The 132,912-nt window shown below is 38.7% G+C and overlaps 4 protein-coding genes across 9 annotated transcripts; 3 read left to right on the top strand and 1 right to left on the bottom strand.

The window, feature by feature from the left end:
* Positions 1 to 2,500: 2,500 nt before the first annotated feature.
* On the bottom strand, positions 2,501 to 21,784 carry LOC309512004 (uncharacterized protein). Its single transcript, XM_082187411.1, has 5 exons — positions 21,511 to 21,784; positions 20,443 to 20,552; positions 9,127 to 9,225; positions 8,703 to 8,873; positions 2,501 to 3,549 (listed from the first exon to the last, which is right to left on the bottom strand). The coding sequence occupies exons 1-5, from the start codon at positions 21,587 to 21,589 to the stop codon at positions 3,382 to 3,384; spliced, it is 627 nt and encodes a 208-aa protein (XP_082043537.1). The 5' UTR covers positions 21,590 to 21,784; the 3' UTR covers positions 2,501 to 3,381.
* An 841-nt stretch (positions 21,785 to 22,625) lies between these two features.
* xylt2 (xylosyltransferase II) lies at positions 22,626 to 53,386 on the top strand. 2 transcript variants are annotated; one of them, XM_082185340.1, is made up of 11 exons: positions 22,626 to 22,787; positions 33,045 to 33,567; positions 34,142 to 34,317; positions 35,684 to 35,886; positions 37,794 to 37,874; positions 39,593 to 39,809; positions 41,309 to 41,485; positions 44,700 to 44,956; positions 45,791 to 45,986; positions 47,821 to 48,154; positions 49,720 to 53,386. In XM_082185340.1, the coding sequence occupies exons 1-11, from the start codon at positions 22,656 to 22,658 to the stop codon at positions 50,037 to 50,039; spliced, it is 2,616 nt and encodes an 871-aa protein (XP_082041466.1). In that variant the 5' UTR covers positions 22,626 to 22,655; the 3' UTR covers positions 50,040 to 53,386. The 2 variants fall into 2 exon arrangements, with proteins under 2 accessions (XP_082041466.1, XP_082041465.1); XM_082185339.1 differs by having other exon boundaries at positions 22,627 to 22,787; positions 49,717 to 53,386.
* Positions 53,387 to 53,548: 162 nt separating this feature from the next.
* Positions 53,549 to 88,516, top strand: LOC309511793 (ras-related protein Rab-37). 3 transcript variants are annotated; one of them, XM_082187138.1, is made up of 10 exons: positions 53,549 to 53,921; positions 63,787 to 63,897; positions 70,829 to 70,939; positions 80,147 to 80,188; positions 80,722 to 80,788; positions 82,750 to 82,802; positions 82,968 to 83,033; positions 85,548 to 85,604; positions 85,698 to 85,774; positions 87,435 to 88,516. In XM_082187138.1, the coding sequence occupies exons 1-10, from the start codon at positions 53,679 to 53,681 to the stop codon at positions 87,535 to 87,537; spliced, it is 930 nt and encodes a 309-aa protein (XP_082043264.1). In that variant the 5' UTR covers positions 53,549 to 53,678; the 3' UTR covers positions 87,538 to 88,516. The 3 variants fall into 3 exon arrangements, with proteins under 3 accessions (XP_082043264.1, XP_082043262.1, XP_082043263.1); XM_082187136.1 differs by lacking the exon at positions 70,829 to 70,939; XM_082187137.1 differs by lacking the exons at positions 53,549 to 53,921; positions 63,787 to 63,897 and adding an exon at positions 67,056 to 67,611.
* A 2,566-nt stretch (positions 88,517 to 91,082) lies between these two features.
* On the top strand, positions 91,083 to 131,795 carry nherf1b (NHERF family PDZ scaffold protein 1b). 3 transcript variants are annotated; one of them, XR_014210579.1, is made up of 8 exons: positions 91,084 to 91,751; positions 107,456 to 107,578; positions 111,279 to 111,449; positions 118,426 to 118,579; positions 123,007 to 123,050; positions 128,464 to 128,589; positions 129,944 to 130,959; positions 131,026 to 131,795. XR_014210579.1 is itself a non-coding variant. In XM_082186407.1 (7 exons), exons 1-7 carry the CDS (start codon positions 91,266 to 91,268, stop codon positions 130,088 to 130,090), a joined length of 1,251 nt encoding a protein of 416 aa, XP_082042533.1. In that variant the 5' UTR covers positions 91,084 to 91,265; the 3' UTR covers positions 130,091 to 131,795. The 3 variants fall into 3 exon arrangements, 2 of the variants coding, with proteins under 2 accessions (XP_082042534.1, XP_082042533.1); XM_082186407.1 differs by having other exon boundaries at positions 129,944 to 131,795; XM_082186408.1 differs by lacking the exon at positions 107,456 to 107,578 and having other exon boundaries at positions 91,083 to 91,751; positions 129,944 to 131,795.
* Positions 131,796 to 132,912: the final 1,117 nt, after the last annotated feature.

The following is a 132,912-nucleotide window of genomic DNA, read 5'->3' on the forward strand; positions in this document are numbered from 1 at the left end:
AAAAAAATAGCACATTCCTCTGTTCCTGGGTCCCAAGAGGGCCAGACTGGCGGTTTGCGACCCTGCAAAGCCTTGACACCCTCAGCCCCCTCTTGTATCGCCAGCCGGCAGCCTGGTGCGGTTCAAGGACCCGACTACGCCTTCTCACGCACCCCCAAGCTCTATCTCCTAGAAGAGATTCATGGCCATTGGGAACTACAACAAATATCAAATTTTTCATCTTTCTTTTTCCTTGTATTTTTAATCTGCATACTCCTTGTGTTTTAATTGGTTGTCCATTGTAGGCTTTGATGGGAACTGTACGTTTTTGAATTAGAGGTCTTTCTTTCAATGTCTTCACATCTCTGATGTTAATTAAATGAACTTTTGCACCCGTGTCTAATTTAAAAGGCACTATTGTCCCATTAGCCACAAGAGGAACAATCCCCTTCGGAGACTTCACCGAATCCTCACTGGAAACACATTTTGCATCATCTTGATTTGTATTCTCTTCGGAAACCATATTCACATCAAATGAGTCACTCAAGGAGTCACTGTCATCTGCCTCCTCCACTACATGCACTTTATTTTCCTTCTTCATGTCTTTTGAAAAACACATTTTTGCAAAGTGGTTCGGGCCATTACACTTCGAACACCTTTTACTGAAAGCAGGGCACTGTCAGATGTTATCTGAGAAGCTGATAGGAAAATTCTCTCAGTTTCTTATCATAGATACCAAAAACAATCTGATCACGAGTCATTCAATCATCATTGAAAAAATGAAGTTTTTGCCTTTATCTTGAGATCTGTAAGAAAGCAATAAAAAGCCTCTCCTTCATGCTGTATTCGCGTTCTGAATACATATCGTTCATATGTCTCATTCTTCTTTGACAAACAATGAGCATCAAATTTGTCCAATACCTTTTCCAGTTTCTTCTTGTCTGCCTCTTCCTGAAAATTAAAGGTGTTATACGTCCTCCACGGCATCAGCTCCAGCAATGGTAAGTAACAGGGCAATCTTTCTTTCATCCACAGCAGCTCCTTGTCCAATAGCGGCAACATACAACTCAGACTGCTGTTTGAAAGTCCTCCAATTTGCATCAACATTTCCACACAACTTCAGCGACCCCGGTGGTTTAATGGCGTCCATTGCATTCTTCTGACCCTAATCCTGTTACCATGTATTGTTCAAGAGACAACAAATAAAGAGAAAAGGTATGGCCGGTGCTGGGGTCTTTATTCCACGTCGAACACACAGCAAATCTCAATTAAAACTCTTCCTAAGCAAATGCACTTCGTCTTATATAACACATTAGTGCCACCTGCTGGACTAAATCAGTACTCATCACATAATAGATTAGGCTACTCATTACAAACACCATCATTTTGTTCATTCAGGCCGATTCGAGAACGGAACGCCCATGAAAAGAAGAGGCGGAATTTATCGCAGAATATATCCAACATCATATCCAATCACAACCAATCATATCCAAATATAATGTGATGGAGGCATTGCCTCCTCTCGTGTGACTTTCCCTCATTCATTCTCAATTACCCCCCATAAAACCCATTAAGTTTAGCTTGTTCTTAGTTTCTGTTTTCATGGACTTTTGGTTTGTTATTTTTAATCACATGTGTTCATTTGTCTTTAAAAACGATGAAGTAAGTTTAGTCATGTGACGGACATTAGCTACATATTCCTAATGATATTCATGTTTATACCGTGTGCCTGTTATGTGCTATTCACTCTCACTCAGTTGCTAAAATGTGTTACTTTGCACACTCTTCACAGTCCTGCGAAGATGACAGAAAATTTACTCCCATTTGCTGTCCTGAACAAAACATGAGAGCAGCTGCATTTAAGACCAAACATATGGTGAGTGTGACCTGGATGCATTAGTGAATGATGAGATATTTTCTAAATAAAATGATCCTGTCAGAAGAATTGCACGATAACGTAAAATAACGTATACATTATTTATTTTTCCATCTGTATCATCTCAGTGAGTGAGGTTTTACGCATGCGTACTTGCGTAGTAAGGTGAATTTAGCATTTTCAGGATTTTTTTCAAGTTTCTCATCCACACTGAAACGTCGGGAAACGCCTGAAAACGCTAATGTGGACTGAGAGCGTTTTTAAACGAAAACGCCGTTTTCAAATGTATCCGGATTAATGCAGACAACATAGCCTTATTGCTGTTTCACCCTTCAGTTGTCGGTTGTTGTTCGTGTTTGTGTAGACATGCTGCTTCTTTACATTACCTGTAATGTACTATTACTATCTCGTGCATTACCTGAGTTTGTTGTTTTCATTAAAGAACCCTTTTTGTTGAAACCTCTCCTTCATCTTCTTCGTAACACCCTTCACACGGTTTACGGGGTCTGTTTAAAAGCAACCAGCGGGTGTCGCTGTTGGACAGTGTTACTTTAGAAAAACGAGTGACTTTTACACCTTTTAATGTCACATTTTGTAATATTTGCATTGTTTTAGTTATGTTATATGGATTATTTTCTCATCCAGTATTTGTTTGCCACCTTTATTCACAGTGGGATAAAAATGAGCACATTCATAAACAGTTATTCAAAAAGAGAGATTCAACAAACAGAATTTCAGCAAGGCATCATTTGGTGGATCAATATATTTACAAAGAAAAAGAAAAATACATCACGCAGTTTGGTTAAAAACTAAATTGAATTCAAGCTAATTTCCATTCTCTCCACCTAAAATAATGATCAAATCTGGTCTGTCTAAAGAATCTAATTTTGCAAAAAAAGAATATAACCCTCATACAAAAGCACATAATGATTACATATGATGAAACGGTAAAAAAAAAGAAAAGAAAAAAGAATTGCAAAAACAAGTAATCTTCCCTGTAATGTCCAAACCATGGCTTCAAATGTCCTTTTTAAATTAGTACAGTACATAAATTGCTACTTTGGTACGAGATGAACCGGCCATCTCTGTGAAAAATGAAACATGAATAGACTTTATTTGCTTTCTTAATAAATGTCACTACAGTGTTATTGTGTGTGTGTGTGTGTATGTGTATGTGTATATAACAAAAATGTGTAGGCTTGGAAAAGTCAGGGAAATATCTCATGTCGGTATATTAGAAGCAGTTTGATGCTGGTTTTAACAGAGACAGAACTTAAATTCTTGCATATTCTTGTTCTCTCCCTTCTTCCAGTAGTGATGCATTATATTTCTCCTCTCGTAGTGTGCTAGTGCAAGTTATTGCATAGGTCAAGTCTTATCATATGTTGGTGTCTTTTGCAAGCACAGCGTATCCACACACACACACACACAGACACGTCTGCTCCAGTGTCAGGGCATCGATAGCTCAACAGCTGTTCATTTGGCGCCGAGGACGGACTGCATTCTTCCCTTTGCGTGAGTGCAGTTTAATTAACAGGGTTATTGGGATCTTGTGAGTCTGTGACGGGAGGTAGAGCTTCATAAGCAGGTAAATCTGTGTCAGGCTCAGAGGCCGTAACCGGACGCTCCTCGAGTGACAGGATGTCAATGGACTGGACGGACTGGCGAATGCTTTCCTCGTATGTGGGAGGCAGCTGTGGTAAAAACAGAGATAAAGCATGACCATATGTTTGACACACAAGATAAATGCTGAAAAAAGTGATTCTGCTTGTGTCACACATCTTTAGTGTTTAACCAAAAGTGAAAAAAACTTGGAAGGTGCTTCACGAATTACATGTAGGATTAAGAAATGATTGATAATTATTGAAAAGAATTAATGAATATTTATAAAAAAAGAGAACCTGCCCAAAATTCCCTTTATAAATCCCAGTCAGTGGAAAATTGTGCTCACATTCGTCTCCACCCTCAAATAACCATATATGGAGCTTACAACGCCTAGTTTTCCAAAGCATAGCCTCATCTGCATATCATTTGCATATGCATATTCATCCATGTCATACCATGTTTAATGGTTTAAGACAGCATGAGATACGGATGTGCCGTCACATTGCATTGCTTAAAATCATTTAGTGGCTTATCCTTGCCTTGTTTTTGAATGAATAAATCAAATTGTATAAAATAAATTACTCAATCTTTTCCACAGGAAAATAGAGTTCTGCTATTATCATGCGCTAAGCAATCCTCGCCGTAGTTAAAACATTAAAACACAGCATGCCACAGGAAAAGTGTTCAAAAGCAGCGCATCCACTACAAATATTTCTGTTTATTATAAAATGGTGTAACTTTTCGGTAATAATTTCATGTAAGTCCTTAACTCCATTAATGAGAATGACATATTTAATCTAAATGTGTATATCAGATGTAAAACATAGTTTAAATCATTCTTTTATTATAACTTTAACTATAAAGCTTTAATGCTCATTCTAATTCTGCGAGAATAGAGAAGTCCAAACAATAACGATAATGGCAGAGTAACAAAATTGTCGGAATCACTTTCAGAACGATTTGTGACAGTTGAATGATAAAAACATTGACAGCCAATCAGAATCCATCCTGCTTTAAAGAATCACACCAATGGATGATAACATTGGCCTTGTCCCAAATGACAGACTTCATGTGCACTTGCAGTCTTGTGGACTTACAATGGCCGCCGCGAGTGTCCCATTTCAGGATTCAGAAGGGGGCGCCAATAACACAAGTAAAGCAGCATTACGTGAGGAAAGTGTGGACTCGGAGGAAGATCGCAAGGGCTCAGGGTTCCAATTGGGACGGAGCCATTCTGTTAATTCTACACTTGCACTTCAGTTCCACTGTCTGCATCCGAAAGCTGAAGAACGCTGCCTCCGCAGGCAACATACAGACGTATGAAGGCAGCAAGGCACATCCGAATCCAGTGATCGTGTCACATCCTGTCTACCGAGACAACTTCATCTGATCGATTTTTGATGGCAGCATAGATGCCTATGCGATCCCACAATCTTGTCCAGTCTTGAGTTCCAGTCTTGAGTAAAAAAAAAGATATATGGCCTCTGGAAGTTGCCATTGGTGGTCAGTTTGTGTGTAAATGTACATTTTTAACAAATTTTTCCACTGTTGATGTCATTTCTAGTGAGAAATGACTCTTGTCGTAATTAAATATTCGCTTAGTTTTCACCAAAGCTCGCTCTATTTCTCTCTATTTTTATTCAGTATCATGAGGTTTCGTGAGGCACCTTCATGCGCAAACAAAGTCATTGCCTGATAAAGCAGCGAGGCAAGAAGTCAGTTGCCTAAGCTTTTGGACGCGGCCACAATTGCAGGGTGTGGTTGGAAGTGGGAAGAATGGGAAGAATTCTGACTGGCTGTCAATGTTTTTTATCGTTCATCTGCTGGGGGAAAAAAATGCTGTCAAAGTGATTCCAGCAATATCGTTCCTATGTGTCAGGATCTTTATAGTGGTGGTGTGGATTCTCTAACAATGACCTAAAAACCACTAAGAATACCCTAGCAACACTGTAGCAACCTTAAACCAGTAGAGTACGCTAGTGCCCACCCACTTTTTGAGCAGCGTTGGTTCCGGAAGTATTTTTTCCATCCTTTTCTTCCATAGGGATTTCAAAAAAGTCTTTGTTAAGGCGTTATAAGGTTATATTTGGAGAAAAAAATAATAATATTAGAAAACTGGACAAAAAGAAAAAGGTATAAGAGTGAAATAACTACAATCCCATGAAGCATTGCGAACAGCATAATCGAATTAAAAACTTTATATAAGTTTATGGCAAAATATGGCATGTTTAGCTTGTTTCGACTCTCTGATTGCTGGAATTTTCTGTACAGCATCATGGGTAATGTAGTTTTGACCGCAAATTCCTCTGTTCCACATGATTATTTTAAAACTAATACTGCGGGCTGACGGCTTCAACAGAAGCAAATACCATTGGTGAACAACCTCGTAGCTCACAGTCTTTTTAACATTAAAAATCTATTTCCCTATAGAGAAAATGAATGGAGTTTTTACTTCCATAACCCGACTGTTGCACTCTGAACACTGCCCACAACACACTAGCATCATTTCTTGTGAAAATATCAGTTACACTTTCCTTAAAGCCTCTATGCATAATGCATTATAAAACAAAATCATAAAGTACGTTGTAATGCATTAAATCATTTAATAAATAATTGTAACCAAAGTTAAAATGCATTATAATATTTGCACGTTCTTTGTTACATCTGAAATTGGCTGTGTGCCCTGCATTATACATTATAAAGGTATATAACAATGTATTACAATATAACTGCGGTGATGATTATTCATGAAATCATAGAATGCATGATACGGTGCATTACAAGGCATAATTAATGCATTAAAAATACTTTTACAATGCATTATACATAAAGGCTTTAAGTAAAGTGTTACCAAAATATATTTTCTTATTATGTAATATTACATAATAAGAAGCAGGTCAGTACTTTTCCACAAGATAAAGACCTTTGCACTATGCTAATTCATAATACAGCGCTCAACATTTATTTAAACAAATTCAGCTAGTGATATTACTGCCATTTTATCTGTCTCTCCTTCGCTATCTCTTTATAATGTTTAATCTTTGAGCTCCGGGCCTTCCCTTTAGCCTCCAAAAAATAAACAGAGCTATTATAGGACAGACAAAACTGTGGCCTTTAGATGGAGAACAAGCTCACCTAGCTCAGGAATATGGTTAATTGGTTAGAGATCGATCCACCCATTGAAACTTGGGAGAGGACAGACGGACAAAGAGCCGTTCTCTCTGCCAATGTTTACCTTTCAAGACAGTTATTATGTTTGATGTGCATCAATTTCCCTTAGTGTGTGTACTCATGCGTTTCCTGGCACAAAGTCAACATAAAAGGGCCATGAAATGCGGACAGCATGCGTCACGGCATCAGCGCAGGTGAGGGATACTGGGCCTGTCTGTGCGGCAGTGAATGGACATTTACATGATATATGATCATGTTACGGAGCAGAAAATAGAGGGTTATTCATATTGAAAACCTATTGTTTCCTTAATTCAGTTAGACTACACCTGCTGTAGATAACCAGCTTAAACTGCAGCCACACACTGCTAACAGACAACACTGTCATCGCTGGCCTTCAATACAGCAACTACTACTTAGTTGCCAAACATGATTATTTTTTTTTTCATTATCTAAAGTTTATGTCTGAATGTATATTTGTATACATTTGTAAAAGTGTATTTTTTAGATGCGGTGACAAGTAATAAACTTTAATTCCACTAGTTAATTTCAAAGGTCCTGCGGTGTAACAGTTTTAAAAACTGCTAATTTTCCATTTAGTCTATTTAACGAATTCATTTTCACAAGGCTCAATAATGCAATTGTGCAGAATTGTTTACAGTTTAAAGTCATTTGTAAATTCATGACCAGTCATACTTGTGTAACGCTCGGTTTTGGTTTCTGTGTGGAGTTTTAGTTTGTTACTTTGTTTTCTTTTTGTTTCTATGGATTCTAGAAGGTTCTTAATTGTCGTCATGGCAACTAATTTTTTGATTGATTTGAACCACCTGATCCTTGTTTAGCTTTTTAGTTAATCTGTGTATGTATAGCCCTCGCTAGTGAAAAAAAGTAGCCTATACTTTAATGTAATGTGTTATAATATTGCGTTACTCCCTTAAAAAAAGTAACTTATTGCATTACTCAGTTACTTTTCATAGAAAGTAATGCCTTAAGTAACTTTTGCGTTACTTTTTCTCACCTGGGCTTTTTTTTTTATAACAAGAAAACGAGAGCAAAAGTTATATTTTTGGCAAATGTAAAGGCCCTTTCACACCAAAAGTGAAATGAATAAGCTTTAGGCCCCGTCCACACTACTGCGTTTTCGTTTAAAAACGGAGACCTTTTGCTACGTTTGCACCTCCCGTCCACACTAAAACGGCAAAAACGGAGACCCAAAACGGAGAAGTTTAGAAACGCTGCCGACCCGTTTTTCGTTTTGAATCTCCGGAGGGCGTTTTAGTCTGGACGGGTCAAAACGGAGGACTTTAGAAACGATGACGTAGTAGAGGCTCACGCTCGGCTCTATGATTGGGTATCATCAGTCATGGCGTAATATCTTTGCTAGCAGCTGTTGTGCAAGTAAATTCTGCATTTTACAATGCTATAACTGCCTACATGCGCCGGAGGCAAGCTATTATTCGAGCGATCTGTGACAATTCCCGTATGCAGCGGCGGTATCGACCGTACATGAAGCGGCGGTTTTGGGTTAACCCGGGAAGAACCAGCGCATGGTGGGATAATTTTATCAATGAAGTTGTGTTTACACCGGCACGCGCATGCCCAGTGTTGGTGAATGGTCACGTGATCCGCGTTTTCAGTCGTTTTAATGTGGACGGAGATCAATTCTAATACGCAGCTAAAACGCTGGTGTGGACGGAGATCGTATTCGTTTTAATTCTCCGTTTCTAAACGAAAACGCAGTAGTGTGGACGGGGCCTTAGGCTGAAGGAAATGCAAATTCACGCCTGTACAGTAGTGAATTTGCATTTCCTTCAGCTTAAAGCTTATTCATTTCACTTTTGGTGTGAAAGGGCCTTTACATTTGCCAAAAATATAACTTTTGCTCTCTTTATGGGAAAATTTAAGTAACTTACCTTACTTATTTGAAAAATTATCTTAGGTATTTTGTTGTCAATTTAAAAGTAATGTGTTACTTTACTAGTTACTTGAAAAAAGTAATCCGATTACGTAGCTCAGGTTACTTGTAGTGCCTCACCCCAACACTTAATAAGATTTCTATGGCTAAATGAGTCACCTCTGTCACAATAGGTCCGCCGAGGCCGAAGCGGTCGGCTATCATCATGTGGATCTGCCGTTGTCTGTCTTTCTTGCGCACGCTCTCGTACGAGGGCAGACGAGGATGAGGAGGCTCCAGTGGGGACAGGTAGTAGCTGCTGGGCACACCGATGAGGAACAAAGAGCCCGACTGACAGCCACAAGCAGAAACAAAACTAATGAAATGAGGAACTGAAAGTAATGACGACAAGCTTTCACCCTTTACCAATGTTGTTCCAAACCTGCATTCCCATCAAAACAATGACAACATGCAACAAAAACTAATATCTTTCCATTCAGGAGAAGTATTTTGGTGCCTATATTGGTCATACAGGTTTATAACGACATGAAGGCGAGTAAATGATGGCAGAGGGTGAAATACAGTGTTCTTTCATAGCGCTTACCTGTGCATTGACGTTCTCATGACCAGTGTCGTGTGTTTGCTCAAAATCAGATGAAGCAACGAGAGTCTGTCTGCTGTTGTAGTACTGATGAGGAGCTTCCTGTTCAACCAAGAAATGACAAGCCTCTGTTTATACACTGTGAAAAAGAAACCTGGCAGCTGTGGTTGTCAGACTAATCCTGTACAAAAATACAGTAAAAAATGTAAACATTTACAGAATGACCTGTACATTTTACAGTATAAACCTGTAATTTACAAACAAGAACATTGCAATTTACTTGTAAATCCATGACGCACACTAGCACTTTGTACCTTTAACATGAACTGACAACCACCATAATAACAGTTGGTAAAAGAGGAATCCACATGAAGAATCATGAAGAAGTTCATCACACAAACACAAAACACCATCATGCTAACACACAGACACTATAACAATGCAATAAACAGCCAAATGTGCATAACTGGTAACAAAAATTAAACATAATTATTTAAACAAAATACTTTTAAATGTGAAGTGCCACACAGGGAATTATGGGAATGCCAGTTTCTAGTTTTTCACTGTAAATTATAATTTGATTAGCTTTTTTACTTCTAAAAAAACAGCATTTAACAGTATTTTACTGTAAAAATTATGAGATATTTAACATTTTTTTCCCTGTATATAGTACGAGAACTAACTGTTAACCTATAAACAGTTTTTTTTTCTGTAGCGTTTTACAATAATCTACAGTTAAAATTACACCTTTTTCTTTTTTCTTTTTTTACAGTGTATGACATTTACCGTTCAAAAGTTTGGGTGAGATTTTTTTTAATGTTTTTGAAAGAAGTCTCTTCTGCTCACCAAAGCTGCATTTAGTATGTGATCAGAAATACAGTAAAAACTTTAATATTGAGAAGAAATATTATTACAATTTAAAATGTTTTTTTTATTTTATTTTATGTGAATATAATGTAAAATGTAATTTATTCCTGTGATCAAAGCTGAATTTTCAGCATCATCACTCCAGTCTTCAGTGTCACATGATCCTTCACAAATCATTCTAATATGATGATTTGCTGCTCAAGAAACATTTCTGATTATTATCAGTATTGAAAACTGACTGCTTAGCTCATAGTCCGGAGCTCAACCAGCATAATAGTTACGATGTTTTCATATTGACTGTGAGTCAAACCATCCCCAATCTTGATTTAAAGTCTCACACCCCCGTCTTTGTCTTTCCGCAATGTCTCTCCTCCTCTTCCTACTTCTGCGATGTTAGAGCCAGCCCTCTGGATGGTCATAAATTACTCCGCTAAGGAGAAGACCACCAAGCAACTTCCTCAACGGCTCCCTCCCCTCCCATCCAGCGCTAGATTAGGCAGGCGGGCCCCGCGTGAGGCAGAGGAATTCCTCCAGCCCAGCCGGACACTCAGTGAATACCCCACACCTAAATAGATGCCTTTGTGTCCCGGGACAATACAGTGTCTTACTGCGTCATCAGGGTGCTGAGTAACAATCCCCACACTGGCGTTTTAACGGTCTGCCTCTGTTTTGCACCCTTGTTTCTGCGGCAAGTACTACTAAACGAGCGCACTCCCTTTTACAGGCCCATATGTCACCCGGACAAGTCAGTTAACAGTGTTACAAGTCATTAGTGCACTAGTTGGCCAAAATGTGCAGAGAAGGGTTGGAAATTAACCAGGGCTTGAGGTTAATGCAAGCAACAAAATGCCCCTTCATGGTTTTATTTATTTATTTATTATTATCTGTTATTTACCTCATTTCACATCAAGAAAAAAATAAGAAATTGTATTTTGGACAAAGAAAATTAAACCTGATTTAAGAACATTAAGACGTTATTTTCTTTACAATTACTTTGGGTGACAAATTTCTACCATTTACTGTGTGGGGACATTTTAATTTGAGTGAGTTATTCACATTATAATTTTTTCCTTAAATACTGTAATACATTTTACAATACATTTTTAAAGGCAGATTCTACCATTAATACTTTACCAATGAAATATTGTCACCACGGCAAAAAATGTATGTGTTTAAAAAAATTAATAATAATAATATGCTTCATTTACTTAATGTCAAATATAATTTCTTGCAAATTTGGGTACAAAACATGATTCAAGATTCAACCTTATGTAAAAAAAAAAAAAATATATATATATATTTTGCAATAATAAATGGCTGACTGAACCAAAAAGTACACGTTTTTAAAAGTTTTGCTTTAAAGTACATTTTAAATCATGTTTTAATAATTATTTTGATGTGTTGACTACCAAAGCAGGGTAACATACTAAAGTACTTGATTATAATTTTAACTGTAAATGCATTATTCAATATTACATTTAAAGTATATATTTGTGTCAAAGACAACAGAAGAAATTATGAAATTACATATGAAGATGTACTTGAGTCAAAAGCACTCAAATGTTCAGCCAATAGCATTTAATGTAAATTTAAACTATAATACATTTTAATTTTTAACATGCATTTAATATCAGTTCACACTGATGTATATTCTTAAAAATACACAAAAAATATACAAAAGTATATTCTTTTAAATAGACAACATGTTTTGTGTTTATAATTTGTTAGAAAAAAGTTCCCCTCTTAAAGGTTAAAAAATGCCCCTGTCAATCAATCCCAGTTGGCAAATATCGTCCCTTAATAGAAACCGGGCCCGAATCTGAGACCCAGCTGACGTCTTGGACTCAAGGCAAGAGCTCCTGACAGCTCTGACATCACTCACAGTGACGTACTTTGACCTTTCCCATCACCCCTCTTATTCGGGACACCGGGAGACACGTTTAGTAAATGTGAGGTCAGGGGTCACCTTCCTTCGCTGGTTTTCCCTCTCGACAGTCTCGGAGTCCCCCCCCCCCCAATAAGAGAGACGTTCTTTTGTTTGCTCCTCTGATTCAGGCAGTGTGAAAAAGCAAAAAGCGTGTAAAATCAGCTCTGAAGTCGGGGGAGGACCTCTTCAGCGGTGTGCCTTTTTCAGTGCCTGACCTAAAGTAAAACCTTTGTCTCCTGTGATCCCCCCCCCCACCACCACCACCAAAACACTGAACCTAACGATCAGATGGTGAAGACCCCTCAGTAAGAGGACATAATGTCTCAAAATGAGTCGAGTTTCTATAGGAGAGATGATAAAAGAGTTTCACTAGCATTGGCCTGCTGACAATTCCAGCATAGATCAGCATGAATTCCATGTTGGTCCAGGCTGGTTTTATACTGGTCTAGCTGGTGGACCAACACAGTCATGCTGTTGTCAAGGAAAACCGAGCTGGTGTTGCTGGTCCACAGCATGCAAACGTGACCAGCAAGTCTTAAAGGTTTAAAAATCATCACGCAACATTAGAGATTTACCATGTTAAAACCAGATTTCTTCTTCAATGCAAGTATGAGATTATTTCATCTATTTAATTATCCACAAGGAGAAAATCATAATTGACATAAACTCCGCCCCTTTCTTACAATCGCAATCACAATCCAATCAACAACCGATGGATTGAATCAAGTCCCGCCCTTTCTTCTTTTTCAGTAATCCTTTTTCACTCTGATGTACTTCACAATATGGAAGAAAAGAGCTGATGCTACTTCTGTTTCATTGCGACTTTAAAGAGCATAAACAAACCATGGATCATCTATACACAACAATTTGCTAAAAACTGACAACTCATATGCCACTAGTTGTTCAAATGTCTTTAAAGAGGCCATATACGCGTTTTCTAAGTCTTGATTTAGTGTTTGGGCTCTACTCGAATACGTTTACATGCTTGAATGTTCAAAAAACACATTATTTTTTATCATATTTGACATTGTTGCAGCTCCTCTCAAACGGATTCATTAAAAGAAGTTATTCCTTCACCATGTGCGTGACATCATTACGAACCAACATGGTTGAACAACAAAATTGCGACAATACGGTTACGGTCGTGATGAGCTAGTTGATTTCTTCAACGATGCATCCTACTATAGTAGTTAAGCAGCGAGTTACGTCGTTGTACTGGAAACACAGCTCTGTTTAGTTCCTGTCTCTATGAAGCCCCTCCTTCTGAAAAGCACACTGTGCTCTGATTGGTCGGCTGGATCAGTGCATTGTGATTGGTCAAGCGCTATGAGCGTGTTTGGGAAATGTCCCGCCCCTTACCATAACTGAACGTTTCAATGCTCTACTAACTCACTCAACCAGGCCCCGCCCCCTTTATCCTGCATATTAATTATTTAAATGAGGAATTTTGTGACGTGTTTGTTCCCGGAAGAAAACTCAAGACTACAATGGAGGCGTTTCAGGGAGTTCAGAAACACTTGCAGATATAAAGAAAAACTCCCGCTGGAGAGACTTTGCAGACCTTTTTCATGCTCATAAGCAACTTTACACACTAAAGACAGTTGAACATGTAAAAAAGCAGAATAGCAAAACAGCAGTTTCTTGTTCACAGCCTTTGCTGTGGTAAATCATTTCAGAAGTGACTGCTGTATATTGTGCATACATGCAATGATACTTTAGGTCAGGGGTGCACAGTCTTGCTTCTGGAGATCTACCTTCCCATAAAGCCTTCAATGAGGTCATGTAAACGCATTAAACCTTTTTCCTTTATCAATTTAGGGTCATAAATGATCGACAGAGAGATTTATGGATGATTTCACCCGCATATAAACACCTTTACCGGCGTTCTTTCATCTTATTGAAGTGCACATGTGTGATACGTGACAGGAAAGCGTCCTTAAGCGCATCCAACCGGAGCAAGTGTTTTGTGGTGAGGAGGAGCAAATATACTGTACATGTTGCAGATATATGGTACAGTCGTAGAAATAGCATGCATGAGAGGAAAATGTGAGTCTTTACAAGTTTCTTACAAGACATTTAGCAAAACTGGGGGTTTAATGCTTTGTTTAACACCACAGCTCATATGATTGCAGTTGAGAGCTGCAGGGATGATGTATTTCTGTAGGCCAAAAGCCAGAAATGAGTTGCATTTTAGCGCTTCCAGTTCCATCGCTTCAAAGTCAAGGTTTTTTTTAAAAGGGTTTTTTGGTTAAATGGCTGAAATAATGTCTGTGGTGAACACAAGCTCAAGGGATTTTCATGTTTTATTCTACATAAAATAGATCAGTAATGCCCTCTTGTGATTTTCCCTCTTGTGATTTTTTTAAGCAATTACTTGTTTCGTAAAAGGCGGTTGATAACAAGTGTCTAAATCGGACTACAGAGGTTGTCTGGGATATTAAAGGGATACTTCACCGATTAGCATTAAAGGGGTCATATAATGGTACATGCACTTTTACAAGTTGATTGTACTGAAATGTGTGTTGGCAGTGCCTGTACAAAACCATCATAAAATGATAAAAATCCATCCAGTGTTTTTTTTTTAATCTCCTTATATGTTTTCCCCCCATCTCAAATCAAGCCGTTCGGACGCCCCTCCCACGATTGTTGATTGACAGCAGCGTTTCAACACAGACCCACCCTCGCTCGAGTCGCTCGTGAGCGAGCTGTCAATCATACTCCGCGTGGACCGACGCGGTCATTGTTGATATGCTGGACTGGAGCACTGTCTATGAGCAGAATGGTGTCTAAGCGATTGTGGTGTTCTGTTCTTGGGTGTAATAAGGAACACAGCATCATTTCGATGTTTCTAAATCCGAACCGCTGAAGACGCAGTGGCTGAGTTTTGTTTTCGAAGGGAATATTCCCCACGATCAACAGCAATGCTTTCAAGTTTGCGCGAATCCTTTCACACACCAGACTGCTTTACAAACGAGGGTCAGTAAAGCTGGTTTTGCTTAGAAGCTGCTCCTGAAAAAAGGATCGGTACCAACTTTTCGTGTTCCTGCTGCACCTCCAGGAGAACTGAAGTGAGTGTAATGTTTTATTAACCTTTATATTAATCTTTATATTAATCTTTGCAAATCGCTTGCACGCTTCACGATGAATGCGGCGGTTTACACTCAGGGTACATTACGGCATGTTTTCTATGTACGACGGTTATGGTTATTGTGTTATGGTTATAACAAACGGTGTACGCACAGAACAGAGGGGCGGGTGAGCAAATCATTTAAAGACCCATGCACTCAAACGGCGTGCTGAAAACAGAGCTGTTTTTGACCAGGTAAAATGAGTGTTTTCTTACAATACTAATGAGAATTTTTAATTAAAGTATATTACAAACTTTTAATTTAGACCCTAAATAATCATATTAGCTTGTACAAAAATGGCATTATATGACCCCTTTAAGCTTTGTATCAGTAGTAACCCGGTAGTATTTTCGAATGACCGTGCTTCCCTCCCTCATGTCCCCCTGAGACGAGAGATTTCTGCATTGTGTGTCTGGAAAAAAAACCTCAGATGACACAAAAATCATCATTTAGCGTCATCAGAGGCTTTTTTGTCCAGAGGCGAGAGACTACAGCCAGTAGGAGGAGCTTTTTCCGCATGTCTTCAACCCGCCCATAGGGGGATAGGGGGATCTCACGATAAAACGGCGCCTTTTCAGTTTCGAGTCGACTAGTAGCGTAGTTGTACCATTTCTTCCGATACTGCCCTCTGTAACCGGTAGGCGTAGCTTGGGAGTGGCCTCGTAGGGCAGCGAAGCAAGTGCATTCTGGGAGTTGTTGTCTTTCATCCACATGAGCCAAAAATACATTTTCTGGCTTTTCTCAGTCTAGAAGGCTCCAATTTCTAAAATAATTTCACATTTCAACTACATAAATTACCCAATTTAAATACACATTCACGGCACACGCTTGCAAACTATTATAACTCCAACTTTCAAGCTTAATGAAAAAGCTTTTGACTTCTGGCGATTATATTTAGTTTTCAAAATTCATAAAAGTTGTGTTCATTTGTGACGATTACCATGATGGCCAAAACGTGCAAGAGTCATAAACCTTTGGTCAGATCACAGAGCTTATTCACTGCAATAATCCAAACGCCAGTGGAAAAATCAGGATGATGCTTCACTTACAGTTTGGCCAACAAAAGAAATCATCCCTGCAGCGCTCTATACATGAAAACTGACAGATAACATTCAAGTCTTGTAAACGTGGTCTTCTTGCTTTGCCAGGTTATTGGTTTGCATGAAAGCTGGTAAAACAGGTCATTTCAATTAACTGATTTTTGTTATCAGCGTATTGGTGTGCGTGTGAACATGCTCATTATCTGCGTCAGGTGTGTTTTTGTTTAGGGTTGGATCTTAAAGTCCCCCTGTGGTGAAAATCAAGATTTTAATGTTGTTTATATGTCTATGTGGTGTTTTTAATATGCTTTAAGACAAACCATGTGCAGATTCATAAGTCGACACCGTTGCTGAGTATTTTCTCCTTAAAACTGCAGTGAACCAAAGACAGTCTCAAAAACACGGTTTGAAATCGCTGGTATTTCTGACTTCACAAACTACCTTGTAACCAATCAGATCAACGTGTGATCATCAACAAGTGGATGGTGCGAGTGAGTGGAGGCGGGGCTCATTTGCATATTCATAGATTTATTGTCTATATGGTCCTTTACTGTCTATATGGTCAATTTGGTGTGATCTTTGACACTCGCCTACACTAGACTCACATATTAAGAGTATTACAAAATCTGCATTCCATCATCTCAAAATCATTGCAAGAATTAGGCCCTATCTTACTCTACCCGACGCTGAAAGGCTTATTCATGCATTTGTTACTTCCAGGGTTGACTATTATAATGCACTATTTGTTGGTTTACCTGCTAAATCAATAAAACGGCTGCAGTGCATCCAGAATTCGGCAGCACACACACTTCACCACGTCAGCACATTACAGGCGTGCTTTATAGCTTGCACTGGCTTCCTGTTCAGTCGCGTATTGCTTTTAAAACTCTCACACTAACACACAAAGCTATGCATGGAATAGCCCCTTCTTATATCTGTGACTTAGTCAGCCTGTACGCGCCTACCCGTTCCCTTTGGTCAACTGATTCGCTTACTAAATCTTAAAATCTATGGGGGAGAGAGCTTTCTTTGTCGCGGCACCCAGGTTATGGAATGCACTTCCTCTCATTGTTAGAGATGCTCCCACATTAGCCAGTTTCAAGAAGTAGTTAAAATTGCTTATATGTGACTCTGGACCACAAAACCAGTCATATGGGTCAATTTTGCTGAATAAATAAGCTTTCCATTGATGCATGGTTTGTTAGGATAGGGCAATATTTGGCCGAGATACAGCTATTTTAATATCTGGAATCTGAGAGTGAAAAAAAATCTAAACATTGAGAAAATCGCCTTTAAAGTTGTCCATTTATGTTTGCGATTGTGCTGCATTCACTCACAAAAATACATGTTTTATATATTTACGGTAAGAAATTTACAAAATATCTTCATGGAACATGATCTTTACTTAATATCCTAATGATTTTTGGCATAAAAGAAAAATGTATAATTTTTACCCATATAATGTATTGTTGGCTATTGCCACAAATATACCCGTGCGACATGTGACTGGTTTTGTGATCCAGGGTCACATATAGACTGTTATGATTAGTGTGTTGTACTGTAATGATTATTTTTGTATTATTTTTGTACTTCTGCGCTTTGGGTTTTAGAAAAGCGCATTATAAATAAAATGTATTATTATTATTAATTGTGTGTGTGTACATTTACCTCATGCCTATCTTCACCACAGGTTAACTTAGCCGACATGTTTTTGCATTTCCTCTTTGTGGAGGCAGTTTCCCTGTGGTACTAAGATAAGGTTAAAGTTCCCTCAGGGGGGACGATTAGGGCTGAAAGTGATCAGGAAAAGGAAACGCTGAGGATGAGGCATGACTTCAGGCTGAAGTGTGAGCAGAACACAGCAGATAAACGCTTCACTCTCTCCGTCTAATCTAACATCTGCTCTCACGACACACATCCTGAGGACTGGACACATTAAAGGAGAAAAGCTCTGACGTGAGGTGAGGTTTCACAGCCCACATTGGAAGGTTCCTGCACTTAACTCTCTGATGCTGTTCTTATTACGTTTTCTTTTTTCTTTTCTTTTTTACTTCATCGGAATGGTACGAAACTTGGTAAAGGTGAACACACAAATATTTATGGACAAAAAAATAGTCACACTTGTGCTCCTCATGGTAAAAAATGACGGCATTGGAAATGAACGGGAGACGAATTTCATCTAGTGGAAGCGTTTGGTACTGCGGCCAAACAAAATCTTAACGAAAGTTTATTTATTGAGAAATTTGGAACACAACTAGTGTTCCAAAATGTGTTCCAATTTATGGCTTTGATTTTCTTGCAGTTTTAGAGTAAAACATGTTTTTGAAAATATATATTTTATATAAAAAAATTTAAATAGTATTTTTGTGCATTTTTCATAACAATAAACGTAAAATTCTCTAATTTTTTAAGTTCACTTTTAACACTTTTTTCACTTCAGCAATAATCTGCCAAGTGTCGTCTTTGAAAAGAGATCAAACTCAAGTCTGTGCTCTAAAGCATTCAAGATTTATGACAGTTTGAGTTGGACATTTAATGCTCTATGCTCAAAAAGTGAATAAAATTATAATTGCATTTATGAATACAGCGTAAAAATAATTCAGTACCATAAAATCCCCTAAAAATACAAAATATTAAATAAAAACATTATCGAACTAAAATATAGTGCATTGGGGAAAAAAAGGGTAATTTTTGACCGAGACGCGAGGGTTAAAACGCCAATGAATTTTCAACAAGTGTGTTATTAATATTTTTGAATGTTTGCTTATAGTGTACTAAAGAAACCATAAAAGTATATATAAAAAACTATACTTGCAGCTACTGTATAATTAATGAAAAACAAAACAATGATAGACATGAAACGTCTCTTTTAATTCTTTCAAATAAATAATATAAAATTGCATAAATTATTCTTGCACTGACCAAAGTGTGTAAAGGGAGAAGGTTACAATAAAAACATACATTTTAACATTAGACTTTACTTTTGTTTTATATACACAATTGTTCTATATGCAGTTTGTAATGCAATTAAATCAGAAGTAACTGTAATTAAATGACAGAAAAAATAAGAGTAATCAATTACTTTATATTTTCAAATAAGGAAAAGTTATTAAATCAAAGTAATGAATTACTTAGTAATGAGTTACACCCAACACTGAAAGTTAATATTAAGGCACTAAATTGCAACTATCATTACAAACGTGTAATTACAAATATATTTAAATACATGACATACATCTTTCCCTCAGCAGAAATTACATTAAAGTATATTTCAGTTTACCATAAATGCTTGTCATTATGCAGCTCACTTTAACCATATTTCAAAGACTATATATATATATATAACATTATGAAATTATATATAAAGATGTAGTACTTGAGTGGGTCAGAAACACTCTAAAGTTCAACTAACTGAAATTTAATATAAATTTAAACTATTATACATTTACATTTAATTGCAATTAACATGGCAATTATTGTCAGAAAACATTACATTTAAGTATATAATTTCCGCAATAAGTGTTTTAAAGTGTACGTGCGCAGAGAGCTTTACTCCTCCACTCGGTTTAAGATTTGATTACTGTGTAACTTCTCCCGGCACTTGTGACCATGATAGTCAGGGGAACGGTCACGCTGTATTGTGCTCCTCTCTAACAGAACGGCTTGTTTATGTGACTCACGTAAACCTGTACAGTTTGTGCTCTTCACTGTCAAATCTTTGAGTTTCTGAAGCTTTCTTGCTTACGTTGCTTGAGTTTGTTTTGCTTGATACCGCAGCTGACGCGAACAACGTCCAAACTGAGTCACGTTGTTACCCGAAGCACATGGCGAAGCTCGTGAACGTTTAGCACAGTTAAGAGAAAGATAATGTGTAATCTCTGATTGTGTGTCAGCGTACTGAACAGTGGGAGATGTTCTTCATTCGCAAAAAACAAAAACAAAATAAAACTATAGGTCAGCTGTAACTTTTTAACTACATTTGATACTTTCATTCGCCCTAAAACTGTCCAGCATTAAACGGCATAAAATCTGATTTCATGTCCAATTGGAAAGGAAAATCCCAAATGACATCTCATTAATATCTCAGCTGTCCCTCATAGGAGATGGAGATTTGGACGAAGTTTTGTTTTTCCTGTGAATCATGTCGCACATGTCTCCTCTAAAGTCTCAGAAGAAATCTCAACAATGTCTCAAACTGTGTTCAGAGAAAGCCATATATATATGTAATTTCCCATTCAATCGTACCAAGACTAAACTCTATTAACTGCATTCATGTCCAAGCCTCAGGTTTTTGCAGGAGAAACACTTGACCCGAGGCACTTAATGAAAAAGCTTGGATGAATGGGATTTTCCTCACCATGTCAGAGCGAGATTCCTGATAAACCCTCATTTTGCAGCAGAGAGGAACCTTCCGGTACAGGATCAACATCAGCACCACGATCATGAAGAAGAACACCAGACAACAGACTGGAGAGACACAACAGACGTCAATCACATGAGCTTTCGGAAACACTCGGCCTGCTTCTGTTTTCAACTCATCCATTAAAATGTACATTTTTAGATTCGTAAAGATTCAAAATAGGCACAGTTTATGCAATTTAAAACATTTAAGCATAAAGCATGAGTCTTTACAATCTTGGCAAACATAATTTCTGCATAATAAAGTGTTTTAAGGTTTAATATAAATATATAACACACACACACATATACAAACACACACACACACACTTACATATATATATAGTGCATTTAAAATATATTAACTTTCAGTGTTGGGTGTAACTCATTACTAAGTAATTAATTACTGTCTTTTAATTACTTTTCCTTATTTGAAAAAGTAAAGTAAGGGATTACTCTGAATTTTTTTTGTCATTTAATTACAGTTTCTTCTGATTTAATTACATTACAAACTGCATATAGAACAATTGTATATAAAAAACAATAGTATGTAACGTCTGATGTTAAAATGTATGTTTTTAATTCTCCCTTTACACACTTTGGTCAGTTTTAAGAATAATTCATGCAATTTTATATTATTAGTCTGTATTATTATTGTCTGTAGTATTATTAACTGGTCGAGACTGAAATGTGTTTAGAAAGTATTTAGAAATCCAATACTTTTATAGCAAGAGTAATTAATACAGTAATCTAATTACACTGTTGAAGATGTAATTAGTATCTAGTAATTAATTACTTTTACAGTAGCTTACCCAACACTGAACACTGTGGGTTTACAAACTTTGGGTTTATTTTACTGTAATTTATGGTCTCAAACATATACAAACAGAAAACACTACTTTTAAACAAATAATAATAATATTTTTCCAAGAAATTTTGCGACATCATCAGCCCAATTATGACATTTAACACTGAGCAATACAGTATTTATATGTATATTATTAACACATCTGATGGTGATACTCACACGCGCCCACGACGACTGTCCGCTGGTCCGCAGAGAGGCTCGAGGTGGAGGCGACAGTTGGGGACACAGTGCTGGACATCTCTGACAACAAATACAACTCTTCTAACAAGCTGTCTCATAGTAAGCCATCACGAGAGTCCTCTTTCCTTCTTCCCAGCTTCATCTTCAGACACGAGTGAACTGAACGTCAGTCACGACTCACATCCTAGTCCTCGCGAAGCAGCGGCGGCAGCGGATACACTGTTGCCATCGGTGAATGGACGGAGAATCCTACTATGGCGAAGGCGTGGCTCGTGAATACTAACGAAGCTCGTGACTGGACGCTGCCGTGATGTCGCTAAGCAACGGTTGCAAGGACTAATTAATATTCATGAGCTTGTCCTTCGCCGTAGTAGGATTCGTTCATTTCGAATAAGGAGGATGTGAAATAGACACAAATAAAGTTGTGAATATTGTTTATGTCTTAATTTAGGAATGCAGACATTAACGTTATCTTAAAAAAAATTAAAAAAATTAAAATAATGATGTGCCATACTCAGTCTCTTCCGTATCGCTCAAATAGACAAACTGAAACATTCCTTGAACGTTTACAGGTTGTCTTGGAGATAAAAGCAGGATTTTGCGCTTTTATAGAGCGCTGAGCGCCACCTAACGTTAGCAAACAACTTCTGCGTGTTTAAACAGAGAGCTAGCAGTATTACGTTCATTGATTCATCTTTCTCATACGAATATTTTAATGTCTTCGGAAATTACCATTTAATATAACTAACGTTACATATTGATACTTAAATATTTGAATATTAGGATGACAGGAGGAGTTGAAGAATTCATGCATTAAAATGTTTATTTCACATAAAATTAACAGTATATTTTAAATCAGTTCATAAACAATCCGTCGTGAATTTGTGAATCTTACACTTTTATTTATAATATTTTCACAGCTACCTAGGCATCTCCTCTCTGAACATGGATTCAGATCAGTCTGATTCAGTTGAATGAGAATCATTTGGTTAAAAGACTCTGAACCGCGAAGCTTTCTCAACGGGCATTGACCGTTTCACAGTCTGATTCACTGAGTCGACTCCCTCTAGTTTGTGACTCGCGGCTAACATGACTCGCTGCTGTGTGCGAATCACGGGGGAAAGATGGTCGCGAGCACCCGTGTACAGAAGCTCCTTAGACGTTATAAACTCGCGATCGCGGCTGGTTTAACGATCCTGCTGATCCAGGGGCTGGTGGTATGGAGCCTGCGGAGTCTGGAGGAGGGAGAGTCGGAGGTAAGGCGCTGTTTCATGCGGGTAAATCTGTTTTCCGTGTCTCAGTTAACGCCGTTTAATCTGAAGGTTTATGTTAGCATGCTAAGCTAAGCTAAACCCTTCAGTCCAGTCTCATTAGTTGAACTGTAACTCCAGTAATAGCGACACCGAGTGTAAACAAACACGTTTATTGCATTACCTGAAAAGGTCGTAGTGTATGAAATACATATTTGTAGTTGTTATGGTCAAGTGTTGTGTAGGCGGTCATTTAGAGTGGTTTGTTTTGACCGGCGTCGGGTTTTAAATGACTGGACTGACTTCACCCATAACAACTCTATGGTTGTGTAGAAACTTAGTGAGATGTCTACGTAGGCAGCATTTTTGGTCATCTTAGTCTTAAATTCCAGTAAGCTGCCTTTCTACTCAGGATTTGTGGGCTTCAATGTATGAGACTCTAGTGAGCCTCCTACCTTTTAAACTGCTACCCTTTGGCCATCTGTAGGGCTAGTCTAAAGTGTCCTACCTTGACAGCACTTTTTTAACACCTTAGGTCACTGACTTTGACTATGATTCCCAAAAATGCTGACTACACTCCTAAAAATAAGGGTCCCAAAAGGGTTGTTTCGCTGCGATGACAGAAGAACCATTTTTGGTTTCCCAAATAACCTTTTAGTGAACTGTTCTTAAATTAACCATTTTTTTCTTAGTATGAAGAACATTTAGGCAAATCGAAATATCTTTTTTTCCTCAAAGAATCTTTTATGGAATGGAAAGATTCCATGGATGTTAAAGCTTCTTCATGGAACGATCAGTGCCGATAAAGCGGGGCTTGATTTTGATTTTGTCCGTGTGGAATTGATTTGGATGGTTGTGGTTTGCTATTGGCTGATCTCATGTGAGTGACAGGTTGCCCCGCCCTCACGCTAGTAAACACATCATCAGAGACGAGAAGAGATGAGCTGCAAGAGGGAGGGGAAACTTATTCTGATTAAAAATGATGAGGCACATGAATTAACAAAAATTATGTGCATGGAAAAATCACTTAAGATAAATACTGCAATTTTCCTTAAAAAACAAGATTTGTCCATTTTGAGAATACGTAGATGTTCCTGATGTTGTCTAGTGAGGTCTTATAGCATATTTGGGTCTTAACCTAATGAACTAGCCTACCTTTCTAGACTAAAAATGCTGCTGACTAGGAACGTGCCTGTGCGGCCCAAATTTGATTTTGTGCTCATTTGTGTGACTCGGGTCTGTTTTTATCATGACTGCGTAAAACGGCACAAACCACATGATGGAATCTGATCTTTTCAATTCCGATCTGTGCCACTTCCATATGTGGGACTAAATCCGATACAGGCCACCTCAATGTTTTGCAATGCCACCTCAGTCTGAACAGTCAAACCGAAATTCATGCGACTTTTAAGCATCCCTACTAGATCAACATTCATCACAATACTGCGCTCATGGGTGTCATTTCAAAGATTTTACATAACCGAGTAAACCGACGTTAACAAGACAGTTGTGAAAGCTAGTCAGTGAAAGACAGTGATGTGTCAGAACTCATAAGTATTATAGTGACAGCTCTATACAAGCAAAACACAAGGGCTCGTATCATTAGGGCCCAAGCCCTGAAAGGGCGAATGTTTAAAACCGCTGACCGTGATCTGTTCACACTGGAATCTGATATTGGCCACATTCAGATCTTATAAATAGGAATTGAGCGCTAAGGCTGGCAGTGTGAATGTAGCCAAAGTTGTTGTCTTGGTAGGGAGCTTGCTTGGTTTTGAGACACAGCCGACAATTAAATCCGGCTGTTCATAGATTCAGTGTCCTCAGGCTCTGTTAAAATTCACCCTTATAGATATTATTCTGAACAGTTTTCCGTGCGTATGAGATGGCGATGTCGAATGAATTCATACGATATAAAAACATGATTTTTTTTTTAGAAAAAATTAAGGGTAAAGGACGGTCCACCCCTAAACCTAAATCTCAGTGGCGCCAAAGCAGATTGTACGAAAACGTACGACGGACGTCGAGGTCACTTCCGTGATTTGGGAAAAAGCCCGTAAAAGTCCTTTGCGAAACTCACAAGTGTAAGGGAAAACCTAGTGAATTTAACACTCCATAGAAATGTTATTTTTCCAAAGTGTTGACAACTTAGTGTTTACTAATAATTGTTGCAAACTGGTACTACCAACACAATAGTGCATTCCTGGAACTGGGCGTCGTTACACTACATCCTTACGCATTGCTTTCTGACAGGACTTTTATGGGCTTTTCCCAAATCACGGAAGTGACCTCGACGTCCGGGTTAGCGGTAGCATGAGCCGTCAGGCAAGTGTTATTTAAATAAACTCCTGATGTACTTACAAACTTTTCAATGCCTCGTTTTATGAGTACAGAACCTATTTGTACTACTGTAGAAGTTTGGTACCATTCTGGGCATTATTAGGGGGGTAATTTACGGGATACAACCTTGGATCCATTAGCGCCTGCACTAAACCATCCGGCTGATATCTCTAAATAAGCTCTAACTTTAATAATGTTCGACCGAGGGAAAAAAGCTTGTGGGGGGGTGTTTAGCTCAAGGTCATGGTGCAAAGGACCCTAGGGTGAAATTACTCCGAACCATCCCTTTAAATGAATCATGCGTGACCGTTTTGCTGCTCTCGGATGAACGCAGCTAATAATGTGGTGTAGTGTTTAAACATCCAAGCGGATCAAACCCCAGCAGGCGGGATTCAGGAATGATAATCATTGTGCTCTTGATCAAAACACAGCCTCAGGTTAGTCCAGGATGACTGATCCTGTAATAAATTAACTGTAAGTAAACTTGAAAGAATCCTGCATAGCTAATTAGTAAATGTTTAGCTGTCTGCTGTTCAAGGGCTCTGGAGTAATACGGGAATACATTTGTGAAAGGAGGTTACGAGTTGAGACGAGTATCAGGAATGTGTTGGCTGTCGTGTCTGGATTCCTGCCCCATCTGCACTTCACTGTCAATCTGCAGTCGAATAGATTCCCTAGTACATGATCAATGAATGTATTGAGTTAAAAAGTTAAGTAGTCAAAAGTAAACTGAGGGTACGTTTACACGACAATGATCTGCTTAAAACGGAGAAGTTTTTCCTTTGAGTTTTCTGCGTACAGACATTGTCAAAACGATCCCCATTCACACAGATCCGCGAAAACGACTATAAACGATGTATTCTGCTGCCAGGCCAGTAGATGGCGATGATACACTATATACTGAACATGTAATGCGCATGTGCATGACGTCATCGTCTTCAGAGATTCACTTTTTTGTTGTTTACACGGAGACCGTTTTCAAAAACTTGCGCGTTAAAACCCTGTTTTCAAAAGTTTGCGTTTTCAGGCCCATAAAACGGCGTTGTCGTGTAAACGAGCGGCCAAAACGCATTCAAAGTTTTACGTTTTTAGTTGAAAACGGTGTCGTGTTTAAACAGACCCTCGGTATGCAGGTTTTTCTGAAAAGTATTCCACCGTTCACATGTTTGGGGTCAGTAAGACCTTTAAGGATTTTGAACGTCTCGTCTGCTCACCAAGGCTGCATTTATTTGCTTAAAAAGTACAGTAAAAAGTTACTGCTTTCTGTTTTAATATGGTGGCAAAGCTGAATTTTCCAGTCTTCAGTGTCACATGATCCTTCAGAAATCACTCTGATATGCTGATTTGCTGTAAAGTACACTGAGTGACTTGTTTCTTCACATTGAGTTAACAGTTTGAACATTCTTGTTGGCTATAAGGTCATATGATATTCAGTCTCACATTAAATTGTTTTAACATTAAATAAAGCACAGCATTAGGTACGATTATCAGTCATACGTTGTGACTTTGCAAAAATAGAAACCGTTTCTTAAAACGAATCGTGGTGTATCGCTGTCTGTCACCTCTGGTTAGGACAAAAACCCTGATTAACAAGGAAAATATATCTTTACCAGAAAGATACCATCTGGTTAGATACATTTTAATCAGGGTTCTTTGATGAATAGGAAGTTTTACTGTCACTTTTGATCTGTTTAATGCGTCTTAAGACACTGAATAAAAGTAGAATTACTTTAAAAAAAAAAAAAAAACTTTTGAACAGTAGTTTTTATAGGTTAAACATTAAATGTCCTTTACTGATAGTACTGACTTCTTTTTTTATAATTTCATCCATTTTAGCGACTAGATAACATCTCAATATATTGAGAAGGCCAATAATGGGCCACGTTGAGATACATGTGCACAAGGTGAGGAAATGTGGTTTAAAGATGTGTTTGAGATGAGAGTGGACTGTCTGAATGGAGTGCTCCCACCCTGAGAAGCTCCCAAAGTTTCTGTCATGGGATGTTTCACATGTTTGCGAGAATGCTTTGCTGCAGCCTTTCTCCTAATTGGCCCTCATGGGAATGCAACCTACCATGTGTCTCTTTCACAATATTGCTTCCTGTAGTGGGCCTGGAGGTGTTGGACACCTAATGCAGATATTACAGCACGGATCAGTATTCTCTGACTCATTCAGGAACAATGCTTGTTTGATTGATAAAGAAGTATGATGTGCCATTCAGCCTCAATATGTAGGAATCAGCCTGCAAAATTGAATGCTCAAAACCAAACTATACTCCAGTTTTGACGTGAACGTTTACTGACGCGGTACTACCGGTTCTGTAGAAAGAAAGGCTTTTATGTTTTTCAATTTAAGTATTGACTTGGTGCCAAAGTGCGAGAGCTGAATCACAATTTTTTTTTTTTTAAACTGAGTTTGTGATTTTCCCACGATTCTGAACGGACAACTAAACAAAATAGCATTTAATTTACTAGAGGCTCTGACAGTGTTAACTGCTGCAGTCTATTTAAAATGTTTAATTAATCTGAATTAATTATTTTTAAAAAACAGGTTAAATGAATGATTCAGCGTTTTTTAAATAAATCTCTTGAATTAATGATTCAATGACAATCACGTGTTGCCCCCTACTGGTGTAACAATGTAATTGATACAATCGTTATTTGAAGCGCCTTGCTACTTTCAAAAGGTGATTTTGATCGCTACTGTAGATATCAGTGTCTATATCTGAATTATAAACTTATATCCCAGTACTTATGTGATAAAATGAATATTTGTAACAGAAATAATGAAACTGTGTGGTTGAAAAGACTGTTTGTGAAGCCGTTTCATGACAACTGCTCTCTCTGGCTCAGCGGCAGCCAGGGTCCGAAATTAACTTTTTGGCTCACCTGCCACGGGGACTGGTAGATGAAAAAAAATCTACCAGCCAAGCATATTTTTTACCGGCCAAAATAATAAACAGCCTTTTTTGTCACATATACATTAATTTCAGTACATTTAATTGAGATAATAAGGTATTATGTTGAATACAAACATAAAAAATTGTCCAAAGCTAAATTTGAAATGTATAATAAAAAAAATCTATATATTGATCAAAATGAGAGAAATATATGAAATATTACTATCATTGGGGTAAAAAAAAAAAATTTGTCAGTTTACCTGACTCATGTGGAAGGGAAGGAAGAACGTACTGGTTCCCTGAGAGATAAGGGAATTGCATTGCATTGCATTGCCAACGCTATGAGAGAACTCATTTTCTCGAAAAAAAGAACGGCCATGGTGTATAAAGTCCCTTGCACACTGAGTCCGAAATTCGCGTCCTAAATTTTCGCACATTAAAAAATAAAGACGACCTCACGTTATGTCAATCACGCTTGTACACTGCCTCCGAAACTTTCATCCGTCAAAAAAAATTATTGAATCAGGTTCGATTTTCGGCGTTTTTCGCATCCGTAGCAAGCATTTTGAATGGTGTTTTGACAATTCAAAGCCACCGAATCACGAAAGCGAAAAAACGCATGCCATAATTTCGGACTCAGTGTGCAAGGGCCATAAAGCAGAAGCAGCCTGGCCAGCGGCGGAGTATGCACGATCCGCGAGTTCTGAAGACGTTCTGCACAGCTTAGATGGGTGCGCGACCTTTGCTCTCCAACTGCCAGCAGTGGAAGGACACAAATGTGCGGCGACCGCTTCTACCAGTGGCGGGAGCTTCACATATCCTTTTTCCTCAGCGCCGTCAACAGATGAGAGCGTTAAGACAAGAGGCAGAAGAGCGCGTGCGCGCTGAATATTTCATATTTTGGTATGAACATTCACCCGCCAGTGTGGCGGATAGCCTTTTGAGATTTACTCGCCAATCGGAAAATCTACCCGCATTTGGCGCTTGGCGGGTGTTAATTTCGGACCCTGGCGGCAGCGCCAACACTGATTTGAATGAGTCCAAGAGTAATGATGAATGTGTCAGAAAAAATAGCAAGGAGACATTTTAATTTGCCTATTTATTAATAAACTACTGTTTTCTGAGTCAGTGTTGGCTGCAAAGATAAAGTTGACAATGCTGACTCGCCATCTCTGCAGTATAGTGGAGAAATACAACTTTCATATGGATTACATAAACAGAGTATTTGTTTTCGATTAGTAGACATTTCAAGCTTTCTATAGATATATTTCTCATGTCTGTGAGGCAAGTAGGCTATACACTGAGGAGTTTCGCTTCATTTACTGTATGTGACGCGCTGCTGTTCAGGGAGACCGAGACGGCAGAAAGTGCATCCGGTTTGTTTTCTTTATTTTACAAAAGCACATTTTGTTGATATCGCGAGTGTACACAAATAAAAGTAGACCCTTTACAGTTTGGAATGACTTATCTGTATGACTAAATAAAAAATATATTATTATTATATATATTCTAGCCTATATAAAAATTTGTCTTTTAGTTCTTTAGCTTCTTTCCACGCTCAATGCGCCTAATAATAGTGCACATTTAATATAGGTTAACGTTAAAGCGAGCGGCCATTTAAAGTTGCTTCTACTTGCATGTTTCAATTGATAAGCCATATTTTAGGTTGATGGATGACAGGCGAATGCCGCTAAATCGCTCACATGATTTCGCCACTTCCTGTAGATTTTTATTCATTTTTTCCTGCAACTAACCGACTGATAAAATCTTGGTTGACTAACGTTTAGTCTACTATTAGGGGGCAGCCCTCATTGCATGCACACATTACGTGCATACTATGTTGATCAGGAAATCTGTCACGCGCACTGTACGCCTAGCGCGTATTAAACATTAAATACTTAAGACTTTCCAGAATTAGGTTTTATAGGCACATTTGCCATGTTTTCTTTGAACAGGAGGTGCAAAATAGCCCGTTTCTAAAATAAACATCGGTGGCATTCTTGGGGAATGTTACGTTTTTTGTTACTCCCTTAAAAATGAACTAATTCACCAACTTATTGCCGCTTTGTTAGCAAATTTGTTTGTTAGCAAACTGTTTGTGTGAATGTATTGACCATTAGCACGCTGAAATCCCCTCTGAATGACTCTATATTCAGCCCTTTTACAGCACCACCTCTAAAAAGTAATGAAGAACCTTTACGCACTAGCCGACTAACTTGATTGTTTGATGACGAGTCAACCGTCCTAACTGATCCCTACACAAGAAGTTCTCCTTATTCTCCAACCACAGCACATCCACAGGCTTCTTTGACCTCTGTCTCTGAGTCTCAGTGTGATGAAAGAGGCCATTGAGTTTGTAGCCTTTGGTCTCTAAGACTGGAAGAATCAAATACTCCTGGTCATGTGATGTTGCTGTGACCTGAGCAAGTTAACGATTGCTGGGTCTGATTCAGATTTCCCTTTAACAAGCCAGCTTCCTTAAGGACTCCTTTAACAATTCTATTAGTACTTTCGAGAAATATTTCGAGATGCATTTTCATTGCATTTACGACCCTTAGACTGTTGCCAAATGATGATCATTTCAGATTTCAGCAAAACAGGTTATTACAATCTGAAATAAAGACTTCAATGATAAATCCAATCCAACATATGGCCACGGTTGTGTATTAAATGCAAATGCTAAACAAATAAAAATGCATTCATTAACTAATTTTCAAATTTACTGCCAAATGAACAACTAGTCAACAACTTCAGTGATTAAACTGTCTGACCCTTTTGCTTGATTTGCAAGTATTTTGCTTCTAGGCTCTGAATAAGATCTGTTTCTTTGTTCCAAGCTCTATCCTTAACGTGTAGGTTGCACCCAGTGTAGGCGCATTTGACAACGACTCAAACATTCCTGTTATGTGGGTTCATTTTAAGGTTAAAACTAAACTTTGGTGAGAGGCAGTGTGCGGACAGCTGTCATCTGACTGTTAGCTATACATAACACAAGCTTTATTCCAACATTGCTAATATAACAGCCCAATATTCTACACGGCACATATATTGGTAAAATCGTCAATAACAATTCTATTACATTATTTGTATAGTACTTTTCTAAAATTGAATGAATTAGCCTATATTAATATCATGCATATTTAAAATGTCATGCATGCATACATCCATACCAGAAATTATTTGTATATAAAAAAAAATTATTTACTAGTGGGTACAGGACTAATAGTTCATTTATGTAAGTGAGGATAGCAAAATAAAGTAAACTGTGACATTATACCCAACAATTCTTCATACAATGGACTACCAGTCAAATTTATACAAATTTGGGACCAAAATTTATTCAGACACTTTGACCTGACCATGTTTTTCTTAAGTGTTTTTTCTTTAATTGCTAATGTGACATTTTTACACCACAGACTGAACAAAATTAAGCATTGCTTGGTGATTGGTTGACCTAAATTGGTATTATCTAATTGTGTAGTTAAATTTAACAGCTGACAGATATTCAACCGAATTCATCTGTGAGACAGTCTAACAGAAGGAGGGACAAAACCAGTGAAATATCAACTGATTCGATATCTCTGAGTTCTTGTCATATTGTATTACCATTTTCTAATCTAAACTATATCGAATAAACTGATAATGTGAGAAATGTTGAAGCCAAGGTGACTGAATAAATGGTTTGACTGTACATACAAACATACATACATAATTTATATACTGAGTTTAAGGATTAATTCCCCTAAGCTGACTGCATTGTATTCTGGGATCACCTTCACAAAGAACTCATACTGTGCTGCGGTCCTTGTGAAACAGCTTTCAGCTTTGGTAATAAGTCTATGCTAACTCATGTTTTGAAACAAAGCTGTTGGTTCACTTTGAAACGAGTGAGCTTAAAAGTCCAAACGATTCCACCAGATAATGAGGCCCACTGGTGCTGTATCGTCTGACCACTGGTCTTGTATCGTCTGACACTGGTCTAGGGCTGCTGGCCCACAATCCATTGTTTTTTGTTTAGTTTTGTGTGGGCAGCAGATGTGTGGCATAGACCCAGCCTTGCTGTGTAATGATCCAATAGCAGGAAGTGGTGGGAATTGCTTGTTATTTCTCTCTCTCTCTCCCACTACATACTTCCAGCACCACATTGGCATGTCATGCGTGGCTGTGGTTTGCTTTTTTTCTTCACCACAGTTCTTCTTTTTGCAACATTGGAAGCTAGTGGTCGACCAATATAATTTTTTTGATGGCCGATATAAATCTGACTTAAATAAATAACAATTTTGTGAATATTTGCTAGATGTCTGAGGTCCGAACAGGCCGAGCACCACAACACTCTTGTAGCCAATCAGCAGTGGGGGGCGTATTTTCTCATTGAGTGGGAGGAGAGAGAGTGAGCGAGTGGGACATTTGTAGAAAGACTGTAGAATGATAAAGCTGAGATAACCAATGAGGAGAAGCTCAGAGGAATATCACCGGAAAAAGAAGGGTTATGATCAGGCAAGATCTTAGGACTCGTGTTAATACTGGAAAAGCTTTCCAGCGCTGGAGAGACCCAAGCGGGAAGGCCTGAAAGTAGTAAATGTAGAAGTGTTGTTCATTGTTAGTTAAAGTTAACAAATGAAACCTTATTGTAAAGTGTTACCAATTACCAATGTTGCCGTCTTGGCAGGTTTTGTGGGATTCAGCCTTGCACCCCTGTCGATGCTGTTTGTGATAATGGCACTGAGTGTTTTTCTGCGTTGGCCGAGCTGTGAGTCACTATCCTCATTATGAATCTCTGCTTCCTCTTGCCGCCACTAAACGATGCTAAAAATAACCACGACTAGAGACAGGGAAACGACAAACGGGAAATAAAGCAAACACGTTGTGTCTCTGTGCTCCCTGAAACGTCAGCAAGTTTGTTCTCGGAGAGTAAAACATCTTGTCTGTTCTAAAAACAGATTTGATCCTGTTTTCTCTCTTGCGCAGATGTGGAGGGATTTGGTATCGCATCTCTGATTTATTCACTGATTTGTTTCCTTTTCAGCGGAAGCACAGGCGGTCGAAGTTGCCCGACCACAATGGGCAGGAGCAGAAAATGGACCCTGTGGCCTTTGACAGGCAAAATGCCCTGTCCGGGGCGAACCACGTCCAGTGGAGGCAGCATCAGGATCGGCCCGCCGTTACCACCATCATCAGGAGGGTGTCTAGACGGAGAAGCAAGCCCTCATTGAAGGACAAGAGCCTTGGTGGGCTGGAAGATAGAGTGGTTGTTGAAAAAGTTGCTCATTACGATCCCTCGAGCAGCCGTAACTTTAGCGAGAGTCAGCGAGGGGAAATGGCCAAAATCCATCTAGTGGCACCCGGAGAGCCAGGCAGCGTCGAGGGTGCTCCTCAAGTCCCGAGCAGTGACTTTGTGCCCAAATGTGAGATCTCGGGCAAGGACGCCCTGTCTGCCCTCCAACGTGCTGGTTCACGACAGTGCCGACAGGAGATCGCCAACATCGTCTGCCAGCACCAAGCGGGACTGCTCATGCCTCAGTCTCTGCCTCAGTTTTGCCCACAGCATGGTAACTGCACTCTTTCATCCGTCATGTACATCCAGTCGTGTCTGAAAGTCAATGGAATAGTTCACTTCAAAATGAAAATTCAGTCATCATTTACTCACCCTCATGTTGTTTCAAACCTGCTGAACACAAAAGAAGATATTTTGAAAAACTGAGAGTTGATGGACCCCATTGACTTCCATAGTAGGAAAAAAAAAATACTATGGAAGTCAATGGGGTTCATGAACTGTTTGGTTACCGACATTCTTCAAAATATCTTCTTTTGTGTTCAGCAGAAATAAAGAAACTCATACAGGTTTGAAACAACATAAGGGTGAGTAAATGATGACAGAGAATTTTCATTTTGACGTGAACTATTCCTTTAACTGGCATGTAATACAGTGCTGAACTTACTTAAACTGGATAATGACTTTCTTCTAGAGCTGCTTTACAGCCAAAACAATCATTGTTGCATTTATTCCCTGTTATCATTGTAAATCTGCTTTGAAACAATCCGTATTGTAAAAAGCACTATATAAATTAAGGTGGCTTGACTTGACATGTATAGTTTGTTTGTTTTCTCTCTGTCCATCTTCAGTGATCTCCAGTGCCATCCAGCATGCAGATTTTTCTGACACTGACCTCTCCAAGGTGGAGAACCCGGTCAGGGTGGTTTTCGTACTGGTGGTTCATGGACGAGCAGTCCGACAGTTGAAACGTCTCCTAAAAGCCATCTATCATAAAGACCACTTTTACTACATCCATGTGGATAAGGTAAGTTAGAAGAACCCAACAGGAATTTTCACAAATTGAAACGGTATGAAAACAAAATTTTACTCAGAATTAAATGCATCTAAGAACAGCCTCACAAACCATAAATACATTTTTTTTTTAAAAGGGTCTCGGTTTGAGACGAAAGTAACGATTTGCGGTTCATTGAGTAAAGCTGGAGGCACATTTACTGCTGTTCTGCAAAATTCGATAGAAATCCACACTATTGGGAATTTCGCGGGAGGGCGAAAGATTTTTCCCACACAAATTTCGCAACGTTTTAAAGTTGTTACGCGGTTTCGCCACGTTGACCGTTAGAAAGCTGCTTGGTTTGAGAGAGACTTCTGTGTGAGCTGCGCTTCATACATCGCTACACTGTTTACCTTTTTTGCATGCTAAAGTTTTGCTAATGTGACCGCATCTTAAATCAAGCATTAGTGTCCGTTTTTGGCTTTGCAGGTCCACAATTTTTGGTTGCTTTTTGATTTTGATGCATTACTAGTTTCAGACTAAGTGCAAACCACACCAGAGTTCAAACAGTCAGGAGTTCAGAAAGCCACTGTGACCCCAAATCAACCGAACTCAGACATCAAATGGGTATGTCTCTGTTCCATGCCAAAAGCTTTAGTGCCCTTAAAGACAGCCCTGTGGGATTGATTCTTGATTGAAACTCGAGTGTTAGAGACACTCGGTGGCCGTCAGCTCTCATGCTGGAGAACAAAGGTGTGTGTGTAGAGCTGAGGTTTGTCAGAACTTGTGGTAAACCAGGTTTTTTACTGGAGGAATACTTCTCACACCTTGATACGATTTGGCACAACATCTGCTCTGTCTCTTCCTCTCTGCATGCCTGTCTCGTTTGATTCTAGCATTTCATTTCAAGTTATTTCAGGTTTTAGCCTCTTAAAAGTAAAGTTCTTCAGAGCTAAACTAAACTCCTGGCAAAGAAATCTTCCCTCACCCAGCAGCAGAAGAGTTACGACAGCTAAAACTGCACTGCTGCAGTAACATGCTTGCTGAACAATTTTCATCATATACTAGTGATTTTAACGATTAGTTGACAATAATACATTTAATCGATAAAACTAAGAAAAATTAAGCGAGCTCACCGGAGTTATGTTTGGGACCATTTTACAGCTATAGCCTAGTTACACCTTCATCATGATTATAATTTTGCGTGTGCATTCGCAGCCTTTTGTTTTGTGCAAATGTAAGTTGTAATATTGTGTTTATTTTGTGTAGGCCTATCTATATCTGATTTATCTCATATAGGATGCATTTGGTTCAGAATTAATGCTGTAGCAAAGCATGCCGTTGTAATGAATTAGTCTTCATTAGCATTAATTGAAGACTGTTATGTTGTCCCTTACAGCGTTCAAACTACATGCATCGGGAAGTGCTTGAGATGGCGGAGCTCTACTCCAACGTGAGAGCCACGCCCTGGCGCATGGTCACCATCTGGGGCGGGGCCAGTCTGCTGAAGGCCTACCTGCGCAGCATGCATGATCTGCTGTCCATGTTGGACTGGAAGTGGGACTTCTTCATCAACCTCAGTGCCACCGACTTCCCCACCAGGTCAGCATTGCCTTAGGTCAGGGGTGCCCAATCCTGTTCCTGGAGATCTACCTTCCTGCAAAGCTCAGCTCCAACCCTGATCAAACACAACTGAACCAGCTAATTAAGATCTTCTGGAGCACTTGATAATTAGAGACAGGTGTGTTAGATCAGGGGTAGATCTGAACTTTGCTGGTAGGGAGATTTCCAGGAACAGGATTGGGCACCCCTGCATCAGGTCATGACAACTTTAATTGGGGCATGCAATGTACATATGCTTGATTTTGGAAAATGAGATCTACTATGCTGCAGCTGATCAAATACGAGGATTTGTTCAGCTTAGTTAAAATAACATGCGTAATAAGGAAACATGCTGCTGTAAGAAAATTAGAGAAGAGCCCTAGCAGATCTATACAGGTGGAGCTGGGGAGGAGGAGGGTAAAACAAGAGTTTTCATATCATGCTGCTGGACGCCGGCTAGGGAATGGTAATAAATGAATATGTGGATTAGGAAGTACATCTGATTGGCTACTTCAATGGGTTTAGAAGAAAACCTACATGAACTAGTTGACCACACTAATTGACTTGTCCAGGATTTCCCAAACATTTTTGTCAGCTGAACAATTTTTTTTACATTTTTTAAATTTTTAAGTTAAGATTTTAATAAATTAGTGACGGATATTCGGATGTTCATGGTTCTCTAATGATGGTCACATGACATGCAAGTAAACAGTTCAAATGTTCATTTTTTTTAGCGTTTTATTTAAATGTTTTAATTAAATTATTAAAATATTTTGTTTAAACTCCAATTATGAGTGAAGACAGAAATATATTGTTGTAATTTAGAATTGATTAGAATTAATTATGAATTAGAATTTAGAACAAGCTACAAGTTACAATACTCATATTTATGTCTTAAATTCTTCCCTTTTAAAAGTTCAAACCCTCAAGCTGTAAACATTTAAAATCCCCGAGCTTTTATTTCGGCGGATACTGCTGAAAGTGCTGTAAACTTCCGTCCACAAATATGTTTCGGAATAATGTGAATGTGTAAATAAAGAGAAACTAGCACACATTGTGTTCCCAAATGCACATCCAGAGATGCAGTTTGATGAGGATCAGCATTTGATGTGAATAAAGCCGCTCTGAGATCACCGCATCATGAGCTGCGCGTGTGTAAATGAACACAGTGCCGCACTTCACTCTAAAACATGCTGCGCAACAGATAACATACTTATTTAAATGGCTGCTTTTGATTTGGTAGTTGCACCAAGCTATACTATAAAAGGAACAGGATTTATGGATGCAAATAAAACCTATTTATTTGTTGCAATTTTGCATTTGATTTTATTCATTATTAGCTTTTCATCAACTCATGAACTCCCCCGTGAACCCCAGTTTTGAAACCAAATTGGATGAAGCTTTTCCAAAAGATAAAGAAGACGACGATGCCTTCAGGGCTGTTCTTCCCGGAGAAGGCAATCCCAGAATTCATAGCAATAAACATCATAAATTGATGATACTGATTTGAGAGATGCGTATCGAGGAGCCTTCTCCTGAGTTTATGTCTGAGCCGTTCTCATTGTGTGCAAGCGTGATGTTGCTGGCAAATCTGTGTCTTTCTCTGCAATCTGTTTCGGGAGGATTTCTGCAACACATCAGAGCCTTATAATTTCACAATCCTTCCAGCTGTTGATGCTTTTTTTCCCCTTTTTTTTATTTTTTTTTAAGTGAGCTAAATAAGCCAAATCTGTGTTCGTGGCCCGATGCACATGTAGACGTTTGATACCGACCAAAATCCTGTCAGCAGCAGCTAATTCCTTCCAGATGAAGACTTCACCCACGCCACCCTGCAGTCAGCGCTGGGCTTCTGACATAATCCCTCGTTTTTATCTCTTCTCTCCTCTCTCACTATCGGTTTCAAACAGGACCAACGATGAGCTTGTGGCTTTTCTCTCCCAGAACCGTGACAAGAACTTCCTGAAGTCTCACGGCAGAGAGAACGCAAGGTAAGCTCATTTTTCGATTCAACTCTGAGGTTACTCCAGGTAAGGTTGGCAGTTCTGATATACTGTCCACATCTAGTGAGGCTCTAAAATGGGTGGGGATTATGTTAATTAAAAAAACAAAATTGGGATCAGAGTTATGAATTCATTCGTTGAATCAAATTGACCAACTCTTGCACTGATTTTGCTGTTGAATTTTAAGTCAGAATCCTTATTGACAATATCGATTTCTTGATTTTAAAAGCCTGAAACAAAGCACTTTTAATATGAAACGATGAACCGATCATCTCATCTCCTCTTTAGTACTAGTTACAGCATGAAATAAACATGGATGAACATCAGAAGGTATGGTAAAAGAAACATTACAACTAACTGAAATCAATCCTGTCACATGTGTGTATGAGTGTTTCAACCGGAGGAAAGACGTCAATAAAACGGCTTGTAAACAATGCCACGTAATGTCACATTTACAGCAGAAAAGCCATTCAATGACCATAAACTCGATAGTCAGCTAGAAAAATAAACTTTGTAGAGCAGATTTTTGCTAAATATTTGCACTATATTCCATATTTATTATAGTTTTACTTAACCTATTAGTGGTGTCTTCATTATTTAAATATATGTTTGTCTTAAAAACAAATGATTACAGCCATATTTCATTTAATTTTTCATTTCTGAAATTTTATTTCTGTCCATCACTATTGATAATTTAGTTTTCCATCCCAGCAGGAATAAATTACATTTTAAAATGGTTTAAAATAGAAAACAGTTATTTTAAACGGATGATATTTCACAATATTACTGTTTTTGTTGTATTTTTGATCAAATAAAGACGCAGAAGAGACTTCTTTCAAAAACATAAAAAAAAAATCTTACTGAATCCAAACTTTTGAACTGTAGTGCACATCGCCACAACAATTATTACAAGTATTAAAAAAAAATGTATGTGGGTAAAATTTGTGGGTCCATGATTAATAACGCTGTCCGAGACAATGAAAAGAAAAGGTTTAAAATTAGTATATTACTATATACTAATTATAGTATAGTATACTATACTATACTATATACTAATTATATTAGTATATACTATATTTTTATATAATTAATAATTCAATTTTGGAAATATTTATGAAGGTTGAAAAACTACATGGTGTTGCTTTAAAATTAGTAAAAAAATTCTGTGCCCAATTCTTAAAAATGTGATCTTTGTTTTCATGCATTTGAAGAAAAGAAAAGCACTGCATTTGATTTATAGACGTACTAATTTATTTACAAGTGGTATAATGAAGTAATAACTTCTTCCTTACACAATGAATACACATTTTCATGTTTTAATCATGAATATTAAAGTTTTCTTTTATGCAAAAGTCTGCACTAACCTTTAAATACTAGTCTACAAGGGTCCTCTGTGACATTTAATTTCTTGTTTGTTTGTTTGTTTGTGTTGGTATTATGACACTGAATTTGGTCAGAATAAAAAAAAGCAATCAAATAGCTTGAGAAATGCTAATAAAAGTCTGCACCGAACTACTTTATAGCGTTGTTTGTTTCTTTTACTCACGAATGTCAGCCTTTTAATGAGACTCCTGTTGTCATTCATTATGATTTCTAGATATTTATACCGTCTTGACACGTTTGACACGCCTCGCTTACATAATAATCTAGCCGTGACAGTGTTTGCGCTGACATCAGTCATCATCCTGCTCTATCCTGTCACGCAGGTTCATTAAGAAGCAGGGTTTGGACCGCCTGTTCCACGAATGTGACAACCACATGTGGCGTCTGGGCGAGCGCAGCATCCCTGAGGGGCTGGAGGTGTCAGGAGGCTCGGACTGGTTCTCCATCACGCGGAAGTTTGTGGAGTATGTGGTGAACTCGCAGGACGAGCTGGTGACGGGGCTCAAGCAGTTTTACACCTACGCCCTACTGCCTGCTGAGGTACTGCCTTTTGGACACATGTACATCCTTTGGTCGTGCCGGCACAAAAAAAAATCGAACTTTAAAATACATAGTAAAAAGAAATTATTATGCATAAAGAAAATGAAGACTATTTTAGGAATATTCATATTTCAGAAAATAAGTCATTTTACATTAAAATAAAAATAAAAACTTTAAGGCAAGACACCCCAGGTGAACAGGGTAAAAAATATAATGCATATATATATCACCATACTTACACAGTTAATTGATGACATTGATAATTGCAATTTTTCTTTGTTTTACACGTTTTCTGAAATGTTATGTTTAAATATGCAAATGAGGTGTTATTTAAAGGGTTAGTTCACCCAAAAATGTAAATGCTGTCAGTAATTACTCACCCTCATGTTGTTCCAACCCCGTAAGACCTTCGTTCATCTTCGGAACACAAATTAAGATATTTTTGATGAAATCTGAGTGCTGGATCACTCCTCCATAGGCTTATGGACACTATAACTTGCTGGTCCAGAAAATGTATTAAAGACATCGTTAATATAGTCCAAGTGACTACAGTGGCTCAATCTTAAGTTTATAAAGCGACGAGAATATTTTTTGTGTGCAAAAACAAACAAAAATAACGACTTTATTCCAGTTTTCATTTCCTTTTCTCTGGGCCTCGAGTCTTTTCACGTAGTGTAATAGCGCAGCGCTTCTGTGTCTTACGGGGTTGGAACAACATGAGGGTGAGTAATTACTGACAGCATTTTCATTTTTGGGTGAACTAACCCTTTAATTAAATATGCACTAATTTGCATACATTTCTAGAACAAAAATCTGAACATTGGATGAAGTCAGGTTCATATAGGTTTGAATTATATTAGAGTCAAAGGTTTTTACAGAGGGGATTTTGGATATCTCAAATTTTTTTTTTTAGGAAAAAAATGTATAAAATCAGGAAAATGATATATTAACAAACCCCTCTGTAAAAACCTTGAGACATAGATAAGAATAAAACAGTTTGGTGCATGTAACTGCTACTGAAGTGGAGATTTCTGGCTCAATGTAGGAGGAAAAACTCATTTTGAGAAAACGGCCTTTAAAGATATATTGTAATTAAAATCCACAGACGCAAATAGATAAAGTGCTCTAAGCGATAGTTAAATGTTTTCTTTCCACTATTCTGAAAAAACACTTTGTATTGTTAATGACTTTATGTCAAAATGATTGATGGATGCATGAAAAAAAAAATGTTTTATGCCTGTAGTGCCTCGCCTTAACGTACAGTGCCATTTTTCTTAAAAAAATGGTGAAATGACCCCTTTAAAGAAGCAGGTTATATCATATCCTGCACATCTGGCCACTGTTATTGTGTATTAAATCTGAATCATAAATTCATAAGACTGTTGATGTGATACTCCATGTTAGATTATTTAATTTAATTGGTACGACAGTGAGCAGTAAACATTAAGCGCTGTGTCCCTGAGGGTGTATTATATAATTCCTGTCTGTCTGGTTTTCAGTCCTTCTTTCACACAGTGCTGGGAAACAGCCACATGTGTGATACTTTGGTTGACAATAACCTGCGTGTGACCAACTGGAACCGGAAGTTGGGCTGCAAGTGCCAGTATAAGCACATAGTGGACTGGTGTGGCTGTTCACCCAATGACTTCAAACCCTCAGATCTCATCAGAATACAGGTCTGTGAACTCATAAATATATATTAAGTCAGTATTTAAAGGATCACAGTGGGTCTCGTTCACTAAGCGCGTGTACACGCAAACTTGTGTGTGAAATCTGCGTACGAATGTTTTCATGATTCATGAAATGAAATGTTTTCATTGATGGCATACTCTGGGTGGCCTTATAACCATGTTAAGATGATATTTTATCGTAAATATATTTTATCATAAACAGTCAAGGCTCTCTACGCTTACATTTCTTACATTTTTTTTGTATCTATAAATTAAATACATTTTGAAATAAAATAATAATAATAAACGAGGCTCAAACATCCATTTTGTAACAGACATGCATGTTTATTTGAGCACTTCCGTCAATGAAACAACACACTAAAGCCTGTAAAGCATTGAAATAAATATCAGTAAATAATATTAACTCAAATAATATAATAAAGTTAAATATTTAAAAAAAACATTTGTTTTATATTTCAACACAAAGACACGTGATATAGCACTTTGAGAGGGGATCAGGGATGTGTTACACAAGCAGGAAAGAGACCATATCTTTTCTAATATCTTCATGTTTTCTACTTGTAAAAAGTCTGAAGAGCTTATTTTATCTTCCACAAGGCAAGACATTTAGGCTATGTTTGATTTTGCGCTGCCAGAGAAACAAAAATCACCCGCGTGTGTGAAACGCGCTTTACAAAGAAACTTGACGTGCCTTGACGTGCCTTACCAAGTTTAAAGGTGCCCTAGAATGTGAAATTGAATTTATCTTGGCATAGTTAAATAACAAGACATGACATGACATACAGTGAGTCTCAAACATCATAGTTTTCTCCTTCTAATTTAAATCTCGTTTTTGAAAAACACCCCTGAAAAACAGGCGAATCTCCACATAACACCGACTGTGACGCAACAGTCGGGATCATTAATATGTACGCCTCCAAAAATTTGCATATGCCAGCCCATGCTCAAGGCCAGGCGGAACTGCGCAGCCGAATCATCGGAAGTTCTGCAGGTGAAGAAACAAGCGAGGATCATAGGGAAAATGGCAGAACTATCTATAATCTATCTATCTATCTATAATCGGATACCGCTACAGTTTAATTCGAAGTTGTTAGTTTGCTCTGCCCATTTCACCACGGACTGTTTTTCTAACCTGGAACAATATCAAGCAGCCAGGCTTCTCTCGGCGTCTCATACTGACGAAGGGGGCAATTTCAACTAACGTTATATTCCCGCAAGCGGTAAGTAGTGATTTTATTAACGATAATTTACACTGTGTTATCTAGATCCAGCGCGATATTGTTTTTTCCTCGAGAGATATCATGGCTTGCAAACGAGCGAAGCATGGCAGTTGCTCAGTGTTTGGATGTACAAATGAACACAAAAGTATTTTTTTAGTTCCTTCATCCGAGCCTCTGAAGAACCAGTGGGTTATGTTGAATGTCTGATGTGTAATTGTTCAAGTTCAGACAGATAATCTTTCTCTCAAAGTCGTTCAATACTGTTTATGCATCAGTAAATCAAGCCAGTGACTAAACGATCAACTTCACGTCGTTTCTCGCAGAAACTGCGTTGCAGTGATAAGATCATTATTCACGCGATCAACAGGCTGTCATCTGCTCAATGCTCATCACTGCAACCTTTTATGTGATGGGAATAGATCTAAATGCTTAAAAAACTTCTCATGATTCGTTAATCCCGATAGCTGTAATAGTAAAAACGTATAAAAGCTGTAATAGTAAAAGTTTTCCAGATAGTTCTACATGTAATGCCAGATATTTCATATGCAAGCATGTCAGCCAATCACAGCAGTGGCCGTTTCCACTGAAGTCTCTCAGCAGACACGCCCCTTCAAACAGAGTGTTCGAATCAGAGGATGAAATCAGGCTAGGAAATATGCCTTTTATTTCTAAATTATAACAACTTTAGATCTAAAAAACATACTAACATTATAAGGGCACCCCAGGAAACATTATAAAATAATAAAACAATCCATTCTAGGGCACCTTTAATAACCAGCACAAACTGTGTCAAAAAGAATTTGACGTGCAAGTAAAAAAGTAGGCTATCTGTCCTACAGCGTTTTTCTACTTTACCACAGTAAAGAATGTGAATATAATAGGCCTACTTAAAAGCGAATCAAAGGAAGAAACGTTTATAATCACCTGCGAAAATGGGTGAGACGTGAGTGAAGATTTGGGAAAAGAAAGAAGAGATTCCATGTCCAGTGGAATAACTAATGGAATATTGTTAAATTCGCTGATAATCGGGTGACCAGATCGCAAACCAGAATACAAAGCCGACAAAGCTTAAATTTATGGGCTTATACGCACAACTCTCTCATTCGTCACGAATCCAGATGTTTCCATGGCTACGATGTAACATTTCATTGCTAACCTATTATTTCTTTTGTAAACAGAGCTTTGTGCTTCACCCCTGTCATAATATTAATGTAAATTTACCGGTGTTGTGCCGAATTTCGACCCCCTGCCAAATTATTACCCCCCTCGTTGAAGTCAGTACCTGATTGACTAATCCTAACCTCACCCCTAATCCTAACCCCTCCCCCACAACTAATCCTAAACCTAGGATAGGGGGGGTAATAATTTGGCGGGGGTCGAAATTCGGCACAACACCGGCACAGCCCTAGACGGAACTGACAAAACGCACTGAATCGAAACTCACTCCCACTCAACGTTTACTCTTTGAATTGTTGAATATATGTTGACACCATTATGACTACACGTTTACTAAGAAGTATTTCCTACTAAAGCAAGGCGGTATTTGACTCAAATGAAGTTTTCAGAGACATAGGCTATATACAGCAGGGTAATGATAGGTCTGTAATCTGTGTCTGTATAAAAAGGAGTTTTTGTGGTTTTGAGGAAGGATCCTCAAGCTGCGCTGTAAGATCGTCTTTAGAAAATGACTTGTTTGCTGAGAGTGACAGAAGGCTGGAAAGGAAAGGTTTTGCTGAAAGCCCTAATATGGAGATTGTTTGGGTGAGTTTTATGCAAATTCCTAACCTCTGGCACATGGTCGCTTATTTAGAAAACTCTAAATTTATGATTAGAATGATTTCTAATCGTTAGATTTTTTTTTGTGTGTGAGAAGTTATTATCCACACAATTATTAGTGAACGAGACCCAGTGTCTTTCTTAGAAATTGTCCTTGCATTTGGCACCAATTCAACCCAACACTTTTTTTCTCCCCACAACAGCAACTAACGCGGCCTACGTTCTTCGCCCGTAAATTTGAGTCCACTGTGAATCAAGAGGCTATTGAGATCCTGGACAATCATCTGTATGGGCAATACCCGCCAGGCACGGTGGCACTGAAAGCATACTGGGAGAGCCTGTTCGAACAGGCTGATGGGGTCTCATCCCTCAATGATGTGGCCCTCACAGCATACTCCTCCTTCTTTAGACTGGGCCTCCATAGGCCGGAGACCACTCAAAGCAGTTCTGAAGCCTGCAGGTGACAGTCCAATCCAATTCAATCCGTCCATTTCAATCAATTCCAAATCAGTCCAGTCCCTTCCTAGTCCAGTCCAGTCCCGTCCAATTCCATTCCAGTTAAGTCCCATTCCAGTCCAGTCAAGTCCCAGTTCAGTCACATCCCAGTTCAGTCCCATGCAATTCCAGTCCCATCCAATTCCATTCCAGTCCCCTCCTAGTCCAGTCCAGTCCCATTCCATTCCAATCAAGTCCCATCCCAGTTCAGTCCAGTCCCATCCCATTCCAATTCCATTCCAGTCCCTTCCTAGTCCAGTCCAGTCCAGTTCAGTCCCATCCCAGTCCAGTTCAGTCCCATCCCAGTCCCATCCCAGTCCAGTTCAGTCCCATCCCAGTCCAGTTCAGTCCCATCCCAGTCCAGTTCAGTCCCATCCCATTCCAATTCCAGTCCAGTCCCTTCCTAGTCTAGTCCAGTCCCGTCCAATTCCATTCCAGTCAAGTCCCATTCCAGTCCATTCTAGTCCCTTCCTAGTCCAGTCCAATCCCATTCCATTCCAGTCAAGTCCCATCCCAGTCCAGTTCAGTCCCATCCCATCCCATTCCAATTCCAATTCCAATTCCAGTCCAGTCCCTTCCTAGTCCAGTCCCATTTCAGTCCAGTCCAGTCCCTTCCTAGTCCAGTCCCATTCCAGTCCAGTCCCTTCCTAGTCCAGTCCCATTCCAGTCCAGTCCAGTCCAGTCCCTTCCTAGTCCAGTCCCATTCCAGTCCAGTCCCATCCTAGTCCAGTTCAGTCCCATCCCACCCCACCATCCATCCATCCATCCATCCGATTAATGTTTTTTTTTTTACCCACAGGTTTGAACCCATTGGCTACCCCATCTCGGTGCACCTGTATTTTTATGATGACCGATTCCAGGGTTACCTGGTCAGGCAGGAGGTGCAGAATGGGGGGACCAGGTCCCGTGAGATGCTGGAGGTGTGGGCTGTTCCTCAAGCAACACTGCAGCTGGAACACAACCTTCATGAGTTTGAGCGCCTCAAACACCTTGAGGTGAGAGGAACAGGGATACGCTGTGTACAGGATTTTCCACACTTCAAAGCGACAGATCATTTCTTCTGCATTGTGGCACACTGTAGTGAAACGGGTTATCGAAAAAGAAACAAAGGGGTAGGGGTGTGCGATATGACGATTTTTGATCGTGGACGATTAAAATGTCTCCACGATCTGCTTTTGAAGAAATATCGTAGTATCGCGCATTCTCAGTTGCTGTTCTGGCGCCTCTGTCCCAACATACTGAACAACGCGACGTATATTCAGATCAAATGTTAACGCAGCGGAACGGGACACTACAGTTCACAAAAGTTCATAATTTGCATGTGCTTTAATGCCTTGTCGGTTAAACATTTAATTCGCGTGCTGATGCGCTGTTCTAACGTGTGCGTTTCTCAGCGCGTACATGCGAAGCTCACATGCACTAAAAGCCTGTCTACCAGCGCCTGAATACTGGTCTAAGTTATCTTTCGAGTCTTATTGTGCTAATACTGTCAAATACACACAAGGTTTACATAAACAAAGTCGGTGATGTCTAAAGTGAAAGCAAACTTGAGAAAATTGAGAGAAAATCTGCTTGTCAAATGCGTGTATAAAAGACGCGTCGAGTGCAGCTCTTAAAGAGACAGTAGTAATAGTAAACACGCTGCCGTTTGTCCTTAAAGGGATAGTTCACCCAAAAATAAAAATGATCTCATTATTTACGCACTATAATGTTGTTCCAAACCTGTATTAATTTCCTTCTAATATTTTCTAATATTAATATTTTGAAGAATGTGGCTATACAAAGAGTAGCTGGTCCCCATTGAAGAAAAATATACTATGGAAGTCACATTCTTCCAAATAACTTTTATTTTCAACAGAAGAAAGAAACTTATTCGAGTTTAAAACAACTTGAGAGAGTAAATTATGACAATTTGAATTTTTAGGAGAACTATCCCTTTATTGTTAATAAAACAACAACATGCAAAGAGAAAATCACTCACTGCTCTTGACTGATAACTTTAATAGTAGCTTTAATAAGTATCAATTTATAATTTATACAGTGAAGTCTATGTTTTGTTTTATTTTCATATTTGTTCATTTAATTGCTTTCTTCAATGCAACTGTTAAATACACCTGTAGCTGAAAACAAAGCACTGTTTATTTAATTTGTATATTAAGTTGTGTGTGTAATGTGTATCTTTGATCTTAATATTTAATAACAAAGAAAATAATGACAAATATTTGTTATCTTCGCCCCTGTCTGCCATTCTTTTTTATTTTATATTTTGTTACCTAAGGCTTTGTTTTAAAATATGGACATTAGTTTGGCTGTAATGCTCAGTCACAAAATAGTAAAACCAACATAAAAAAGAATCGTGATAAAATCGTTAATCGTGATTTTCCTGAAAAAAATCGTGATATGATATTTTTACCATATCGCCCACCCCTACAAAGGGGTGTTGATTAGATTGAGGCACATCTGAATGTGAGCTTGTGGTCAGTTTTAAGAAAGGGGCAGATTTAAGCGGACAAAATGATTGGAGAAGTCCTGCATATGTTACCAGAGAGAAGTCTGTCGTTTCACTGAAGATCCAGTTCTGACATTTTGATTAAATATTACAAGGTCAAAAAAATGTAAATAATAAAGCTGATTGATTAATGAATCATTCACGATAAGATCAATAACATGCATTTAGAAAATAGAGTGAATGTCCATTTCATGCCGACTTTGCCAAAGTCAACATGAGAGACCATTTGCAACTCATTCTGTAACTCTCTAACATTCTTTAATTTATTGTGTAGGTCTTATATTTCACTATATTGTTTTGTTCATGCTGTTTTGTACTAGGTTGGAACTGAATGGGATCCAAAGGAGCGGATCTTCCGTAACTTTGGGGGTGTGATGGGACCTCTAGATGAGCCGGTGGCAGTTCAGAAGTGGGCTCGTGGGCCCAACCTGACAGCCACTATTGTGTGGATTGATCCAGCACAAATAGTAGCAGCCTCCTATGACATCAGCATAGACATTGAGGCAGAGTTCACGCAATACAAGCCGCCCCTACAGCGCCCCCTCAGGCCTGGAGTGTGGACGGTGCGTGTGCTGCGGTTGTGGGAGCGTGTGGCAGAAGCTCGCTTTCTGGTCATGCCTTTGGCCTTCAAGGGACGTGAGCCCCTGCGCACAGGTGAGAGAGACATTAATGTGAAATATTATTACCATTTAAAACTAGGGCTGCACGATTAATTGCAATTTACATGAAATCGCACTTAAATCGATTTGGCGTATCGCGATTATGAAATTGCAAAGGCTCAAATCACATGCGGTTTCATTGTGAATAATTGTGCAGCCCTATTTAAAACAACTGTTTGTTTTTTTTTTACTGTATTTTACTTGCATCAAAATATTTTTTACCTACTTGGTAACAATGACTGTTGTTGGTTCCTCTGAATATATGAAATTTTTGAATAATTATATATTTACATTTAATCATTTAGGAGACGCTTTTATCCAAAGCGACTTACAAATGAGGAGAGCAAAAGAAGCAAGCAAACTAACAATAGGGCAACAATATGAAAGTGCCGTGGCCAGTCCCCAGTTAGACCAGCGCAGCACACATAGCAAGTTTGCTGTTGTTTTTAACAGATATAGAATAGTAAGTGTTAGTATTAATGGGTCAGGTGTTGCTGAAAGAGATGCGTCTTCAGTCGTTTCTTGAAAATGGCTACGGACTCAGCAGCTCGGGTTGAGTTAGACAGGTCATTCCACCAGCCTGTAACAGACTCAGGGTAAAGGTCAGTGAAAGTGATTTTGTGTCTCTTTGAGATGATGGCACCACAAGATGTCGTTCACTTGCAGAACGCAAGCTTCTGTTGTAATGAGTTAAGATATAGGGGTGCAGAGCCAGTGCTTGTTCTGTAGGCAAACATCAGTGCCTTGAATTTGATGCGAGCGGCAAGTGGCTACCAGTGCAATTTTGTGAGGAGAGGAGTGACGTGTGCTCTCTTCGGCTCGTTAAAGACCACTCTAGCTGCAGAATCTGGATCAGTTGCAGAGGTTTGACAGTGCAAGCTGCCAAGAGAGCATTACAATAGTCCACAGGGTTTTTTCAGGCTCAAATGAGGCGGAGGTGGTAAAAAAGATCTTGATCATGGCTAAAGAAAACACTTTTTACAAGCACATATTTTAGGTATTTTAACAATAAGGTAATTAGATTGTTATTTTGAGGACAGTATCATATACTGTGTTTCCCACAGGATTTTGTGAAACTGTGGTGGGTGGACCATGTTCCTGCTATGGGGGTCCGGGGGCAAGAGAAGATGCTCTAGGAATGTTTTCTTTGATTGCTTTTCCCTGAAGAGAGATGCGTTGTTGATAACAAAAGTAAAAGTGATGCACGTTCGTTGTGTTTACTATCTAAACGCTATCTACTATCACTATCTAACTTAGAGAAGGGACACAGGCCGGGAACCCGCAACAGAACCATGTAGGTGGAAAAGGGAGCATGTGACTGTAGTCGATACTTTTGTTGATAGCTGGAGGCGGCATGCCTCGTAATTCTCTATGCAGGAAAAAACCCTGGTCCAGTCTGGATAGAACAAGAGCTTGGACAAGGAGTTGTGTAGCATGCTCTGATAGGAAGCCTCCTAATGTTGTATATCTTGTGTATGATCAAGGTTATTGCTTCCTGTTTTAATCTGAATGCAAATAAATATCAATATACTTATCTCTCCCTTCCCTTCCCTTCAGAAGACCATGGCTGGGTGCATGCGGGTCCTCCAGGTAACGTGTACTTGGAGCAAAGCTTCCAGCAGCTCGCCCAAGTGTTGAAGCTGCCGCCCAGCGAGCCCGCCCTGCAGGAGGCGCAGAAGAAGACCTCACTGGTGGGGAAGCCGCTGGAGGCCTGGGTGGACAGCTCTGTGGGGGCTTTCTGGGTCACTGGAGATATTTGCTCTGAGCAGACCTCCTCCTGTCCCTCCATTGGACTCTGCACCAAGACCTCTTGGAGCTCCTTGTCTCCTGACCCCAAATCAGAACTGGGGCCAGTCAAACGTGGCGGTCGTATTAGGTAGCCTTACAAGCTTGAATAAATGGAGCAGAGCGGCGAAGGCCCTGATGAACAGTCCGTAAGAGTGATGTTTACGACTCGTGGTCTTTGAGACCGTCCCATTACTAGTTGAGGGCACCTCCTATCGAGGGTTTGAAACTGGTCGAGGGTGAATTTATGAGAGAAAACGTTTAAATTTGCACAAAAAGACTGCCAGACGTGGATATGTACGAGTCTTGCTTTTATAAATCAATGTTCAGATGTCACCTAAATACGTTGTTACAAGGTTCGGAGTCTTAGCACATAGTTTACGGTGTGGGTTTATGAAACAAAGACCCAAATCTCAACAATTTTACATTTTTATTCTTTGTTAAAAGAAAAAAAACGAAAAGACTGTGCACATTATTTTACTCTGTAAAACAGTGGCCAAAATTCATATTTGAAGCTGTTGGAGGCAAGTTGCTGGAAACCTCTGGCTGAATTGCTATGCTTATTTTGAAGCATTAATATCAAAACTTCAGAAGCCAATTGAAGAAGTGCACTTTACTGTAGCAGAGCTCCCTTCTGATTGGCTGAATCTCAGCAGAGGAGGCGGAGCTTGTAGGATCATCATGAATTTCTGCCAATGGATCGATGCGATTGCTCACTTAACATGTTTCAGATGCAGCGTTGCATGGGATTATTGTATACAGCAACAAAATGAACACTAACGAAAGCCGTCTGTCAGGAAACAAGAATCTGAGTTTTGTAATACTGTGACTTTGTCTTTATGTTGAATGTCCTTTGAGTTGAATCTGGAGGACTTGCTTCGTCTGTTACTGCAAAGTTTGCTCAGCCGCACACAGATTGCAAAGTACGAAGATGTGGATATAAATATTTGAGACTGCCTGAACTTGACCCTGCTGAACATCAGTCTGATCTGTCACTCACTGGTCTTGTTACAGTATTTCACACTTAATTCTGGTCTTTCACCAGTTTGGTTCTCAACTACGTATAATTTTTCACTCTATTCTACAATTGGTGTAGAACAGCACAAGAGCTGGAGACTTTGCACCCCTTTTTTTTTTAAAGGAATATTTCAGCCAAAAATGACATTCATCCTTATGTCAATCTATATGACTTTCTTGTGGAACACAAAAGAAGACCTTAAAAATAATGTTTGCATTGTTTAATGAACAAAAAATGACTCGTGTGCAATATTTCAAGTTATTTGCTGAAAATCTCTCCTTGCTCCATATCTACAAAATTGCATTCGCACTTGTACATTCAAAGCTACTGAATTACGTTTAGTTTACGTGACGCGAGAAACAACGGGGTTTGGTGTCATTGGATGGAAACCCAACAAAATTTGACCTTTTTAAGCACATTTTCTGAAAATGCAAGTTTCCGTCAACTTTCCCACCCATTTTCACTGAGGTTTTCAAAATGTGCATTAAAATGGTTTAATGGGTTTGAACCTGCACAAAAGCAAGGTTTTATTTATAATTAAATATAAAAGCCATTTATAATTTCACCCAAAAATGAAAATGCTGTCAATATTTACTCGCCTTCATGTCATTTCAAACCATAAGACCTTTGTTCATCTTTGAAACACAAGCGAACAGTTTTAAAGAGGCCCTATTATGCCCTTTTTTGGGAACTACTAGAAAAGGTTTTCATGCTTGAATGTTCAAAAAACACATTTTTGATCATATTCTCCATTGTTGCAGCTCTTCTCCCCCCAGTCTGTCAGTAACACTCTGTTTAGTTCCTGTCTCTATGAAGCCCCTCCTTCTGAAAACACTGTGCCCTGATTGGCCAGCTGGATCAGTGTGTAGTGATTGGTCAACCGCTTCGAGCGTGTTTGGGAAATGTCCCTTCCCTTACCATAACCGCAAGTTTTAACACACTACTAACTAACTCAACCAGGCCCCGCCCCTTTATTTTGCGTATATGCATTGGGCGGGAATTATTTAAATGAGGAATATTTTGTGACGCGTTCGTTCAAGACTAACAATGGAGGCGTTTCAGGGAGTTCAGAAACCGTGACACTGATATAGAGAATTACTCACGCTGGAGGGACTTTACAGACCTTTTTCATACTCAAACAGCAACTTTACACACTAAAGAAAAAGCATAATAGGTCCTCTTTAAATGAAACCTTCAAGGTTTCTGTTCTTTCATTGAAGATTCATTCAACCAAAATCAAAACCACTTCTCCATAGATGGTTCACAAGAGGAGTGCGCTCTTACATACTCTCACTGATGTCTTTGAGCTCTGGTATTCAGGAATCTCATACTTGAGCACGATCTTGAAAAATAAACGAAGACCTAAAGCTTCTGGGACTGTATCGTGAGGAGGTCATGACTCTCTCATGAACGCGCATCAGAGATCTATGGGGGAAGTAAAGATATTCACATTATAAAATTGGGATTAAACCACTGGAGTCATTTTTGCGACAATTTTTTAGTTGAATGGACTTTTTTTAATGGAGGTTTCATCAAAAATATCTTCATCTGTGTTTCAAAGATGAATGAAAATCTTAGGAACAACACAGCTATATGAAAGATTTGAAATACAGTGCACGAGTCATTTGAGCTGTATGGGGTGGTCTTGTCTTTTTTTGACAAGGATGTAAAACATCAGCTTATAAACATTCTGCTTCCTTTTGCCTTCCACAGAAGAAACATGAGGCTGAGGAAATGATGGCAGAATTAACATTTTGGGAGAACTGTCCCTTTAAATGACAAAATGTAGTCAGAATTGGAAACGATCCTTTTCTATTTAAATGTGTCATGGCTGGTTGTCACTTTTTTTTTTTACCACCCACATTTGTCCATTTCTTGTTATGTGTGCTATTGTGCTTTCTCGCCTTCCAATGAAGACGTCACTAAGAAACATAAGTCAAAACAAATGTGTCTTGTGCGACATGCTGCTTTTATTTGACTCGTATCATGCTTCTTTTACGGTCGATTTTAAGTGCCCCCCCGTGTTTCAAAGGGGTTCTTTCAGGTTTTGATTTACTGATCAGAAAACTGTCTTTGTTGCGTTGGGTTTTAAAGTGTACTTTTTCTCTTCGTGTACATGCTTTGTGTGAAGCTCTTGTGGTATCAAGAGAAACAAGTGGAATGAGGATGTAAAGAATGAATGAATGAATGCTATTTTTGTATTTAAAGTCCTATTTTAACCTGTCAGTGAGAGTTTGAGAGAATTACTACTTCAGCTTTTGTTTTACCTTCATCATCATTATCAGTCTCACCGGGTCTCTGTGGGACGCAAACACCAGTCCTAAACTAAAAGTTCGGTACACACTGAACCAGAGCCTTATTTTAAGGCTGATGGACAGCAACAGATGACACATGATGCCACAATAAAGATGTGAAATCAAGTCAGTCATGCCTTGTTTATTTGTTGTCTGGCAAAAGTTTAACTGTGACTGTCAATCCTTCACTTGGTACGACGCAAGCAAATTCATTTTTAAAAGCTTCCTTGCTCAAAAGGTTCTACGCTGCAGGAATGACCCAGAACGTTTTGTCACAGTTTTGTACAAAGCCCTGTTCTGCACGCCACAGGAAGCACTACCGTTAAATATTTATCAGCGCAAACTTCATCAGGTTATAAGAGACTCTGGCGCGAGTCACGCATCAGAGACGGGACTAGGTAAGAGACGCTGAGTTCCTCACAATGACTGTGAAAGATCTGCTGTTGAGGAGCTCCTCGCACATGGAGCTGGTGATGGAGAGCTCTTCAGACCTGGAGGCGGTGAAGCCGGTGGAGCGGGGAGAGCCGGTGGAGACGGAAGATCCCGCTGATCCTGACAGCGCTTACGGCTCCTCTCCTGTGGACACCGACACAGAGGAGGGACAGACCAGCTCACTCTCCACCAGCTCACTCACACTCACATACAATGAGCAGCTCATGCATAAGGTGAACACTACCATCCTCATCTATCTGTCTGTCTATCTATATCTTTCTATCTGTTTGTCTGCCTGTCTATCTATGTTTGTTTATCTATCTGTCTATGTTTGTTTATCTATCTGTCTATCTATCCATGTTTGTCTGTGTTTATCTATCTGTCTGTCTGTCTTATCTATGTATGTCTATCTGTCTATCTATCTATGGGTCCTATTTTAATGATCTAAGCACATGGTCTAAAGCGCAGGGCACAAGTGCACTTAGGTCGTGTCCGAATTCAATTTTGCTAGTTTAATGACGGGGTCGGCGCACCCGGCGCATGGTCTAAAAGGGTTGTCCCTATTCTTTTAATGAGTAATGGGTGTGTTTTGGGATTTACGTGCGTTACACCAATCAGAGTCTCATCTCCCATTCCCTTTAAATTCCAGTTGCGCTTGCGCCATGGCGGATTTGCTATTTACATGACGGAATTTGATAGTGGAAAGACCGAACGCGTCTCCAGAGCGCAAACGAAACTGCTCGTGCGTGAGGTAAAAGTGCACAAGCCGACCATCTACGGGACAAGCCAGTGTTGTGCCGAATTTCGACCCCCTGCCAAATTATTACCCCCCTCGTTGAAGTCAGTACCTGATTGCCTAATCCTTACCCCACCCCTAATCCTAACCCCACCCCTAATCCTAACCCCTCCCCCACAACTAATCCGAATAATCCTTTTATTTTATATATTTTGCATGTTTGTGTGCTGCTGTGCGTCCCTGTGTGTTTAATAAGCAGAGTGTACGCGCGTTGTGGACCAGCCTATAGGCGCACATTACTAACACGCTCATTAAATAACAAAAAAAATATTGCGCCATTGACTTTAGACCAGGTTTCAGTTGGTCAATGTCTCAGTCTATTTCTGTTGCCTCAAAATAGCAACGGTCCAACTATGCTCCTGAACGCACCTCGTTTTCAGACCAGCACACCCATGGGCGCACAAATGGTCGTAAATGCATTTGCTCTTTAAACAATGTGGCGCAGGACGTGAAAATGATAACTGCGTCGGGCTGAAACTAGCAAAAAACACTTTTCACGCTTGGCGCTGCATTGTGCCGGGTGTAAGATAGGCCCCAATGTCTGTCTATCTGTCTGTCTGTCTGTCTGTCACGTCTATCTATCTATCTGTCACGTCTATCTATCTATCATGTCTATCTATCTGTCTATCGGTCATGTCTATCTATCTATCTATATTTCTGTCTGTCACGTCTATCTATCTATCTATCTGTCTATCTGTCACGTCTATCTGTCTATCTATCTGTCTATCGGTCATGTCTATCTATCTATCATGTCTATCTATCTGTCTATCTGTCACGTCTATCTATCTATCATGTCTATCTATCTGTCTATCGGTCATGTCTATCTATCTATCTAACTATATTTCTGTCTGTCACGTCTATCTATCTATCTGTCTATCTGTCACGTCTATCTATCTATCTGTCTATCGGTCATGACTATCTATTTATCTATATTTCTGTCTATCTATCTATCATGTCTATCTATCTATATTTCTGTCTGTCTATCTGTTTGTGTCTGTTCTGTTGGTTTCTATTAAAAGCTGAATCAGCTGTGATTATGGCTCTCGGGCAGAAAGTCACACTCCCACAGTCTCACAGTCAGTACAAGAGACTAAACCAGTACAACACTGGACACGACTGCATGATTTACACATGAGGTGTTGTACTCATCCTGAGGGGTGACTGGCATTGTGAGAGAGGTCGTGTTGTATATTGAACAAAAAGTGACTTATGAACAAAAGTGACTTAAATATATCTGTGTGATCAATTTATTGGTGATGTTTTGTGGGAGTCTTCATCCGTCGCTCACACTGAGATCACAAACCAGGCCAACTACTTGTACTGAAAGATTCCAGTTCAATCCTAAAACAGCCTGATGTGACTGAAGAACCTTTACTTAAAGAACTTTTTATTCTCTGGTTCTCTCTAAATAGATACTAATAAATTGGTCCGAGGAACCTATAATGTAATATCATGAATTATTCAACACGAGAACCAAATTCAGGTTCTTGTTAAGAAGATGATTCTTTACTTTCCTAGTAAAGAACCGTTTTTAAGAATGTAAACCTCATATTGGGCTATTGTTTCCACAGTTTTTACTACATAGCTAACTACAGATGATTTGTTCCTTTTTTCAGCATTTAACGTGGACGTGGTGAGGAAGGACGACAGGAAATGAGTTTATTAAAGAAACATTAGATGTGCAACACATCAGTTGCTCTGCGTGAGGGCGTTGACTCTGTTTCATGTTGTTGTTTTCTATTATTTAAACGCTGCATGGAAAAACTTTCACTAATCGCGACACTCGTTCAGAACTGCTTAGGAAACGTTTTGTGTAGTTACTCAATTAAACAGCAAAGTACACTGCAATGAGATTATTCTGGCAGAGATGATAGGCCATTCTACACATATTACAATGCTTTAGAACAAATACATTTAGGTAGGCCTAAATATTGGTGATTCTTCCTATGTATCATATTGTGAACCCATCACCCATTTTTCACCTACTAATTAAGTATCTCAGCAATATCTACAGACGCACAGACTTTGGCTGCGGGAATGCGTGCGTCACCATGGTAATGCCTTCCCGTGTCCCCGTCACGTGCCTCGTGTGGTTTGTTCCGTTGTGTTCTTCCTTAATCACGCATTTCAAAGCTGAATGAGCAATGAGGGATTTAAGGAATGTCATGCACGGATGAGATTCGTATGAAATAATAATAAGAGTTTGAAAGCCCGTGGGCTCTGAGTTCAACACGATTCATCTCCTGAAATCATCCCGCAGGCATTCGTTTGTTTAGCCGTGTAAAACAATGCCATTTGACTCTCAAAGCTATAGGAGACACTAGATTAAACTAAGCGGAGAACAACCACCAATCTGCCCTCCAGCTGATAAATGCCGGCGAACATGTGCTTTTGCAAGCTCTGGCCGGGTGTGGTAACCATGGCAACCAGTTCAGGATGATGCCCACGTCCTCGGTCAGACCCCACATAGATGTGGCGCTTTTAAAAGGGGGAGGATGAGTGTGAGACATGGGAGAATTGAACCCTTGAAGGGGACGTTCCCGACTAAAGTGAACATCTGAATCCCTTCACCATAGGGAGAGCACCCGGTTATCACTCTGTTGCAGGACAGCTGATTATGGTTATGCGGGACACGTGTGTGAGAGATAAATGTACTGCTATTGTAGGCCTACTATGTAAATAATGCTTTACATTAATTGGAAAGCTCACGTTGGATGATAACGATTTAAATCGCCAATAATCTTTGTGACCGGCTCTGTGATTGTCACTCAATTTGCTAAGGTTTTGAGTGATATACTGGACCTATTCAGTCTGCCTAATATAATGAACTGAATAACAGGCTAGTGTACGTAAAAATCACATTTTATACAAACATACAAGTCCCCTTGTGTTGTGTTGAAAACCCTATAATGTTCACGGTCAAAAATGACCGGCCTACAAAAAAATGTTGCTTATAAATCACTCGTTACACTGTTTTATCACCAAATATTGGATTCAATCGTTTTGCAAACTTGTTCAGGTTTTGTATTTATTTATTTTTAACTGATTGATCCAATATTTGGTGATAAAATAGCGTAACGAGAGATTTATAGGCATTACACTTTGTTTTAAGGTGTCAGTATTACAGTGTAATTATAAATTTAAGTACCGAGTAATAATAATTAACATGTACCTACATGTACATTACATGTACCTAAAATTACATGTACTACTATAGGGTTAGGATTAGGATGAGGGTTTGGTTTAGGGTTAATTGCATGTAATTATGCATAATTTATAGTTATTACTACAGTAATTGCATGTAACATGCAACAATGACACTGTAAAATAAAGTGTTACTGCATTTTTTTGTTGTAGGTCGGTCATTTTTGACCGCGAACATCACGAGTGATACGATGTGGGGGGAAAAACACAACAAATTACAAAAAGTATAAAAATAGATTTTGTGAAGTTGTCAGACACTGGGTGAGTAAAGTCAGTACATTTTAGTCCAATGCAATAACATTACCTAGCATTTTTGGGTACGGGAAAATCCTCTCCGGGTCAAAATGACCCGAACACAACCCGATGGTAGCAACTATTTTACTTTATTAGATGCCAAACAATGAATGCATTTTTACCGGATCTTGGACTTGTATGTTTTTGTTGTCCTGGCCGATGTAGCTTTATTTAATGAGTTTTGATGAGGTCCACACTGGTCGCTTTGCTTCATCCAGCATCAGCAGAAAAATCCATCTCTACGAATTCATTGGTTGGTTATTTTCCTGTGAAAATTGTAAATGGATTTTTAAATGGCAATCCCATTTTTAGGATTACATTTCTTATTGTGGTATTGTGATTTCAGGGAAGAAATAAAATAATTCAGACATAATTGAAATGCAAGGACACTAATTACATCTCGCCCGGACAAGGGACAATGCTCCCAATTTCAGTGGTCACCCTACTTCACGAAGGGCCCTTCCACAAGCACAATAAGCGAAGGGCACATGCGATGGTCACTTCAAGGAAGTAATTTAATTGTTTATGGTCATGTGACCCAGGGTGACAAGTCCTCGCGATTCATTTTAAATCTAGACAAGAGTTGGAGTTAATGTAATAAACAGAATAATTCAAGTCTTTTTGTTTTGTTGTGATATATTACACACATTTTCGTCATGCATTTCAGATAATTTTTTATAGATTTTTCATAGGTAAGAAATGTGTTTAATGCTTAACTTATAAAGTTAAAGTCCCCCTGTGGTGAAAATCAAGCTTTTACTGTTGTTTATGTGTCTATGTGGTGTTTTTAATATGCTTTAAGACAAACCATGTGCAGATTCATAAGTCGACACCATTGCTGAGTATTTTCTCCTTAAAACTGCAGTGAACCAAAGACAGTCTCAAAAACGCGGTTTGAAATCGCTGGTGTTTCTGATGTCACAAACTACCTTGTAACCAATCAGATCAACGTGTGATCGTCAACCAGTGGATCTCTGAGCTGGTGTGAGTGAGTGGAGGCGGGGCTCATTTACATATTCATAGAACAGCGTATACTAAATGAGTCAAGGGTGTAGAGTTACATTCAAGCTATTTTAAGGCATGAAGTTTTAGTTTTTTTTCAAGGAAAAAAAACTTCTAAATATGTAATTTTAGTGATCAAAGATTAGTTTTAAGGGATACAATTTTTGACTACGGGGGACTTTAAGAACAGATCAAGAACACACAGACATATATAAAGCATATTTAAAAACGTCATTATAAATGTACATTTATTTGATTCATGTTAACAGCAATAATAAGATATTCCTATTGTTGCTGCCTAGCTTTGTCGTGGTAACATTCCATGTGAAGCTAATGAGGAAATTACGTGGTCCTTCTTTGTTCATCCCCTTACGCCTTCCACTCAGACATAAAAAAGAAGGTGGCAGAATGAAGACAACGGCTCAGCGTTTAAAGATCATTTCTGATGATTGCTGCCTCACTATTGGCCGACACTGGTCATGTGATCACCATGATGCTTGCGTGTGATGCTGATGCAGGACCCGGCCAATACTGAGCCGGCGTTCTGACGTATAACCAGGAAGCACTGTTGCTAGGGTTGTTAGAGTGTTTCTAGGTAGATAGTAGGGTGTTGGTCCTTTCTAGGTGTTAACTATGCTTCACTCGGTTGTTGCCAGGGTATTGCTATGTACATGTGAAGGTGTTCTGAGTGTTGCTAGGGGGGATTTGATGGTTGCTCAGTATTACTAGATGGTTGCTTGGGTGTTCCGGATGGATGTTAGGGCATTTCTAGGTCATTTGTAGGGTGCGAGTTGCTGGGGGTTCTTGATAGTTACATAGTGTTCCTAGATGGTGTTTTGGGTGGTTGCTAGAGTGTTACTAGGTGTTTACTAAGGTGTTCCAGATGTTAGGCCATTTCTTTGTAGTGTGTAGGATGTTAGGTTATGATTTGCTGGGTGGTTGCCAGAATTGCAGATGTTCAACTTCTCCTAATGTTACTAGGGCATTTTTAGGTTTTCTTGGGGTTGTTTCTGGATCATTTGTATGATCTTAGGCATTTCTAGGCTATAATGTATTATTGGTTGCCATGGTGTTGCTATGCAGATGTGAAGGTGTTCTGAGTGTTGCTAGGGCATTTCTAGGTGGTTGCTAAAGTGCTATTGGAGTGCCATTTCTAGATGATTGCTAGGGTGTTCCAGATAGAAACGTGGGCGTTTCGAGGTAGTTTTTATGGTGATGGGCATTGTAGTTGCTATGATGTACTGGGTGGTTACCAGGGTGTTGCTATGCAAATGTTAATTTGTTCTGAAATTTGCTAGGGCATTTCTAGGTGGCTGCTAGATCATACTTGGTGTTTTAAGGCATATCTAGATGGTTACTAGGGTGTCTCGCCATGTTGTTATGCTGTTTCTGGATGTTTGGGTTGTTGCTAGAGCGTCTCCAAGTGGTTGCAAGAGTGTTCTGAGAAGTTCTTAGGTGCTTATTGTTCTGCGTTGTTGAAGTGATTGCTAACTGGCCCGAGTCAAAAGAGCCCACCCTCAGGTCTCGCAACCTATGATATTCGTCTGTAAATATGACATGGGTCCTTTTTAAAAGTCTATGGTATGTTTTGTCACCCATTTTATTACCATCCATCTGATCGTGGTTATAGTACACCCCCCTCCTCAAAAAGCTGCGTGATTTCATAGGTTAAACCCCATGTATGAGCAACGAGCTAGTAGTAGTGATGCTTGCCTTTGAAAACAGCATCATCAAACACCCTGACTGATCTCTTGATGAGAAAGCTGTGAGTGAGCAGAGCTGCTTTCTGTCCCCCCAACTAATTCCTGTTGATGCCAGTAGCAGGTGGCAACATGAAAGTGACTAATCTGTCTCTACAACACTAGCTATGATCATCTCTCCCGTCCTAAAGCTGAGGCTCGTTTTTCTTCACATTTAAATCACACTACGTAGATGAGAGAATGCAGCAAAACGGAAATTAAGACATTTGATTATGCTTGATTATTCCCTGTGTTTGTTTATGGTGTACATGTACTTTACACTGTGTTTTTAGCAGAGGGTTGTGAAAAAATATCTGAACCCTTTCGCTTATTTTGCTGTTTATGTTCAAATGTTTTCCATTATAGTTTCATATCTAAGCACAGAAGAAATAATGTAATATGACAACAAAAATGAACGGTCCATGAGTTTGCAGTTATGTTGTCTAAGGGGCCATTTACACAACACCGTTTTCAACTAAAATGGAAAACCTTAAAACCTTTTATGTGTTCTGGCCGTTCATTTACACGACGACAGCGTTTTGGGGGCCTCAAAACACAAACTTGAAAAAGTGTTTCACAGTGCAAGTTTTTGAAAACGACACCGTTATCGTCTAAATTTGTGAAAACGGTGACGTCATGAGCATGCATATTATGTGTCCAGTCTATTCGCCTGTTTCTCCAGCAACCAGTCACGTAGTGTTTCAGTACAGAGTGACATCGCCATCTACTGGCCTGGCATTAATAATAATGCAGCGTTTTTGTGGATCAGTGTGAACGGGGATCATTTTGACAAAGTTGTCATCTGTACGTGAAAAACGCAAAGGAAAAACTTTTCCGCTTTTAGTACATCGTTGTCGCATAAACTAAGTGGCATTTGTGGAATTGGGGAAAAAACACGTTTTTCAAAAGTTGAACTAATTTTAACTTGAGCGCCGCATTTTTAGTACGCCGTGTCATGCGCGGGACACTGCAAAAGCCGAAAGACCAGAGGTGGACAAAGTACACAACTTCCTTACTTGAGTAAAAGTATAGATCAGGGGTTCTCAATCCTAGTCCTCGAGGGCCACTTTCCCGCAGAGTTTAGCTCCAACCCTAATCAAACACACCTGAACCAGCTAATTAAGCTCTTCAGGATTACTAGAGAGCTACCATAGATATCATATAATAAAGGCTAGATGTCTCGTGCGCGCTGCTGGCCAATGGAGCTCGACGTCCGCACACGGCGGCCATCTTACCACAGGGTGCTCGCTCACTCGTAACATGGTGCATGTACTTTTAAATAACCATAACTTGCTAAATTTTCTACCGATTTTCAAACGGTTTGGTTTGTTATAAACGTCAGAGATGTAGTTATGACACTGCATACATATGACTAATTATAACAATGGACTTCCATATGAAAGAATTATAGCCACGTTAATAACGTTTGTAAGACACCAAACCGTTTGTAAATCCGTCAAGATTTCAGCGAGATAAGAGGATTTGTGTGCGTGCTGATCACAGAGCTCGCCAGAAAGCTTCCCTGTGGCAAGATGGCCGCCGGTGATGCCGGAAGTGACTCCGCCTTAAGACATCTAGCCTTTATTATATGATATCTATGAGAGCTACAGGCAGGTGAGTTTGATGATGGTTGGAGCTAAACTCTGCAGGAAAAGTGGCCCTCGAGGACTAGGATTGAGAACCCCTGGTATAGATAGTACTGGTCAAATATTACTCCGTTACAAGTAAAAGTTGTAAAGACCGATTTTTACTTAAGTAAAAGTACAGAAGTACTTATTTTTAAAAGTACTTAAGTATCAAAAGTAAATGGCAATGCATTGTTTTATTATTGTTGCATTGTTCTATGTAATACTTACAGTACCTTATGCCTCTGAATCTATGCCTGCCTACCCTCATATCAAGATCTAATTTATTTCTAGAACACAGTTCCAGTAGTGGGATTGAATGTGAGATTGAATAAGTCACTCAATAACGTCCACAATGGTTTCAGACACCCAAATGACTGTTCCCTCAAAGAGTGCCCTATTTAAAAATTTTTGGCTTTTAGTATGAATATGTTAGCTTACTGTTATCTATAAGCTAGTGTGCTCCAAAACAATGACAAAATTCACATTTAGAAGACCCAACGTTGAAAATGAAAATCAGGTTGATGTCAGAATCCAACGCCAGATTGACATTAATCTCCAACGTTGGACAGACGTTGTATTGTGGTTGAAAACGAAAATCAGGTTGACGTCAGAAACCAACATCAGTCGGGTTCTGACGTCAACCTGACTTTCATTTCCAACCAAAATGCAACCCCTGCAACCAAAATCATCCACTGACTGATGTTACTTTCTACTCAAGGACCTTGACAGAACTGTAGTGGAGTAAAAAGTATGATATTTGTCTTTCAAATGTAGTGAAGTTAAAGTAAAAAGTTTCCAGAAAAGAAAATACTCAAGTAAAGTACAGATACTCAAAAAGTGTACTTAAGTACAGTACTCAAGTAAATACACTTTGTTACTGTCCACCTCTGCGAAAGACACGAGCGCAACGGTTACACACGAAGAGGATGGAGAAACATATCATATGTAATCATATGCATATGTAAAATAACGCGATCGTTAACATTAAACCACATATAAATCAAATCTGCCTAATGTTACTGAATGAAATGTCGACCCAGGACGAGGTATAGGACCGTGAAGCTTTAGGGGTGTTGATGGACTCGATCTACTCCATCTGTGTTTTAATCAGCGTTCTGAATCCCATCTGGATGTAGTCTTTGATTTTCTTCCTTTGCTTTTTTAATGAAACGTACCCACATTCAAGCGTTGATTATAAATGAATGCATGAAGCATTGTTTAAAAGCAGAGGCTCTGTTCTTTCTTTTATAAATTGCATGTTCAGAGATTCATACAACAAAATATTCTGGGAGCCATGAAAACTTTGTGAAAATTATCAAAAACGCTGGCAGAGAAAGAGTTAACTTTGATCCACGAACGCTTGATAACCACAAAAGTGTCACAATACCTTTATCTTCATTACGCCCATCCATCTGTTCATGTCTGTCTGTTGCAGACTATACTAGTTGGAGACAGTGGAGTGGGGAAGACGTCGCTGTTAGTGCAGTTTGACCAGGGTAAATTCATCCCAGGATCCTTCACTGCTACTGTGGGCATCGGCTTCACGGTGAGTCTCTCCGCAGAAGGTCACACCTCGCATTAGACACTCCGATGACATCACTTTACACTGCAAAATAAACAAACATCTCCAAAACGAGACACTTTTACTCAAGAGGCAAAATGACATTTAATATTAAAACTTCACATCACTGCATTTTTTATGCTTTAAACCAGACAAAAATGTTTGAAATGAAATATATATATATAACAATACTTTGAACAATTTTCATTAAATAATATTTCAAATGTATTTTAATCTCATGGAATTTATTTTAGGCACAATCTTAATTTTTTTTTAAATAATAAAAAAAACACTTTACAATGAGGTTCATTAGTTAACATTAGTTAGCATGAACTAATAAGGAAATGCACTTATACAGCATTTATTAATCTTTGTTAATGTTAATTTCAACATTTACTAATTCTTTATTAAAATCTTGTTAACATTAGTTAATGCACTGTGAACTTACATGAACAATGAACAGCTGTATTTTTTATTAACTAACATTAACAAAGATGAACAAATACAGGAACAAACGTCTTGCTCATAGTTAGTTAATGTTAGTTAATACATTAATGTTAACTAATGAACCTTATTGTAAAATGTTACCAGGTTGTTGTTGTTTTTTCAGCGCAATGCCATAGAAGAACATAGATTAACCTTTCAGTCAGCAGTGAACATTTGAATAATCTAAAGAATCTTTTTTCACACTATTAAGAACCTTCTTGTGGAATGGAAAGATTTTCATGGATATTAAAGGTTATTCATGGAATTATAGGTGCCAATAAAGATCCTGCATTAAGTTTGTCTTTTAGATTAAATTATTTGACTGTAATTTGAGTGAACTAAACTGTTTAATGTACTTTTTTATATCGGACAAACAGCAGAGACCAATATTATAACAGAACTGCTGGGAAAGTAAGAAGGGAGCAGGACCCAAAGTGCTTTTCCTCAAATAATATATAATATTATATTGTTGCATTTATATTTAGGCTATATTAAGTATACATTTAGGGTTTTATGCAAGGGTACATATAAGCTAAACTCAGAAATATGTGACTTTTAATAGTAAACACACGTACGTGTGTGTGTGTGTGTGTGTGTGTGTGTGTGTGTGTGTGTGTGTGTGTGTGTGTGTGTGTGTGTGTGTTCCCTCATCTTTCCCATATCTCTGAAAATGTTGATTGGCACAAATATCAATAGCTTCCATGTTAGCTTTGCCTGCTGGATTTGCTTTTCCATCTTCTGTCATAACTCTCTGCAGAGAGCCGACGGGGTTTCTCAGCACACAGCGTCTGATTACAATAATATGATAATGATCATTTTACTGGGGGCTCTGATTATAATTACAGAGGGATCTGTCAGGACTCGCTTGGATCATCACCGTTTGTTGTTTTTCATCATATTTTTGTAATTAGTCTCAGTGTTTTGTGTCTGTGAGTGTGTAACAGGGTGTTTAATATGTGTGCATAACATTAGCATAGTACACTCTGGAAATATATGATTAAATACCCTTCCTATTTAGGGCAGATTGTGCCAAGACTCAGCTTAAAGAAGAAGAAAAAACACAGTACAGTGAGTTTCTATAATCAGATATTGATTAGCTACAGCGCATATTAGAAAATAATTTTGAAAAAAAGTCCTTACAGCCATTCCAAGCACAATATTCCTGCATATCATAAGGGATCACAACAGGAGTAAACATTCTGTTAAACATCATCCAATAATAAAGTGCTGTGTTTTTACCTAAATAATATTTTTTTTATTAGGCTTATAACTTTTCTGTTTGTCACTGGATGTCATTCCACTTGTTGGTTAGTAGGGGGCGCACTAAACACACGTTTTTCATAAAAAGGGAAAATTCTATTAATTTGTAACACAAAAGCCTGGTTTCACAAACAGGTCTTAGATTAAGCCAGGGTTAGGCCTTAGTTCAATTAGAGCATTTTAGTAGCTTTTATAAACGTGTCTTAGAAAGAAAAGAAAAAATATTACTAATGTGCATCTTGAGACAAAACAATGGCACATATTTTATTAGGTCTATCAGTCAGTGCAAGTTGCTTTCAGGTAAAACAGCTCAAACATGCATTTTAGCCTATAGGACTAGGCTTAAACCTTGTCTATGAAACCGGGGGGTTATGTTGTGGAAGTTGTAAAATACACCATTGGAATTATTTATGCCACAACTTAATGGACATAGTCATGTTATCATAAAGACACATGTAGAGCAATTCCCTGAACATGAATGAAACTGCAAAGAGGTGTTCATATATCAGGTAAATGATATTAGTTATTCAAAACTACAGCTTAGATTTTATATTATTGTTTTGCATTCTGTCAAACCTCATCTGCGTTGGCCGCAGGCGTCGCGACAAACCACAAATATTCGCCGAAACTCACTCTCTCTCTCTCTCTCTCTCTCTCTCTCTCTCTCTCTCGCTCTCTCTCTCTCTCTCACACACACACACACACACACACACACACACACACACACACACACACACACACACACACACACACACACACACACACACACACACACACACACACACACACACACACACACACACACACACACACACACACACAGAAACAGAATAAAATGGTAGAATGGCCGTTGAATTTACGAAGTGGGCGGGGCTTGTAATTTGTCTCTCTATTGTTTCCAAACAATAATTAATGTACTTGACCGCTTGAGTTTGTATTTTCAATTCACAGAAGTTTATTAAATGTTCTCAGTATTATTATTCAGACATGAATTATTAATGTCCAGTCGGATCTTCTGAAGCACCATGCACAGACACTGTTGTCACGTAGTACGTGGTACTTTTCACAGCACTGTGTAGGATGGACCAATCACAGTCGTTTGTGAGGGCCTTCTTTATCATATAATGTTTTAGAGATCTCTTGGGTGGATTTTCATTTGTATGTCAGTTTTCAATGAATGGAATTAATAGATTTGAATGATTATAATTTATTGTACGCAAATGCCTCTAATAAAGACATAAATCCCCTGAGATTTGAATGAGATTGGATTGAGGAGTTGTCTCTCGGGACCCTTAAGCGCCCCCTGCAGAAAGAATGGCTTTATGACACACGAGAAAACACGTTGGGAAGCGTTTGCACCTCAACAGACGCGACGCGACAAAACCACAACGCATTAAATCAACATAGCAGTGCGCTCGCGGCAGCTTACAATGGGCGCGTCTAGTTTTGTCACGTCGCTTAATGGTTGTCATTGGTCGGTCTCCTCCTCTGAATCAGTGTGATCTCGCACCTGTATGTGTGTGTGTGTTTGAGTGTGACCCACGGGAGCCTGTTGCTCATGTGTGTTTTGGAGCGATCTGCTTCTTTGCTGTGCGTGATTATGCGCGCAACTGAGCGATAACGCTCATGTGTTTTGCGTCTTTGCGCGTTAATAATTATGAAGAGGACGCTTTTCGGATAAATGCATGTTTTGTGTTTCTTCATGCCCATTGATCTCCATCCTCATCCTTCGCCAGCAGCTGATGAAGTTTGGGCGCGTTTTAGATGCACTATGTGATGCATTTGTGATATAGTCTCGAGAAGAACATCGAAAGCAAAACATCCTCGCTATTTGTTTCCGCGATGTCAATCAAAAAAGCCAAATTGATGGAGAATGGGGTTCAAAACGGAACATCGAGAAGTATGCTGGAGCGATGCGCCTCGGTCAATGAGTATTTTGATGTTGCCTTCAAGGTGTGAGTTATTCTTTTATTGTCTGTATAATTCATTGCTGTTATCACGATTGTTGTGTTTGAAACATGTGCCCTGTGTTAGTTTGCACCTGTGGCGCGCGTGCGTGCGTCTTCTACTCTGACATTACTTAGTTTTCAACAATGCAAAGGTATGTTAACCGCCATGCAACTATCAGAATTCACTTTAAATGGCCGCAAACATGGAGAATAAACATTAGTTCAATATAGCAGCGGTTCTTTCAACCGGTTACTTTTGGACCAAACAGTAGCCTACTAAAATATTTATTGCACCAAAGTAAAGACAGTTGTCCTTAGGATTACAATCAACTGCGCAAAATTATCAAAATAGTTTTTTCTCCCTTTTAAAATTTAAGCTATACAGTATATCACCCATTTGTCTTTTCACGCATGTTCTCTAATGCGCATATTTGACTTTTACTCACTGGAGGATAAATATTGACCCAAGGAGGGAGTCAATTCTACGCATTTAAACCCCCATTGATATACTCTGAAGAGACGTAATGATATAAAACATCGCGTCTCTGGGGTTCACTGTAAAAACTGTTGGTTTAACTTAAAGTAAGTTACCGGTTTGCCTTATAATTGAGTTCATTGAAATTAAAATTAATAAATACACCAAAGGAGATTGGGTTAATCAATAGAAACTCAAAATATTATGTTATCCTAAGCACATTATCTAATTTGATGTGACAAAAGATAATAAGTGTGATAAATCATGAAAATACATTTTTACAGTGATAATTATGTATTTTAGTCGAATAAGAGGAGTTGTTTTGTAGTAAGGAGAGTGCATAGATTAAAAATGATGAACAATGTTCAATGTCGGAGTTGAGCAATAGGCTAGTAGTTTCTGAAATAATATAATGCAATACCACTAAAACACAAGTGGGTAAACACTCATTTCACAATTCAAGTTTCCTGTTCGTTACAATGCAAAACAACTGTGTTGGTGTTAAAGTCAACATAAAGGCAGAAATGACCCCATTCCAATTCTTGTTCCTGGTTTTAGTGTGCATGATTTGTCACTAGCTGTTTTTACATGGACCCTAATAATCAGATTGTAATCGCACTAGTAGTCGGAATGAATTGGCCAAATCCGATTCAAATTTCATTCGGATTGAAGGGGTGTTTTAAACCTTTTCTAATCAGATCGAGAGGACATTTAAACACTTGATCGTATGATGTGTGGAACGAGCTGTTGTTGATGAATAAAGTGTCAGAAATGACTGGCGTGTCATTTTAAAATTCTCCTTCCACTCATCTTCTGTGAAGTGCAGCAGGACAACGTCCCACCAGTCCTCGTTTCGGACTCTCATCCTCAGGGCGCCTTGTTTTGGACGCGGGAAGGGGTGTTTTTACTGCTTGATAAATATAAGCAGCACGGCACAATGGTTCATGTGCTCGTCGTCTCCTAATTAGGACCCGAAATGGATAAATATATTACTCTTTATAACAAAGAAAAAAAGCAATGTAGGAGAAAAGTTAGCATGCACAAACAGCGGGAAACTTTGATTCGCATTGAATCCACATGTACCAGATGTGGGCCAGATCTGGGCAGACACTATGTTTCTGTCTGAAATGGATACATATCCGGACATCATCTGGGCCAACTATGGCACATATGGCTCAGTTCTGGCAGCGTCAAAGGTCATATGGGCCGAATCTGGCCCACGCACATCAAGCCGGTTTTAGCGTGAATTGTGGCTTGCTGTGTGTGGCCCAGATACGGCCTAAATGACCAATCCGCTGCCAGAACTGAGCCAAATGTGCCATAGTTGGCCCAGCTGAGGCCCGGATGTGTATTGTATCGCCAGCCACATTGAGTTATCGCTGTCGTTCTATGCGGGATGTGGGCCACAACTGGACCAGATGTCATTTGCTATCTGGGTTGTGACCAGTTCAGACTGTCAGTCCAAATCCGATTTTTGTGAATTTCCAATTGAAATCCAGTCAGATTTAGCTAGTGTGAACAGCACACAAAAAAATCACATGAAATACAAATCCGGTTCGAGCTACATCCTTATGTGGTTTGAAATCCTATTCAAATCGCATTTCTGGAAATCCGTTTCAGTCTGATCGGATTTCGCATGGTTTATGTGACTTGCTTACGCCGCGTAAAATATAAACGTCAGACGTTGTTATAGGAAACATGCTGAAAGTCACTCCAGAAACAAGGTTGTGTTGTTGCAAAGTGCCGAACGAGTAGAAAATAACAATATAACGGAGACTAGAGTTGTCAAAAAATTTACATTTTAAAATTGTGATGCTTTGAGCGCTGTTGAGCGGATTCGTAAACACCTCTGATTGGCCATTGTGTTCACGCGCTCATCGGATATGTCTGTGATTGGCTACAATGATCAACGCACGGGAGCGTTTGAGAGCGCACGGAAGCGAGCACTTAACCTCGTAAAAAAAAAAATATTCTTTCCTTTTCCTTTAATCCTCTCTTATCGGGCTTATGCTACTCTGAACAATGCCTGAACTTCGTATTTTGAGCACTTCTTGCGTTGTTTTTTGCCTCTTCACGATGAATCGCTTAATTTAGTCCTAAATTGTAAGTCGCTTTGGACAAAAGCGTGTGCTAAATGACTAAATGTAAAATGCAAACCCCCTCCATGTTGCGGTTGCTGTTTTTTTTTTTTTTGGCGTTTACCTACCAATCCACTGTCATTGCCATAGAAACCAATGCAGATATTTTGGAAAATGAAAGCGCGGCATGGACACTCGTCGCATTTGCGATACACAATGTGGACCATCAATCATTTTAGATTGGATTCTAATCGGATACACACATAATTGGATTTGGACTGACAGTAGTGTGAACATAGGGATATAAACGCACACATCAACCCAAACACTACGTTCGGATTCATCAATCAGAATTAATTCATTTGAACTCAATTCAAAAGGTGTCCATGTAAACGTAGCAGTTATTCTCAATTATTTGGTCCCGTCAAGCTCTCTTCAAAAACCTGTTATCTAGAGACACTTTTCACAATCTTGATGGAAAAAAACGATTCCTACCTTACATTTTTGCCTCGTTCCGCTCGGAAATGTGTAATTTGATGGAAGTAAAGTGGGTTGTGAACGTCATTTCATGTTGACTTTAACATGTTGGAGCTCATTAAACCAAACCAGGATGTGTGTAATCAAAGGGCTGCAGGCCTAACAGCTGTCTCTGACCCTGATGCCTTTAGGTGATGCTGCTGGGAGACTCGGCAGTGGGGAAGACCTGCGTCCTGGTGCGCTTTAAAGATGGTGCCTTTCTGGGAGGCAACTTCATTGCAACAGTGGGGATAGACTTTAGGGTGAGCTAGCTGTGGAAGGAGCTGGTTTGCTTCTCTTTTCCCAACATTTTCATATTGTTTAAAGGGGTCATATACATTTTTTGATACCTTAAATAATAAGTGTGTTTGATGTATTTGTAAGAGTCGGAGCTCTTTTCAGACTTTTTAGACTTTTCTCTAGTCTAAAAATAATATTTATTGAAACGATGATATTTATTGATACGATTGAAAAATCGTAGTATTTCTGATCTGATGTTCACAACGATTGCCCACATTTTCATGTAGGCTAAAGGACACCTAGCTTATTCGGTGTTCAAGGGTTAGTTCACCCAAAAATGAAAATTCTGTCAGTAATTACTCACCCTCATGTTGTACCAACCCCGTCAGACTTTCGTTCATCTTCGGAACACAAATTAAGATATTTTTGATGAAATCTGAGAGCCAGCATCACACACATGACCAGAATCGGCCAATAGTGAGCCTACGTTCTGTCGTTGCGCTGCGCTGTTACACTATGTGAACTCACTCAGAGGCCCACAAAGTAGAAAATGAAGAGTTGAATAAAGTCGTTATTTTGTTTGTTTTTGCGCACTAAAAGAATTCTCGTCGCTTGATAAACTTAAGGTTGAGCCACTGTAGTCACTTGGACTATTTTAAACATTGTCTTTACTAACTTTCTGGGCCGGCGAGTTTCAATAACATAGAAGCCTATGGAGGAGTGAGACAGCTCTCAGATTTAATAAAAAATGTCTTAATTTGTGTTCTGAAGATGAACGAAAGTCTTACGGGGTTGGAACAACATGAGGGTGAGTAATTACTGACAGAATTTTCATTTTTGGGTGAACTAACCCTTAAGTGCTCGAGCTCTTCAAAGCAGGATGGATTCTAATTGGCTGACAATGTTTTTATCGTTCATCCGCTGGAAAACAGCAGTTCTGAAAGTGATTTCCTCGACATGGTTCCTGTGTTTTTATTGTTGTTGTTGTGGTGTGGAAGTTATGAAAACGCTATTTTCGAACGTTCAAAAAGACCAGTTATTTTTTAATGGTTTTTAAAATTGTTTTCCTGGTTGTGCAACATTAAAGAGGATTAAGGGAATATTAAATTTGATAAAATTGCAAATATAATAGGAACATTACTTTTGAATTTTCTCTAAATGCTCTGAAACGAGTAGAAATGTAAAAACAAAAAATAGATGAACGTCCAAATGAAATATCTCAGACTGAAAGTAACCTTAAAAACTAACTTAAAGTTATAGATTTTTGTTTATGAAGATTCTATTTTCAGAATCTGATAGTCATTTTGATAGTATTCAAAAATACTATTTTCAATTTTTACATGAAATATATATTTTCCAAAACATGTTTTACTCTAAAACTGCCTGAAGATCAAAGCCATAAATCTAAACGAGTTGTTCCAAATTTGAGCTTGATATGACTGACAGTCAGATTTTATGTGGTCTTAGTACCAAACGTTTCCACTTTTCTATGAATAGCACCAGAGGGTTAAATAGATACTTCACCCAAAATTGAAAATTCTGTCATTTATTCATTATGTCATTCCAAACCTGTATGATTTCTTTATCTGTGGAACGTAAAAGAAGATATTTTGAGAAATGTCTTTGTTTTTGTCCATTCAATGGAAATCAATGGGCACCAAAACTGTGTGGTTACCAACATTCTTCAAATATATCATCTTTTGTGTTCCAAAAAATGTCTCTTATAATCTTCAGAGTCAGTGAGAGGGAGGAAAACATTCCTCAAAATCTAATATTACAAGTGGACCTCAGAGGCAAAAATTATTAAAATATAATGCTTGAAAATGATCCATTTAACACTTAGTGTCAGCATCTAATAAAAAAGCTGTTCAGACACTCCATCATACAGAGGCCGTGTGTGTGTGTGTGTGTGTGTGTGTATTCGCTGTCCATTGGCGTTTAACTGTGCAAATCTCTGTGGTCTTCTGAAGTGTAATTGGTCCACCAGCCTCTCAAATCTGTGAAGTCTCTGTACCACTCCAGACGTCTTGGAGTGTTCGGATATAACAGGCCAATCTGATGCTCGTCCACGTTTCAGTCTGGCTAAATGATTAACCAGTCGCCCCGTGACATTTTTGGGCCTTGAGCTGCACCTGCCAGCCCTCGTTGGGGAGGAAACAAGCTGTTTTTTGGTTTAAACTTCCCTGGGGTGTTTTCAAAGTTGGCATAAAATGAAATCTATTCAATTCATTCCAAATCTAATCATGTTTATTTTTCATAGATAATTTTTTTTAGCTTTTAGTATGAATATGTTAGCCTTGAGCTTATGAATAAGCTGGTGTTTTCCAAAACAATGCCAAAATTCGCATTTAGTCTCTCGCTTCCGCTAAAATGGATCACGGATTTGTATGACATCACCGCGGACTTCAACTTTTCAGCACATCTTCTGTCCAATCAAATGCTCTCTAGAATCTAAAGCCCCGCCCCCTATACTATAAATGCCAGCTGGCCAAAGCGACCGTTGACGCGTCACGGAGCAATATGGGTTGGAGATGTGTGTTCGGTTGCTCAAACGCTCAAGTTTTATTCCGTTTTCCAACTGTGCGTTGGTTAAGAATTAAATGGCTAGAATTTATTCACAGCTCTACTATTGAATCCAATGTATCATCAGCGCTCAGATTCGCTTCCATGGTGCTGTAGAGTACGATTGCAGTCTGTGAGGTAAACTAAACGCTATTGGCTATTTGAAAAGGGGGAGGAGCCATTCAATACGTCTTCCTGTTTCAGTGGAAATTGTAAACGCATCATACAAAGCTGCTCGTTCCAAGGCACTTCAGTGGGACTTTAACCATTGCCTAAAAGCTTGCATTAATTTTCGAGAGCAATGCCACATTTAAAAGAAAATCTAATCACAATCGATGCATAGAACCAAGTTACACTCAGATGTACGTCACAATTCAGAAGTAAAGATCTGTCGCTATGCTTCTCTTTGACCCCATGAAATAGTTTGGCACTTTTAATAGGATACGTATTAGCAGGAAGCGGGACTAAGACATTTTAAAGAGCCCATCCCATTTAAAAAAAAAAAAATAATAATAGCCAGCTGGAATTTGTTTACATCACTGCCAGGAACCATAATTTGCTAGTTGTTATTGTTAGGGACATTCTCATTGTAGAGAGCATCTGATTGGACAAAAAAAAAAAAAAAAAATTGTGTACGCCCCTAAGTGCAAGATGAGTCATTTATATATTTTGTTTATTTTCTCAGAGAAAGAGAAAGAGTTTGGGTGGCTTTCTGTGTTTGCTTTTTTGAGTCATGGTGGTAAACACACCAACAGTTGTTATTGCAGAGGCTGTTCTGTCAGTTGGCGTCAATGGCACGTGTTTTATTGGAGGAAAATAAAGTTTGTCATGCTCCACAAATAGATATTTGCCCTCAAGCCAAGACAGTCAGTTTAGTTTCACAGTGTGTGTTTTTGCAGGGAAGTGAAGGTTGTCTAAAGACCTTGAAATGGTCAAGGTTTTGCATGTGGCGTGGAACAGATTCTAACGCCAGAATCGAGGAGAAAGTGCCATGCTTTGAGACCGAAGGATTCTTTAGGAAGTTCAAAAACCTTTTTAAAAACTCATCCTTTGATTGCCTGCCAACAACGCCTAAAATTAGTCGGAAATGAAGCATTTTATCTGCCGTGGCTCAGGGAAACAGTGAAGCGTTTCAGTGCTGGTATTTTTTTTTTGAATGGCTCAGCGGCAGCACTATAGCCTGTGTCTATTTTGGGCTCTTCCTTGTAGCACTTGCTCAGCATGAGGATGTGTGGGAGCCAGAGCGGAGCAAGTCTGATGCCAGAGAAATGGAAAGCCATTACAACAAATTGATGGCTATGGTTGATTTATGCTGGATGGACAGAGGCCATGAAAGATGAATGTTTTTCATAAATCGATATCCTTTCCAGTGTCAAAATGTCCTTGAAACTGATACAGTTTATTTGTCCATTTTTCAAATAATAGGTTTAGACTTGGATGGATCAAATGGGTTCCCAGAGCAACTGTCTAATGAAAATCCTATAGTCATATATCATCATCACTGTATGAATGGAAACGGTAAAGAATTGAATTATTCTGGCTTTGATCCCGGTCTCTTAACATTGATTATTTTAGTACTTTCAAAGAAGTGCCCGTCGATATTTGTTCCTGACTGACACTGATTTAAAGGGATAGTTCACAGAAAAAATGAAGATTCTGTCATTGTCTCTTTCATGCAGAGGAAAACCCCACTGTAAAAGAAGCACAATTATCCAAATGACTCTTACAAAGTCATATAATAGATTTGTGTGTGTTATTCACTGAAAATATTGGTCAGCATTCTGTTTTATTTTCCGTTACAAGCTTTGCAAGTGGAGTGATACAAACAGTGAAGCGATTACCGTGGTGATGACACACTGGTGGAATGTCACATGGCTGGAAAAGGCCAATCAGATTCGAGAACCAGAACGAACAGTTGTAGAAGACTTTTTAACACTATTTGAGCATAAGTTTATGAGATGGCTGTTGTCAGATTTCATTGGTGATTTCATATATGTAAGCTTGGCGAACAGCTTTGAAGAATTTTATGTTTCCTAATTCAAAGAGATGGGAGCTGTGCTTGAATGACTGAAATAGCTGATTAAAGATGACCGCTGAGTGAAATTACTTGCCTTGAAGGAACTTTGCTTCTGCCATTTTAATGAATGAAGACCACACACACACACACACACACACATTCTTGTACATCTATCTTTATGAGGACATTCATTGACACAATGCAATCTCTAGCCGCTTACCCTAACCTTACCCATCACAACTAAGTGCCTAACCTGACCCCTGACCCTAAACTGACCCTTAACCTCATTATAACCTTATCCCTAAAACTAAGTCTTGACCCTCAAACAGGCCTTTAAAGGGGTCTCAGAAAGAGAGGACAGGCCAAAATGTCCTCACTCCAATAGTCTAAAACTCAAACTGGTCCTCACAAAGATAGTTGTACAAATGTACGTACACACACACACACACACACACACACACACACACACACACACACACACACACACATATACAGTACTGTGCAAAAGTCTTAGGCATGTTAATATGTGCAAGTGTACCTGTTTTAAACGAAAACGGTCGTTACACCATATATTGATATGAAAAATTCATGTATAACTTTGGCGAAAAGTTTTGATCCATTTCAATTGTTGACTACTGTATATTGATTGAATGCATACAATTCCAGAATGCATACAAGAAGTGCTAACAGAACATTATGAATGGAACGTTACTGCATAAAAAATAAAAAGTTGAAACGGTTCTGAAAAAGAAGCATTTCTCAATTCCATGAACCTAATCATCACTACCAGTTTTGTCACTGGATTTTCAATTTATCTTGTTCTGCAGCTTGTGATGGTTTTGCCCTTAGAGAAAGAATGAGACATCTGAGCTCTTCTGAACGCAGCTCTGTCAAGAAAAAGAATTGTGTTTTCATTCCCGTCAGATATGCATGAGCGATTGAAGGAACAATAGAGACATACCTGCGCTCTTATTGAACCGGTTCATGTTCTTCTCAAATGGCTTTGTTCTCTGCTCTGATTTAATTTCTTATGCAGAACTTCCTGGAAGGTGCTTTAAGCAGCCGAAGCGTTTGTGATAGTCAAGAACCCTGTTGCTCCAAACCTGCCTTTTTATTCCTTCTGTGAATCACAAAAGGAGAAATTTAGCAGAAAGTGAAAATCATCTTTTCCACTTTAGTAACTATAGTTTTGAATTGTACATGCCTCTGTGCCAGCTTTGTAGTTTAATTGATAAATGTGTATTTATATGAATGCAATAAATATAAAATTGGTTCAGCGCCATCCCTGTTATGAAGAATACTTTCTTTATCTTTAATTTAATCCTGACATAATATTCGACCACCATAATAAAATTATGCATCGGGAATAGGTAACGACGTCGATAGCTACTGATCATTTCAAGGTAATGTCATCGCTAAATTTGACTCATTTGGACGGTCACGCTAAAAGTGTTTAAATAAGGGGAATTTAAGGCTTCATGTCAGAAAAAAAAAAAGTGTAATAACCAGTTTTGGGGAAAGTTACTTTTAAAGGTGATGCATTACTTAGTTACTTTTGTGTCATGCTTAGTTGGGTTGTTACTTTTGCATTACTTTCTCTCACTTGAGTTGGGCTTGCTTGTTTATTAATAAGAAAAGAAAAAAAAAAGTGATATTTCTGGCAAATATAAAGGCCATTTCACACCAAAAGTGAAATAAATGCGCCTCAGGCTGAAGGAAATGCAAATTCACACCTGTACAGTAGTTTTTTTTTTTTTTTTTTTTTGTTGAAAAAGTAGCTCAGATATTTTGTGAATTTAAAAGTAATTTGTTACTTTACTAGTTACTTGAAAAAGTAATCTGATTACATGTCTTGCATTACTTGCACTGGTATTGTATTACCCCCCCCAACACTGGTAATAATGACTACATCAAAACAGGGTCAGGAATAAAACCAGACTGCAAAGTAAATGAAGCCAAGGAGTCGATTCTTACAACTTTGAGTTGGGAGTTGGAGTCGACTGCAGCAAAACTGGAATTGAACACCACTAAATTTTTGTATTCTTAGTTAACATTATTATTTTTAGTTGCCAAGCCAAATTTTAACTGTTCATTTAACCCTTAAATGCTTGAATGTTTCGCCAATCATTACATATTCAGGTCTTAAGCGATCCAGGTCTATACCGAACAGGTATGGATCTTTATCTGACGCGATAATATAGAACTCTCCTGATATTAGCGTAGCCTAACAATTACAGAAGCCTACAATTAAGCATAATTTGTTACCTTTTGGAGTTTGGAAGTAGCCTGGGAAAACCCAGACAACTTCCGGCAAATTTAGATTTGCTCTGCAAGTAGTCTGGCAAAGAGCTCATTCAAGCCCATTTCTAATCCGTCCAAATCGCGGCACCAATCAGAAACGTTGAGGCGGGCTTTACACCGTGACGATCGCTCTGGGCGCAATTGGATAGACCTACAACCAATCAGAGGCATTTGAGCGACGTCCGTTGGTGAAGCGCAGCAACTTTTAAATGCATATTAAAATTGCAAACACATGAAAGACCCACTGGCAGATGAACGTGCTGCTACATTTCTCTCTGAAACGGTAGGAAATGAAATTAGATTTAATAGAGGATTTTAACTGTGACAAGATGATTGACAGGGCAGTTTACGTGACAGGACGCACGCGACAGATCCGTCCGATAAAGATGACGAAGTAGTATGTCCCAAAGCTTGCCTACTTTTTTGCTACACATTCAAAAGTAAATACCTTTTCTTCACAAAAAGAGTACATACTTTTATGGCGTAGTGTAACTTAGGCGAATTGGGACGCAGCATATGGCTTTACATGATGACGATCGCTCTGATTGGTTTTAGGTCTATCCAATTGCGCCCAGAGGCATTTGAGCGACGTCCGTTGGTGACGCCCCTTTGGAAATGAGTTATTAATGAAGCTTTGCCAGACCATAACTCAGTTACTACTGAGAATGGTCTGGTTTTAACCAGGCTAGTTGGATGTTTTTATACCATCATCACAGTCCTCATCAGAGCTCATTTCCCAGTACATTCAGTATTTGGCTCATATTCATTTTCTCATTCCCAAAAATATAAATTTCAACATCTTCAAAATCAATATTTGGATCGCTGACGGCTTCTTCACCAGATCCACCATCAAGTGTCAGTGAAACTAATATTTGATTGCCTTCAGCACTTGCTCTGCAGTAAATCACTGAGTCATTTCAAGTTTTGCTGATGATTCTTCCTATTCTTTTGTTTTCTGCCTGCGATGACTATGAGTGAAACGTCACTTCATCATTGTGTATCAGACATCGCCACCTTGAGGAATAAATGTGAATTGCGCTTATTCAGTCATCAAAGATTCCATTATTGTTGTACAGAAAAAATATTCTCAAGTTGTTAGCGACCCTATACAATTTTTATACAAAATGGATGGGAAAACGGGCATTCTTTTATAATTTTATTAATTTTTTCTTTTTATATTGTTTATAATGAATTTATTGAGGAATACTAAGAAGGTTGAGGTCTAACTTTAAAAAATAAATGAGGAGGAGGGCAGTGAATGACGTCCCGGGTCGATAAAGTTTGTTTTTCATTTAAAATGTATATTTTATTTTATTTCAGCTTTATTTCAATTACCAATTATTATTATTTTTATATAGTTTTAGCTTTTGTTAACAATAACAACACTTCACTCGAGGTTATCATATGAACTGCCAAGACAAGTCATATGTACCTCTTTTTACGGTGCTTTTTTGTGTATGTGAAAGAGCAGCCTGAACAGTCTTCAAAATCTCTCCTTTTGTGTTCCATAGAAGAAGTCATACGTGTTTGAAACAACATGAATGTGAATAAATGATGACAGAATATGACCTATTCTTTATACATTTCTGACCCTCAAGAAAGCAGGGCAATCTAAATCAACAAAGCAGTAGCGTCTCTAGTTAACAGATGAGGAACACACGGCATTTCATTGGTGTTCAAACATTATCAGTTTGGTCTGAGGGTTACAACTGTTTGATAATGGAAATTACAGGATGATGTACGGTAACATTAAGTCAGACATGTTGTGTAATTTCTATCCAACTGGTGGCACCCACAAATCCACATGCTTTCAGTCACGTCTGCCAAGAAAAGAGAAAGTAGCGAACAAATGAGACTCTTCAGCTTTAAACACCTACGCTTTTTGATCCGTCAGCATTAACTACACTGAATGATTAGTCGGGCCTCAATGGTTTCCTGTAGATGTATGTGAATGTCTGCGGATGATAATTATTCATCTCTGGAAATCTCACTTCCATTTGTGTGACTGACGTCTCTGATTGCGCTGCCATTTGGTGCATGAAAACATCAGATAAGTCTGGTCCTCTCAGTGCAGAAGGTGCAATTTTTAAAACGTTTTGCTCACAAAGGAAGTAACGGCTGACGTCAACAGGAAATTAAGCAGGGAGCTGGTCTGTTATTTCATCTTCGCTGTATAATTAAGTCTGTGTGGAGAGACTGGCCACACAAAAGGAAAACGGCACAGTTAGAGATCTCACTTTAGTATAGCTAAATTGTTTGTGTGTGTGTGTGATTTTCCTTGAATAACAAAGTATTCACTGTTCATTATGTTGTGGTTTTAATGGGTTTTTCTTCTTCCTGTTGCCTGTAGAATAAGGTGGTGACTGTGGATAACATGAAGGTCAAACTCCAGGTAAGCAAACACAAGTTCATCATCTATTTACATATTTGTACCTCTAGTTATTGGTGTTTGCTGAGACGAGCATCAGTATGTGAGCACTGTACTGAACTCGTCCTGAATGGTGTTTCAAGTCATGTGACTTGAACGGACGTCTGCTGGCAGATAAAAAACGGATTACTAAAATCTCATCGCTGCTCTCGCATCGTGGAGGTGTGTGTTTTGCACAGGCAAGCACCGCTCACATTCATTTCAGAAAACTGAATTTGGTTGGCCCTCCTGCCGGTTCAAAGATAAGGTTTATTACATCAGGACAAAACCACAAATCAAAATATTCTAAATGCATTTCAGGTTTCCCCTCTTTGCCACATTTGAGATCCCAGTCAGCAACATGGTGTCGGCCCAGATCCGGCCCACATTTGGCACGCGTCGAATCCACATGTACCAGATCTGGGCCGACACTATGTTGCTGTCTGGGATGTGATTTCATGTTGATGTGTGCCTGACGTGTAAATGAAGCCTCTCCTGTTAACGCTCCTCTCCTGCAGATTTGGGACACCGCCGGTCAGGAGCGGTTCCGCAGCGTTACTCACGCGTACTACAGAGACGCTCAGGGTAAATATCACATCTCACTGAGAAATCACTGACACGTCATTATTGGTGCCGTGTCTTATTAAAGCTGTACGTCACGAGAGGCCGTGCATTACCATGAGTCACGGCGCTTCTTGTGCCTGAAACAAAGTGAAGTAAACTGATCAAATCACTGTAATGTTCAGCCTCAAGTGACTTCTTTTTTTTCTCTTTTTTTGTTCTTTTTTTTTGTAACAGCAATATAATAAAATGTTTTGTAATTCAATAAACATATTAATGTTATTTATGGTCATTTCTTTGTTTTTTTGTTTTGTTTTTTGATTTGCTTTTTAAGTGTATTGAATAAATATTGCTTAAAATAAATGTGTATTGCTTTTCAGCACTTGTGATCATTTGCTGTGTGTGTCGTTAAAAATGGATGTTCTTAGGTGCACCACAAATATTCAGCCTTGAGTGACTTAATGCTTTTATAAAATACTGGTAACCAATATAATTTAATACCAATGTAAAAAAAAAAAAAAAGAGCAATTTTGTGTAAATGGTTCTGTTATTAAAATATGTATTTACACTAATTGGCGACTTTATTAGGTAGACCTCGCTAGTGCCGGGTCGGACCCCCTTTTGCCTTCAGAATTGCCTTAATTCTTCGTGGCAGAGATTCAACAAGCTGCTGGAAACATTCCTCTGAGATTTTGGTCCATATTGACATGATCGCATCACACAGTTGCTGCAGATTTGTCGGCTGCACGTTCATGATGCAAATCTCCCGTTCCTCTGAGATCTGGTGACCGTTTGAGTTCAGTGAACTCACTGTCATGTTCAAGAAACCAGTCTGAGATGATTTGATCTTTGTGACGTGTGTTATCCTGCTGGAAATATCCATCAGAAGATGATACGCTGTGGTCATAAAGGGATGGACACGGTCAGCGACAATACTCAGGTAGACTGTGGTGTTTAAACGATGATCAATTGGTCCTAAGAGGCCCAAAGTGTGGCAAGAAAGTATCCAACACAACAACATTACTCCACCAGAAGCCTGAAACACTTGATACAAGGCAGGATGGATCCATGCTTTCATGCCAAACTATGACCCGACCAACTGAATGTCGCAGCAGAAATCGAGACTCGTCAGACCAGGCAACGTTTTTCCAGTCTTCGACTGTCCAGTTTTGGTGAGCTCGTGTGAATTGTATCCTCAGTTTGCTGTTCTCAGCTGACAGGAGTGTCACCGGTGTGTCTTCTGCTGCTATAGCTCTTCTGCTTCAAAGTTCAATATGCTGTGTGTTCAGAGATGCTCTTCTGCAGACCTCCATTGTAACGACTTGTAATTTGAGTTACCGTTGCCTTTCTACCAGCTTAACCAGAATGGTCATTCTCCTCTGACCTCTGGCATCAACAAGACATTTCATCCACAGAACTGCCGCTTACTGGATATTTTCGGATCAATCTCTGTAAACCATTGAGATGGATGTGTGTGAAAATAAATCAACAGTTTCTGAAATACTCAGACCAGCCCATCTTACACTAACAACCATGACACAAAGTCATTTAAATCACCCTTCATCCCCATTCTGATGCTCAGTTTGAACTTCAGCAGATCGTCTTTACCATGTCTACATGCATTGACTTACTGCAATGTGATTGGCTTATTATATATTTGCATTAACGTGCGTTTGAACGGTTGTACCTAATAACGTGGCCGGTGAGTGTATATTGGCATTATATCAGTCATCATTAGCTCTGCTCTCTAGTTATTGGTATTTCTGCAATCAATATTAAGCTCATATTGGTCATCCACGGGTCTGAACTATCTGTTACAATCAGTCTTTACACAGTTTCTCAGTTGAGCGTTTCATTTGAATCTCAGTCTCAGTGGAAATCGTTCAGTGCCACAGTACAGTCTTAACACGGCAGACTTGAGTCAGAATAAAGCTCAGCTCTGAATCATACGGCATGATTTGAACATACTGTCCTTTCCATTTCAGCTTTACTGCTGCTGTATGACATCACCAGAAAGGCCTCCTTCGACAACATCAGGGTGAGACGAACAAACATTTGAGACATTTAAAAATGTGTTCATTTGAGGTTCTTATTTCCCTGCGTTTGATAGCGTGGGTTGTGAAAAGACATTTCTACTGCAGATGTGTTTCTTGTCCTTCAAAACGTGTGTGTTTGTTGTTGTTGCATGTCTATTGCAATGCAGGCTTGGCTGACTGAAATCTATGAGTACGCACAGAAGGATGTGGTCATCATGTTGCTTGGCAACAAGGTAAGTGGGACTTCCTGAAAGGAGTGAACCGAGATAAGCAGACCCTCTTGAAAGGTACAAATAATGCTTTAATGCATATGCAGACACAGAGCCAAAAAGCTTCTTTTTTAAAAAAAATTATGTCCTTTATATTCATTTTAGCGAGTAATACATTTTTGCCCCAAGCATTTTTACTACACGCTTTTGGTCATCTTTCTTTCATTGTTTGATGTGCGGTTTGGGTGTGTTCTGGTTTAACTGCACTAACTGGTTTTGCGCTGGATTAGATAGTGCCCCCTAATGGACTGATTGAGCCAGAAAGCCTCATTTTATATTATAAATCGCTTGTAATGGACTAAATGAAAAGGGACTGGGAATATATAAATGCACACAGCCAAAGTACATTGTCCATTAGACTTAATGTTATACATGTCAACATGAGCACATAAGTGCCATATCTTATGCTGTAATTTTGAATAATTGGAAACGCTGATGTTTTTAAATTAATGACCGTACAAAAGATTGCTAGTCTGATAAGGTCAAACACTGTATTGATATAAACATTAACAGAGGTTAAAAAGTGCTGTAAATAACATATTGCTCATTGTTCGTTCAAGTTAATGCATTGATATTAACAAATGCGATCTTATTGTTACCATATTAACACTTATAATAAGTTAGTGAATCAAGACAAAAACAGGGTTTGAAAGATGGATTCATGATGTACTCATACATTATTTAAACTTTATTCATTTTGGACAAAAAGTTACATAAGTGATTCCATCCATATTTAAGTGATCAAGTATCCGTTTATTGAAAACATAAAGGCACAATATATAAGATTTTTGGATTAAAATATCCAAAAACCACTAGAACAATGTTATATATTTTGTTGGCTTGTGTACTTACATTTTCCCAAATGTTTCCAACAACGTTTAATAAATCCAGAGAAATCTGATATTTTAACCAGTGTAACGGCCCATGTGATTGTGTCGCCTGTCAATGACGTCAAACCCTCGATTTCCGGGTTTACTTCTGTAGAAACACCAACAACGCTTTAAAATATGTTTTATTAGACAGGTGAGCAACTGTTTGGATACTTTTATCGACAGAAAACTAATTATGGTTATACACCTCAATATGGCTAGTTGTATTGTTTGAGTCTCTTGTCTAAAGTGGCCTGTATGAGTAGTAATTCAGCACTTGTGGCTGTTTTATTAGAATGACATAAAATAATGTGAATTTAAGTGATCAAACGTAACTGTAATAAAGTTCAAGTTCATTGACGAATGAGGCGAATGTTAATCGTAACTCTAATCGTAAAATAAACATAACAAAAAGAAAGGAGCGACTGCGGCATATAAGCATAATAAAACAGCAATGTAAAATGTCCTGCGGCTCTCGCTCCCGTCCTGCTTCACACCACAGTAACGTTAAAGGGGTGGTATAATGCCCTTTTCACAAGATGTAAAATAACTCTTTGATGTCCCCGGAGTGTGTATGTGAAGTTTTAGTTCAAAATACCCCACAGATATTTTTATATAACATGTTAAAATTCACTTTTTGAGCGTGAGCAAAAACGCACAGTTTTTGTGTCTGTCCCTTTAAATGCAAATGAGCTGCTGCTCCCAGTACAGGGGGTGGAGCTTCAACAGCTCCTGTCCTTTTACCTCACACAGACATGCACTGAACATTTCAGAAACTTTTAGCCTTTTAAAACTCGTTCAAACCAGAGTCAGACAATGATGGAGAGACTCAAGAAGAATTGACAAGTAGAATGCAACAGGACATTTCTGGTTAGTTGATGAATTTATGTAGCTTATGTGTAGTTATCTTCTAGTCATTGATTAGCATTCTGTCGTCATTATCTATAAATCACGTTCACGGGGAGAATGTGAAGACGACACTCCCATGATTCCACACTCATTCAAGGAGTCATCAAGCTACGCCTTTGTTTTGAATAAGCGACCTCTAGTGGCGAAACTTACATACAGTGCCTTTAAGGCTGGAATACACTACACTACACAAAAAAAAGATTTTACGTTGTAAATAAGTTTCAGTGTGTTTCTTGCCAACTTTGTGGATGTTGAAAGAGAAAAAACTGGTCATCATAAACTAAACCACTGAGGATGACATACGACAGACTTTTATGCCGCTCCGAAAACAAACTCGCGCAGAATCATACGCCTCGTTTCTAGGAGACGCACGACAAATGACGACAATGTGTGTTCCGATATCAGCTCAAAATATCAAATATGTTTAATATCCTCTAACTGGATGGAATCGAAGTCTGAAGGTAAAGCATCAGAATCTGTGCCCATCCTACACTACGCCATTACCCATCACTATTATTACATATGTCAGGCTTTACAGGGTTAACTTGTTTATCTCAGAATGTTTCTTTAATAAAATCATAACAGCATATTAAAAACTGGACTTCTACACACTCTTATTGGTTAGTTTGACTTTGTAGGATAACAAGGATATGTATTAATGGTAATAATGTCTTTTTGATGTGTGTTTGTGTTCTTCCAGTCAGACATGGCTGCTGAGAGGGTCATCACACACGAAGAAGGGGAGAAGCTGGCGAAGGTATGAGTGGATGTGTATTTAACACACATACACAAATGATCAGTGAACAGTTATTTTTATTTAACTTCAACACTTTCTTTTTCTTTACTAAAGCAATATGGAGTCCCTTTCATGGAGACAAGTGCCAAGACCGGTGTCAATGTGGAACTCGCTTTCCAAGCCATAGCAAGGTCTGAGATTCTCCTTATTCATTATATACTTTAAGTCAATTTGAACTTTTAAACAAGTGTCACTATTACTATTGATCATATGTACAGTTGTATAAACAAATATTAAAGTTAGCATTAAACTGAAGTTGAGCTAGTCTTTTCCTCTCTATTGTGACATACAGTCATGTGAAAAAGAAAGGACATCATGTTGAATTCTATGCTTTTACGTATCAGAATATGATAAAATCATCCGGTCTTAAAATGTGGTAGATGCAACCTCAGATGAACAAAAATGGAGAAGCCATGTGTGAAAAACTAAGTACACTCTATGATTCAACTGCTTGTAGAGCCACCTTTAGCAGCAATAAGTTTAAGGAATCGTTCTCTGTGTGACAGTATCAGTCTCTCACATTGATGTGGAGGAATTTTGTCCCGCTTTTCTTTACAACGTTGCTTCAGTTCATTGAGGTTTGTGGGCATCTGTTAATGCACAGCTTTCTTAAGGTCTCTCCTGAGGTCTGGACTTTGACTGGGTCACTGAAACACTTTGATTCTTGCCTTTTTCAGCCCTTCTGTTGTAGATTTGCTGGTGTTCCTGGGATCATTGTCCTGTTGCACGACCAAGTTTCGGCCAAGCTTTAGCTTTCGGACAGATAGTCTCACATTAGACTCTATACTTTGGTTTAGAGAGGAGTTCATGATCGACTCAATGACTGAAGATGCCCAGCAGGTCCTGTGGTTGCAAAACAAGCCCAAAATCATCACCCCTCCATCAGTGTGATGGACAGTTGGTATGAGGGGTTTGTGCTGATATGCTGTGTTTAGTTTTGCCTAACTTAGCACTGTGCATTATGGCCAAACATCTCCACTTTGATCTTTTCTGTCTGAAGGACATTGTTCCTGAAGTCTTGAGGTTTGTTCAGATGCAACTTTGCAAACCTAAGGTGTGCTTCGTTTTAGAGAGAAGATTATTTCTCCTGGCAACCCTCCCAAACATGCCATACTGTCCCGTCTTTTTCTAATTGTACTGTCATGAACTTGAAGATTTCACATGTTAACTGAGGCCTGTAGAGTCTGAGATGAAGCTCTTGGGTGTTTTGTGATCTCTCTGACCTGGGGTGAATCTGCTGGGACGTCCACTACTGGGAAGATTGGCTGCTGTCTTGAATGTTTTGAACTTGTGAATAATCTTCCTCACAGTAGAATAATGGACTTCAGATGGTTTGGTATAACCCTTCTCAGATTGATGGCAGCAACAACTGCTTCTCTAAGATCATTGCTGATGTCTTTCCTCATTATTGTGTGAACACACACACACACACACCTGAATGATCCAGACCAGCAAACTGACAAAACTCCTGCTTTTATAGAGGAGATCACACTTGCTGATGATCAATTCATCAAAGACGTTTGATTAGAAGAGACTGATTGATTCTTACTCTCTTAATTCCTATGGAGACAGTAAGGCTTTACTTAGTTTTTCACACACGGCTTTTCCATTTTGGCCTGGTTTTTGTTAAAAAAAAGTGTCATGCACGGTGTAATGTCATGTGTTGTTGTTCATCTTTTTCACACGGGCCTTCAAACCGCATAAGGACTTAAAGGCGTTTTTAAGGCTTTGTCAAACCAACATTTAAAGTTTGCCACACATTTAAAATGTCACTCTGTAATCTCCACACAGAGAACTGAAGCAAAGAAATCTCCAGCAGCCCCACGAGCCCAAGTTCAAGATCCACGATTACATCGACTCACAGAAGCAGAAGTCCAGCTGTTGCCTCGTGTGACGGACCTCCTCCACGTCCAAGATATTTCTATACGAAGATGTGTGTGTGTGAACGTTGTTTTGATGTGTCCGATGATCCCCCAGACCCCTGTTTGCTTTCTAGTCAGGAATATACAGCCAAAATACTGCTGAGGTACGTCAGAGTAATACGCCTCTGGAGGTGGTTTGTGCTTTCTAAACTGCATTAATCCAGGTGTGTACAGTTTCCAGGTACGTCTGTCTGTGTAACATGATTTTTCCGGGTTTCTCTGATGGTTATAGCCTCTGTCTGCACACAGTATAAAATATATTGGTGTTTCATTACATTATACGCCACGCAAATGTGCCGGGCAGTGAGCTTGTGTCTAGTGTTTATAAAATCCTGTATATTTAAGTGTCTTGCAGAGTCAAAATATCAGCTTCTGTTAAGTATTTTGTTTACAATCAGTGTATATATTGAGTTGAAAACAATCATAGCACAGCTTGACTGAGTCAGGCCTTGATCATGATGTAATATGGGTTTCATTTCACGTCACGCTCACTAGTATGATTGTCTGACATGCATAGGGATTGATGTGAATATGGGCTGTAGCCTATTGTAAAATATACATTTTTTTCACAGTGGTCACAAAGTGCCATGAGAAAGTTCAATGTAACCACATACATGTTTTGTAAGAGAGGGCTTTTTGTTTTCAGTGCTTTATTTGGGTGTTTTCCATCGATTCATTTGTTAGTATTTAAAGCCACAGGGGGGCGGTGTAACACACCGAGAATTACGAATAAATAATGAGCTTATATCGATTTAATTGTTGCCTTATCTTTCAAGTTTATATGTGTCCTGTACTTTTAAATAAAGTGAATTAGGTGAACGTCGGGTTGACCGATGGGTCTCAGAGAAGATGAACAAAGTCTTATTTGAATGAGCTAATGCTTGTGTTGTACTATGTAAGTTGTTTTGCATAAAATCATCTGCCAAATTAATAAATGTAAACGTTCTTTGAGCTTGGCGAGACATTGGTCTGTGGACTGCGATTGGTTGTTTTGAGTCACGTGACCGCACACTGCACCTGTACGCTAAATATCTGGGACTTGCGACTCCGTCTGTTTCTGTTTTAAGCTTAATGCATATTTACCTTCTGCAGAAACGGATCTCAGTAAAGAAGGCTGCCTTTCTAACACGAAATCTGACATGCAATTTTAATTTTTTTTACAATCGCTTTTTCAAAACTCTCGACAGTTCTCAACTTGCAGCTCGGCACAACAGTTAATTTCACATTCAAAATGCACTTTGTACATGTCTCAAATCAACTCATTCTTCCATATAGCAAAGTTTTTTAACCAACAAACACTTAAAACAAACAATGGCCCAAAGAACACTACAACAGGTAGCATTATGCGCCGTTTTCATTTGTAAAGTTCATTTACAAAACAAGAATGTCACCCATGATGTTTATAATTCATTGCAGCGTAAAAAATTATAGCCTACGATCAATAAGTTATGACTGTTTTTACATTGCTTTAATTACATGCATTGCTTTTACTCATCAAAATAAGCAATTTCAAATTTTTTTTATAAGTTAAACAAGATTCAATTCATAAAAAAAAAAAAAAGTTGAATGTAGCCTAATTTAAGTTATGACTTAAACATCCAAGTTATTTGTACTTAATTTAAGGCAGCAACCTTTCTTCTTTTTCTTTTTTTTTTTCTTTTTTATAGTGTTGGCTAGGCAATATTACATACTCCATGTTTATATTCCAGTATAAAATTATTCCTAAGTTTCCCCTTGAGAATGGATGGCAATGAAATTGAGAGACTAACACTTGGCGTTTAGCGTCATCTAATTGTTTTGATCATATTTTCAGTGTTTAGTTTTAGATTTGTGTTATGTTTTTGAACTTAAGTTGAACCGTTTTGAAAAGAGGTTAAACGTGCAAATTGGCCTGTAGGTAGGTAGCCTATAAAGTTTTGGTGATGTTTGTGTCTGAGAAATGTAGGCTATTCATGCAATTTGAAATATGTAGTAATTAAATGTAGGCCTATGTTGTGCCAGTTGACAGATGTGAACGCAATTGTCGAACACAGTAGGCCTACCTCAGAAAAGACGTTAGGCTTACATAGGCTAGCCTACTTTTTTAAAAAGCTTGATGCTGATCGCTATTTACTGACATACGCGAGCGGGACATATATTTTTTTTTAAATAACCCTTTTATGTTCCATAAAAGAAAGAAGGGCATATACAGCATTACAACAACACCAGGAGAATAAATCATCACTTAATTCTCATTTTAGGGTGAACTATCCCTTTAAGAAGCCTATACTAATTTAGGGAAATAATGTAGGCTAATTTTTTTTTTTTTATATATATATTATATATATCAGCAGTCAGCAAAAGCTTGAAGGCAGTACGACCAATAGGGCTACAGCCTAATGTGAATTTAATATTTATAATTATGTATGCATTACAGTAGCCTAATGCAGTTGTATTGTGCATTATGGTATGGAAAAAAAAGGGGAGGAATTGTCATGAATGTCAAAATGCAAATGATCTTAAAAAGAAAAAGTATAGGCATTGCTTATTAGACAGTTAGCCTACTGTGATCTCACAAAACATATAACAGGTTTTGTGAGATTACAGTTTATGATGCATCTCAAATTAACCATAATCCTGATTTTTTTATTGTTCTTTAGAAGATGGTGATTTAGATAATTTTATTTTTTTTACACATTACAACACTTCAAATGATTGCTTTTTAGTACTATTTTAGGATTGTAGATAAAGGAGACACTTTTCACTCCAGTGAATATTTCACACATTATAAGTTTAGTTTTGAAAGTTAGTTTCTGTGGACTATAACTCAATCTGTCCTCTGCTATTGCCCTGGGGAAAGATTATTGAACAGTCCGATATGTGGTGCATTATATGGGGTAAATCACAATGGAAACACAGAACCGTAGTTTGCCTCAGAACCATATTACCACGTGACAAAAGTTCCAGTTTCCCTGCTACTGTAGCAGTATTGGAGGAATTCAGATAATAGCTGGATCATTGGGACGTTCTCATGTGTAGCCTATATTTACTCCTTCAAAGTCTGTGTGCACATTTCGATACTGTATTAAAAACCTCTGGTGCTCCTCGGCAAGTTTTTATTTTTATTTTTTATTGTAATGGTAGGCTACGAAACTTGTTCAAGTATTGGCACTTGCTATGTGAAAAAATAAAATAAAATAAATAATTCATGGACATGATTCGAACAGGTTAAATGGTCCAGAAAAAAAAAAAAAAAAAAAAAATTTAACCGACATGCGAAGAGCACCAGAGGTTTTTTAAATATCTGATTTCATGCCTAATGTGTTTAATTTCTGTAAAAAAAAAACAAAAAAAACTGAGTATGCGGATGATATCACAGTAAACAACAGAAGTGGAAAGTGCGAAAAAAAAAAAAGTCCCAGAGAATGAGATGATGACCCCAGTTTACCCTGTCCTGAGCATGCAGCAGAAGAGGAGAAGGAGGAGGAGTGTCCAGAGGAGTCACTCCTCCATGGGCTGGATCTGTATATTGATGTGCTGCTGCCTATCAAACTCTCGAACACTCGAAGTTTCTCTTCACACTTTATCAACAACAAATCCCTTCATTTACTGAGACTTCGCGGGTTAACATGCTTCACCCGTGAGCACCTGAGCGCAGGACTCTCAGTTATTCTTCATTTCTTATTTATTTAGGCTGTCAGACTACAGGTGAACTCGCGTGATGCCCAGCCAGACTCAGCGCCCGCGACTGTGCGTCCTGGACAAGGGCGAGAACGGATACGGCTTCCATCTGCACGGAGAGAAGGGCAAAAGCGGGCAGTTCATCCGCCTGGTGGAGCCCGACTCCCCCGCCGAGCTGGCCGGTCTGCGCGCGGGCGACCGCCTGGTGTTCGTCAACGGAGAGCGCGTGGAGAGCGACAGCCATCAGCAGGTCGTGGCGAGGATACGCGCGAGCCCCGGGAACCTGGAGCTCATAGTGGTGGACGTGGACACCGACCTGCTGCTGAAGAAACACGAGCTGAAGTGTGTGAGGGAGTTTGTCACGGAGGGGATTCCGGTGCCCGAATGTGACGATGAGCCCGAGATCAGCGACGAGATGATGCGGGACGACACGCCGCCGCCCCCGGTGCCGGAGAGGAACGGAGAGATCATCCCCGTTTACATTCCCGCGGTGGAGAAACTCAGGACATCCGTGAGCTCGGATACGGTGAGACACCACGCGCTAAGATGATTAAAAAGTATATTGGTATTCTTAGAAGTAAATATAGTAATGCATTCAGTACTCATGCAATATTACCATGATTTGCCATAATAACACTTTTTGCGAGGATAAAGTGCGCTCTATTTATTGCAAGTTTTCATGAAATAACTACTAACAGAAATGCACCAGACAGTACTATGGTACTACTAGTATGTTTTTTGTATTCTTCTATGTACTTTAATGCATCATGATTATGGTAGTCATTTACCATGGTAAATAATGGACATAAAGGATCTAAACCCTTGTGGAAAAAAAAGTGTGCCTAATTGTATTGGGCTTAATTGTATAATTTGAAGATATGAAGTTCACTTGTAGTGTAGGCTACTTAAAATCATAAAAAAAAATATTTTTTAAAAACTAGATAATATTACTGAAATAAAAGTCCACTTAAGTGCACTTAAAGAGAGACACTTTCATGACTATTTTAAGTAGACTTTTATAAAGTGTAATAATGCCAAATTAAAAGTTTTAAATCATTATGTTACAATAATCTTTTGTCATGCTTTAAAGAAGTGCACTTATTTTGGTGTGTTCACTAACATACTAAAGCACATGTAAAGCACTTGATTATAATGTTAACTCGTGTGTTATTCAATATTACATTTAAAGTTAATATATTTGACATGTACTAAACTTCATTGCTACAAATGTGTAATTACAAATATATTTAAGTTTACAATGGAAAGGAGATTAAAGTATATTTTAGTTAATCATAAAAATGCCTGTCAGTACACGAAATGGTATTTAACCATATTTCGCAGACAATAGAAGTAATTATGAAGTTATATAAAGTGTCCTAGTTAAGTGAGTCAAACCTGTTAAGGTGAACTAATTTAATTCCAAATACATTTAAACTAATACATTTTAATTTAATTGCGCTTAGCATGCAATTAAGTGTCTGAAAACATTACACTCAGTTCACACTTAAGTGTATTCTTGTTATTCATAGTAAGTGGTCTTTTTAAAAGTATGCTAAAGTGTACTTCTTTTTCACAAGGGAAGTTATGTAATAATTATAATCAACCTTTGAAGAAAAGTATTGGTTGAACACTAATCTGAACATCTGATCACATCTGTGGCATTGGAATTTCCTTAATATATTAAAATACAATGATTTAATGGTATTACCACAGTACTTTTGTAAGTGCACTGGCACATTCATGCAATGTCTTGTAAAAATACACCAACAAAGTACTATGAAATGGTCTTTTGTACATGATCCATGGTAATTCCATGATAGTCTTTGAACTAGTACCTTGGAGCACCATGCAAAAGCATGGGTGGATGATGAATATGGTAATTGTATATTAATGTAATCACTTTACCATGGTACTGCCACAGTTGAACCCTAAACCTAACCCTTAAGTCTAAATTTGTCATACTTTATTCTTGGAGAAGTCTAATTACATCCACCATACAATTCAGTTTCATTGCTTTGATTATTATTTTTTTGTCCATATGTGCAGTTGAAAATGGCTTTGTACTCCTCGAGCAATTATAACAGTGCTATGACAACTGTGAAACACACACCTACACACTGTAGTGCACTTGGCAGGACGCTCACCTATAGTGCTTCTTCTGTCATTGACTGTGGGTGGTTGGCATGTTCAGGACGACCTCCACCGCAGGAAGAGTTAGTTCTCACAGAAGACAAACAACTCCATTCAGCCTCCATCCTTGAGTAAACACTTTTAATACAGAGTTTCACACCACAACCAATTACACAGTTCCAGGAGGAACATTATTACCACCATTTAAAGCTGATCATATGATGAACAGATCATCTGTGTGTTCACAAGCTGGAGGATTATTTTGTCCAGCTGTCTGAGAAAGATCTTGTTGTGGTTTTCTCACGCGTCGCGCTATTTTCTGTTCAGACGGTTGTAACCGCGGTGTCTTTTGTGTGTGTGTGTGTGTGTGCTGCCGTGGTAATGATTTGCACATTACTCAAGGAGGAAAAAGGCCAGACTCCAGAACAGCTGGGCTCCCCATGGTGACAGTCCTGTTTACCTCTTAGACCCCTTATTCATTATCATGTCATCTGCATAACCAAATTACCCAGAATGCCATTTTGGCATGATGGTCTGAGTGTGCGGATCTGTTCTGTTAGCCAACTGCCCTCGGTGAAATGTTAATTGATGTAGTCTATTTAATTTCATTAATTTGAATGAATTATTTTTAATAGGGTTGAATGAATGATTCAATGACTCACTCATAAAAAAATCACTTGTTTCATCACTGGATGAATCAGCGTTTCTGAACGAATCTCTTGAATGAATGATTCAATGACAAATACATATTTTAACAGTCACTTGTCGCCACCTACTGGCTTAACGATGTAATTGATACAATCTTTATTTGAAGCACAAAGTTATCTATTTTGCAAACCTCCAATCTAGTTATGTTGGCAAACTTGGCTTGCATCAAACTTCTTCATAGCTGATGATCTAAATATTCCGTAGATTTCCATTGAAATCTGGTGACTGTTACTCAAATCCAGTCTTATTCTCAACCTTTCAGAAGACATTTGCTATCTCTTATCAAATACAATTAAGTGCCCTTCTTTTTTATCAAGGGTGTATGACCTTCAAACTTCCCTTTTCAAAGCTAAACAGTTTCGAAGGGAAGTTTGAAGGTCATACACCCTTGATAAAAAAGAAGTGCACTTAATTGTATTTGATAAGCGATAGCAAATGTCTTCTGTTAAAACGATACAGTCATGTTGTCCTATGACACATTGAGTCCAGATACTGTCCCTTCCGCTTCTCCAAATCATTTCTCTCAAGTGGCAGAAGGCCAGAAATACACTATATAATGTTCATGGGACTCCACAGGAGTTTCTCCTCAGTTAAAAAACAAAACCTGCTGATGTTGCAAGTTCCATCATTTGGCCTTTGTTAATATACAAGAGCTGTAATTCTCTGTTGTGCTACAACAGGAGGGATTGAATGAAAATAACTGAGAAAACTTGGTCCGCGTTCCGATGTTTTCACGACCACCACATGACTCTTCCCATGGTTTTCCTTTTAAAAGCCTGTTGCTTTCCTGTACTGCTCCGAGGGGAAGTCTGAATGAAATCTGTGAAGATAGCAGGGCTGTTTTTCAACCGTGCACAGATGACTGGTCTTACATAAGCCGTTTCTCTGAGGCAATTGCTTGCGCGGAAGTGCTTTTGTGTTGGGTGAAATCGACTGTGACTCTCCGGGTCAACTGCTGTTTCTTGCGTAACTCCTCTGTCAGGAAGAAACACGGGTACGTCACCCTGTGGCATATTTACTCTGGAATCTCAGTGAAGCTCCCTGATGTACTTTAACTTTCTGTAAGAGATGGTTGACACAAAAAGGTTTTGACTTGGAGTCTTTGAGCTATTATGATCTTGGACATAATCCTGTCAAAAACCATGCTGGAGGCTGGGCTGAACTATATGTTGTTGTTTTTTCAGAGAAACCACCCACAGACATCGATTCAAAATGAATCCTAAGATTACTTAGCAAACTGGAAATATAATTTTCCACATAGTTTTTTTTTTTTTTTTACAAAATGAAAATGTAATAACTGTAACACCAATGTAACAAAACAGGACATGGCGATAAACTACAAAACAGTAAAAAAAAAATGCCACACAGAAACTTCTACGAAAACTTTTCTGAGTGATGATTGAATCAGAGTTTTGAAGCAATTCAATTACATGGACAGTTTGAACTGATTCACAGAAATGAATCTAACTTTTCTAACTCTAATGCCATTTTGTAACAGACATTTAAATTGTGAACACTATTTAAACTGTCCTACAGGTCGCAAAACTGGTGTAATGACGCACGCTATAAGAATTAATCACTAAATAAAAATGTTTTTGAATCATCGCTATGATCATATTTCATGTCCTTCTCAATATTATATATAGCTACAGTAGCTTGCAAAATCATCACTTGTCTTGTATATTGTGAACATTCAATATTAATATAGATATTTCTAGTTATTCTTAGCACTGACCTTCCTAACCTAACCTTTTAGATTTAATTTCTAACAACCAGAGTGGACAATGAATGGAAAATCATTGGGCAAAAGCAGGGTTATTGAGATTCTATCATAGTTTTTATTAATATTTCGATTTGAGCGTGGTTAAAGTTTTAGTAATTTTGTTGTGTGTTTTTGTCATTTTAATTTAAATTTTATTTGATTTAAAAATTCTGTTTTAACATCTTAATTCTGTTTCAAATGAACTTCAATACATTTTGATTTCGATCTTTTAAATATAATCACATTTACAGCATAAGCACTGCGCGGAGAGACAAGATCATGTGATCGGGGTGTTTTTTGAAAGCAGATCTTCAAAGAGGCTGTAGTCAGTCTGTGGGAATCTGCTCTTGGAGCCGCTGACAGAACAGGCACTCCAGAAAGCTGAGAGTGGTTTCCTCTGATTGTTTTTCATGGATGTGCAGATATCACACACTTCCCCTGTCTGTAAGCACTGATCTAGGAGCAGTGCTCCCACCCTCGGGCCATCAAAAACGACAAGAACATCTGACCCTGAAGCTGTCCTTCTTAATTACAAACAAGCTCAGGATCCAGACAAAGGAAATACTTTTGGTTTTGTGGCTGCATCCGTGTCACTTACATTCTTTAGTTTGTGTCGGTATTTATCCAGAAGCATTTGTTAGTTGTAGTGTGGTCAGCAAAAGCTTTTCTTTTCATGTAAATAAGTTTTTATTTAAGAAATTCATGCAACAGACTCTTCCATCTTCTGATGGCTGGTTTAGTTAGTCTTAGTGCTTTATTTGACAAAGTTCACTTTTTAAAAATGTACTTAAAAGACATAATTGGTCTGTATATAAAGAACAGGAGGGGGCCATGTATCGAACCCTGGGGTACTGAACTCTAAATGGTTTCCATCTTCTGATGGTTGGTTTAGTTGGGCACTTTCACAATAGAGCTTCTGATCTGTTTAACATCAGAGATTGTTTTGTTTGGTTGGAATGAAACCAGTTCTCCAAACTCTGTTGTGCACCAGCAAACCACACTAACTCTCACGCTGGTACTCACATTGATTGATGCTGTTCAGACATAAAGTACAATGTGCAACAACATCAAACTCAGACTCATTTATTTGTGTGCACACAGAATGTTCAAACCAAATTTTATTCTCAGTGGTACATCTCGGTTTCATTTAGCCTAGAACATCTAGTAACATTCTGTCCTAGATTTGTAGCTTTTATTTAAGACTGGCTACAATGTTGTCATTGTGAAAGCAAATGATTCATGTTACACTGTACCTTTAATAAACAAACACCAGTTTCTGTGTGGTATGGCCTAAAACGGATGATTGCATGTAAACACAGACTAAATAGATAGAGGTGGGTGGATACAGGTTCTTCTGAAGGTAGTCAGGATTTCTTGTATGTGTGTGTGTGTGTATGTGTATGTGTATGTGTGTGTGCGTGTTCTCTGTTTAGTGCCACGGGTGGAGCTCAGGTCTTTCTATTGTGCCACTGGGCCAAACCCACCTCACATTCGCAGGCAGGTCAGTGGTTTTGGGTGGCTGGTCAGAGGAAGGGCAGATTAATGGGGGTATTGCCTCTTGGGGCTTGTGGATAGCAGCTACTACACTGTTACATTCCATTTCCTCTTCTCTGCAGGGTTCACAAACTTCTTCTGACAATAAACTTTTCCTTTAGAAAAGCCTGACTGGAAAGTGGAAGTCTATCAACCTAAAATAAATCAGCATCTCCACCCTGGTCAGTGGCACTGCTACAAGCACAGCAACATGAAAAGAACTTGTATAGACCAGCTCAGATTAGGATTATGAACACATTTACATAAATGCAGATTACCACATTCTGCAACACCTAGTGTAATGACATACTGTACAACACACTGTTCCATCTTAGTAGGTTGATTAACCTGACCAATTAACGTTTGGCAAAACTGACACATTTCGTATTTCTTTCAACCTTTTACAGTCATTGCATTTACATTACATTTATTCATTTATTCATTTAGCAGACGCTTTTATCCAAAGCAATTTACAAATGAGAACAATAGAAGCAGTTAAACTAACAATAGGACATCAATATGCAAGTGCTATGATCCTTCCCAGTTTAATCTAACGCAGTACCTGTTTTTTGTTTTGTTTTTTTGTTTTTAAGATAATAGATATAGAATAGAAGATAAAGTGTTAGTATTAATGGATCAAGTGTCAAAAAAAGATGCATCTTCAGCCGTTTCTTGAAAATGGACACGGACTCAGCCGCTCTTGAGTTGGGCAGATCATTCCACCAGCCGGGAACAGACCAGGAAAAGGTCAGATAAAGAGATTTAGTGCCTCCTTGAGATGGCACCACAAGACGGCGTTCACTTGCAGAGTGCAAGTTTCTGGATGGCACGTAAGTCTGAAGTAATGAGTTTAGGTAAAAGGGAGCAGAGCCAATGGTTGTTCTGTAGGCAAAAGTCAGTGACTTGAATTTGATGCGAGCAGCAACTGGCAACCAGTGCAATTTTGTGAGGAGAGGAGTGACGTGTGCTCTTTTCAGCTTGTTAAAGACCACTCTGGCTGCAGAATTCTGGATCAGTTGCAGAGGTTTGATAGTGCAAGCTGGAAGACCAGCCAGGAGAGCATTACAATAGTCCAGTCTGGATAGAACAAGTGCTCGGACAAGGAGTTGTGTAGCATGCTCTGATAGGAAGGGCCTGATCCTCCTGATGTTGTATAAAGCAAATCTGCAGGACCGGGCAGTTCTAGCAATGTGGTCTGTAAAGTTAAATTGATCATCAATCACAACTCCAAGGTTCCTGGCTGACCTTGATGGAGTTATGGATGACGAACCTAGCTGAATAGTGAAGTTGTGATGAAGTGTTGGGTTGGCCGGGACCACAAGCAACTCTGTCTTCGCAAGGTTTAGTTGAAGGTGGTGGTCCTTCATCCAGCCAGAAACGTCTGTCAGGCAGGCTGAGATACGAGCAGCTACCGTCGGATCATCAGGCTGGAATGAGAGGTAGAGTTGTGTGTCATCAGTGTAGCAGTGATAGGAAAAGCCATGTTTCTGAATCACTGATCCTAGTGATGTCATGTAGATGGAGAAGAGAAGTGGTCCAAGCACTGAGCCCTGAGGCACCCCTGTAGCTAGATGTTGGGTCTTAGACACCTCACCCATCCACGACACCCTGAACGACCTACCTGAGAGGTGAGACTTGAACCATTGGAGTGCGGCCCCCGAGATGCCCTTCGTCTTTAGGATTGACAGGAGGATTTGGTGGTTAACTGTGTCAAAGGTAGCAGACAGATCCAGCAGGATGAGAACTGAGGATTTGGAAACTGCTCTTGCCAGTCTCAGAACTTCAATTACCGAGAGCAGGGGAGTCTCCTTTGTTGAGTGTCCGCTTTTGACACCAGACTGGTTGTTGTCCAGGAGGTTGTTCTGTGTAAGAAAGGAAGAGATCTGGTTGAAACAACTTGTTCAAGTTTCTTCACGACGAATGGAAGAAGGGTACCGGTCTAATTCTCCAGATGTGCTGGATTTAGAGTGGGTTTCTTAAGCAGTGGGGTTACCCGAGCCTGCTTAAATGCTGTGGGAAATTTTTTTAATTTAAGAGTGCTTTTTTGACCCACTGAAATAGGACTTAAGTACATCTTTATAAGTAATTTCATAATTCTATTGTAAAACGTTTAGTTTTACAAGGTGCACTTTTAAAAATTGTACTTAAGTGACAGTCATGATGTATACTCTCTGAGTACACTTAAGTGGCATTTTATTTATTGAATAGTATATTATCTGAAAATACAGTTGTCTGAATTTTTTTTTTTAATATTTAGGGTACACTACAAGTGCACATTCAATACAATTAAGCACACAAAGCTATTAGAAGAATATCATGGAACTACCAAGTACAAAAAACATACTAGTAGTACTATAGTACTTTCTGGTACCTTTGTGTTATTAAGTGCACATTCACTACAGTTACTGTAAGCACACTTCTTTTTCACAAGGGAAGACAGCAACATAAGAAGCACTACAATGCAGAGTGTGATATGATATAAAAGATAATTAAGTAAATAGCTGGTCCCAGAGAGTATATATAAAGAAGATGAGGGGGCCATGTATCGAACCCTGAGGTACCCCTGAGTGGGTTTCTGATTAAATTTAGGCTGTTTTCTCACTGTTTGTGCATTTGAGTCAGAACCATGGTATGCTTGCTTCATCAACTTGAATCCTGCCATGAGGCAGACTTAGGAAGAGACAATGCTAGTTTCCCTGTAAAGTGACTCAAAAACGCTAGTGGGAATGTGCCCTTAGACACTCCTCCCTTCCAGGATACCATGAAAGATCTACCCATGAAGTCGGACTCAAACCAGTCGAGTGGAAGAAGAGTGATAGATTTGCCCCAGATAAAAGGAATAGACTCTGTGCTGTCTGGATTCAGTTAACGACACAATAGGGCTCAGTTGAGGGACATGTTTGTCTATTCAATAGCTCTGATATCACTCCCGAGAAAGATCAGAAATAAACCACCTGCTACCAGAACAAGAATACAAGATCATTATTGACTTAAGAACACATGCTGTTTGTTTTTGATTTACGTCATCTGTAGTCATGTAGTCTAGAGCTGGGCATGCTTGACAGTGAGGTTGATAATTTGCAGGCCATTTAGTCTAATATGGGTGAACTTTGGACCCGACAGGGTGAAATGAAGCTGTGAATGGAAATATGTTTCACCTTGTTGAGAAACATCTTTAATTTCTGTGAAGAAAGCTGTAATTTGACTTATCAAGCCTTGATATCTCTGAACGGATGTGACTTGTGTCATAGAGTCATGAGAGGCTATGTGTAAATATTTATTGTCAGTGGATTTACTTGCAAGTGCGTTCTAGTAAACTGTTGGTCAAGATTGTTGAATAAGAAAACCCACAGAGAATACAGTCATCACAGCCCATCTACCATAAATGTCGAGATTATACACCAGTGTTTTCCAACCCTGTTCCTGAGGCACATCAACAGTACACATTATTATGTCTCCCTTATGTTACCCATCCAATTCAGGTTTTAAAATCAGCTGATGAGTTGAATCAGCTGTTTGTTTAGGAAGAGTTTGAAAAGAGTTTGGTGTGCCTGTTAGCGTGCCTCCAGGAACAGGGTTTGGAAATACTGGTAAACCACCACAAATTTTTCCAATTTATTTTCCAAACTGCTTGTTCTATGTAGGGTTGCAGTAATGCTGGAGCCTATCCCAGAGTGACGGGTCTTAGACAGGGAAACACCAGTGTTGTAGTCCAGACAAGACCAGACTTGGACTCAAGTCCATCTCAAGTCTGAGTCCAAGACCATATTTTCAGGAATGGTCACTCGGTCTGGACTCGGACTCAAAGAAACTGGTCTCGACTGTTTATTGAAAGTATGGTCTTGGACTTGAGATGGACTTGAGCCTCTTGTCCAAACTCGAGTACTACAGCACTGGAGGGACTACTGCAGAGTTTGGCTTCAATCCAATTCAAATATACCTAAACCAGCTAATCAAGGTCTTCAGGATTAGAAGAAAATTCCAGGCAGGTGTTATTGCTCAGGTTTAGTCCTTCAGAGAGTAGGGTATTACTGTAATACTGGAGGCTGCAGTTTCAGGACCCCAGTCCTAGGTCAGCATTTCTAGGACCCTTTTTTTATGTACTAGCAGTTTATACCATTTTAGAGCACTAACTATTCTATTCTTTATTTTTATTATTAATTTTCAGTAATGATTTAGTTGTTTAATTATTTAAATGTATTTTATATATTGTCCTAACCAACCTCTAACCCTAAAGACAACCTTTGGTAACCCTCTTGAAATATTTAGCCTAATTTGTTTCAATATATATGAGGCCCTATATTCTGGTTTTAAATTCAGTTTTGCTGGAAAGAACGACCTTATTTTTTTCAACACGTAATCAAGATATTTTCTGTGTACGTACGACACAAGACTTCCTTGTTTTATTCCACGCCACGGCGCTTCTCATCTAATGTGAGTCTTGAAAACGCAAACTTTTGAAAACGGGTTTCAAAGTGCAAGTTTTTGAAAACGACACTGTTATCGCCTCTGTTTAAACTACAAAAACGTGAATTTGTGAAAACGGCGACATCATGCGCATGCGTATTACGTGTTCAGTCTATAGACCTTATGTAGCTCCGCCCCTTTTCAGCGCTGCGCTCGTTGTCTTTTGACATCCGGTCTGTATTTTCACAGCGATCTTGCGTGTTTATTAATGAATTGCTCGTTTTCAAATCTTCCCGGTCTACTGACATTAATTAAGACATCTGCTTTAAACATTACAATCCTCATGATAACTTTCGTTAACTTTATATTAAGTAAATCCACTTCAAAAGCTAATTACTCATGGACAGCAGCGCCATAGAAATATACAGAGCGACCGCATAAACCGAAGTTCAAAGACAATATTCTAAAGATGGCTGCGCACTCGTTTCTCTGGCGCATAAGGTCTATAGGCACGTAGTGTTTCTTTATAGTGAAACTTTTTAGTGACATCGCCACCTATTGGCCTGGCACGAATAATACAGCGGTTTTATCCATTTTCACAGATCCGTGTGATTGGGGAACGGGGGCAACGTTGTCATCTGTATGTGAAAAACTTTTTATTGCAGGAAAATAGTATTGCCAGGAACAAAGAATGCAAACTCCACAGAGAATAGAGAACTTTTTTTTAAAGTATGTAAGCAATGTAGGGGTTTCACATTCGTTGATGACATGACAGTAGAATTAGATGACTGATAAACATATCACAGAGTAAACAGCCAGCTAAACACTAGCACACCTTTGCTAAATGTTTGCCTAGTCAAAGCTGCATAGTTTCGGGTACAGTCATTTGAATATGTATAAGGCTGGTTTCAAGCATTATGATTCACTGTGTCTACTGTGTAGTGTAATGTTCTGAGCAAACTTTAATTGGGGAATCAACAATCATCAAAGAATCCAGTTCAGCTGTTTATTTTTTATATTTGTAATACATACTACATGTTTACACATTTCAAATAGCCGAGGAAGAGCTATAGGCCTACATTTCTTGTTTATTTCCACTCATCTGCATTTTTGCTAGTGCTGCAATGCATAGCATGAGTTTATACACAACTGCACATGCACTGTATATAATTATTTTTGAAGTTGTAAATAAAAGTAAGTTTATTGGAGGACATTTTAAAAGAAAATACCAAAATGTCAAAATTTCACATTTAATACAGTGTGTTACTTCATTGTAATTATTTAAAATTTAATAGAAATTTCAGACTGAAAATTGTTTCTACACCATTTTTATTTCCAGTGTAGCAGGAAACACACTTCAACTTTCCGTTGACATCAAATCAGCTGACTCAGTTTACAAAATATGATCTTGCTGTGTCATGAAATTGAAGCCATGAGAACATACTCTAGAATCTGCAGAATGGCTGCACAAAATATGATCTGCTCTTTGTCTAATTCATTGTAATAAAATATAAATGTTGTTACTATACAGTGAGTTAACTTGGCGGTCAGAATATCAGACAGCTATTTGCTACATAGGTATTATAAATGCAATGGTTGTATACATTTTGGTTGGTCTGACTAATGTGCATTCGCAATGAATTAGCCAGACCAACCACATTTTTTTATAAATTTTTTTTGCTGCATCAGCACTAAAGAACCAAAATGACAAAAAGACAAAACAAAAAGGTTTCATGATCTTTTTCCATTGTATATTTTTGTGATCTTGCTTAAACAGCTGGTTTCAGATCACAGCACAGCATGTCTGTGGACTTGAGGTCAGGACTCTGATTTGGACACTGTGATATGCAGTGTATGTAATTTTCTCTGTTTATGCACGAACAGAGATTTACTACCATGTTTTGGATCTTTTCTTGGATTTTGACTTGCCCAAACTCAGCTGTGTTTTCAAATATTTAGGCTTTTGACACAATTCATCAGTCCCCAAGTAGTAAAAACAACCCAAATTGCTGTAAGTACTTACTCCCTCCATGTTTCAGAGTTTGTAAGATCTTCTGGCGTTGGCAGTTGCAGTGATTGTGTCGGGTTGGCAGGGCTGGGATCTCAGGTCAAGGCCGAGGTTGTGTACACAGGATGTTCTTTTGGGAGCCAAACCTTGGTTCCTCCCATTTTCTTTTCAATGGTTCCTCCTCACGAGATGGACAGGCTTTTGTGATTGCAGCAGATTCCTCAGATTCCCTGCCCTCTCTGAGATTCCTCCACACGAGACGCACAACACGTCCTCTGTTGCGCTGCTCACAGGCCTGGTGTGAATCCGGGATAGATGTACAGTTGAAGCTGAGCAGTGGGATGAGTCATTTAATTTTTATTAGGGACCTGAACAATGAATTGAAACTGCGATATGGCTTAGTGACATTATCCAATTGCTGCGATTTAATTCAATAAATATATGCGCGACAATGTGTTCATTTGCACTCAAGCTGCTCATGATCTGGTGTTTCGGCATCTCAGAGTGGCTCATTCACAGTAAATGCTCCAAACTGTGATAAAGTAATGCTGGAGCCTATCCCAGAGTCACAGGGAAACACCAGTGTTGTAGTCCAGAGAAGACCGGACTTGGACTTAAGTCCATTTCAAGTCTGAGTCCAAGACCATATTTTCAGAAATGGTCACTCGGATGCTCTAAACTGTGAGTTTGGGTCTCTTATAAAGTGCGTTTGGGAACGTAACATGCACCTACCATTTCACCAGATTTGTATTGAGAGGCGTTTATAATACTGTTGCCAACAAAGAAGAGGCTTGACCCCCTGTTGTTTTCTGCCAAGATAAAAGCTTGATGATTTCATCTTTGAAAATTAAGAATTTAAGACAGCCATAACTATTGGTATTGCAATTTTATTGTTATTCTGTAAAAGAAAATGTATATTATTTTTATTAAATAAATGATTTTTTTTTTTTTTTTTTTTTTTACTGTTCACTTTATGGTTACTGACAGAGGTAATATAAATAAATAAAAATCAATATCAACGATATTGATATTTTGATGGCCAATGCTGATAGAGCAGGATGGCCGATATAATATGTGATATTACATCATTTAATTTAATATTATTAAATTGTTCCAATAAAATGTATATTTATGTTACATATTTACTAAATTAGAAATAATTAATTGGACAAATTTTAATATTCAAAAAATATTTCTATTTTTTTTATTCAATTTTTTAAAATAAACATATTTATACTTTAGATATAAACTTCTTTATTCTTTCATCCTATTATAGTATTTTCTCCCCCCAGATAAATTAATAGCTAAAAACATGAATAAAAAGGGGGGTAAAAACACTGTATGCAACAGTGCACTCAGTAATCTGGTAAGTTTGTGCGCACTGTGAATCATATTTTCTCGAATAAAGACCAGGTAATGCTAATTTTACATACAGAACACAGTGAATATGACATGGTCAACTGGATTTAGCACAGCATGGACGGAGCATCACACAGAGTACATATGTTTTTATGCAGGCTTCAAATACCCCCCCCAAATGATCAAACAGCTGGATTCGCCAAACTAAATGACCTGTTTAAACCAAAGACCTGTTTAAATGTTATAGATACATATTTGCTGAATGGCGACAGTATATGAGAAAGTTTTATAGCAGCCCAATTACTAATCCGTTCACTTTCTTAGTTTATCGGTTCTGTCTAATAATTTAACCGCATGGCATTCTCAGTGCTGGCAAAATAAAAGTCTTGGCGCTGTCAAAATAAAAGTCCACTTCCGACACTTATCAGCAAAACAGAAGTACTTTTCAGCTGATGCTGATTATAAAATGCCAAATATTAGTTGATATATCGACCTTGGATATATATTGGATGACCACTGGAGTAAACCAAAGTGTGAACAGACTTAAAAGGAAAATATTTCTATTGGTAGTTTGGTCTTTTTGTGCCTGCTAGTCTAAGCAGTAGCAATACGGCATGTTAAATATTTGATAATATCGCAGTTCAAAAGGCAAAAACATTTTTACCAATTAATTAGCCCTAAAAGGATGGTTCTCAAAAAGTTATTTTTCAGGTTTTCTGTTTATTGTAAACATGCACTGCAGTTTTGCCGTCTGCCACTTTAAATGCTTGAGCTCTAATTGTTCATCAGCTGGAGAAAAAAAAATGTTCTGAAAGTCATTCCAGTGTGGAAAGTTTTGTGTGCACAGACTTCCGAAGCGATCACCCAGAAAGCTGTCGAATACTGATATTGAGCTTTCTTTCACGTATTCTTGCGCTTGAAAGAACAAATTCACACAAAGTATTGTGGTAAACATAGTCAGTTATGTCTGAAGTGAACTTAAATAGTTGAGAAAGAACTTTTTTTTTACTTTAATAAGGATTAATCTGTTTAATTTATACAGTGAAGACTATGCAGTGATTCTTTTACATTTGATCGCTTTATTAAATTTCTGTGCCTGAAAACTTCTTGTTTTTGCAAAAACAGGTTCATGGGCGAGAAAAAAAAGATTAAATTTTCCGGTTAATTTTCTTAAGTCACCGGCCATTGGAAGGTATGGCGAAAAGTTAGTTTTAGGCCCTGTTTAGAATGATTTTTATAACCATATCTTTATCATTATCGTAATAGCTGTGGTGTGCTATTATTTTACATTTAGAACCATTATTAAAACCTCATAGTTAAAGACATAGTTCTTGGTGTGAACGGGCCTTAAGAGCTATTCAAGTCATTGGGCCCTATCATACACCCGGTGCAATACAGCGCCAGGCGCGACGCAAGTGTTTTTTGCTAGTTTCAGCCCGACACAGTTATCATTTTCACGTCCTGCGCCACATTGTTTAAATAGCAAATACATTTGCGCCCATTTGTGCGCCCATGGTCTGAAAACGAGGCGCATTGTTGGCGCGTTGCTACTTTGAGGCAACAGAAATAGATTGAGCCATTGACCAACTGAAACCTGGTTTAAAGTCAATGGCACAGTCTTTAATTTTGTTATTTAAAGGGCGCATTAGTAATGTGCGCATATAGGCGGGTCAACAACGCGTGTACACTTTGTCCAGTAGATGGTCTGATGGTCTGCACGAGCAGATCCGTTTCCTCTCTGGAGACCCGTTCAGTTTTTCCAATTGCAAATTCCGCCATGTAAATAGCGAATCCGCCATGGCGCGAGCGCAACTGGCTTTTAAAGGGAATGGGAGATGAGGCTGTGATTGGTTTATTGCACGTTACGCCCAAAACACACTCATTACTCATTAAGAGAATAGGGACAATCCTTTTAGACCATGCGCCGGGTGCACCGACCATTTATCCCGTCGTTAAACTAGCAAAAGTGGATTCAGACACAACCTAAGTGAACTTGTGCCCTGCGCTTTAGACCATGCACTTAGATCGTTAAAATAGGGCCCTATATCTTTATCATTATCGTAATAGTTGTGGTGTGCCATTCTTTTACATTCATAACCATTATTAAAACCTCAGTTATAGACATCATTCTTGGCGTGAACGGGCCTTAAGAGCTGTTCAAGTCATTATGTGATTAAGCGATATATACATCATGTAACCAAATTTAGCACTGGTGTTTTCAAAGCGTTTGATCCATAATGACATAATCCACTGTGAAATGTTTGATTGGTTTAATCAAGTGGGCAGACTGACCAGATCCTGTTGTGTTGTAATTTATTTATAGATTGCAGAATTGAGGCGAAATGAGGAAGAAGCAGAAGCAGAGCTATTCGCCAGGGCAGGTTACACCCCTCACAGGCTGATTCGTCTCCATGATGTCCTGACTGACGGAGCTGTGATGGAGCGTGTGAGTTGTGCTGTGGTTCAGGGCGGGTGGTGTTTCCGCATTGTTTCTGATGGTGGAAAGCAGGTGTGGTCCTCAGGAAGTCCAGCTCTTCCTGCGCTTGAGCCAAACAGAGAGGAAATGCTGCCGTGGCACAGTGTGTAAGAGTGACAATGCTGGGACTGGGAGGATTGGAAATGCTAATCATGTTTTCACTCACCTCTACCGTTGCTTATATTTGCAGTTAGCCAGAACAATCCTCTCAAGGATTAAACTTTGACATGAACAGTGACTCTCCCAGCATTGTTTGTGCTACACATATGAAGAATAATTTGCGTTTGCATCAAACTAAATATGGCGCAGACTCTGAATAATGATAATTGTACCGACCAGGGCTGCGTTTAGCTGAGTTGATCATAGAGAATATTGGTGGCAATGGTCTTCACAACAAACTTGAAATTTGTGTGTGAGTGTCTTTTTTGTCATTGTACAGCTCTCTTGGCTAAATACAATCAACAGCGGCTAAAATTAGAAGTTAAAATTATCAGCAGCGGTTAAAATTATCAAATAGCAGTTTGAATCACTGTCCAAAGAACTATAAAAAGACCCAACTTGCTGAACGTAGCGGAAGGGTGTTATTTTCCTGCATGACAATGCACTGAATCGTGTGCTGTCTGAAAACAGTGAGGGGCGGCTCATGATCAGGTGACCTCATCCGGTGCGCCGCCCACTTCAGGACAAAGAGAAAACATCCTTCTGTCTGGGTCTATTCCTCTGTCCAGTACAACAACCCTTGTGAAAACGAAGTGTGCTTAGAATGTGCTTTTAGTGTCATTCCAATCTTAATCATATTTACAAAAATCTGTAGTTGCAGATCATGTAATATTGATCAATGATATAAAAGACCACTTAAGTGCCCTTAAAGAGAGTTTTATTTTAAAGATACATTTTAAATCATGTTTTCTTTAAAGAAGTGTCCTTGTTTTGATGATGACTAACATACTAAAGCACATGTAAAGCACTCAATTATAATTAAAACTGTAGTGTGTGATTCAATATTACATTTAAAGTTAATATAGATGAAATGTATTAAATTGTATTAAAATCACTAATGTATAAATACAATAAGTTTCAATGAAATTTTATTTTACTGTACCATAAATGCTTGTCGGTACATTCAGAAGTAACTTTGGCCATATTTCACAGATAATAGAAGTAATTATGAAATTACATATGATGTAATGTACATCAACAAAGTTGGTACTTATGGTAATTGCGGTAAAACTAATTTCCTTTAATATTAATTTGTTTAAAATGTATTAAAACTATAATACATTTTATTTGTTAATTGTAAATAAAAAAATTCTGGAAAAAATTCTAAAAGTGTCAGAAAAGGTTGTACTTAAGGGGATAGTTCACCCAAAAAATCATCCCATAATTTACTCACCCTCACGCCAAGCTAGGTGTATATGACCTGTATATGTCGGGTCAGAGGTCACTCTTTGGCTGGAACTCGACTCACGTACAGCCGTCACCGGAAGCCAGTGATTCTAGTTTATAAAGTTATAAATATGGATATTTTTCTTACAAAAACGCATTGCTTCACTTCAGAAGGCCTTTATTAACCCCTGGAGGCATATGGATTACTTTTATGATGTATGGATGCTCTTTTTTGGGCATCAAAAACTCAGGCTCTATTCACTTCCATTATAAAGCTTGGAAGAGCCAGAATATTATTTAATATAACTCAGATTGTGTTTGGATGAAAGAAGAAAGTCATATACACCTACAGTAGGATTGCTTAAGGGTGAGTAAATTATGCGATACAGTTCATTTTTTGGGTGAACTAACCCTTTAAGTACAGTATATTCTTTCCAAATAAATATGTCTGTAATCAGTACTTAAAAAAAAAAAATGCTTAAGTGTACTTCTGTTTCACAAGGGGAAGGTTCTCAACCGGCAGACATGAATATGAGGTATTAAGTGTTATTATTTGTGCCTAATGCAATATAATTGCGGTCTTAGATTTGTTGAAAGCGGTGTCATAAACACAGCCTCTATGTTAAGACTGTGTCTTAAGAACTAGTCTGACCAACTAGCAGTTAGTCAAAGGATAATCAGTCTAATGTTGGATTCAAATTAGACCAGTCTTAAAGAAAACAATTAGATCACTTAACTTTTACTGTAAGACTAGTCTGAGCAGTTTATGCAACCTGCCACAGGTTTTAATGAGGTCTTCTTGGCTTCTGACATTAAGTATAACTGCTCAGTTTGGCGTTTCTCTTCAGTTAAATGAAAACAAGACTGAAGTCATTTTATTTGGCTTCCCCCATTTGGTAGACGGCCTGACCTAGGACCTCTGCAAGCGAAGATCCGCACTCATGTAAAGAACTTGGGTGTTGTTGTTGATTCAGAGTTAAAATTTGACAAACAAATAAACTCTGTTGTCAGAGCCAGTTTTTTCCAGCTTAGGGGCTTACGGAAATTGAAATCTTTTCTATCTTTTAGTGACCTAGAGACAGCCATCCATAGGGGCTTTCGCACCGGAGGAACCTTTTCATGGTTCCTTAAACTATTGGCGGAAGAACCCGGGTTTTGGTGTGTTCGTACCGCAGGAACTAGGAACGATTTTAGTTCTAGAAACTCCTCTTGGAGGAACTAATTTAGCTCCTACTTCAGAGTCGGTCTAAACCAGCACTATAGGAACTACTGTACCAGTGACGTTAGTGTACACTGATTGGCCGAACGCACAAGAAACGCCAGCACCCGCCATTTTTAAAAAAGCTGTGTAAACACACAGATTATAGATTATAGCCTATATATTTACTCCAGAAACTAACTTTACGAACATGGAAAACAGTGTTAGATCGGCCGCTTAACCTTTACACTGAGGAGAAAATCCAACGCAACTTTGAGGAGACCAGGAGAAACATGATTATGTATTTCTGCTCAGCAACACTGGACATCAAACACACGACATATGCTAATACCTTTTCATTACGGTCTACTTTCTATGTATAACAGTTGTATCTAATAACGTATTAGACAGGACTGTTAGACAGATCGTAAACTAATGAACACGGAGAATGTGAGCACTGTGTGGCTCTGGCTTTCTCAGCGCCGTCAAAATAAAAGTCACAACCACAACCGCGGCTTACGTCACTTCAGAGTTCCTACTGCCGGTATGAATGCAACCAGGAAAACTTTCCTAGGGGAACCATTAGTTCTCGGGGAACCACCCTGGTGACAGAGCCTTCTCCGTATTTGCCCCTAAGCTGTGGATTTCGCTACCTCAATCTGTAATCTGCTATCTTCTTCTTTATCTGCATTTCAGTCATCTATGAAAATTTTTCTTTTTTCTTAGGCCTATTCATAGTTTTGGACATGTTAGTCTTAGTGAGTAAAATTCTTAGTCTTGAATCATTTTAAATCATTTTAAAATGATTTAAGTTGCTAATTTAAATTTGTATACTCTCTATTTTTGTGTGACTGTTATTTTTAGCGTGTTTTTGTAAAGCACCTTGGTCAGCAGAAATGTTGTTTTAAGGTGCTATATAAATAAAAGTGACCTTGACCTTGACCTTGCTCTTTAAGATAAGACTATATTCTAAAAGATGAAAGGCACAGACATTCTGACGCCCAACTTCCTGCGTTCCAGTGGCACCCGCTCGCTTGTGTTTCATTGTGCTGATGTTGAGTTTGTTGTGTTGTGTCTGTCCTGCAGGACTTGAAGCCCAAGCTCAGACCGCGGCTCTGTGCCATCAAGAAAGGATCCAATGGCTTCGGCTTTAACCTGCACAGCGAGAAGTCCAGACCCGGCCAGTACATCAGAGCCGTAGATGAGGACTCGCCGGCACAGAGGTCCGGCCTAAAACCCAAAGACCGGATAATACAGGTACAAGACACACTTTCTCAAGTCTCTCTTTAAGTGCACTTATGTGATCTTTTTTGTACAGGAGTACAGTTTTTTTAAAATATATACATATTTTACTAAAGGTTACACTGTAAATATTATACACTAAACACATTTAAAATACATTAACAAATGTAATTTTGGACAACACACTTCAGGTGAAATTAAAATAAATTATTTTACATGTGCTTTAGTATATTAGTCCATACATCAAAATACGTGTACTTCTTTAAAGCTCTACAAAAACATTTGCAGTGTTTTAAAATGTGCGTTTAAGTAAAACTTAATTAGACATTATTACAAAGTGCATTTAAAAAAAAAATTACACTTAAGTGTGTTAAGAAACATAAACTTGTGTTCTTTTTAATGCACTTAAGTGTGTTAAGAAACATGAACGTGTGCTCTGTTTAAGGCACTTAAGTGTTAAGAAACATGAATGTGTGCTCTGTTTAAGGCACTTAAGTGTTAAGAAACATGAATGTGTGCTCTGTTTAAGTGCACTTAAGTGTGTCAAGAAACATGAACGTGTGCTCTTTTTAAGGCACTTAAGTGTTAAGAAACATGAACGTGTGCTCTGTTTAAGTGCACTTAAGTGTTAAGAAACATGAATGTGTGCTCTTTTTAAGGCACTTAAGTGTTAAGAAACATGAACGTGTGCTCTTTTTAAGGCACTTAAGTGTTAAGAAACATGAACGTGTCTGTTTAAGTGCACTTAAGTGTGTTAAGAAACATTAACGTGTGCTCTGTTTAAGTGCACTTAAAGGTGCATTAAGCAAGTCTCTGAGTTTTTGCAGAACTATGCCCCCTTCTGGCGACACGCGAAACTGCAACCAGAGTTGTGCACGCGGTTACGTGGAGTTTGCGTTGGGGTTTGGGATGAACTAGAAGCCGGTCTCTTTGAATCCATCTTCTACTTTTGCAAAAGTCGCTTGAGTTGTCTTCGCTGATGCGGATAATGGCGGCGAATACACAAACCTGCCAGACATAGCCAGGTGAGCGTGAACGCGCATGACGTCACGCCCAGTCGATTCCGTCCCGAATCCCTCTTATTTATTTTACTTTACAGGATTATAGAGACAATCTCAGTGATCAGAGAAGGGCTCATTCAGCCCATCAGGCAATTGTTTAAGCATGTATGGGTTAGAAAAACGGGTATTTTTAACATGAAAAGTTGCTTAATGCACCTTTAAGTGGCCTTTAATTTTAGTAGTACTATATTATCTAAAAGTTCACTTTTTAAAAAGATTTAATGTGCACTTAAAGTACACATTCAATACAATTAAGCACACTTATTTTTCACAATGGCATGGTTTTACTAAATAACTTTGGTGAGAAAAGTCTTTGGTGTTTGAATAAAACATGAAAGATTTATTCTTTTCCAAGTATAGTGTTATTATGACTTGGAAACACTGTTCCTGGAAGGGAAATTTGTACATTGTGCCCCTTTTTTTAAGTGTATCCTGTTTGAGAACAGAGGAGCAGAGACAAATAGGACAGAAGTGGAACATGGGCAAGAGCCCTGGAATCGAGCACATCACCCTCATGAACATTAGAGAGTCAAGCAAGAAGCCATGAGCAATACTCAATAATCATACTACTACTATACTGAAATCTGGAGACTCTGCTTGTGTTCTTGTGCGTGTACTGTGTAGGATACACCATACCAGTCTGAATTTATGTGAATTTATGTCAGGGCTCCAGACTGTCTAAATACAGAAATGTGAAGTAACTTGAGGATTGCCCACCTTTTTTCGATTAAACACTGCTATAGAAAACACTTTGGATGCCACAGCATAATGAACAGCGCAGCACTGACCAGTTTCAAAGCACGATGTGATGTAAACTACATCCCTTTTTTTCCCTATCAGATCCTCAAATTAAACAAGGGTTTAAGGCAAGACGCTTCAGGTGAACAGGGTGAGAATTTAAACTAATGGCCATCATCATACTTCCCTAGATAATCACAGTACATTAAGACAATTATTTTGTATTACAAGTTTTGTAAAATGTTATGATTAAATATGTAAATTAGGCATTATCCAAGTAAATATGCACCAATTTGCATAATTTTCCAGAACAGAAACCTGAACATTGGATAAAGCCAGGTTCAAAATTCAGACGGATTTTTTATCTCTCTTTTTTTTCACTCTGTCAACGGCCAGAAAACACAAATTTACTGTTTTTTGGTATACGATCGATAAAATGTTTTTAGTTAAATTAAAACATGTTAAATTAGGCGAATGATATATACACCTTCAGAATATAGATTGTAAAGAACTGTAAAGTTTGGTGTATGTGAGTGCTACTAAAGTGGAGATTTCTGGCTCAGCCTGTCAGGATAAAACAGTCATGAAACTCTAGAGGGCGCCGTCTGATCGGTCCTTTACATGCAATTTACAAGCAGTCACATCATTACCGCATGGCACAAGCTGATTGGCCTCTGCTGATCCTGCAGCCAATGAGATTGCTTGCTCAACATTAAAATAGTCTGGTTCAGTGATTGCTGTAGTTCCTCTGAACCCCTCCACCTCCCCAGCTCCACCTGCCTAGATTTGCTACGGGGTTTATGTATGTCTATTTATGCAGCAGCAGCAGTGTGTCTGTGTATCTATTAAAGGCATACTATGCGGTTTCCGTTTTTGTCAAACAGCGACCCCTAGAGTCGCTGTGGAGTACTTGTATTTAACGTTACTGTCGTAAATACCACTCCCGCAGAGCCGTCTCTGCACTCACGGCCTGATCCCCTCCCCCCGTATACCGGTACCTGTTCAGTAGGATGGAAGCGTCGGACATCGAACAGGCACAGATAGATTGTTGATGCATGTGACGTAAAGCAAGTCGTGATTCTCGCGAGATTTGCATTCCCCCCCGCTTTGCTATCGGGATGATTCGTCCTACTACAAGTTCGTTTACCATCGAAATGACTTCGAAGCTGTTATGTTAAGGTACAAATCTTGCATAGTGTGCCTTTAACAGTAGCAAGTCCATGTTTGGTCTGCAGTAGCAGCATGGATATCAGATCTAGTCCGCCAAGACCAAATACATGAACAAATGCCATGTTTTGAATGTTTTCTTTTCAGTTAAGCAGAATCACATGAACAAGAGTGCTGTGTTTCTGCTTAACCGAAAAGAAAACATGTGACATTGATTTTATATATAACAGCCCAGCAAACACAACTACTGTAAAACAAAAATTGTGTTTAATATTAAGAAACTTATATTTTAAACATAGTACTGTGAATATTGTCTGTTTTTTGCTCTATTTCACCAAGGAAAATGGTTCCAAACAAAGCCACAGCAGAACTGTTGTTTGCCTTCGAGCAACACAGTGTGTGTTTCGTTCCCAAATGCATTCAAATGCTTATACGTAATAATCCTGTAGAAAATGTACATGATACTAAAAATAAAGAAAGAGTAGGTGTATGTTTCTGGAGGTTTTTCTCTGTCCGGTTCTTGTGTGAGATGTAATTCTTGAGTCTGGCCGCTCCATCCGGAGCGAGAGCCATGGAAAGGCCACCAGTGAACGAGTGAAGGGAGGGAAGGAAGCAGAGGGATGGAGGGGTCTTTGTTGTCCCAGAGGGGCCTCCAGGCCTCCTCCTGCGAGCCGGGCTCTTTGTGTTGGACAGGCAGCTATTGTTCCTGCTGAGCGCACATTGTCCGCTTCCTCTCTGGGACTGAGCTCCACTAACAGACACACCCTCATTCCACATATAGACCCACAGGCGGACCGATCTGTTCCCATAGTGCCTCGCATCACACCTAAACTCATTTCAACATTCCTTTATCAAAATTGATCACAATAACACAAAATGAAAGATACTGTCTTGAAGAAAAGGGTCTATATGGAACCTTAAAGGGTTCTGTCAGGTGCTTCATATATATAACATTTTCTATATACAAGATCATAGGATCATTTAAAAGATTTAGTGTAAATTATAACATTGACAGCTAGTGGTTGAAATGGGTACTGCAGTCCAAATTAAAAACACAGTTGTGTCCCCCGCCCTCCTCCTCGACACTCATTGCCAGATTGAGGAAATAATGCAATTGACAATGGAAACCGACAAGCCTTTTATCCGCATTTTAATATGCCTCTGTCATAGAGATTTCTAGAAGGATGCCGAGGCTTTTAGGTGGGGGTAGAATCTGCAATCTCTGACCCAGTTTGTTTGCTGACTTCCATCGCTGTAATACACTGGATTTTCCACCAACTGGCAACCTGGGGTGTCGAAATACTATTGGGTAAACTGGCAGCTGGTGGAAGCACACAGATCAAATTAAAACCAGACATTCCGAAACAGGACGCACATTTCAAAGTCGAATAACGGGATTTAGCATTGTTTTTCTGAGAAACAAGTGTGAACTTAGCATGTTTCCTAAATATCTGCAAACATAATATGGTATTTTAGTGCTTTAGTAACCTACAGTCCAAAAAAAATAAAAAAATACTTTCAACCCTTTAATGTTATTTTAATTACATTTTATGAATTTAACAGCTCATAAACTAGATATCTATAAACATGTCAGTGTTATGCAGTCATTTCTGACATTTCTTCTTATAAAAAAAAAAAATTCCAAAAGGGAGTTGACAGTGATGCCATAGGAAAACAACTTTCAGTGAACAGTTCTTAAAAGAACTCTATTTTCATAGTGTGAAGAACATTTTAATAAACTTTTCCCCATAACAGAACCTTTTTTGCAATGAAAAGGTTCTTCAATGCCAATAAAGAACCTTTATTTTTAAAAGTGTCAACCCTTTTTGGCAGAAAGGGTTCTTTAAAATTCTTTAAAAGAGACAATAAACCCAAGGGTTCTTACTAGAACCCAATCAAACCTCCTTTTTTTAAAGTGTAATACGTACTATTTTTGTTTGGCGGTATAAATCACCTTGTACTTTCTTTGTGTTTCAAAGAGAAAAGAAAATATTAGGTCAGAAAAACCAAACGATGAGTAAAGAATGACCGAATTTCCATTTTTGTGTGCACTTTTTCCTTTAAATGCCACCTGAAATGAAACATACGTTGATTTCTCACTCATATTCATACTTTATGAATAATAAATCAGTGTTTATGAATATTTCATATTGTTAGATATTAAATAATAAATATTTCAAATCACAATTTTCTTCCAAACTCACATCTCAGTGGGATCCTGTCAGATTTGCCCTTGACATTCCCCCCCGTTCAGTTCACACAAACGCCTCTCGTGGGTTTTTTGGCAAACGTGTAATGCATGAATGTTAGTGAATTGAAGACACAGGATATCCTTCCCTCGGACAGCAGGAAAGGAGACTGATAATGTTGAAAAATGAATTCTAGCTTTGATAAACACTTTCTTTGTTGGAACAATGAAGATGTGAATAATACATCTAAAAATAGATTTCAGGGTGACGCCAAGAAAGTAAGTGTTGTCTTATTTTGAGCAGCGGTTATCCTGGCTGAATACTGAAATCTCTGTTGTAGAGTAGAGCAACTAGAGTAGAGTTGCATACTTCTCCTACATACTGAATACTGTGCGTTATATGTAATATCCAGATGCCTTACTATGAGCAGTATACAAAAGAGCGCTACATTAAAGCCTGCATGAAACTTCGTTCCCTCGCAACCAGTCAATCACTCCTATACGACTGGCTGCCTGTACATTCACTGTCCTCACGACTGCTGCAACTTGCACCCTCTTCATCTAGGCCTACTCTATCAAACAAACAGGAGCAAGCTGCAGCAGCCGCGAGGACAGTGAATGTGCAGGCAGCCAGTCGTAAAGGAGTGAGTGATTGGTCGCGGCACTGTGTGCAAAAAAAATACTTCGACCTAATGTATGATGTCGGGTTACACAAAGCAAATCATCTACTTAATTATTTAGTTTTCTTATTTAATGACAGACAATTTAGTTGTAATAATACTTTTGGCATAAGGCTTATTAGCGTTAGGCTATAGTCTGAAAGGTCTGATTCACGCATTGTTACAACAGTCATTGTTTTTTTCTTTTCACAATGACATTTGAGTTCATGATTTTAATGTTGTTTTTTTGTGACTAATGACAGACTGTTGATATTTGAATACAAATATATTTTATTATAGGCTATGTAGTCTAATATCATAGTAGGCCTACCCCCAAACGAACAAAGGGTTTTCACCCCAAAATGAAATTTGTGTCATTAATTACTCATGCTCATGTCGTTCCAAACCCGTGAGACGTTTGTTCATCTTCAGAAGACAAATTAAGATCTTTTTTGATGAAATCCGAGAGGTTTCTGAACCAGCCATAGGCAGCAACATCGTTGCTCCTTTTAAGGCCCAGAAAGGTAGTAAAGACATCGTTAAAATAGTTAATGTGAGTACATGTTATGAAGTGACAAGAGTACTTTTTGTGTGCAAAAACCAAACAAAAATAACGACTTTATTCAACAATCTCTTCTCTTCCATGTAATTCTCCAACGCTGTTGACGTAGTGTAAACAGTGCAGCGCTTCCAGGGTCTACGTCAGAACACCGGCTCATTATTGGCCAGCTCCTGCTTCAAACGCATATGTCGAGGTGATCACGTGACCAGCGTCGGCCAATAGTGAGCCGGCGTTCTGACATAGAACCCGGAAGAGCTGCACTACACTACGTCAACAGCGTTGGAGAATGACGTGGAAGAGAAGAGATTGTTGAATAACTATCGCTTCATAACATTAAGGTTGAACCAATGTAGTCACATGGACTATTTTAACCATGTCTTCACTACCTTTCTGGGCCTTGAAAGTTGCAATGACGTTGCTGCCTATGGCTGGTTCAGAAACCTCTCGGATTTCATCCAAAAATATCTTCATTTGTGCTCCAAAGATGAACGAAGGTCTCACGGGTTTGGAACGACATGAGGGTGAGTAATTAATGGTTTTTGGGTGAACTATCCCTTTAAGTGTGAGTCAGTGACTGGTGCATGTGAATGTCTTCTGATGTGCTGTTTGTCCTCAGGTGAACGAGATTCCAATGGATGGGAAGCAGCATGCTGATGTGGTGGCTGCTATTAAAGCCGGGGGTGATAACACCACACTCTTGGTCGTAGATCCAGAAACAGATGCTTTCTTCAAGAAGTGTCGAGTGACGCCCACTGCAGAACACCTCACAGGTACATACACAAAACATTCCAGCAGCTGTAACTCTCCATGGCATCCCTCTAGGTGGCGTCTGAGCAGGGGTCACTCAGGCAAGCGTGTCTCTGTCTCTCGCTGCGCTGGTTTTGGGTTTCCTATTAAGCAATTTAGTTTGTCCGTCTTGTTTTGTTACCCCGTGCCAACAGTCTGCAACAGTGCCAAATGCAGCCATGGAAACTGTGTGTTTGTGTGTGTGTGTGTGTGTTTGACACAACTAGATTAGTCATGAGTGAGTGGAGACACAATGTTTACTCGTTTTATTTACCAAGCAAGTTGTTGGCGTCAGCACTAGTGGAAACTCTCCTTAGCTGCTATCACTGCTATTACGTTTTATCAGTTTGAGTAAACATCTGTTTGAGTAAAAATGGCAGGATTGACCAGATGAAGGCTTTTAGACGTCTCAGGTGCTGCTGTTCTCAGCGAGGCTCGTTTAATACTCACGATCAGTCTGTTTTCTGCCATTTGAATAGCTCTTTTCTGTTCACAGTGAGGCCGTGGGATTAGCTGTCAACAGGGACAGTAGACTGGGAGCACTAGCTAACCACTATAGTTCCATGAAGAACCTTCAACATCCATGGAATCTTTCTATTACACAAACGATTCTTAATTGTTGAAAAAGGTTAATCAGATTATTAAAATATGATGTGTTTTTTTTAAGAACTGTTCACTGAAAGATTCTTTGTGGAATCCCAAATGGTTCTTCTATGGCATGGGTTTTTCCAGATTTCAGGATTGTATTCTCTACACAGTCGTACATTCAGCTGTTTTCTCTTCTCTTTCGCACACAGTTGCACTGCTCTGTCTGAACACACACACACACTCTGTCTCTCTCTCAGAGCCTGTCAGCCAAATTTGGAAGGAGGATTTGTGTGGTTTCCAAGGTGCTGTTCTGGAGTGGCTCTCAGATTGCCGTATTGGGACTGAAGGGCATTTGAAGTGTCCAAACAGCCAGTGATGTGTGTTTTGTGCCGATCAGGGGCCAGATGGATCAGTGTTATCATACCTTCCCTGCAGTTTTCTGCCACTCATATATCCTTCAGACGGCGGTAGAAAGATAGAGATTTAGAGACAAGAGGGCGGTAAGGGTGTCGGGATTCTGTTATCTGCCTGACTGCTATACGCTTCTTCCTAGAAACTCTTCGGAAAGAATGGCTGGTGGTAGGGACATCTTTTTGTTGGAACCAAAACATATTTAATATGACATAAGTACGAAGTAATGTATATATTTTTTTATAATCCATTCATTTAATTACTTTAGAAATGAAATGTACTCATGATGATCACATTTCTTTTAATTCAGAAAATTCTGACACTTCAAATTTAAATAGTAGTATAATTTCGACTTGTCCTCCAGCGTGTAAGAAAACGGCTAACGTGTTTACAGTAAAAGACTTACAGTTGTGGCCTATCAGGCAAGTGTACAGCACCACAAATACATTTTTTAAACTCACAACTGTCACCACTGTTTGGAAAGTATTTTTACAGAGAAAATAAAAATGTATATACATTCACACCAAATTAATATTTTTATAGTTTTACTGGGAAAAGTTTTTTTTTTTCTTAAAAATAAAGGCAATTGTCACGATTTTCATGTGCAGAAATGTAATTTTAACCTGAGATGTTAATTAAAAAAAATTATCTGAATTTTTTTATCTCAGAGTTGGGGAAATAAATGTATTTTTACAAAGAAAATACAGTAAAATTGAACAAATATTTCATTTTTTACAAATATTTAAACTGCTAACGTCCCCTAAAAATACAGATATTCAGACCACTGAAAAAACAGGCCTTCTTCCTTAAATAAAGGTAAATGTCATGAAGTTTAACCTGAGATGTCCATAAATATACATAAATATAATTAAGTGATTATTGAGCATTAGTGAAGACACCTGATGATAACAAGCAGAATCACTGAAGGAAATACATTTACATTTACATTTACATTTAGTCATTTAGCAGACGCCTTTCTCCAAAGCGACTTACAAATTAGGACAAAATTCAGCGAGTCATCATAAAGAGGCAAAAGCAACAACAACGCAAGAAGTGCTCAAAGTACGAAGTTCAGGTATTATTCAGAGTAGCATAAGCCTGATAAGTGATGTTACAAAGGGAAAGGAAAAATTTTTTTTTTTTTTTTTTTTTTTTTCTATAAGGTTAAGTGCTCACGGAAGAGATTGGTTTTCAGCTGTCTTTTGAATGTTGTCAGGGATTCTGCATTCCGGATGAGGGTGGGGAGAGCGTTCCACCAGCATGGAACTGTGAATGAGAATGTTCTGGAAAGTGATTTTGTGGCTTTCTGTGATGGAACCACGAGACGTCGCTCGTTGACCGATCGTAGGTGTCTGGTAGGGATGTAGACTCGTAGGAGTGAGTGAAAGTAGGAGGGAGCTGAGCCTGTGATAGTTCTGTAAGCAAGCGTCAGTGCCTTGAACTTGATGCGAGCAGCGAGAGGTAGCCAGTGCAGAGAGATGAACAGAGGAGTGACGTGGGCCCTCTTGGGCTCGTTGAAGACAAGACGAGCTGCAGCATTCTGGATCATCTGTAGGGTTTTGGTTGCACATGCTGGAAGTCCAGCCAGAAGAGCATTGCAGTAGTCAAGCCTAGAGATGACCAGGGCCTGGACGATGAGTTGTGTTGCATGCTCAGTTAGGAAAGGCCTGATTTTCCTGATGTTGTGCAGTGCAAACCTGCATGATCGAGCTGTCTTTGAAATGTGATCTGTGAAGGTCAGCTGGTCATCAAACGTTACTCCAAGATTTCTGACCGATCTTGATGGGGTGATTAATGATGACTCTAGCTGGATGGTGAAGTCGTGCTGTAGAGACGGATTGGCAGGGAGGACGAGAAGCTCAGTCTTTGCCAGGTTGAGCTGCAGGTGATGTTCCTTCATCCATGTGGAGATGTCCGCCAGACAGCTTGAGACCCGTGCAGCTACTGTGGGATCATCTGGTTGAAAGGAGAGGAAGAGCTGCGTGTCATCAGCATAGCAGTGGTAGGAAAAACCGTGTGCCTGTATGATGTGTCCCAGTGATGTGGTGTAGATGGAGAAGAGGAGGGGACCAAGAACTGAACCCTGGGGAACCCCTGTGGTCAGCTGATGTGCTCTGGATACCTCACCTCTCCATGCGACCTTGAAGGACCTACCTGTGAGATAGGACTCAAACCAGTGGAGTGAAGTTCCTGTGATGCCCAGTGATGGGAGGGTGGACATAAGGATCTGATGATTCACCGTGTCGAAGGCAGCAGACAGATCCAGGAGAATGAGGACTGAAGATTTGGAAGCAGCTTTTGCGATCCGTAGGGCTTCTGTGACTGACAGTAATGCAGTCTCAGTTGAATGTCCTTTCTTGAAGCCAGATTGGTTGACATCCAGCTGGTTGTTTAGAGACAAGAAGGATGTTAGTTGGTTGAAGACAGCTCTTTCAAGTGTCTTCGCAATGAATGGTAGGAGAGAGATAGGTCTGTAGGAGAGAGATAGGTCTGTAATAGGAACAACAAGAACAGAAAACAAGATTATTTTTCTTACTTAATTTGGTTTGATTTAAGCAAAAACAAAACATAATTTCTAATGTCATTTTACTTGTCTAGTAAAAATGCATCTTGATTTAAGTTGTATATAAGTATAAATAAGTATAAAGTACATACATATATTTGGACTGGAAAGAAGACAAAAATACTAGAAAATATTATTTTGCAGTGTACATTTGAATGTTTCCTCATCATTACCTACAACCACGGCCTGTGCTATTTGATATTACTGTACATTTAAAGTTAATATATATTTTAAATGTACTAAATTGCAACTTTGTCATTACAAATGTGTAATTACAAATATATTTAATAAATACATGACACAAGTTTCAATAGAACTTATATTGATAAATAACAAGTATTTTTTAGTTTACTAAAGATGTTTGTCAGTACATTCAGCAGTAACTTTAACCGTATTTCAGACAACAGAAGTAGAAGTATGTTAAAGTGTACTTGTTTTTCATAAGCGAAGTCTCTTCCGATCTCCACATACGTCCTTTATCTCTCATGTCAAGTTCATTTGTTAAAGTGTAATCCACTATGAAGGCCTCTAGATTTCGTTCCCTGTGGAGATGTGGGGGTCGACAGGTATCACGGATCTCACCACGGTGATTATCTGAATAATAAATGAAGCGAATACCTGTGCTGCAGTATGTAACAGAGTCGACATCTGCTTACTGCAACCCGAGAAGGAGTGAATGTCATACTAGCTATTCTCCTGGTGTTTGGAAGTGTCTTGTTTAATCTTTGCGTCCCGGCTGTCTGTGATGAGGAGCATTATTGGAGAAAGTGTCCCGTCTGACAGATGCAGATGTACTAGGGGCAGTTGTGTGATCTGTGACTGACCTGTGCTGCTTCTCTCTGCCCGCAGGACCGCTGCCTGAACCTGTGGTCAACGGAGACATGGAGGACAAGGTAAGACAACCGCTCAAATGACATCATTTTCTCACTTTCAGTCTACTTTTATGTACTTATCAGAGATATACAAAATGATCCTTGCGTAGTATACAGTACTTGGTTTATAAATACAGTATATGTGGCATATAATGTTGTTAATTTCAAGTCTACTTTAAGTACCAACAAATGCCTAAATAGAAACCTAGTAGTATAAGCCTACTTAAAATGCAAAAACTGTAAGTATGCTTTTAAGTTCACTTAAAGAAAACTTACTGTAAGCTTGCAGTGTAAAATCTATTAATCTATTAGTTTACTGAGAGTATTCTTCAAAGTGTATTTACAGAAACTAAAAAGTGAGCTTGAAGTCTATAGCTAGTAAACCAACAGTATACCTGAAGTTTACTTGTAATATAGTTCACAGTAAAGTTGCAATGAAGAAAATCTTAAAGTCCCCCTGTGGTGGAAATCAAGCTTTTAATGTTGTTTATATGTCTATGTGCTGTTTTTAATATGCTTTAAGACAAACCATGAGCAAATTCATAAGTCGACACCATTGCTGAGTATTTTCTCCTTAAAACTGCAGTGAACCAAAGACAGCCTCAAAAACACGGTTTGAAATCGCTGGTGTTTCTGACGTCACAAACTACCTTGTAACCAATCAGATCAACGTGTGATCGTCAACCAGCGGATCTCTGAGCTGGTGTGAGTGAGTGGAGGCGGGGCTCATTTGCATATTCATAGAACCGCGTATACTAAATGATGCAAGGGTGTAGAGTTACATTCAAGCTATTTAAAGGCATGAAGGAATTTTTTCAAGGAAAAAACACTTAAATATATCATTTTGGTGATCAAAGATGAGTTTTAAGGAATAAATGTATGGACTACAGGGGGACTTTAATGTTGTAAATTAGTTGTGTACTAAAAAATATATATATTTTGAAAAATGTTAGTGCCGTAACCAGTTTTGGTTATCATTGTATAGACAAAAAAGAAAATCATATATTCTCAAAATATCTTTTTAAAGGGCTTTTCACACTGCGCTTAACCCCAGGTTATCATCATTCTAAAGCCCGCTTTTAAACCTGTGTTATCATCGTTCTAAACCCGGGTAAAGGAACGTTTCACACTTGTGATGCAGGATTAGCACTGGTTCTGTGGTGTTATTGCGGTGCCAAACTTGGACAGTGTGAAACAAAGCGGTGTTAGAATGTTATGACTAGATGCTTAGGAACCAACATCTGGCTTTGGTCAGTCATGAAAACTGTAGCTTCAGCGCTTGAGAGGAAAAATGTCAAACGGCGACAGAAAATGTGACAATGAGCACATTTACATGCACCCCAGTATGCTGATAACTCACAAAAATCAGCTTATTGAAATGTCCAGGTTTACATGCAAACCAATATTCAGACAATGCAAGTCGAATGCTGGGCGAAATCAGCGTAAGGGGCAAAAATCCAGCCGTGAAGATCGGTTTATGCTTAAGCTGTCTATGACCTTACTTCGTTTAAACAAACGGGTTAACGCCTTTACATGATCAAGAACGTGCATGTAAACACATTTAATTGGAGTGAAGAAGAGACTGTTTCATTCTTACCTTTATAGTCCGAAAAGTCCATTCAGTATAAAGCTGATAGGCAATGTTTAGTATGAGGATGTGCAATGTTAGTGTGCTGCGTTCATCCAATCAGTGACACTGACACTACAAATATGTAAATAAGGACGTTAACCCAGGGTTTAGGAATGTACCGTGTGAAACGTCAGCTTATGAATACCCAGGATTAAATGTTAACCTTGGGTAAATTATGAGCAATGTGAAACGTGAATCAAGATAACCCAGGATTCAGTTTATTCTGGGTTTATTAATGACCCAGGGTTAACTAGTTCAAGTGTGAAAAGCCATTATGTGTTTCATTGAAGAAAAAAAGTCATACAGGTTTGGAACGACTTGAGGGTGAGTAAATGATGACAAAATTAAAAATTTTGGGTGAACTATCCCTTTAATGCATTTCAAGTAACACGTTTAAATATAGAGAAAATCAAGCTCAAATGTGTAATTACAAAACTGCTAAACAATATAGATGAAGTGAGGAAGTATTTTGCTGTCATTATCAGCAAAGCCACACTAATTGCCATAGAAATGAGTACCGAAATGAACTCATACGATTTTAAATTGTGAGTTAATTGTGATAATTCTGACACAGCATGAAAACCAGCATAATGAACTATATATTACTAGGTAGAAGAATTGTTTATTGTGATTACATTTACATTTATGCATTTGGCAGACGCTTTTGTCAAGGTACACATTTACATTCTTATCAGTCCTTGCTTTCTCTGGGAATCGAACCCATGACCTTGGCGTTGCAAGCGCCAACGCTCTACTGTTTGAGCTACAGGAAAGAGCACTATTGAATGTAGTTATTTATTGAACAATGGTGTGTTGAACAATGGCCTTGAACAGTTTTAAATGGGGTATGCAAGGGGCCTCAATTCTTATGCAATCTGCAAGCAGTCACATCATTACCGCATGGCACAATCTGATTGGCCTCTGCTGATCCTGCAGCCAATGAGATTGCTTGCTCAATACTGGTTCAGTGTTGCTGAACCCCTCCACCTCCCCAGCTCCACCTACCAAGATCTGCTACAGGATTTATGTATGTCTATTTATGCAGCAACAGCAGGATATCTTACATGCTCACAGCAATGTGTCTGTGTATTTAACAGTAGCAGGTCCATACTTGCTCTGCCGCAGCAATAATCAACAGCAGCTGCGGAGTAGATCTAGGCCGCACAGACCAAGTACACTGTTAAACATTTTAGTGTGAAATTGACAGCATGCATTGATTTCAGAGTAAATGACTGCAGTAATTTGTTGTAAAATAATACTTAATCCTGTAAATTCCTGGTAATTTTTTACAGTGTACATTAACATTACCATATTCATTAACTTGCTAAAAACTATTTAGAGTTGTCATAATTGAACTGCAAATATTTTATTTTAAAATATGCCCACATTCACTCTTAAACGGCTCTATTAATAATGTTTCTTGTCTTGTCAAATTCAGTTAGAAATTACTTGAAATTCCATACTTGCATTCTTTACATGACCAGCAGGCCAAAAAAGATATCATGGTAGCATCCTCACTGACTCCAGTACCCATTAGTATCACTTTCCTCTGCCAAAAGTGAAATACCTGTGTTAGTGAGGCAACAAACGAATGAAGTTTAAGGAAAGTTGAGGTTCTTGGCTGGTGTAAATAAGATAAATGTTGCAAATATTATAATGACATCTTGTTGCTTTAATAACATTGAGCATCATGGACAAAATCTGGTTCGTTTGGGATTAAATATTCTTTCAAATATTTTATTTAGTAAAAAGTTCTGTCATTAGATGCTTTGAATCTAACCGGCTTGAAATGAGCAAATACTGTACATGGATATTGAGATCAATTTTCTTCTCAGTTCTTAGACATGTACACTTTCCTGTTGGGGTTTTATTTGTTATCTGTGTGCTCTTTAATAAATAAATACAGCAACTTGGATTGTTTGTAGTGGCCTGTGCCTGAACCTAGTTCTCATAGCAGAAAAACACACTTACAACAGCAAGTTTCTCAGAGGTTATTGGAAACCTTTACATGTTTTGATATTAGCCAATTACAGTATTAGCCTATCATTGAGTTTAGTAAAGTCATCGCAAATGGATGCCTGCTGCTAAAACTGTGTATCATATACGATTAATTGTGATTATGCTAATGACGAAAGTTAGAAAAGGCATGACAGAAGACCATTAGAGGTTGAAGATCAATCCTTTATTCAGAAATTGACATGATTAATCACTATTCGCTGGAGAGATATAATTTAACTATAGTGCTTAGAGCTGATGCACAGTAAAATGACTCCATGTGGTGACACATATGTGTAATATTTCTCACATTATGCCACCACAATGAAACATAAGGAACATAATCGTGATATATCTGTACTTTTTTTGTGACAGGAGCAGTTCGACTGCGAGACAGAGACTGCCCTGTATATGTCGCCGCTAGTGACACGATGACTTGCGCTGTTTGACACTAATGTGCAAGACACACTGTCATACAGGCTAAAAAATATATTTTCAATAAAAATAAGGTGATATTATGAGGCAAAAATACAATCTCGTGGCCGGTAATGCTTATTTTACGGCAAACTTTCTGAATTCACCTTCCATTTTTGCACTGACATGGACGGATCAGACACTCATTGCTGGAGTTTGTACGTTTTGAGACCATGTCTCCAGGAGAGAGAGAGAGAGAGAGAGAGAAGACAGTTTCTCTCTCTCTCTCCATATATATATATATAAGTAAGAGGGATGCAGGGATCCCTCAGCTTCTGGCTAATGGTTGACGTGTTAGATGAATCTGGCTGGAGGGAATAAGAGGCGCTGTCAGCTGTCAGAGGAGTATTGATGCCTGGCTAATGCTGCCCACTCATAGAGTTAATGAAGCTCAGTCTCACTGCAGCTGTCACACGGTTCAACACAGGCTCAAGTCTGACCCCTAGTGCACAAACCACAGGATGGGCCCTATCATACACCCGGTGCAGTGCAGCGCCAGGCGCGACGCAAGTGTTTTTGGCTAGTTTCAGCCCGACGCAGTTATCATTTTCACATCTCGCGGCATGTTGTTTAAATGGCAAATGCATTTGCGCCCATTTGTGCGCTCATGGGCTGCTGGTCTGAAAACGAGGTGTGTTCAGGCGCATTGTTGGACCGTTGCTATTTTGAGGCAACAGAAACAGACTGAGCCATTGACCAACTGAAACCTGGTCTAAAGTCAATGGCGCAGTCTTTTATTTTGTTATTTAAATGGTTCATTAGTAATGTGCGCCTATAGGCGGGTCCACAATGCGCTACACTCTGCTTATTACACACACAGGGACGCACAGCAACACACAAACATGCCAAATATTAAAAATAAAAGGATTACAATGTAAAATATTATTATTGTGTACATAAAGATATGGTGGAATCTGGCTTGTCCCGTAGATGGTCTGCTCGCGAGCTTTAACCTCGCGCACGAGCAGATCCGTTTCCTCTCTGGAAACGCGTTCAGTCTTTCCGTTTGCAAATTCCGCCATGTAAATAGCGAATCCGCCATGGCTCGAGCGCAACTGGCTTTTAAAGGGAATGGGAGATGAGGCTCTGATTGGTTTATTGCACGTAACGCCCAAAACACACTCATTACTCATTAAGAGAATAGGGACAACCCTTTTAGACCATGCGCCGGGCGCACCGACCATTTATCCCGTCGTTAAACTAGCAAAAGTGGATTCGGACACGCCCTAAGTGCACTTGTGCCCTGCGCTTTAGACCATGCGCTTGGATCTAACTGGATCTAACATTGCTGTTATTTCTCCCAGGATATCTGACTGAAATCTGCCTTCTGTTTAGGTAAATGGGAATGTGGCCAAAGAGGTGGGACTGAAGGACTCAAAGTTATCAGTCAGTCCGTCCCCTTCCAACGCTTCCTCCAACGCCTCCCTCGTGACTCCGCCCACTGGGACTCCGCCCCCTGAGGTGAGACTGAGAACCACTAACATACTACTCTCGCTGTTTCTGCCATAGAAAGATATGGGGGAAACCGTTAGAGTTGTATGCGGTTCTGTATTCAGCACGACTATATGCTGTTTGCAATATGCACGATTTTTTCTTTGCCAAAATTTGCAGTAAACACACTGTATCCCACAATACAAAGCACTCAATTTGACCTTACATTTCCAGTGTAATAAATAAAGTGGAAGTAATATCAGATTTTTTTTCTTATGTTTTTGACTCAGGTTAAAGATATGTTTACACAAAAATGAATGAAAAATGCAAAATAATGTTATTAACAGCTTACAAGACAGTAACCAAACGGCACTTGCAGAATTAAACATGAACAATGCAATAGACATTATGAGATAAAAATGCTCTTTATTTTTTTAAAAAGAGTACTTAATAAGGAAATAATATACTTTATAAGAATATGCTTAAGTGCAATTTGAATGTAATGTTTTTGAGACTTAATTGCATGATAATTGCAATTAAATGAAAATGTGTTATAGTTTAAATTTATTTTAAATTATATTAGCTGAACTTTCGATTGTTTGGTTTTTTACCCACTCAAGTAGGACTTAAGTACATCATTATATGTAATTTCATAATTACTATTATTGTTTTTGAAATATGGTTAAAGTTACTGCTGAATGAACTGACAAGCCTTTATGATAAACTAAAATATACTTTAATGTCATTTGTATTGAAACTTGTATGTTATATATTTAAATATATTTGTAATTATTACATATTTGTTATGAAGAAGTTGCAATTTGTATCACATTTAAAATATATTAACGTTAATTGCAATATTGAATAACACACTACAGTTTTCATTATAATCAAGTACTTTAAATGTGCTTTAGTATGTTTGTCAACACATAAAAATAAGTGCACTTCTTTAAAGTATGACAAAATGTTATTAAAACAAGAAAGTAACACTTTTTAGCATTATTACAAAGTGCAGTTATAAAAGTCTACTTAAGTGTGACACAAGCCATGAAAGTGTCTATCTTTAAGTGCACTTAATTTCAGTAATATTATATTATCTGCACGTACAGTTTTGTTTAACAAAAAATATACTTTTACTATTTGAAGTGCACATTCAATACAATTAATCACATTTTCTTTGACATTTATGCATACTGTTTCACATACTATTTTTTTTTAAATAATCAACAGTATACAATAAAAACTTAATTGAAACTACCCTATGAAATATTGGGAAAACTTGTTCCATTAGAAAGTTGTTTCACACGCTTGTAGCGGATCCTGAAGGTGACTGTTTTAGGGTATTTCATAACTTTATGAAGTTTGCTTGTCTTCCTCTCTGCAGACTGTGGAGCCGTCCATCAGAGATGCTATCCCAGAGCTCAGTCTGTCCTTACAGCAGGTGAAAGAGCGCGCGCACCAGAAACGCTCCAATAAGAGAGCTCCGCCCATGGACTGGAGCAAGAAAAATGAACTCTTCAGTAACCTATAGACCTTCAGACGATTGTCCATCCACTCATCCATCCATCCATCCCATCCATCCATCCATCCATCCCAGAAGCAACGTCGTGTCGGCCCAGATCCGGGCCGTGTGGAATCCATGTGTACCAGATGTGGGCCGGATCTGGGCCGACACTATGTTGCTGTCTGGGATCCATCAGCTCTGTTTAAGACTTGATGAAACAGAGCAGATCTTATAATGAGGTTATCATTAAAGTAGGCTCAATATGATGTGTGTACAGTGTGTGTGTGTGTGTATATATATATGCACACACAGATTTATATGTATTCAGAATTATGTATTTGAATTACTAACAGATTATATTAGTACATCAGCTACGGGGCAAATGGAATGTAACATTCTACAACTGTGATGTATTACAATCACTGGCTATGTTCAGAATGGAGTACTTATTGTAATATTACCACTCACTAAATACTGTGCATTACACATTGAATCCTGCTTACTGTTAAATCTAGTAAAACAGTAGTAGTAGTGTTATGCTGTTCTGCATACAGTGGTGTGCTATACTGTTGTCACATGACCACTACATTGCATGTTTAATTTAATGGGCAGTATCCAGTTGTCTTTTTGAAAATAAAGTTTATTTTTTATTAATTCAATTTTGTGTAAATATGTAGTTTAATGTCTGGCAATTTGATTTAACAATGGGTAAAAAGAGATGTTAAAACTCTTGCCTGTAGTTCCAGTTAATTTGTCACACTGGACATTTGTGTGCATACTATATAGAAATAGTGATATTATGTTAGTATGCTATTCTGAACAGAGTCTAATTGTGTGTGTGTGTGTGTGTGTGTGTGTGTGTGTGTGTGTGTGTGTGTGTGTGTGTGTGTGTGTGTGTGTGTGTGTGTGTGTGTGTGTGTGTGTGTGTGTGTGTGTGTGTGTGTGTGTGTGTGTGTAATCAGTGAGTTTTGTGTATGAGGCTGTACTACACTCTTAGAAAAGGTTCAGTGTGGTTCTATCTAGAACTCTAGGGTTCTTGACTCAATTTAAAGAACCCTTTATGCCAAAAAGTTTCTATATATGAAGTGCCTGACAGAACCCTTTAAGGTTCTATATAGAACCGTATCTTCTTAGAGTAAAAGCAATGTAGTTTGATTTATGAATGATTTCTTGAGCCGCCCTAAGCTCATTTCTCCACCGGTTCTGTTGAGAAGGATTTCATTGTCTTATAATGAAGGAACAAATGAAGACTTGCATCGTAAACTCCTGACTGTCACTGTAATCACAGGAATCTCACCTTTACTATTGTAAAGAGACACGGTGGTGTCCAAAAGTCTGAGAAACCTATAATAAGCAATGAAGCATTTTGTATTAAATACAACATTAGTAAGAGAAAGGGATTTTCACTAGTGGCCTGAGACGTTTCCCAGACACCCACATAGTGTCCGCCTCGATCCGGGCCACATCTGGTACATGTGGATCATTGAACGCGTGCCAGAGGCGGGCCGGATCTAGGCCGACACTATGTTGCTGTCTGGGTTGAAGCCCACTGTAAATTCCTGTTAGTGTATCATGGTCTTGTTCCAACCAGTGAGGTATTTTTGAGACACCTGCTATTTAATTTTTTCTGATCACTGCGTTGTCATGTTATTTCATATGTTATTTCTATATTATGTAACAATACATTAGAGCACCCCACTTTGTTCAGAAATATATTATAGTGGACAAATGATTTCTGCAGTGTTTTATGCTTTTGATACACCATGATACTAACACTGTGTCTACTAGAGATGGGAGAAACGAAGCTTTTCAAAGCTTCGAATCATTTGAACCAATTGCGTCACAAATGATTCACTGTTTCGAAACTTTCGAAACGTCACACTCTGGTGACTCCTGCTGGTCAAAACAGTGTAAATACAACTAAAACTCAGGCGAAACATTACAAACCCATTGCAAATGTTTTATTGAAATTACAATCTATCAAATGCAATTAACTAATCATCTAATAAGATTAAATATCATGTATAATAGGCTATGTGTTCTTTTGACGTAATGATTTGCTGAAATCATGTGACTTTGGCAGTTTGGTATACGAGCTCCGAAACACTGATTCGAGACAAAAGGTTTGTAAAGGTTTTGAAGCTTCATAAAGCAGCGTTTCGAAACTGTACTTTACATTTCATCTTTCATCATTTCATGATACATTTTATTGACATTCAATCTGACTTTTCACCACATACATTTTTGTTTCAGCAAACATCAGCAAATTGGCTCAAGGGAAATATGAATAATTAATTATAACATATAATTCGTTTAAAATGTATATGAATCAGTTGTAAGACTCAACTTAATGTAGCAGAGTTATTACAATCAATTATCCTGTTCGTCCAGCGAACACTGCTTTAATCATTTATCAACTCTCAGAATGGTTTTTCGTGGCCACAGAAAAATAACTCTTTATTACTGGGTTACAGGTAGCCTACAGTGTTACTTTTGCAAGCAGTGACCACAGAATCAAGTGAAACACTCATGTGAATGTGCACAAATGTTTTACTTAAATCACAAACGCAAATAGTCTAAACAAAGACATACACTCAAGCATATGGGTAAAACTGGGGAAATTGAAAGTGAATAAATGAACCGAAACAGGGGAATAAAGCATATGACAAGGTAAGAGTCAGTTAACCTGAACAGAACCATCAACACCTGTAACAAAGGATCTACTGCTCATATCTAACCTCTGTTTAGTTTAAACGTATGATAAATGTACGATAGCCTACTCGCAATAGCCATGAACGAGCGTCCAGATTTTGTCTCAGGTAAAGTCTTGATGGTTCAGTAGTTTGATG

This window comes from Leuciscus leuciscus, assembly GCF_965113295.1.
Source record: "Leuciscus leuciscus genome assembly, chromosome: 1".
Taxonomy (NCBI): Eukaryota; Metazoa; Chordata; class Actinopteri; order Cypriniformes; family Leuciscidae; genus Leuciscus; species Leuciscus leuciscus.

Coding starts and splice junctions, on each gene's coding strand:
- xylt2 (XM_082185339.1), top strand. CDS start 22,656: ATGGTCGCGAGCACCCGTGTACAGAAGCTCCTTAGACGTTATAAACTC. Junction 33,568..34,141: donor TCAGTTTTGCCCACAGCATG/GTAACTGCACTC, acceptor GTCCATCTTCAG/TGATCTCCAGTGCCATCCAG. Junction 41,486..44,699: donor CAGATCTCATCAGAATACAG/GTCTGTGAACTC, acceptor TCCCCACAACAG/CAACTAACGCGGCCTACGTT.
- nherf1b (XM_082186407.1), top strand. CDS start 91,266: ATGCCCAGCCAGACTCAGCGCCCGCGACTGTGCGTCCTGGACAAGGGC. Junction 91,752..107,455: donor CATCCGTGAGCTCGGATACG/GTGAGACACCAC, acceptor ATTTATTTATAG/ATTGCAGAATTGAGGCGAAA. Junction 107,579..111,278: donor ACGGAGCTGTGATGGAGCGT/GTGAGTTGTGCT, acceptor TCTGTCCTGCAG/GACTTGAAGCCCAAGCTCAG.
- LOC309512004 (XM_082187411.1), bottom strand. CDS start 21,589: ATGTCCAGCACTGTGTCCCCAACTGTCGCCTCCACCTCGAGCCTCTCT. Junction 20,553..21,510: donor GACAGTCGTCGTGGGCGCGT/GTGAGTATCACC, acceptor GTGTCTCTCCAG/TCTGTTGTCTGGTGTTCTTC. Junction 8,874..9,126: donor ATGAGAACGTCAATGCACAG/GTAAGCGCTATG, acceptor TGTGGCTGTCAG/TCGGGCTCTTTGTTCCTCAT.
- LOC309511793 (XM_082187138.1), top strand. CDS start 53,679: ATGACTGTGAAAGATCTGCTGTTGAGGAGCTCCTCGCACATGGAGCTG. Junction 63,898..70,828: donor CTGTGGGCATCGGCTTCACG/GTGAGTCTCTCC, acceptor TGATGCCTTTAG/GTGATGCTGCTGGGAGACTC. Junction 83,034..85,547: donor TCATGTTGCTTGGCAACAAG/GTAAGTGGGACT, acceptor GTGTTCTTCCAG/TCAGACATGGCTGCTGAGAG.